Source organism: Oncorhynchus mykiss, chromosome 2, assembly GCF_057628025.1.
Source record: "Oncorhynchus mykiss isolate SJ-2025 chromosome 2, ASM5762802v1, whole genome shotgun sequence".
NCBI lineage: Eukaryota > Metazoa > Chordata > Actinopteri > Salmoniformes > Salmonidae > Oncorhynchus > Oncorhynchus mykiss.
The window spans coordinates 89,309,839-89,411,779 of NC_143023.1; the positions used below are offsets into that span (position 1 = coordinate 89,309,839).

The following is a 101,941-nucleotide window of genomic DNA, read 5'->3' on the forward strand; positions in this document are numbered from 1 at the left end:
GAAGTTAAAAACGTGATTTGCCTATTTTTTTAAATGATATATCCGCACACACACTATGAGGTAGAGCTTGGACGATATCAGTATTGCGTTGTTTTTTTCCATGGCAAGAATTTTAACACGAAGCAGACCAAACTCTTTCATCGTTTAAAAACCTGCTGTATGTAAAATATTGTGTGCTAAAGCTTTGAAAATAAATAAATGTGACTCTGGATGACAACATAATGATGTTTGTTTCTAACATTAGGGCTGTTTTTCTAAAGAAGTTAAATCCACTAAGTGTTTTGTTTCATATGGCCCTGCTATGAGGTCGAAATAACACTCTGAAATTGTGAAAATTATGATAATGCCCTTTCTGTGTAAGAGCAGTTTGAGAAAATTGCCTGAAATTTCCGCCTGTGCAGACGGGATGGAACTTTTGGCACACATCACAATGTCACAGTGTGATCTGATTTTAATAGACCAATGACTGTTCATCTGGGTAAGGGTAGGTGGGCTCTAGACCATCCTACCAGCCAATCAGGGCTGTGAATGTAAAAACGTCACATTTGTTTTCCAATGCCCACAAGATCCGACTGAGTATTTCAAGGGCAAAGGGAGGCTCAGGGAAATAAATGATTAAAAATAGTTATTTTCATTAAATAATCACACACAGTGATTTATTAGACATACAGTGAATATTACAATTTTAAATTACAAAGACTGCATGGAGGCTTTAATAGCTGCCAAATACTTGCTTCCTATGTCCTTGGGAGACTCTCAATTGCATTTCCTTGATTCCTCACATACTCTCACAAAACCCACTGGATGAGAAGGTCAGAGGTCCCCTTCCCCTCACCTTCTTATCCAATGGATTTTGAGAAGGAGACGAGTAGAGATGATGAGGAGAGAGGAATCAAGGAAATGCAATTGAGATCCTCCCCATTCCTCACCTCCATCTCAAAGCACATTGGGGGAGAGGAGTGAAGGTTCCTCCTACAATGCACTATCAAAGAGAGGCAAGGAGTGGAGGAATCAAGGACAGAGGAAGCAAGAATTCTACATCTATTTTTCAGCCACAGACTCACACATAATGCATGAAGATTATTACTGATTATAATGATTTCATTATTGGTTGTTATTATTATTGTCAATGATTTTGTTGACAGAACCCATTGTATTATGTTATCACTATATTATTACATCAACTATTAAATGATGTTGTTTATCTTTTTCATTCTTAAGGAATGTTTAGTATGGCTATAAATAATAGAGAAGTTGACTAAAGAACAAAAAGACCTGGTAACTAGGCACGACAAAGACATTTTTATTTTATTTTATTAACCTTTATTTAACTAGGCAAGTCAGTTTAGAACACATTCTTACTTACAATGACGGCCTACTAAAAGGCAAAAGGCCTCCTGCAGAACAACATGGTAGCAGCACAAATCATGGTACAAACAATATTGGGCACAGACAACCGCACAAAGGGCAAGAAAGTAGAAACAATAATACATCACGCAGAGCAGGCACATAATTGAATAGTTACTGACAACTGTCAGTAAGAATGTCCATGACTCTTGTGACATTTTGACGTTTTGTTGTTGCTAGGGGGAGTTATGGTCTCATTGTGCCTACCTAGACTTTTATTCCTGTAACTACACTTGAGAAGCTGCAAGAAAATTATATTTGAATGTATAATTCATTCAGAAAGTATTCAGACCCCTTTACTTTTTCCACATTTTGTTACATTACACCCTTTTTAAAATGGATTAAATAAAGAAAATCCTCATCAATCTACACACAATAACCCATAATGACAAAGCAAATACAGGTTTTTAGACAGATTTGCAAATGTATTAAAAATAAATAAAAAAATACCTTACTTACATAAGTATTCTCACCCTGTTCTATGAGACTTGAAATTAATCTTAGGTGCATCCTGTTTCCATTGATCATCCTTGAGATGTTTCTACAAATTGATTGGAGTCCACCTGTGGTAAATTCAATTGATTGGACATGATTTGGAAAGCCACACACCTGTCTATAAAAGGCCCCAATAGTTGACAATACGTCAGAGTAAAAACAAAGCCATAAGGTCGAAGGAATTGTGTCGAGGCACAGATCTGGTGAAGGGTACCAAAACATTTCTGCAGCAATGAAGGTCCCCAAGAAGACAGTGGCCTCCATCAATCTTAAATGGAAGAAGTTTGGAACCACCAAGATTCTTCCTAGAGCTTGCCGCACGGCCAAACTGAGCAATCAAGGAGAAGGGCCTTGGTCTGGGAGGTGGCCAAGAACCCGATGGTCACTCTGACAGAGCTCCTGATTTCCACTGTGGAGATGGGAGAACCTTACAGAACCTTCCATCGCTACAGCCCTCCACCAATCCGGCCTTTATGGTAGTATGGCCAGACGTAAGCCACTCCTCAATAAAAGGCACATGACAGCCCGCTGGTAGTTTACCAAAAGGAACCTAAATAACTCTCAGATCATGAGAAACAAGATTCTCTGGTCTGATGAAAGCAAGATTGAACTCTGGCCTGAACGCCAAGCGTCAAGATCTGGAGTGTAGGAAATAGGCACCACTCATCACCTGGCCAATACAATCCCTATGGTGAAGCATTGTGATGGCAGCATCATCTTGTGAGGATGTTTTTCAGCGGCACGGACTGGGAGACTAGTCAGGATCAAGGGAAAGATGAACAGAGCAAAGTACATAGACATCCTTGATGAAAACTTGCTCCACAGCACTCAGGACCTCAGACCCGGGTGGTTGTTCACTTTCCAGTAGGACAACGACCCTAAGCACAGAGCCAAGACAATGCAGGAGTGGCTTTGGGACAAGTCTCTGATGTTCTTGAATGGCCCAGCCAGAGCCCGGACTTGAACCCGATCGAACCTGCATTTGGGAGAAACTCCCCAAATACAGGTGTACCAAGATTGTAGCATCATACCTAAGAAGACTTGAGGCTGGAATCGCTTTACTGAGTAAAGGGTCTGAATACTTATGTCAATGTGATATTTCAGTCTTTTATTTGCAATAAATTTGCAAAAATTTCTAAAAACGCATTTTTGCTTTGTCATTATGGGGTATTGTATGTAGATTGATGAGGTGGGTAAATAATTATAATCCATTTTAGAGTAAAGCTGTAACGTAACAAGAAAAAGTGAAGGGGGCTGAATACTTTCCAAATGTGCTGTATATCAATACATTTTGAAATGTTGACCCTATTTATAGAAATACCCATATACAGTATCCATTGGTTGTCTGAAGTACCCGTGGGTAGTAATCAAACTTGTCATGGAAAACATAAAGGCCCGTTGGCTATGTTGGCTTAGTTATACTGTAGATGCAGTATGGATCTGTGTTGTCTTTCTCAAGCTTTGTTTAAAGCTCTCTTTGTATTGTCATTTTATATATAGCTAAATCTGTCATTTTCCACAGATGTTGTTCTGTAATGAGCAACCTTACCTAAGGCCTGAAGAGTTGTGTTAGCTCCCCAAGATAATACCTAGACTTTAACTCAGTAGGCTAAAACAATCCTGTGGTGTGCAAGAGAACCGGCTTTCTAGGGGTAGCCTGTCATGATGATGATTGTACCATCCCATTACCAAGCAGCACTAACTACATGTATTTGTAGGGAATTTATTAAATGAGCCTATATCCTGTATTATGTCAAACAAATTAAGCCTGACTTTGAGATATCCTGAGCCTTTATGTTCAGAGTGACCTCTGCACCTTGTCATCTTTTCCCTATGTAGAGCACTACACTTGACCAGACTCCTATGGGCCCCGGTCAAAAGTAGTGCACTATAAATGGAATAGGGTCTCATTTGGAACACAGCCAAAAAGACAAACCAATTTCCTAATGATCAATCGCTGCTCTGTTGTCTTCAAATTATGCTGACAGATAAATGTGCTTCTTTCCAAAGGAATCAAAAGCATGACATGTGTTCCTTTCATTTGGATTCCATTTTGAAGAGCCTGGCTAATAAAATTAGCATCTGATGAATAGTTGTTGTTGGAAGAAAACAGATGTTTATCAGAGGAAGACTCTTTAAAAAAAAGATAAAACAAATGAAGCTAACTTTTGGGTGGTTTGGTGGAGCAGATTTGGTCATATTGAGACACTGTAAGGAGTCTGAGAACAGTATAGAAACTACTGTGTTTTGAATGATATTTGTAACTTACCATAATGATCAAGATAAATGAATCTATGTGTCTGTTGTGGTCAAGAAATAAACGTATATTGAAAAGAAATATCAGCCACCATGCTACGAACCTTAAAAACATATTTGACAGTGGAACATTACCGTAGGTCTAAGTCATGTTCTAATAATTGGTGCTACACATGTGTAGAGACACAGTGAAACAATCCTCATTTTTCACCTCATCAGAACCACACTCCATTGTCTCGACCAATTTTCAGTCACAAGCTAATTTTGATAAGTCTCAGATAAGATAACAGAGGGGGAATTTGTTTTTTTAAACCAGCTTCCCTCAAACCAGAAAATCAACACATTCAAAGAGCATATTTTAGTTGTGGAGCCGTATTGTACTGATACTGAATCAGCCAGGCAATTTATTCATTGTTTGACAAAAATGATTCCGAAATTTGCCAGAGGAGAAAGAGTAATATAATAGAGAGAAAAAACTATAGTATGGAAATGAATTGCAATCAGCCTCATTTTCATATCTAAAATCAGAATATTAGCAAGGTATATAGCCTTTAGCATAGCTCCATGACCTTGACCCTATATAACAATACTGTATGTCTCATCAAACCAATACTATACTATGGATCCAATAAAATATATTGTTAAAGCCCACTAGGTGATTTGTACAGCCCTTTTTGGTCATTTAAATTAATTACATACTCATTGATTATCAAATTCAGGAGTGGGGCTTTAAGGGTAAAAAATATTCAGAAACTGGTCTCTAACAGCAGCATGTTCTGATGATAATTAGTAAGGTCTTCATATCGCATTTCCCCACTGCGTCCAGTGAACATAACTAAGATATACAGCTAAACCAGCGCAGTGACTCTGCCTCATTTTACATTGAGCTGCCAGCATGTGCAACATTATCTTCACATAAAGCTGATAAATCATACACAGTCTAATTCATCATGACATGAGAGGGACAGAGAGAGAGGGGGAGAGAGAAGGAGACAGAGACAGAAAGAGAGATAGACAGTGGGGGAGAGAGAGAGGGTTGGAGAGTGAGAGAGAGGACAATGAGAGAAGAACGAGAGAGAAAGAGAGAGAGACAGACAGACAGAGACAGAGATGTTGAGAAAGAGATGAGCGTATTACTCCGGCTCTCTGAAATGATAATGAATGAGAAACAGGAAGGGGTTTGACTCACATCATAACGTAAATGCTGAAATGTAAATAACGCTGTGATGATCTCTGTGGTGCCATAAGGTTCCTTCATGGGACATTAGCCACCGCTCCTCTAACAGGGCCAGTAGGGCTCACAGGAGACTCATTTATATGTCAATAGACATCTGGGTGGAGTGATAACAAATGGCTATTAACACAGCAGGCTTTAAATATGGCTTCTATGAGCTGGGGTTACAGCTCTGATTGATGTACTGGGAAATGTGTGACCGAAACACAAACAGTAGGTGTAACTCAACTGTATGTGACCAAAGCCAACAGTGCTAATGTTATTGTAACTATGGTATTATGTGACCAAAACGAATAGTACCTCTGTGTAATGTACAGCACCCAATGTCACAGGAAGGACAAAAAGATCATCAAGGACAACAACCACCGGAGCCACTGCACGTTCACCCCGCTACCATCCAGAAGGCGAGGTCAGTGCAGGTGCATCAAAGCGGGGACCGAGAAACTGAAAAACAGCTTCTATCTCCAGGCCATCAGACTGTTAAACAGCCATCGCTAACACAGAGAGGCTGCTGCCTACACACAGACTTGAAAGCATTGGCCACATTAATAAATGGATCACTAGTCACTTTAATAATGCCACTTTAATAATGTTTACATATCTTGCATTACTCATCTCATATGTATATAGTCTATTCTATACTATGCCGCTCTATCATATATACTGTATTTTATACCATCTTGCCTGTGTCGCTCTGTCCTTGCTCCACCATATATTTATTTATATGTATATATTCTTAATTCATTCCTTTACCCGATTTGTGTGTATTAGGCAGTTGTTGTGGAATTGTTAGATTACATCATAGATATTGCTGCTCTGTCGGAACTAGAAGCACAAGCATTTCGCTACACTCGCAATAACATTTGCTAACCATGTATATGTGCCCAATAAAATTTGATTCGATTTGATTTGTATGACACGGCCGAAACAGAACAGTGACCACTGTGTGAGCACAGTTAAAATAAGTGCTGTCATTCTCATTGCTATGTGACAATAGAAGGATAATTCAACCATAGGTGACCACAGCTGGGGGAATAACAGCCACTATAGCAGATATGATATAAAAAAAAGTTTTAAATAAATAAAGACAACACCAACAAACAAAACAATGGAAGCTAGCACATATAACAAAGCAACATGGAACAGACTAGCATAGCAGAGTAAACGGTCCTGAAGGAGCTCTCGATGGATAGCCTGTCTTCTCTCTTTCTCATCAACGCAGCACAATCCCTTTGTGGCACATTTATTTCTTTATCTAATAGAAAGTAATGATACAGACTGTGTCTCCGGCCCTCTTTGACAGGACCCCAGGCCTCCAGAGGGGAAACACACAAACACAATAAGCATAAATGCATAAATGTCAGGCAGCGCAGCTCTTTTTGGCTGCTGAGAATGATGGCTAGCTTGTTGCTTATCAGAGCCCTATAAATCTCCATGGCTGGGTGAGAGATGGGAACAGTTATCACCTCATGGCAGAGACGATGTGAATGGTGCCTGACAAAGTAGAGCATCTCCTCCAATGATTTATTGTTGGGGGGGGTATTTAGCAAGACAAGAATTAAGGAAATGGGGAAAAATAAAGAAATGAATGGAATTGTGAAGGAAAGAGATAGGGGTAGAGAGAGGGAAGAGGGGGAATTATTGGTTTGGAAGTAAACAGAGATGCCCAGAAGTATTCAAGAGTGTTGGACTGGGACAACATGATAAAGTGCAAACTCTTCAAAGTTAGAACGGTTTACACTAGTAAATGGCTAATTGTTCAGCTACCTATTGTAATCCAAAGATGGGTCACCAGCAATACGACTTGCTAATATACCAGGAAACAAATCTGACATGAAGATGACCTGAAACTACATATCATGGGATGGCAGGTTTACTACTTTATCATGAAAGTCGTGACTCAATGATTCAAACAAGTATAAAGAAAGTGTTAACTCTTGGAATATCATGGGTAGCTATATCCATTGCCATGATGCAGTTCATAAGCTTGGACTGGCTGGGTCGACCAGAAAATGATTAGGCCAATACGCCTATATGAGAGCATACTGTAGCCTACTGTGGAAGTTAATATTATATGGTGGCAGTGCTCAGCTCCTGTCACAACACTGACTTACTGAAGTAGCCTTTTCTCAGCTGTCTCCTGGCTGGTGAAGTTATATGGAGGCCTGTGCTCCGGCTCCACCACACTCATCATTGCCACTACAGGGACAGGAACTGACTACGTTGGGGAACACAGTGAAATATAATTAGGACTGTCGCACTCACACAGCACAGAGTCTTCACACTCCATTGATCATTATCTGGCTTCAAATCGACTGAAGCATTTTAGTTCTGGCAACAGGAGGAGGGGAGCGCATCACAGACTTATTGCACAGATAAATTATTAATGTGTCGTTATACAGTACATCCAGAGGAAACTTACAGTGATTTCATTTCTATAAATAAGTGGTAGCCAGTAAAGACAGAATACCAAACGGTCTGTTATTCCCTCCAGATAGGGAAGAATTATGCCTGGATGTAAAGGCTACAGTAGCCTAGTTCATTATAGCCTCAAAACAAACACAATGTGTGCTCAGCTCAGTTTGAGAGGGAGAGAGAAGGTAAAAAGGAAGCTGTCACATTCTGCTAATAAAATGGTTGATTTGTTTGTTTTCTCTGCCATCACACCTCAAATGTCACGTCCAGCCAAACACCGGCTTCTCATTAGCTGAGCTAATTAACTTTGCAACTGTCAAACTAACAGACGCTAACGAAACTGACGGCGGGAAAAGAGGCGGTTGAAGGGTGCTTATAACTCAAGAGGCTAACAACAGCTGACACGACGCTCCCTTGGATGCCGGGAAGAAAAAAGGGAAATGTTGACATCAAATCGAGTTATCTCCGAGAGGAAAGGGAGAAAGGTTTGAGGATGGAGAGAGAGGGAGAGATAGACAGAAAGAGAGAAAGAGAGAAAGCAAGCCAAGGCAATCTCATCTTTAATGCTGGGTTATTGGCACCAGGCAGAGTAGGCTTTGTTCCCGCTGTTTGCTCTGGCTTTGAGTCCGTGCCTCTTCACGGTCCCTCTGTCGGAGCCAGTAAAGAGGCTGTGAGTGACTCTCAATCTAATGATGAATAGTGCCCCGGGAAGCAGCGGGAGATTACTCCCCTGAGAACCTGAAAGCCACGGCCGCTGTGATTTATGACATATTTATCTGCCGCTATCTGAGGTGGCTGTCATCGGCCGGGAGAGTGAAGGAGGAGATGAGGGGATGACGGGCCGGGAGAGAATTATGCAGCTATAATTGTCAATCATGGGCAGGATTGAGCGGTGAGCGCTAGCTGTTTTCATAACAGAGGTGCATAAAGCTGTCTCGGAGGGCAGGGGGGACTCTTAAACGAGAATGATTTCCACGTTATATATATTTATATATTTATATATAGCATTACACTTAGATATCTTCTCCTCCTCAAATTATAATTATATCCACATTATTCTTCACCCAGTCACCCACTGAGGTGATCACTTTAGTGTGTAAGGCCTCTGCCCATGGCAATCTACAGCCCCAACATTTACTATGGAACTGAGCAAATATGTGCAGATCTCATCCATCATTCATATGTAGTGAGCTAAGTGTTTGGATTGTTTGCTTTTGTCTGCTTCAAGTGGCGCAAAACTCCCCCAAAGTGTCATTTGTCATTTTCCATGTTTGTAAACAGTTAATAGGCTTATATATCTGTATTTTATTTATAGATGCTTCGTAGATCATTTTTGACATTCACTGTACTTACTCTTTTATTTACTTTATGTATGAAACCATACAATAAAAATGTTTATACGTCCCCTTTAATTGCACCTCTTAACACAGCTGAATTTCTCTGTCTCAGTCTATTCAGGCATAAATACGGGGATCAAATATTTATGGGATGTGGAAATAAAGCTTTTCAACTCTGAGTAAAAAGTAAAAAGCCACATTGATTTGGACAGCCTCCTCCTTGCACCGCTCGGAATGGTTTGGTTGTTCAGTGCGGTAAGCAGCAGCTCAGCTGCCAGAGAGAGTGAGATCCCAGGACTGCCAATGAGCCTGATTACTGTGTGTGCAGTCAAGTAGAAAACTCATTAAACAACGTATAAGCCCCTTAATCAAATCAATAGCCAAAGCAACTCCAAACTGAGTAAAGCCTCAGTCTTTTCTCATTTAATTATGAGTAGAAAGTCAGAGCTGGGATTTGTGTTAGAAAAAAACAAGATGATTTTTGTCTCTTTGGTTTAGCAGTAGGCCTAATGTTCTTGAGCAAAGGTGCATGGTTGTTGAGTATTAAATATACAAAAGTAATGGCATTGTTATGACTGGCAACGCCACTTCTTTTTGATTTTGTTATTCATTTTGTAGAATTTATTTATGTATGATACAAACTCTAATATGTGTGTGTTCGAGAGAACATGCTTGCGAACATGTCTCTGTGTGCCTCTAGGTGTGTGTGTGTGTGTGTGTGTGTGTGTCTAGTGTGTGTCTAGTAAAGTGCTGATGGACTGGGGAACTGGTGCGGGTAATTAACTCACTGAATGTGCAGATGTTTCTGAGGACTCATGGTGTTAGCACGCACGCACGCACGCACGCACGCACGCACGCGCGCGCACACACACACACACACACACACACACACACACACACACACACACACACACACACACACACACACACACACACACACACACACACACACACACACACACACACACACACACACACACACACACACACACACACACACACACACACACACACACACCAGCATCTGCCTAAGCACCTTCCTGAGCATGAGGAGCTCAATCTTTTCCACTTGACAGCAGTGCAAGTGAAGCCATTTAGTGGCAGCTGGTTCGGCATGGCCAGGAGTAGATGGGTTGGAAAACCCTGTGTGCTTTAATTAATTGAGGGGAGATTACATGGTCTTCCAACCATGTAGTTTGTCATCAGAATCCATTACACATTGATATTAGACGTTTCTCCACAGTGTCAACAGCACTTTAGAGGGCAGCTGAAGTTTAAGAAGTGTGAAGGAAGTTTTCTGCTGAGACCTGATTATAGTGGTAAATGACATTATGCAAAAAAGAGATCAGTGACAATCTAAATTGTCTTGTCAATTACAGCCATTGTCACAGAATTTGCTGTAAAATAACATGATGTGTTCAGACATATTCTAGCACTTAAATGGAAACAGATGACTTGAAAAATCCAGATTATCCAAGACCTCTACAAGTATTGTTTAAGTTTGACAAGCATTTCTGAATCTTCACCCTCACCTGAATTGTGGAGAGTTCACTATTCCGCATAGTGATTTAACTTCATAGCTTCCAAAGGTCTCTCCTCATCTCATAGTTAAATCCATAACCACTGTTGTTTACATTGATGACCTGTCAGCTGCAGGCACAATTTAATGACCAGCAAGACTGCACTTATTCTGCACCACTTTACTCAAAGCACTCTTAAAGACCTCTCCTATGGGTTATTATTGTCTCTGTCAATGATAGCATTTTTTACTTGCTACGTTTGTAAATCTCTGACTGCATTGCTGGGGGAGATTGAGTCCGTTTAACACCCACAGTCTGGAGACAGACCTCATAATGGCAGACTGTAAATAAAACATAAAGCTTTCGTTCCAAATGGCTCCCTATTCCCTAAATAGTGCTCTACTTTTGACCTGAGCCCCTTGGGCCCTGGTCAAAGGTAGTGTACAATAAAGGGAATAGGGTGCCATTTGGGATGGAGACCAATTATGAGCTCTCTGAGGTGGAATCTGCCCATTATAATCACATCAAGTGTTTGTTTACTGGAACAATGGGGCAGAATGTTAGAATGTTCCATTACCTTCTGGAACTGAGGAGATAATAATTACAGGTACAGAATCTATCTTCCTCTCTGTTGGTCTTGTTTCTTACACTTGGCACTTCCAAAACGAGGAAGCAAAGATGTCTTTGACTTTATCTCTCTAGAAGCTCCCGACTGTATGGCCTCTTCTAAATCTTCTGAAATACCTCAGTGTCTCTGTGACAGGGAAGAGAGAGAGCTGGGAGAGACAGAAGGGCAAAAGGCGGTTGACAGCAAAAGCATAGTAAATATTTACCATCTGTCTGTTCCTTTTTGAGTATAATTCAAAATAAGCTGTGCTCTTTGACAGTATTTTTCATGGAGGAGCCAATTCAGTAGGGAGCGTTTTAACCATTTCAAAGTTTAAATGTCTACATTTTTTTACATTTTAATTGCTACACTCATCTACTTAAAACAACATTCAATGATCCCCCAGAGACCAGAATAAAAACATTGTTTTAACCGTGACATTTCTTTCAAGAGTTTTTGAGTTTGAGTTCAGACTCAAAAAGGAATAGTTTACAAATGAAAAAGCACAAGTGACACATTGACTTCATTTTTTACGTTAAAAGGGATTTTTTAATTTTTTAAATGACAAACGATCCATCTTTCTTTTAGTGGAAATTAGAATATGTCAGTCTCAGAATGATCTCATCTGATTAATTTACAATTAATGACATTTAGCAAACGCTGTTATCCATAAATGTGATGATTCATGATTTATGAAACACTGTCAGAACCCCCAACAATGATACCTGATTGAATCTGAATATGTGGGAATAATTTAAAATCAATGTCAATTCATGTTGCCTTCCTCGTCTCTGACATTTTTTGTCATAGTGGGATTATTATTGCATATCAACTTTATTGGACATCTATTAAGAGTAACCTCTATTCTTCTAATAATACCAACGGACATTATTGGCCAATAATCCCTTTGACAAATGAAACAGGATTAGTTGAGATTAACACCTTGGCATTTGTTCTATGAACAACAGCTGCAATATGATAGCTGTGACCACAATGACATTGTTTTGGGTAAAATTACATGTGTATCCCAAAATATGCACTACTGTCTAGACAGTCAACATTTAATTGAAAGTCACATGCATGAGATGGACTGATTTTCAGTTTTTCTTTACTGTATAAAGGACTTTGAGCTCAAATAGACAGGGATCCAACGGTGGAGAGGATGGGTGACAAACAATAATAGGACCCGTAAAAACACAGGACCCATAAAAACACAGGAACCATAAAAACACAGGTCTTTGGACCAATATTTAAAGGCCTTGACCATCCTGAGAACCCTGAGTGCCAACAGCATCAAAGATGCTCTCCCGCCAGATCCACCAGTATAGTCCTAATTACCCCTTAGCCTTCTGCCACCATCTTCCCCACCTGCAGGGTCAGACGAACAGACAACAAACAATACCTCCTCATTCCCTGGCCGTCTGCCAGGGGCGGCGTTAAAATGGAGTAGAGACGTACGGCAGCTGATAAAAAGCATAAGCCAGTGTGAGTGGACTGTGATTGGAGATGAAGGGATAAGAGAGCTACAGATGTATGATCTTAATTTGATCACTCTTTTCCTTCACAGCAAGAAATGCAAACTAAATCTATCAACCCCTACCAAAATGTCCATGAATTATAATCCACATAATAATTCACATTTCCTGTTGCTGCAGGATTATTTTCCTGTTGGAGCATACTAGCCCAAATTAAGATCCTACATCTGTATTAATTTGCCCCCTTGAGATATAACTAAGAGGGGAAATGCAGTCCCCCTGTAGTCTAAAATAGAGAGGCGTTGAGTGGTTAAGTGGGTGGTGGTAGTAGGTCTACTGTAGTCTAGGCAGTCACAGCGGTTGAATGTGTGCTAAAGTCAGTGCAAGCCGTTTCATTCTGTCTCTTGCTCTTCAGTAAATCTCAGTTGATTAAACGTTGTTATCGGAGGACAACTGAGTCCCACCGTCATAATTAAAGAATAACAGCGTGCGACATTCTGAGAAGGCAAATGGTGTCATATGCTCTCCAGACCAGCTGCCTGCCAGCGCAAACATCCGACCGACACTTATCTGGTTAGGATTTATTGAGCTAAGGCTGAGCTGAGCTGGGTCCTGGAATCTATGGTTAACTGCCTTATAAAACCAGACAAGCCCCTCTCACATTAAGACTGAGCCCAGGGCTGTTTAAGAACACTACCTCGGTCTGCTGGCGATTAAAGTTCCTCACAGTCATTCATTAATTCACGAGGGATGGGCGGTTATTGTCAGTTCCAGACAATTGGAATTAGGCATGAGATTTAGAATGCATGCAGCAGATTACGTTTAGCTGATCCATCAGTTAAGTGATGGTGTGATGGTGTAATGTGCAAATGGGGATGCAGCTGTTAGTCTGCTATCAATACAGGTCAGGTGTCCTGTACTCTGAAATGGCACACACAGACATCCGCAAACAGCAGAGACAACAACACACAACACAACTACAACTCAGACGTCAACAAGTCAGTTTGTGAAATTGCTGTGTTAGCTCCAGTTCCTGATATGTAGACCTTGTGATTCCTTCTAAAACAGTAGATTTAGCTAGAATGCATGCATTGGAATCTTTGATTTGGCAAGACCTGCACAGGGGTTTCTGGTGGGTTGTTGTCCCCCCGGGTCTCGTCAGAAATGCCACACTCATACTATACTGCTCAGGTAGAAGACAACAATATTGATGTCCCTGAACTCTAATGAATGTCTCTTGTCTTGTCCTGTCCCAGAAAACAAGATTGACATCACAGAACTCTCCACTCTTAGAAGAAAAGCTTCCAAAAGGTTTCTTCAGCTGTCCCCATAGGAGAACCCTTTTTGGTTCTGCATAGAACACTTTTGGGTTCAAATAGAACCCTATCTGGAAAGAGTCCTACATGGAACCAAAAATGGTTCTACCTGGAACCAAAAAGTGTTCTTCAAAGGGTTATCCTATGGGGACAGCCAAATAACCATTTTAGGTTCTAGATAGTAATGAATGTCTCTTGTCTTGTCGTTTTCCCTTGTCAGTAAAGTACGGTGTTTACATTACCATAGGGAATTAGTACCATATCCTAATGGGAATTTGTGTATGCATGTGTTCCTGGCTGTGCAAAGTTGAAAATAAATAAATACATGGAAACCCACCCAGACTGGCCAAGGGTAATTATCAAAGGGAGAATCTCATTCAGTCCGCGACCGACAGATATCTCATCTCATTACATGATCAAACCACATATGGGCCAAAGCCAGCGTTACATAGCCCCACTACGACACTGTAGCCTGAACTTCCAGCCAGCTGGCGTGTTCCTCTGTTCAATTAATGATGTTCAGAGCTGCAGCCTAGCAGGTGAAAATGTGCCGCTACAATTATTCAGACCGACGCTGGAATAACAACCAGGCAGCCCACCAAATGGTGCTGTCAGCCCCCGGGTTTAATTGCCTTGGCACCGGTGCCAGCTATAATCACCTGTCAATGCAAACAACGGCTGCATCTGTTTACACGTCTGTCAGAGGTGCCAGAATGCGCTGGCCTTCGGGACGAGACAGCTTTCACGGAAGATCGCGACCCAGACACAAAAGGTCACGGACCCTCCTGCTTTAGAAGTCATTCACCCAGCAGGAAGAAAGGCACTCAGAAGGAAGAGGACCAGTGGTGGTGGATGAGAAATGACGCCCCCGTAAATGTTACGGTGCTCTTGAATGATGAAGTTTTCTTGGATGGAAACATAGAATTCTTGTGAACTATTACAGATGATGTGCAGTTTCTGCACAAGACGTGCCATTTAATGAATAACTTTCTACCCTGATGTGTGATATGTGTGTGTGTGTGTGTGTGTGTGTGTGTGTGTGTGTGTGTGTGTGTGTGTGTGTATTCTGGTTGCAGAAGAACCAATATACAGTCTTAGAAAAAAAGGTGCTATCTAGAACCTGAAAGGGTTCATCGGCTGTCCCCATAGGAGAACCCTTTGAAGAACCATTTTTGGTTCCAAAAAGAACCCTTTTGGTTTCAGGTAGAACCCTTTTGGGTTCCATATAGAACCCTCCGTGGAAAGGGTTCTACATGGAACCTAAAAGGGTTCTACCTGGAACCAAAAAGGGTCTACCTGGAACAAAAAAGGGTTATTTTTGGAACAAAAAATGGTTCTTCAAAGGGTTCTCCTATGGGGATAGCCGATGAACCCTTTCAGGTTCTAGATAGCACCTTTTTTTCTAAGACTGTATATTGGTTCTGCATATTGAATCATCTGATTCTACCTGGAACAAAAGGGGTTCTCCTATGGGACACCCAAAAAAACCTTTCGGAACCCTTTTTCTGAGAGTGTAGGCCCAGCCATCCCAACTGAGTATTTTGACAGCCAGACCCTATCCCCCCTTCAGCCACCAACCCTTCAGCCACCATAGGTCACCCCATCCCTATTCCCCCCAACCCCCAGGTCTGACCCCCACCACTAGGCCCAGCGCCTCCACAGAAATGGCCACTGACAGGAGCAGCTGGGTCTCCCCTCGCCAGATTGATGAATTTTTCATAACGGCTTTCTTTCCCCAAGTCACCGTTCACCTTCAGCATAATTTATTACCTGCTCAGGAGCCTTGAACAGACAATATGCTTGAAGTGAACTGGAACAGTGTGGTGGATTATAACCAGTCCCTAACAACAGAGGCATGTAAATTCTTTACACTGTCATATCTACTGATACTATATATTCTAGCGCATAAACAAAAACTCATCACAAACATATATTTATCTCAACAAGACTTTACTATCAACCAAAGGCTACAGTATCATACTGTTTGCTTGTATGTTGTATCTGAATAACGGGGGCCCTTGTGGTTGTAAAATATATCATTTCCAAGTAAGGATGCATATGGTGGCAGTCTGACAACTCCACACTGACACTACATATACTTAACCTCTCTGCAGCTTTGAGCATACCGACAAGCACTCAACGCAGTACATTAACATTAGCATTGACATTGACCTTAACCTCCTCTTCCTCACCATTTAAACAGCCTGGTCAATAACCAGCTGTAATTAGTGTTCAGGGCAGACTGGGCTACATCCCAAATGGCACCCTATTACCGATAGTGCACTACTTCTTACCAGAATAGGGAATAGGGTGCAATTTTGGATTCAGGCTGGGTCTGCTGCACTGTGCTCAACTGTCTTGGGAGTGTAGTGTCAGACAATGAAGCTTCTCATTAAAGTCATTGGATATGCACACAACAGTCACTTTTTGACTTGGTTATGCAGGCAAGCCCAAGAACATGTTGTCAGTTGCCACACCATCAGGAGATAATTGTGAAAATAGATGATTAGATCGCTTTATTGTGATATCAAAAATCAACATCTTTAATATCAATATAAAACTGCTGCATTTCTACAACTATGTGACTGTATTGTTTACTGGTTAAGTCTCTTGTGGCAGCAGAGAATACTTTGACGATGTTAAAAATCAACTCTTGAAATTTCCCTGTTCCATAAACAGAACAAAAATATTAGATTAGTGACACTTTAATATATACAAGCTATTCTAAGAAACCTCTGTGGTGTCAAATCAAAGATTAATTCATGTGTGTAAACACCACATCAGACACAGCAACGGACACAGTCTGATCCAGTAATCAGTCATTAACAAGAACAGACAGTGGGTGCGTCCCTATGGGCCCTGGTCAAAAGTAGTGCACTATGTAGGGAATAGGGTGCCATTTGGTATGCACACACTTTGACTCATGGACTACTTAAGCAATAGGGTCCGAGGAGGTGAGGTATATGGCCAATAACCCAGCTAAGGGGCTGATCGTAGGCACCACGCAAAGCCTTATTGGTATTATAAACTGGTTACCAACATAATTAGAACAGTAAACAAGTCATTTTGCGTCATACCTGTGGTATATTGTCTGATCCAGGACCCAGACATCCCGGTTTATAATAAGTGATAATTAACGTATTGCTAACTTAAAGGGGACATTCATCTTAAACCTAGTTGATATTCCTGGATGTCGGGCCGGGCCAATCGGGCCAATCGGGCCGGGCCAATCGGGCCCTGGCTGCAGTTTTGTATTGTATTGTAACAGCTCAGTCAGCCTTGTCTATAAATCACACAAGTCCCTGTGGTGGTCCTCCCACACACACAAGCACAAACGCACACATGCACGCACTCTCACACACACACACACACAAGCCATTGCCAAGCACTCCATCACTATGGCATTTATTCTGTAAAACCACCATGAAAAATGAGTATGCCAACAGACCTCTTCTGCTCTCTCACAGTGATACCCAATAGAAGAGTCCACTAATTGTTCTTTCAGTCCGGGGGGGAAGTGCTATTCATTGGTCTAAACAGCAGGGTTGGCAGAGGTGAAATCACTCCTATGAAGATGGATCTCTCTCTTTCTCTCTGAATGTGTGGCCTAGATTTGATGGAGAGAAGTCCAGTACAGTACAGTGATCTCAAGCTTCTCATGGCCCAAGTGTATTTACTCTTAAAAGAACAATACAACCGAGTTACCATTATGGTACATACATGACCATTTACCATTTTATCATGACAAAGACAAAGAGCTAAGGGACATCATGTAGGATACCAAACTTCCCTTTGTCACACATATACACTCAAAGGATATTTTCATTGCTGAGTCAATCACGTCATATGACAGAACACACAAAATTATACCAGAGTATTGTTTTTCCTTTACTTTCTATGTGAGTTGAGTGAGGCTACGCAATGTCATTAGACAACCTGCAGATGACTGAATTACATTATCTCTAGCCCGAGAATATACTGTCAATATTCTACCCAGACATCAATAAGTTAACCTTCCTTAGTGTACAGAAGCTTCTCCGATACAGTCCACTGAAGCTATCTAAAAATGAATCACTGCAATAACACTAAAGTGCATATGTTTATGTTAATATGAAACCAATTTAAAACTAGACTGCTGTAGAAGCGGTGACCCAAAACGTACCTACAAACGTCACGCTCATAGACACCTTTGAAACATGTGTAGCAGGTGTAGCGTGGCAGAGGTGAATGAATATTCAACATTACGACCTATAATAACATAAGGCTGCCATGGCCCTGCGCTGCGCTGCATGAAAACAAACACAACAGAACAGTAACAGGACAGGACAGAAGGCTAAGCCAGAAAAAGTGTGAGTGAGGGAGTACGGCCTCACAGATAGCGGTAACCAAGTGCCACCTAGTGTCACATGGGATTTCTGTGTCTAGGCCTAGTTCTCTTCCCTGCTGTTACTGTAGCCTATAGTTACTTTTCCAGTTATTTCAAGAGCCATGTTGTTGTATCTAGCTCTGTCTGGTCTGCTTCTCTGACCCTGTTCCTCAAGGATCGAAATACAATAGATAGATAGATAGGGGCGGCAGGTAGCCTTGTGGTTAGAGCGTTGGCCCAGTAACCGAAAGGCTGCTGAATAGAATCCCAGAGCTGACAAGGTAAAAATCGTTCTGCCCCTGAACAAGGCAGTTAACCCACTGTTCCCCGGTAGGACATTGTATATAAGAATTTGATCTTAACTGACTTGCCTAGTTAAATAAAAAACATATAAATAGATAGATATAGATAGATAGATAGATAGATAGATAGATAGATAGATAGATAGATAGATAGATAGATAGATAGATAGATAGATAAAATAATAGATTGATGTGAATGTAGGACTACAGTATGGATGTGGCATGCCTATAGGGATAACATAACAATAAATGAGCTATACCCAGATAAAGTATGTAAAGTATTCACCCTTTCTTCTGACCTTGTTCACTTTTTTATTTTCACTCGTTTCGTTTCACTAACCTCTCTGGTTTCTAACCGACAACAGGATCTGACCCGCTGCCCCTAGTGACACTCATCTGAATAAATTGAATAGAACCAGAGACAGCTAGGACACATTGGGGGGGAAATCTCCCTATATTACAATGGGGGAGGGAGGGGAAAGGAGGTGCGAAAAAAGTGCCCTTTACATGCTCGTCTGATCATGTGCTTGACAGTTCTGTTTTGCAGTGGAGGGGGTACGGCCTGTTGAACAAAAGGCTGAAAAGCATCATGGAACTCAACGACAGGCCAGCTCTGACAGTCAAACTAACACTGACCTGACATACAGACAGATAGGCAAGTCGTGTCTGCCTTCGCTCCACGGCAGACCAACCGCCAAAACGAAAAAGCACCCTGACCCACTCCAACCCTCCAATAAAGGAGAGATGTGGGGGCAGAGTGAGGGGGTCAAAGGTTAGGACTTAAGGAGGCAGCCATGAGAGGAGACTGTCATGCCCCAGTGCTCTCTGCGTGGCAGGCCTCGAGAGGAGCATGCAGAGTGAACTCATTCTGTCCAGTCCGGGTCTCATCTCAGCCTTCTAAATTAGCCCCATTGCCAATTCATGAAAGGCAGAGAGCTGACAGTCTGCCTGTCAAATCCCTGGCTGTAAACCAGGGCTCTTTTTCCATCTCAGATTACAAATAGGCCTACATGCAAAGTTTGGGGATTATGTATAGAACAGGACCTGATTGGTGGCCCTGCTGCTTCCATTCACAGAGGGTGGTCAGAGGGAAAGAAATGGTCCCATTTCAGATGAAAAGAAGAAACATACAAAACATGAAAAGGCATAAAAAGAATAGCATCAAACATAATAACATTCATTAACTTCATTATAAAATTCCCTAAACATTTAGGCTACAGCATTGCTGATCTTGTAGGCCTACGTTAGAGACAGTATAAAAGACAGACACACAATGCATAAGAACATTAACTGAATTAATGTGCAAATAATGCCAATCAGCATTCCAAAGTAGGCTACTGTACCAAATACTTTTAGATACTGACTGCACCAAAGATTTTGGAATATATTAATTTGCCTCTTCCTCTCTGACTGTAGGGTACTCGTCCACGCCTGAAACTACATATCCAATGATTATTTTGAAACGCATGCACACATGGGAACAGGAAGAAGGTTGTTTACTAGCAACTATCGCTGAGTGAAATGTTTAGGGAATTGATAGTTAACTGTCCAAATAATTCATGTATGTTTTACACTTTGGACAGATATTTTTAAACTTAACAATAGCTAGCTTGCTTAGTCAATCTAAAACTAGCTAATTGATACTTAATATCAGATTTGAGCTGCTTGTTTTGCTAGCTAGTAGCCAAACCTAGCTACCTAGACTGTTTATGAGCTCAGTCTTTTGACCTAGAAAGATAGAAACTGATTAAGCTAGTAGGGAAAGAATAAGATGCACACCTATTCCATGACAGTGATCTAGTAGTTGCATGGTTTTCCTCTGTCCTTCCTAGCTACAACAAGTCACATTTAGCTATTAAAGCAACCAAGTATTACAGTGGGGCAGGCTGTGCCCTTTTAGGAGGCTGTGTCTTGTTAGTTGTCTTTCATAGATGGGTTGTAACTATAATGTCTCTCAACCTTTATTTCCAGATTGAACCATGTCTTCATTTGCTGACGAGACGGCGGGCGATGTGCTCGTTAAAGACATCACCCTAAACCTTCCTCAAGTTGGAGTGGGATTACCAGGTTAGTAATGGCTTGAACTTCACCTTACTTTACTTTGCCTTGCCTTATGTTTGTCTCTAAACTGGCAGAGTCACTGATGGCCCAGAATGCCCGTGCACGGCAGGTGATCTCGCGGGTGAGCAGGGAGGAGCTGGAAGACCGGCTCCTACAGCTCCATGAGGAAAACCTGCTCCACAAACAACACACCCAGAAACAGGAAGACAAAATCAAGAGGTGGGAACTGCACCCCTGCATACACACACAAACAAATACACAATAAAGGTTTCAATCCCAATGCATACCCCTACAGTATCAAACCTTAGAGTCTGAGGATTCTTCATATGTGGATTTCTTAAATATATATATTTTTTTCTGGGGGGGGGGGGGGGGGGGGTATTTTTTAACCCCTTTTCTCCCCAATTTCATGAAATACAATTGGTAGTTACAGTCCCATCAGGCCCATCGCTGCAACTCCCCTATGGACTCGGGAGAGGTGAAGGTCAAGAGCCATGCATCCTCCGAAACACAACCCTGCCAAGCCACACTGCTTGTTGACACACTGCTCGCTTAACCCAGAAGCCAGCCACACCAATGTAGCCAGCCACACCAATGTAGCCAGCCACACCAATGTGTTGGAGGAAACACATCCATCTGGCAACCGAAGTCAGCTTGCAGGCGCCCGGCCCGCCACAAGGAGTCGCTGGAGCGTGATGGGACAAGGAAATCCCGGCCGGCCAAACTCTCCCCTTAATCAAGACGACGCTGGGCTAACTATGCACCGCCTCATTGGTCTCCCGGGCACGGCTGTGACACAGCCTGGGATCGAACCCGGGTCTGTAGTGATGCTTGAAGCACCGCAATACAATGCCTTAGACAACTGCACCACTCGGGAGGCCATATGTGGATTTGTAACCCTTTCTCCTATTCCCATTATATGGATGCTCTAACTTCTTTAATTTCACCTTGGCTTTTCACAGGATGGCCACCAAGCTGGTGCACTTAGTGAAGGACTGTTGGCGGGTGGAGCAAGTATTTGCAGGCGTGGTGCATCCAGGGGGCTGGGACGTGGAGCTAGAGGATATGATGGAGGAGCTGCAGGAGAAGGTGGACCACTTCGAAAATAAGTGGATGCGTCCAAAATTGTACCCTTATTATTCCCTGTATAGTGCACTAGTTTTAACTAGACCTCTGGTCAAAAGTAGTGCAGGGAATAGGGTGCCATTTGGGACACAGACAGTGTTTCCATGTGTTATCTTCTGGGATTTTAAATGTGCATCTTATCGATTGTATGTTTTGTTTATTTGCAACCCCAAATAAAATTGAATTCAAGGTCCAGGAGCTGCAGATGCAGAATGAGCCCCTGAAGCAGTGTCTGCAGACGCAGAGCAAACAAACCACCCCCTACTGCTATGTCCAATTACGCGTCAACACGGGCTGCGGAAGCTGAGGGAGGACACGGTCACACCCCTCACTGCTACCAGAGGTGAATAGAAATAGAATAGATACTTTATTTTCCATTTGGTTAGAACGGAAATGTATCTTCTGCCTTTTCCGACACCAGAGCTGAGATCCGTAACCTGTATGTACGGTTCTCATCAGCTACACTGTGAAGGATCCAGTGCCTCTGTAGTGTTTTTGCTCCATGTTAGCAACATTCCATCTGTTATAGTAATGCCTTTCTCTCTCTCTCTCTCTCTCCCTCTTCTCTCTCTCTCTCTCTCTCTCTCTCTCTTTCTTTCTCACTCTCTCTCTCTCCCTCTTCTCTCTCTCTCTCCTCTCTCTCTCTCTTTCTTTCTCTCCTCTTTCTGCCTCGCCCTTTCTCTCTGTGTCTGTTAGTGAGCAGAGCTGCTGAGAGACCAGCTGAGGAGGAAAGAGAGGGGGTTTGAATAATCCCTCCTCCACCTGTGAATCAGTAGACCACTGGACAGAGGTAACATATACTACTGGTAAAAAGTTTTAGTCACCTACTCATTCAAGGGTTTTTCTTTATTTTGACTATTTTCACTGGCCTTTACAATCCCCTGACCTCAACAAAATTGAGATGGTTTGGGATGATTCTGACCACAGAGTGAAGGTAAAGTAGCCAACAAGTGCTCAGCCCATATGGGAACTCCTTCAAGACTGTTGGAAAAGCATTCCAGGTGAAGCTGGTTAAGAGAAGCTGGTTGAGAGAAGAGTGTGCAAAACTGTCATCAAGGCAAAGGGTGGCTATTTGAATAATCTCAAATATAAAATATATTTTTATTAATTTAACACTTTTTTGGTTACTACAAAATTCCATGTGTTATTTCATAGTTTTGATGGCTTCACTATTATTCTACAGTGTAGAAAATAGTGAAAATAGAGAAAAAGCCTTGAATGAGTAGGTGTTCTAAAACTTTTGACAGGTAGTGTAGCTTCTCTGTATCCTAACAATATACTCTATTCCAACAACTCCATTGAGCACGTTATTTCAAACATTTTTAAAAAGTTGTAGCAAAAAAATATAAACTCAGCAAAAAAAGAAACGTCCCTTTTTCAGGACCCTGTCTCGTAAAAATTAAAATAACTTCACAGGTCTTCATTGTAAAGGGTTTAAACACTGTTTCCCATGCTTGTTCAATGAACCATAAACAATTTATGTCCATGCACCTGTGGAACGGTCGTTAAGACACTAACAGCTTACAGACGGTAGGCAATTACGGTCACAGTTATGAAAACATAGGACACTAAAGAGGCCTTTATACTGATTTCTTTTGGTGAAAACACCAAAAGAAAGATGCCCAGAGTCCCTGCTCATCTGCGTGAACGTGCCTTAGGCATGCTGCAAGGAGGCATGGGGACTGCAGATGTGGCCTGGGCAATAAATTGCAATGTCTGTACTGTGAGACGCCTAAGCGCTACAGGGAGACAGGACAGACAGCTGATCGTCCTCGCAGTGGCAGACCACGGGTAACAACACCTGCACAGGATCGGTACATCTGAACACCACAGCTGCGGGACAGGTACAGGATGGCAACAACAACTGCCAGAGTTACACCAGGAACACATCCCCCATCAGTGCTCAGGCTGTACGCAATAGAGAGAGAGGCTGGACTGAGGGCTTGTAGGCCTGTTGTAATGCAGGTCCTCACCAGACATCACCGGAAATAACGTTGCCTATGGGCACAAACCCACCATTGCTGAACCAGAAAGGACTGGCAAAAAGTGCTCTTCACTAACAAGTTGTGGTTTTGTCTCACCAGGTGTGATGGTCGGATTCGCATTTATCGTCTAAGGAATGAGCATTACACCGAGGCCTGTACTCTGGAGTGGGATCGATTTGGAGGTGGAGGGTCCATCATGGTCTGGGCCGGTGTGTTACAGCATCATCGGACTGAGCTTGTTGTCATTGCAGGCAATCTCAACGCTGTGCGTTACAGGGAAGACAACCTCCTCCCTCATGTGGTACCCTTCCTGCAGGCTCATGCTGACATGACCCTCCAGCATGACAATGCTACCAGCCATACTGCTCATTCTGTGCATGATTTCCTGCAAGACAGGAATGTCAGTGTTCTGCCATGGCCAGCAAAGAGCCCGGATCTCAATCCCATTGAGCAGGTCTGGGACCTGTTGGATCGGAGGGTAAGGGCTAGGGCCATTCCCCCCAGAAATGTCCGGGAACTTGCAGGTGCCTTGGTGGAAGAGTGGGGTAACATCTCACAGCAAGAACTGGCAAATCTGGTGCAGTCCATGAGGAGGAGATTCACTGCAGTACATAATGCAGCTGTTGGCCACAGCAGATACTGACTGTTACTTTTGATTTTGACCCCACTTTGTTCAGGGACACATTAATACATCTCTGTTAGTCACATGTCTGTGGAACTTGTTCAGTTTATGTCTCAGTCGTTGAATTTTGTTATGTTCATACAAAATAGTTATACATGTTAAGTTTGCAGAAAATAAACGCAGTTGACAGTGAGAGGACGTTACTTTTTTACTTTTTTTTGAGTTCATATTGTGGATTGGAAATGATGCAGACAATTACATAGATGGAAGCTAAAGTCTATTTGCAATGTTAAAGCTGATCTACCCCCTCTGTAATTACAGTGCCTTGCGAAAGTATTCGGCCCCCTTGAACTTTGCGACCTTTTGCCACATTTCAGGCTTCAAACATAAAGATATAAAACTGTATTTTTTTGTGAAGAATCAACAACATGTGGGACACAATCATGAAGTGGAACGACATTTATTGGATATTTCAAACTTTTTTAACAAATCAAAAACTGAAAAAATGGGCGTGCAAAATTATTCAGCCCCCTTAAGTTAATACTTTGTAGCGCCACCTTTTGCTGCGATTACAGCTGTAAGTCGCTTGGGGTATGTCTCTATCAGTTTTGCACATCGAGAGACTGACATTTTTTCTCATTTTTACTTGCAAAACAGCTCGAGCTCAGTGAGGTTGGATGGAGAGCATTTGTGAACAGCAATTTTCAGTTCTTTCCACAGATTCTCGATTGGATTCAGGTCTGGACTTTGACTTGGCCATTCTAACACCTGGATATGTTTATTTTTGAACCATTCCATTGTAGATTTTGCTTTATGTTTTGGATCATTGTCTTGTTGGAAGACAAATCTCCGTCCCAGTCTCAGGTCTTTTGCAGACTCCATCAGGTTTTCTTCCAGAATGGTCCTGTATTTGGCTCCATCCATCTTCCCATCAATTTTAACCATCTTCCCTGTCCCTGCTGAAGAAAAGCAGGCCCAAACCATGATGCTGCCACCACCATGTTTGACAGTGGGGATGGTGTGTTCAGGGTGATGAGCTGTGTTGCTTTTAAGCCAAACATAACGTTTTGCATTGTTGCCAAAAAGTTCAATTTTGGTTTCATCTGACCAGAGCACCTTCTTCCACATGTTTGGTGTGTCTCCCAGGTGGCTTGTGGCAAACTTTAAACAACACTTTTTATGGATCTCTTTAAGAAATGGCTTTCTTCTTGCCACTCTTCCATAAAGGCCAGATTTGTGCAATATACGACTGATTGTTGTCCTATGGACAGAGTCTCCCACCTCAGCTGTAGATCTCTGCAGTTCATCCAGAGTGATCATGGGCCTCTTGGCTGCATCTCTGATCAGTCTTCTCCTTGTATGAGCTGAAAGTTTAGAGGGACGGCCAGGTATTGGTAGATTTGCAGTGGTCTGATACTCCTTCCATTTCAATATTATTGCTTGCACAGTGCTCCTTGGGATGTTTAAAGCTTGGGAAATCTTTTTGTATCCAAATCCGGCTTTAAACTTCTTCACAACAGTATCTCGGACCTGCCTGGTGTGTTCCTTGTTCTTCATGATGCTCTCTGCGCTTTTAACGGACCTCTGAGACTATCACAGTGCAGGTGCATTTATACAGAGACTTGATTACACACAGGTGGATTGTATTTATCATCATTAGTCATTTAGGTCAACATTGGATCATTCAGAGATCCTCACTAAACTTCTGGAGAGAGTTTGCTGCACTGAAAGTAAAGGGGCTGAATAATTTTGCACGCCCAATTTTTCAGTTTTTGATTTGTTAAAAAAGTTTGAAATATCCAATAAATGTCGTTCCACTTCATGATTGTGTCCCACTTGTTGTTGATTCTTCACAAAAAAATACAGTTTTATATCTTTATGTTTGAAGCCTGAAATGTGGCAAAAGGTCGCAAAGTTCAAGGGGGCCGAATACTTTCGCAAGGCACTGTATTTGAAATAATAAATAACGTACAAAATACACACATACACTATATGGGGAATAGTGAACAAAAGCATACCCCTGTATTGTGTTGTGGTGTCTCCAGGTCTACTATCAAGGACAAGGTGGAGATGATCCGGCTGCAGAAACTGCTAGGTGAGAAGGGCAACGTGTTCACTGTGCTCGAGGGCAGATTCCTTCAACTCCAAGAGGTGAAACACAACAGCACGTTACAGGAGACACTAGTTGATTAGCAAATGTTTTGGTCTCCCCAGCACATTGTAATCAATAGTCGTCATGGAAACTTCAAATAACTTGTTCTTTCGAAAGAACACATACTATTTAAACCCAGTCACCATGGTAATGACCCCTATGTTGTGATTGCAGAGTCAATAGACCCTGAAGGCCAGTCATGAAGCTGTGATGACCAAGATGGACGAGCTCACGGGCCATCTGAAAGATAAGCAACTAAGGAGTCTTGGCCTGGAGAGCCAACTACAGGCCAACTCATTCTCATAGAGGAGGTAACCTTGCAATAAATTTAGGCTGGTTTCCCAGACACCGGTTAAGCCAAGTCCTCGACTAAAAAAGCACTTTCAATGGAGATTTTCCATTGAGCATGCTTTAAAGTCCTGGACTCAGCTTAATCTGTGTCTGGGAAACAGCCCTTTGGTTTAGCCTTTTAGTAGACTCTCTTATCAAGAGCAATTTGATGAGGCTGATACAATCTCAACACGTAGGGAAACTTTTGGCTAACCTCTTGACTAATTAACTATTCTCTTTTTAAATTAAACAGAGTTGCAGGAGCGAATCCATGACCTGGAGAAGGAGAGAGAGCTGCTAAAAGAGAACTGTGATAAACTAATTAACAGGTGAGGGATTTGACTCCACGTTTGTATTTTTCTTTGCATGTTGAAATCCTACATTGAAAACTTTTTTCTGCATGACCATTTTGTGGATTACATTTGGTTTTTGTGTTCCCGGTGCTTTCTATGTAATCCGAGAACAGAAATTTGGGACGTTGCTGAAACTACAGTTAGTCCAGCTAGAGGTGGCACTGAAGTCTGACCTGACAGACCAAAACAAGATTCTGGACAAGATCAAAGTTGAAAGAGGTATCTGTCGACCAGGACCTTTGTGTCTTTAAAATAGTTTTGTGTGAATTCAGATTTACACATTTTTTATTTTCATTTCATGTATTATTTATCTGCCGCCCACTTTAACCAACATGTTTATAAATTGTACCCGCAAAACACCAGTCTTAACGTCAACAGTAAAGAGACGACTCCGGGATGCTGGCCTTCTAGGCAGAGTACCTCTGTCCAGTGTCTGTGTTCTTTTGCCCATCTTAATCTTGTATTTGTATCGGCCGGTCTGAGATATGGCTTTTTCTTTTCAACTCTGCCTAGAAGATTAGCATCCCGGAGTCGCCTCTTCACTGTTGACATTGAGACTGGTGTTTTGCAGGTACTATTTAATGAAGTTGCCAGTTGAGAACTTGTGAGGTGTCTGTTTCTCAAACTAGACACCCTAATGTACTTGTCCTCTTGCTCAGTTGTGCACCGGGGCCTCCCACTCCTCTTTCTATTCTGGTTAGAGCCAGTTTGTGCTGTTCTGTGAAGGGAGTAGTACACAGCATTGTACGAGATCTTCAGTTTCTCTGCAATTTCTCGCATGGAATAGTCTTTATTTCTCAGAACAAAAATAGACTGACGAGTTTCAGAAGAAAGTTTTGTTTCTGGACATTTTGAGCCTGTAATCGAACCCACAAATGCTGATGCTCTAGATACTCGACTAGTCTAAAGAAGGTTTTGTTGCTTCTTTAATCAGAACAACAGTTTTCAGCTGTGCTAGCATAATTGCAAAAGTGTTTTATAATGATCAATTAGCCTTTTAAAATGATAAACTTGGATTAGCTAACACAACGTGCCATTGGAACACAGGAGTGATGGTTGATGATAATGAGCCTCTGTACGCCTATGTAAATATTCCATATTCCAGCTACAATAGTCATTTACAACATTAACTATGTCTACAATTTGATGTCATTTTAAATGACAAATAAAAGCTTTTCTTTAAAAAACAAGGACATTTCTAAGTGACCCCAAACTTTTGAACAGTAGTGTGTGTGTGTGTGTGTGTGTGTGTGTGTGTGTGTGTGTGTGTGTGTGTGTGTGTGTGTGTGTGTGTGTGTGTGTGTGTGTGTGTGTGTGTGTATGAAAAATTTAATCTCTGCCACATGTCAAAATGTGTATAATTGCAGGAAATTAGCTTTAAAATAGCAACATTTTGTCACTGTAGCCAACAGGAGGTTCAATCCGCAAGTGCTTAATTGGCCACGCCCATGGCCAGACCCAACCATTTCATACCACCTGAGCTCCATTTTGATCCAGAAAAAACCCTGTAATCATTACCGATCGGGGGACCCCATTTGATTTGTAAGTCAATCTCACTCAAATATATTAAAAACTGCATACATTTATTGCCAGCCTATGGAAAAATGTGTGGAATTGCAGTAAATTTGCAATTAAGTCTGCTGATTTTCCCTCCACCCATGGCAAAATTAGTAGAATTCCAGCAAATTAGTTATACTACTTTAAAATTGTCTCTCCGCCCCATGGCAAAATGTGTAGAATTATTGGGAATTAACTTAAAAACATATTTTTTTTCTTGTCACTGTCGAGGGGGGTCGCTAAAATGTTTTGTGCTTGAAAATAGAACTTGGTTCTATTTGTGAAGCTTGGCGGTCTGCAAGTACTGCCTCTCCCATCTCATCATTGGTTTTTAGGAGCATATGCCCTTGTGGGTGATTGAAAGATTAACTGCGGTCCACACTCCAGTCCAGTTGGTGGTGGTAATGTACCTTAGAGTTGTTTGTCAACCACCATATAAAGTCCAAAGAAGAAGAAGAACCCTGAAGGAGGAGAGATTACTAGAAAGTAACTTGGTTTACCCTTTTATCTGTGGATTAATTGTCAGAGTAGAGGAGGACCTTGTGCATATCAGGCAAAATAACAACCAAATGTTTATATCCCAGGACAAATTAGCTAGCAACCGCAAGCTAGCTAGGTAAATTGCCATAAGTGTTTGCTTTTAGACCTGTCCCCAAATTAATATAGTTGGTTCAGAGTTAGTTTTGATATTTCAACCTGCATTTCCTGATCGCGTCTGAGGTGGGTGGACAAATTCAAGATGCGTGCAATGCCACACGCTGACGCACGTGTCCGTGAGCGGTCTGGTCAGCATGTTATCCGCCCCCCTCTTTCCATTTCTCCCTCCCCCAAATGCAGAAGAGGCGCCAGCAGCAGAAGATGAGGATCAGACTGAATCGATCCTCTCAGACAGTGATGACTGCATTGTTCCTGGCCAGTCCTCCATGGGACGGAAGGTGGGTAAACCAGGGATACAGGATAGAACCTAGCCTGTTTACCTTGTACACTTCAATGAACCTCAGTCCGTAGAGGATAGGAGTATAGTACCGTTGGATAGGAAGTACTGTATCAAGGTTATTGGGCTTGTTGTGTTTATATCAAGGCCGTTGGATCTTGAGGGTCCAGCATCACAGGCATAAAACAGCAGCATCCAGGTGAAAGCTGTACATCAGCTTTGGAAAGACAAGTTTTTTCTCAACAAGTCTAGTTGCCTTTGTTTGTTTTTATTAGATTTGTATTGTTTATCTTGCCAACGCCATTGTTTGGACGAACCTCAAGTGCTGTAGGTATATCTGCTTCATGCTGAGGTTTGGTACTGATAGCCTTTAACCAGTTTGGCAGATGAGATTTTTTTATTCTTATTGAAAGCACAAAACAAAACACAGGTGTTCATGAATCATTCATGGTGTGGGTTTGCACTGTAGAGATGTGATGTCCTATTTAATATTAGCAGCATTATTGTTGTTGATGAATAGAAAAGCTTAGAAAAATAGCTAGAAAAATATTTCTCACTGATCATCTGGATGGGAGCAATTGTTCTGCAAGTGAGTTGCTTGTATGTAGAAGTTTATATTTCAGTGTTTTAACCTTTATTTAACTAGGCAAGTCAGTTAAAGAACAAATTCTTATTTTCAATTATGGCCTAAGTGGGTCAACTGCCTTGTTCAGGGACAGAACAACAGATTTTTTCCTTGTCAGCTCGGGGATTTGATCTTGCAAGTCCACCACTCTAACCACTAGGCTACCTGCCCCTTCAAACATATTAGGAAGTATAAAAAATATTTATTTCTGTGCACTTCTTGCAACAGATTGGACAGCGAGAATGGCATTAAGCCAATCAGAGCACAGGAGAGCGGAGCCTTCAGGCAAATGCCAGGCTAGTTAGACAGACATGGTTCCAGCCGTCCATCACCTAAACACTATCTGTTTCTATCTGAGGCGAAGCTGTTGTCTGAAGAAATGGATATCAGAGAAGACTTATATTTCTTTAAGCCTTTCAATGTTTTGACTAGAATGTGTTGTTTTCTTTTATGCATTTTATAAAATGTTCAATTACATACTGACATGGGGCCATGACTGTGTGGAATACTTTCGTCATTACTACCCTGGCTGGTAGGTTAAGATTCTATGGTGTGTTCCTATAGACCCATCATCAGCCTATTGAATAGGGATCCACAACAGCAATAATAACCACTAGACTTTCCAAAATCCAATCCAAAATCTGAGCGTGTGCGTGTGGAGATCATGTCTCAGACACTGAGGCCTGAGTCTCGGGCGGCAGCAGACAGCAGCGTGGTCAGGCTGTTTGTAGAGTACTCCCTGTTGGACATTCCCTCTGAGGAGACCCCTCTCTCCCTGCCCAAGCCCCCACCTGGCAAGACCAGCCACTACAACTACAGCAACGGTAAGGAATAATGGAGTGTTCACATACACACAGTCACTCACTCATACACTGACTCACTCACTCATACACTGACTCACTCACTCATACACTGTACAAAACATTAATAACACCTTCCTAATATTGACTTGCACCTCCCTCAGAACAGCCTCAATTCGTCAGGGCATGGACTACAAGGTGACGAAACCATTCCACTGGGATGCTGGCCCAATTTGACACCAATGCTTCCCAGAGTTGTGTCTAGTTGGCTGAATGTCCTTTGGGTGTTGGACATTCTTGATACGCATGGGAACTGTTGAGTGTGAAAAACCCAGCAGCGTTGCAGTTCTTGACTCAAACCGGTGCACCTGTGTAACGGATGTGAAACGGCTAGCTAGTTAGTGGTGGTGCACGCTAAATAGCGTTTCAATCGGTGACGTCACTTGCTCTGAGACCTTGGTTCCCCTTGCTCTGCAAGGGCCGCGGCTTTTGTGGAGCAATGGGTAACGATGCTTCGTGGTTGACTGTTGTTGATGTGTGCAGAGGGTCCCTGGTTCGCGCCCGGGTATGGGCGAGGGGACGGTCTAAAGTTACACCTGGCACCTACTACCATACCCCGTTCAAAGGCACTTATATATCTTGTCTTGCCCATTCACCCTCTGAATGGCACACAATTGTCTCAAGGCTTAAAAATCCTTCTTAACATGTCTCTTCCCCTTCATCTACAGTGATTTGAAGTGGATTTAACAAGTGGCATCAATAAGGAATCATAGCTTTCACCTGAATTCACCTGGTCTGTCAGGTCATTGATAGAGCAGGTGTTCCTAATGTTTTGTCCACCCAGTGTAAATACTCTGTTATTGTCCTTGATGGAACCCATGCCAGTGTAGAATTTTAGCTTCCGATCAGGTATCTAGAGAGAAACTGACAGGCTTGATGGAGCAACTCTGAAATGTTTCCTGGGTCAGGTGTGGAGTGTCAGATGTGATTCAGTAAGCCATGCCTTGTTTCTACTGACAGTGATTCATGTGGACATAAAGAATAACAAGACCAGACGGGTGATTCTGAGGGGGGTACTAGATGGATGCAACCCACAAATGGAAAGGTTAGGAAAAAATAGTGTTTTGTACATTACCTGTGCATGCATATAAAAAAATAGACAAAGCTGAGATTTCCCTGGCAAGACTGAAAGTAACAGACAACATTACTGCCAGGTAGAAAAAAAACGAAATCAATAGACCTGATAGTGATGAGCTATGTGTTTCTCTGTGGCGTCGCTCTTTATGGAAGACTGATGTAGACTGAATTGGTCTAGAGATGACAGACTGTAGATCTGTGAATGTACAGACCGTTGCCTGACAACTGACCTGTTGTGATTGGTCCTGTCTGACTTCTGGTGAGTGGCCTACTTTAGGATCCCTAATATCATGGAGGTGTCCGGGGGTGTCCTCAGATGGGGCCACAGTGTCTCCTGACCCCTCCTGTCTCAGCCTCCAGTATTTATGCTGCAGTAGTTTATGTGTCGGGGGCTAGGGTCAGTTTGTTATATCTGGAGTACTTCTCCTGTCCTATTCGGTGTCCTGTGTGAATTTAAGTGTGCTCTCTCTCTCTCTCTAATTCTCTCTTTCTCTCTTTCTTTCTCTCTCTCGGAGGACCTGAGCCCTTGGACCATGCCTCAGGACTACCTGACATGATGACTCCTTGCTGTCCCCAGTCCACCTGGCCGTGCTGCTGCTCCAGTTTCAACTGTTCTGCCTTATTATTATTGGACCATGCTGGTCATCTATGAACATTTGAACATCTTGGCCATGTTCTGTTATAATCTCCACCACGGCACAGCCAGAAGAGGACTGGCCACCCCACATAGCCTGGTTCCTCTCTAGGTTTCTTCCTAGGTTTTGGCCTTTCTAGGGAGTTTTTCCTAGCCACCGTGCTTCTACACCTGCATTGCTTGCTGTTTGGGGTTTTAGGCTGGGTTTCTGTACAGCACTTTGAGATATCAGCTGATGTACGAAGGGCTATGTAAATAAATTTGATTTGATTTGATTTTGGAGCAACAACAGGACCTGATTGAGACCAGTCTGAACAGTAAGTATTGTGTGTGTGTGTATAGAGTGTCGCAAACTAGGTGTTTATGTCAACTTGTGCAACAGGAAGTAATCTCTCTCTTTTTCTGTGTGCGACTCTCTGTCTTCCCTCCTTTTCTTTTACTTCTTCTCCCTTTCTGCTCCTTCTCCCCCTCTTTGTCTGTCTGTGTGTGTAGTTGTTGATGTGCAGGACAGCAGTGTGGTGATGGGTAGTCTGTGTGTGTCTATAGAGGGACTGTAGTCATCTACTGTCTATCATGGAGGACCCAGACCATAACCACTCCTCTCTTCTCACTGGAATCAGAGGCAGGGGGTTAAATCACACCACACATTTCACTAGTGCGAAAGACTGCACATCACTGTCTCCTGCATGCCACAAGACTGTGTATTAGACTAGGTATTAGCTAGCACAAGTCTTCTGGTCTCAGGCAAGGTTACTTATCTCATAAATGTGGTTCACCAAATCACCACTGTAACACTATAAATACATTTTACTGCTGTTTACACATGCAATCATCAATTTACTTATTTATTCTGGAAGTGACAAGAAGTAAAACTTGAAATGTAATGGCGAATATGGTCTATTAACTTATTTTTCTATGTTATGATACTGTTATATATATATATGTATCAAATCAGTAATTTGCCAGTTATACTGTATTTAGCTACTGCATTGTATTTATATATTTTTTTATAGTTGAAAGGGATTGTTTTATGAGACAACTTGGCACTCAATGTCAATGGCGTAATGTATGAAATTGTGTTTGTTAAACAGTGTGTTTTATAGGGCCCTGTGACATTGGCTTTGATGTTCCCTTATTATAATTTTATAATTAGCACTTTCAAAATCCTTTTTAGGACATTTCAAATCAGGAGTAATGTATGGTTTGTGAAAATGTGTACCTCCAGAACATATTTTAGATGAAGTTTATATCTGAAATTAGGTTGTTTGGTAGAGGTATAGAATGTCCAAAAAAATGTTTTACCTGTGTCTGTATTTTAAGAGTATTAAAGAGTTTAGTTTTAGTTTTTACATGTTCTCCATATTGTATTGGTTTCTATCCATTAGTTTAGTTTTAATGATTGCCAGCACAACCTATATTTGCAAACATTATCCTTTTGGCATATGTCAAGTATTTGGCAGGATTTCATATCGCAAGGTTCACTTGCTCCGATAACATGTGCTCAATGTCCCCTACGACGTTTCCCAGGGCAATTGGGTGCCCACTCATTTGTCTTATAAAGCCCTTCAATATCAGGCTCGTACTCATATTAGAAAATCCTCACATTCTGCTAATGGCCTGTGGTTGAGGGAATTTGGGTGCTTTCATAAATTACCTCAAATTCACTATGATGTGCCAGAGTGCGCTCTGTGCGTCTAAATTCAGAGCATTTTTCTCTCAGAGTGTTCAGAGCGCACACCGGACGCTCTGGCTGAGGAGTATGTTGATCCAAGCATTCTGACCTCACAATGACAGTCAAGCACCCAAGCTAACTGTCAAAAGTTGGCTAACTTGCCAACTACTTCCAGACACTCTGAACATTTTACTCACCCTAGTGTAATATTCATATGTTTAAACAAATGTGGAAAATGGAATCACTTTGCAAAAGTGTGCAGAGCTTACCGTGGAAAAACAGTACACACAGTGAGTGAAGATGAAATGTCAATCAAATAGTCAAACATTGATGAACTGTTTATTGAATCAGTGACACAGAAAAGTCAAATATCAGAGACAGAGCAAGCCTTTGCTGACATTGAGATAGGAACACAAGGCACAGAGCTAAAGTTCAAACTAGACACTGGTGCACAAGTAAACATTATTCCTCTGAATAAGTAAGCAGCTTGACATCTGAGTACGAGCTACAGCCCACCACACGCAGACTGACTGGTTATGGTGGTGAACAGCTCCCAGTAAAAGGCACATGCACTTTCAAATGCAAATACAAGGAAAGTGACATGATGTTGGACTTTTATGTTGTTGACACTAGAGCACCTGCAGTACTAGGTCTTAAAGCATGTTTAGACATGGACCTCATCAAGATAGTTTTTTCAGTGACAGCACCAGATTGCATGGAGCAATCTGACATAGTCACCAAGGTTACAGAACCAACTGACTGGGTAAACACGTTAGTGGTGGTGGAGAAACCACGCACAGGCAAGCTCCGAGTATGTCTCGACCCAAGAGACTTGAACAAGGCTTTCAAACGCCCCCATTATCCTTTACCGACGCTAGATGGCATCACACACAAGTTAGCGGGAGCACACTACTTCAGTGTCATGGACGCTGGATCAGGCTACTGGGCTATCAAGCTCACAGAAGAGTTATCTAAGCTCACAACATTCAACACACCATTTGGACGCTACAGGTTCCGTCGCCTGCCTTTTTGGATTATCTCAGCCCAAGATGAGTTTCAGCGAAAGATCAACAAAGTGTACGAAGGCCTCGACTGAGTTGTGGCAATTGTGGACGACATCCTTGTCTATGGTCGAACCAAAGAGGAGCACAACCAAAACCTAAGCGCGATGCTGAAAAGGTCCCACGAGAGAGGAGTCCGGCTCAACCCCGATAAGAGCACAGTCGGCGCTACAGAGGTCAGCTACTTCGGACATCTTCTCACAGCGACTGGAATCAAGCCAGATCCACAGAAGATCTCACCTATAAATGAAATGGAGCCACCAAAGAACCGTGCAGAGCTGGAAACAGTGCTTGGCATGGTCAACTACTTAGCCAAGTTCGCACCCAGCCTCTCCAATGCTAATGCACCTCTGCGTCAACTGCTAAAGCAGTCCAGTGAGTTTCTCTGGGACAAGCAAGACGACATTGCTTTCCAGAATATGAAAGACTTGATCACGAGAGAACCAGAACCAATTCACACTCTCCAGGAAGTTTCTTACATATAAGGACAGCAGCCTCAGTGAAGACATGGACATGCAAGTGCACACTGTGTACAGCAACTTACCAGTTAGTGACACAAAACTGAAGGAGATCCAAGCAGAAACAGAAAAGGACTCACAACTCGCACAGCTGGGGAAAGTCATACAGGATGGATGGCCTGAGGAGAGGAGAAAATGCCCACAGACCTTCTCAGAATTCTGGAAACATCGTGATGAACTATCACAGATCAACTGAATAATTTTCAAAGGAGAGAAAATCCTCATTCCTACCACTCAGAGAAGAGATTTTGACAAAGATCCATGCTGGACACATGGGCATTGAAAAGTGCAAACAGAGAGCACGGGACATTTTGTTTTGGCCTGGAATGTGCAAACAAATAGAGGACATTGTTGGTAAATGTGCCATATGTCTTGAACGACGCCCCTCAAACACCAAAGAGCCAATGTTACTTCACTGTATCCCAGACGGACCCTGGCAGGTCGTGGCAACCGATCTGTTGACCTGGAACAACGAGGACTACATCGTAACAGTGGACTACTACAGCAGATACTTCAAACTTGACAAGCTTCACAGCACCACATCTGCAGCTGTGATACACAAGCTGAAAGCAGCCTTTGCCAGGCATGGTATTGTAGAGACTTTAATATCTGACAATGGGCCCTGTTACAGATCAAATGAGTTTGAATTCTTCACAAAAGCATGGGAGTTCACAAATGTCACCACAAGCCCACATTCCCTCAAAGTAATGGCCTTGCTGAAAAATCTGTGCAGATTGCTAAATCACTCATGGACAAAGCAAAGGCAGACAAGAGAGACCCCTACCTCAGTCTCCTTGAATACCGCAACACTCCAGTTGACAACTTCAAATCACCAGCCCAGCTGTTGATGAGCCGCAGGCTTCGCGCAATCCTTCCCAGCACCAACCAGCAGCTGCAACCTGAGGTCAGCTACAAGGAAATGCATGAAAAACGTGACAACAACAACAAAAGCGATACTACGACAGGTCAGCTAGACCACTGCCACCACTGATCGACGGAGAGTCAGTTAGAATCCAGGAGCATAGCCTCTGGAAGCCAGCAGTCGTCATCCAGCCAGCTGACACTGAACGTTCATATCACTTCCGCACTGCAGAAGGAGCAGTGTACCGCCGCAATCGTCGTCACCTACTGAACACAAAAGAACAACACACTGATGAGATGAACTGTTCCCCTGAAAGAGAACGTGATGGACTACACACACACACACAGCACAACATACAACATACTTACCTGCAACACCACAAGAGCTGTTGACTGACACAGAAGCATGCTCAGCATCATATCGCACAAGGTCAGGAAGAGAGGTCAAGTCCAAAGCTGTCCTAGACCTGTGAAATGTCAAAGGGTGTAGGCGGATCGCTGCCCTAAAAGAGTTCCAGACTGTAAACTTATTATAGAAAGTTCACTTGAAATGCTTTGGTATTGTATTTGTTTGAAATACTGTGAAAGCGTAGTTGCTGAGAATCCCTTGTTCGAAAAGTAACAGTATGTTGGATTATTGTTTCAGAGTCTATGTTGATTCAGTTGGTGTAGTATGCAATATAAATGGTTACTCACCTTGAGTTCAAACTACAGAGCATGTATTCAAAAGAAACCCTTAGAATATGGAAACATTTTTCTTTTGTTTTAAAAGAAGGGGTTGTAATATTCATATGTGTAAACATACGTATCATACTGTGCTATGATTGGTTAAGACCACCCAGATGGTTAGGTCATGGCCAGTTGATCATGGTTGGAGATACATGAACATGCAAGTTGTAGCTAGCTAATGAAGAGCTACGTTAAGAAATATCCTGTAGTACTGCATTTTATTATTTTGTACAAAGCGTGCAAAACAAGACGCCTAGCAGAGCTGGTTAGGCTGTTTTCATGTTATCCAGAGTTTTGGTGACTGTAACTGTGCTACTGGCAACACATGTGCCTCTAGAAATGTCCTCATTAGCTGGTAGAAATGTGTTCAACATACACAGACGTAGCTAGCAGGTTTACTAGATAGCTACAGTCAGTAGTTGCCTTAGTAAACAAACATACTTGCTAGTTTAGCTAACCAAACCATCAGTCCTAGCTTGCCATTATGAAAATCAACTTCAATAATGTTTTCAACAACGTTTGCTTTCAAAAGCAGCTCAAACAAAGAACATGTAAAAATTAACTATAGCCATTGAATTCTACCGTGCAAATATTCACAGGTTGCCATTGTTATGAACGTTCTCAAGCCGCCCTCTATCGGAGGCACCATAGTGGAGCCCTAAAGTCGTGATTAACACAGTAATTCTGGACAAAGGCTAACAAATTTAGTTTAAATTACACTATAGTGCCTGGAAATACGATGACATTGCTAAAGTAGTCTAGTAGTAGTCTAGTTTTTAGTAGGAAACAATTTTGCCAGCATTATTGTGACGTCAAATTTTACTTAAGACATGGCAATGTTGTCATTAGCTAGCAAAGTTTGTGAAAAATAGCTAGCAATGCTAACGGTAGCTATCTAAAATTCAGTGTCCTCTTAATCTTATTTAACCTTTGTTTAACTAGGCAAGTCAGTTAAGAACAAATTCTTGTTTACAATGAGGTCCTGCCAAAAGGCAAAGGGCCTCGTGCGAGGACGAGGGCTGGGAGTTCAAAAACTACTAATAATATAGGACAAAACACACATTACGATTTTTTAAATGTTTTATTTCACCTTTATTTAATCAAGTAGGCTAGTTGAGAACAAGTTCTCATTTGCAACTGCAACCTGGCCAAGATAAAGCATAGCAATTCGACACATACAACAACACAGAGTTACACATGGAATAAACAAAACATAGTCAACAATACGGTAGAACAAAAGAAAACAAAAAGTCTATATACAGTGAGTGCAAAGGAGGTAAGATAAGGGAGGTAAGGCAATAAATAGGCCATGGTGGCAAAGTAATTACAATATAGCAATTAAACACTGGAATGGTAGATGTGCAGAATATGAATGTCCAAGTAGATACTGGGGTGCAAAGGAGCAAGATAAATAAATAAATGCAGTATGGGGATTAGGTAGATACGTAGATGGGCTCATTACAGATGGGCTATGTACAGGTGCAGTGATCTGTGAGCTTCTCTGACAGCTGGTGATTAAAGCTAGTGAGGGAGATATGAGTCTCCAGCTTCAGAGATTTTTGCAGTTCGTTCCAGTCATTGGCAGCAGAGAACTGGAAGGAAAGATGACCAAAGGAGGAATTGGCTATGGGGGTGACCAGTGAGATATCTGCTGGAGCGCGTGCTACGAGTGGGTGCTGCTATGGTGACCAGTGAGCTGTGATAAGGCGGGGCTTTACCTAGCAGAGACTGTCGTGGAAATTTTCTCTATTTACCAAATCATGAGAGAAAACCACACACAAGTCAGTTAGTTATCACAAGGTCCATCTTTAATTATATGAGCTCTATCACAACCCTGTGACTCTCAGATCAATTCAGAGTCTATCAATGAATTCTCTGAGAGTCCCTTACACATTGCAACTGAGATCCTTTATAGCAGAGACACACATAGCCAGACATCACCGAAGTCGAGGATCAGTAGGATGGTCAGTTTTACGAGGCCATGTTTGGCAGCATGAGTGAAGGATGCTTTGTTGCGATATAGGAAGCCAATTCTAGATTTAATTTTGGATTGGAAAAGCTTAATGTGATTCTGGAAGGAGAGTTCACAGTCTAACCAGACACCTAGGTATTTGTAGTTGTCCACGTATTCTAAGTCAGAGCCGTCCAGAGTAGTGATGCTGGACGGGCGAGCAGGTGCGGGCAGTGATCGGTTGAATAGCATGCATTTAGTTTTACTTAAGTTTAAGAGCAGTTGGAGGCCACAGAAGGAGAGTTGTATGGCATTGAAGCTCGTCTGGAGGTTAGTTAATAACACAATGTCCCAAGAAGGGCCAGAAGTATACAGAATGGTGTCGTCTGTGTAGAGGTGGATAAGAGAATCACCAGCAGCAAGAGCAACATCATTGATGTATACAGAGAAGAGAGTCGGCCCCAGGATTGAAACCTGTGGCACTCCCATGGGGACTGCCGGAGGTCTGGAAAACAGGCCCTCCGATTTGACACACTGAACTCTATCAGAGAAGTAGTTGGTGAACCAGGCGAGGCAATCATTTGAGAAACCAAGGCTGTTGAGTGTGCCAATAAGAATGTGGTGATTGACAGAGTCGAAAGCCTTGGCTAGGTTGATGAATACGGCTGCACAGTAATGTCTCTTATCGATGGCGGTTATGATGTCATTTAGGACCTTGAGCGTGGCTGAGGTGCACCCATGACCAGCCCTGAAACCAGATAGCATAGCGGAGAAGGTACGGTGGGATTCGAAATGGTCGGTAATCTGTTTGTTAACTTGGCTTTCGAAGATCTTAGAAAGACAGGGTAGGATAGATAGATAGTCTGTAGCAGTTTGGGTCTAGAGTGTCACCCCCTTTGAAGAGGGGGATGACCGCGGCAGCTTTCCAATCTTTGGGAATCTCAGACGATACGAAAGAGAGGTTGAACAGGCTAGAAATAGGGGTTGCAACAATTCCGGCAGATAATTTTAGAAAGAGAGGGTCCAGATTGTCTAGCCCGGCTGATTTGTAGGGGTCCAGATTTTGCAGCTCTTTCAGAACATCAGCTATCTGGATTTGGGTAAAGGAGAAATGGTGGGGGCTTTGGCGGGTTGCTGTGGAGGGTGCCGGGCAGTTGACCGGGGTAGGGGTAGACAGGTGGAAAGCATGGCCAGCCGTAGAGAAATACTTATTGAAATTCTCAATATAGTGGATTTATCGGTGGTGACAGTGTTTCCTATCCTCAGAGCAGTGGGCAGCTGAGAGGAGGAGCTCTTGTTCTCCATGGACTTTACAGTGTCCCAGAACTTTTTTGAGTTAGTACCACAGGATGCAAATTTCTGTTTGGAAAAGCTAGCCTTAGCTTTCCTAACTGCCTGTGTATATTTGTTCTTAACTTCCCTGAAAAGTTGCATATCACGGGGGCTATTCGATGCTAATGCAGAACGCCACAGGATGTTTTTGTGCTGGTCAAGGGCAGACAGGTCTGGAGTGAACCAAGACTATATCTATTCCTAGTTCTAAAATGTTTGAATGGAGCATGCTTATTTAAGATGGTAAGGAAGGCACTTTTAAAGAATAGCCAGGCATCATCTACTGACGTGATGAGGTCAATGTCATTCCAAGATACCCCGGCCAGGTCGATTAGAAAGGCCTGCTCGCAGAAGTGTTTTAAGGAGTGTTTGACAGTGATGAGGGGTGGTCGTTTGGTCGCAGACCCATTACTGATGCAGGCAATGAGGCAGTGATCGCTGAGATCTTGATTGAAAACAGCAGAGGTGTATTTGGAGGGCGAGTTAGTTAGGATGACATCTATGAGGGTGCCCGTGTTTACGGATTTGGAGTTGTATCTGGTAGGTTCATTGATAATTGGTGTGAGATTGAGGGCATCAAGCTTGGATTGTAGGATGGCCGGGGTGTTAAGCATGTCCCAGTTTAGGTCACCTAGTAGCATGAGCTCAGAAGATAGATGGGGGGCAATCAATTCACAAATGGTATCAAGGGCACAGCTGGGGCAGAGGGAGGTCTATCGCAAGGTCTATAGCAACAGTGAGAGACTTGTTTCTGGAAAGGTGAATTTTTAGAAGTAAAAGCTCAAATTGTTTGGGTACAGACTTGGATAGTAATACAGAACTCTGCAGGCTATCTCTGCAGTAGATGCAACACTGCCCCCTTTGGCAGTTCTAACTTGGCGGAAAATGTTATAGTTAGCGATGGAGATTTCAGGGGTTTTGGTGGTTTTCCAGAGCCAGGATTCAGACATGGCTAAGACATCTGGGTTTGCAGAGTGTGCTAAAGCAGTGAGTAAAACAAACTTAGGGAGTAAGCTTCTAATGTTAACATGCATGAAACCAAGGCTTTTACGGTTACAGAAGTCAACAAATGAGAGCACCTGGGGAGTGGGAGTGGAGCTAGGCACTGCAGGACCTGGATTAACCTCTACATCACCAGAGGAGAAGTAGGATAAGGGCATGGCTAAATGCTATACGACCTGGTTGTCTAGCACCTTCGGAACAGAGAGTAAAAGGAGCAGGTTTCTGGGCACGATAGCATAGATTCAAGGCATAGTGTACAGACAAAGGTAAGGTAGGATGTGAGTACATTGGAGGTAAACCTAGGCATTTAGTAATGATGAGAGAGATATAGTCTCTAGAGACGTTTAAACCAGGTGATGTCATCGCATATGTAGGAGGTGGGACAACATGGTTGGTTAAGGCATATTGAGCAGGGCTAGAGGCTCTACAGTGAAATAAGACAGTGATCACTAACCAGGACAGTAATGGACAAGGCATAATGATATTAGAGAGAGGCATGCATAGCCAAGTGAACATATGGTTCCAGTGAGTGGTTGGCTGACTGGGGACACAGCAATTCAGACAGTTAGCAGGCCAATGCTAACACGCTAACAGTTAGTAGGCCGGGGCTATACAAGCTAGCAGTTAGCAGACCGGGGCTGGCAAGCTAGCAGTTAGCAGACCGGGGCAGGCAAGCTAGCAGTTAGCAGACTGGGGCAGGCGTGCTAGCAGTTAGCAGACCGGGGCAGGCAAGCTAGCAGTTAGCAGACCGGGGCTAGCAAGTTAGCCTTTGGGGGGCGTTGCGATGGGGGTGAGTCTGTTTGTGCCTCTTCGTGCGGTGACATCGATAGACCAGTCGTGGAATTAGTAGGTTTCCAAGTAGCTCTAGATAGCTAGCAGGCTTAGCAGGTTAGCAGAATGGGCCTACAGCGGGCGTCGCACCTGAGGGGCCTGTTGGAATCCTCGGAAAGATTATGTTGGTATTCCAGTCGTAGAGGATCGGCGGGGTTCCGTGCCCCGTACCGGCAGTAGAAGGGGTCCGGATATTGTAGCCCAGGAGTGGGCTTCGGTGGTAGCATAGGAGCCCTGGCCGGGCTAGCTTCAGGCTTTTTCCGGGATGGAAACGCTAGCCAGGAGTGTCACCCGGGATTGCGGTTAGCTAGTTGCGAAGATCCAGATGAAAATGTTCAGAGTTTGCGGTAGGAATCCGAGGATATGGAGAGAAATAGAACCGTTATGCTCTGGTTTGAGTCACGTTGATCGAACTGGCGAGAGCTTTCCGATCTAAAGGTTAGCTGATGACTGCTAGCAATGGTTTGCTAACTGATAGCTGGTAGGTAGTTAGCTGGCTAGCTTCAGTTGAGAGACTCCAGATCCGAAGTAAATAGAAATACTTTAGAAAAAAGCAGATCCACGCCACATTGTGTGAGGCAGGTTGCAAGAGAGTATTTAGAAGTTGATTTTTAGGAAAATATTTTTAAAAGATATGCGAAGAAAAAGATGTTAAAAGATATATACATACACGTCTGACTGCTACGCCATCTTGGAAGAAAAAAGTAAAATGATGAGAGAGACACCACAAAACTATATAAAGAGAGGCCTAAGACAACAACATGTCATGTCTTGCAGCCATGCTAACAAAGCATGGTAGCAACTCAACATGACAACAACATGGCAGCAGCACAAAACATGGTACAAAAAGTATTGGGCACAGACAACAGCACAAAGGGCAAGAAGGTAGAGACAACAATACATCATGTGAAGCAGCCACAACTGTCAGTAAGTGTCCGTGATTGAGTCTTTGAATGAAGAGATTGAGCTATAACTGTCCAGTTTGAGTGTTTTTTTGCAGCTAGTTCCAGTCGCTAGATGCAGCGAACTGAAAAGAGAAGTGACCCAGGGATGTGTGTGCTTTGGGGACCTTTAACAGAATGTGACTGGCAAATCGGGTGTTGTATGTGGAGGATGAGGGCTGCAGTAGATGTCTCAGATAGGGGGGAGTGAGGCCTAAGAGGGTTTTAGAAATAAGCAACAACCAGTGGGTCTTGCGACAGTATACAGAGATGACCAGTTAACAGAGGAGTATAGAGTGCAGTGATGTGTTGTTGTATAATGAGCATTGGTGGCAAAACTGACGGACGAATGGTAAAGAACATCTAGCCTCTCGAGAGCACCCTTATCCAACGATCTATAAATTACGTCTCGTAATCTATCATGGGTAGGATGGTCATCTGAATCAGGGTTAGTTTGGCAGCTGGGGTGAAAGAGGAACAATTACGATAGAGGAAACCAAGTCTAGATGTAACCATAGCCTGCAGCTTTGATATGTGCTGAGAAGCCCAGTATAACGTCTAGCCATACTCCCAAGTACTTGTATGAGGTGACTACCTCAAGCTCTAAACCCTCAGAGGTAGTATTCACACCAGTGGGGAGAGGGGCATTCTTCTTACCAAATCACATGACCTTTGTTTTGGCGGTGTTCAGAACAAGGTTAAGGGCAGAGAAAGCATGTTGGACACTAAGAAAGCTTTGTTGCAGAGCGTTTAACACAAAATCCAGGGAGGGGACTGCTGAGTATAAGACTGTATCATCTGCATATAAATGGATGAGATAGCTTCCTACTGCCTGAGCTATGTTGTTGTTGAGAAGAGCGTAGGGCCTAGGATCGAGCCTTGGGGTACACCCTTGGTGACAGGCAGTGGCTGAGACAGCAGATGTTCTGACTTTATACACTGCATTCTTTGAGAGAGGTAGTTAGCAAACCAGGCTAAAGACCCCTCAGAGACACCAATACTCCTTTGCCGGCCCACAAGAATTGAATGGTCTACCGTATCAAAAGCTTTGGCCAAGTCAATAGCAGCACAACATTGCTTAGAATCAAGGGCAATGGTGACCTCATTGAAGATCTTTAAGGTTGCAGTGACACATCCATAACCTGAGCGGAAACCAGATTGCATACCAGAGAGAATACATCAGAAATCAGTCAGTTGATTAGTGCCAAGTTTTTCCAACACTTTTGATAAACAGGTCAAAATAGAAATAGGCCTATAACAGTTGGGATCAGCTTGATCTCCCCCTCTAAATAAAGGACTGTGGCTGCCTTCCAAGCAATGGGAACCTCCCTAGAGAGGAGAGACGGGCTTGGCGATGATAGGGGCAGCAACCTTTAAGAAGAAAGGGTCTAAATCATCTGACACAGATGTTTTTGGGGGGTCAAGTTTAAGGAGCTCCTTTAGCACCTCGGACTCAGTGACCACCTGCAGGGAGAAGCTTTGTAACGGGGCAGGAGAAAAAGCGGGAGGAGCTTTGGGGCTAGTCGCATTAGAAGGGGTGGGAGATGAGGAAATGTTTGACGGGCAAGGAGGCCTGGCTGAGTCAAATAGGAATCCTGACTTAAGGAAGTGGTGATTAACAAGCTCAGCCATGTGCTCCTTGTCAGTAACAACCACATCATCAACATTAAAGGACATGGGCAGCTGTGAGGAGGAGGGTTTATTCTCCAGGTCTTTAACCATTTTCCAGAACTTCTTGGGGTTAGACCCACAGAGAGAGAACTGCTCCTTAAAGTAACTAACTTTGGCCTTCCGGATAGCCTGAGTGCACTTATTTTTCATTTGCCATTCTGAGTATGCGTGTGCTGAGCCCTTCGCCAAATGGAATTCTTGAGGTGGAGTAACTTTATACTGCATCTAAAGTCAATCTGCCTGTATCAAAATGATAGCAAAAAGTAAATGTAAATAATAAAATATACTTAAGTATCAAAAGTAAAAGTATAAATCATTTCAAATTCCTTAAATTTAGCAAACCGGACAGCGCCATGTTCTTGTTTTTTTATTTACAGATAGCCAGGGGAACACTCCAACACTCAGACATAATTTACAAATGAAGCATGTGCGTTTAGTGAGTATGCTAGATCAGAGACAGTAGGGATGACCAGGGATGTTATCTTGATACGCGTGTGAATTGGATAATTTTTCTGTCCTGCTAATTAAAATTTAACTTTTGGGTGTCAGGGAATATGTATGGAGAAAATATTATATTATTTTCTTTAGGGATGTAGTAAAGTAAAAGTTGTGAAATATATAGATAGTAAAATACAGATACAGTGGCTTGTGAAAGTACTCACCCCCTTGGCATTTTTGCTATTTTGTTGCCTTACAACCTGGAATTAAAAGGGGGTTTGTATCATTCGATTTACACAACATGCCTACCACTTTGAAGATGCAAAATATTTTTTTATTGTGAAACAAACAAGAAATGAGACAAAAAAATAATAACTTGAGCGTGCATAACTATTCACCCCCCAAAGTCAATACTTTGTAGAGCCACCTTTTGCAGCAATTACAGCTGCAAGTCTCTTGGGGTATGTCTCTATAAGCTTGGCACATCTAGCCACTGGGATTTTTGCCCACTCTTCAAGGCAAAACTACTCCAGCTTCTTCAAGTTGGATGGGTTCCACTGGTGTACAGAAATCATACCACAGATTCTTAATTGGATTGAGGTCTGGGCTTTGACTAGGCATTCCAAGACATTTAAATGTTTCCCCTTAAACCACTTTTTGCTTCTTGTTGCACTTGTTGCTTTAGCAGTATGCTTAGGGTCATTGTCCTACTGGAAGGTGAACCCCCGTCCCAGTCTCAAATCTCTGGAAGACCGAAACAGGTTTCCCTCAAGAATTTCCTTGTATTTAGCACCATCCATCATTCCTTCAATTCTGACCATTTACCCAGTCCCTGCCGATGAAAAACATTCCCACAGAATGATGCTGCCACCACCATGCTTCACTGTGAGGATTGTGTTCTCGGGGTGATGAGAGGTGTTGGGTTTGTGCCAGACATAGCGTTTTCCTTGATGGCCAAAAAGCTCAATTTTAGTCTCATCTGACCAGAGTACTTTCTTCCATATGTTTGGGGAGTCTCCCACATGCCTTTTGGCAAACACCAAACATGTTTGCTTCTTGTTTTCTTTAAGCAATGGCTTTTTTTCTGGTCACTCCTCCGTAAAGCACAGCTCTGTGGAGTGTACAGCTAAAAGTGGTCCTATGGACAGATATTCCAATCTCCACTGTGTAACTTTGTAGCTCCTTCAGGGTTATCTTTGGTCTCCTTGTTGCCTCTGATTAATGCCCTCCTTGCCTGGTCCATTAGTTTTTGTGGGCGGCCTTCTCTTGGCAGGTTTGTTGTGGTGCCATATTCTTTCCATTTTGTAATAATGGATTTAATGGTGCTCCGTGAGATGTTCAAAATTTCGGATATTTTTTTATAACCCAACCCTGATCTTTACTTCTCCACAACTTTGTCCCTGACCTGTTTGGAGAGCTCCTTGGTCTTCATGGTGCCACTTGCTTGGTGGTTCCCCTTGCTTAGTGGTGTTGCAGACTCTGGGGCCTTTCAGAACAGGTGTGTATATATATATATATACTGAGATCATGTGACAGATCATGTGACACTTAGATTGCACACAGGTGGACTTTATTAATCTAATTATGTGACTTCTGAAGGTAATTGGTTGCCCCAGATCTTATTTAGGGGGTGAAGGGGGTGAAGACATATGCACACACCATTTTCCGTTATTTTTGTATTATTTTTGTATTTTTTTCACTTCTCCAAATAAAATCCATTTAAATTACAGGTTGTAATGGAACAAAATAGGAAAAAACGCCAAGGGGGATGACTACTTTTGCAAGGCACTGTACCCCAAAAAACAACTTAAGTAATACATATTTTTACTTAAGTACTTTTTTATTTGCCTCCTTTTGAATGATATTGTATTTCCAAGCCACTGTAATGCACTTTTGATTAAATCTTCATCAGCGCTCATTGACGGTACATTGAGTAGAATGCTCAGTTGGTCATCTGTCCAAAACGAATGTTCAAAAAACCATTGTGACGATACACGTAACCCATGAATTCTGTGCGTTACATGAAAATAATGTAAGCTCTAGAATGCCCTTCAAGCAAATCAGAAACAAGTATTCAACGATGCCATGGTATAAGCTTTTTTACACCATTTGAGAACTTTATCAAAACTCAGGGGCTCCCGAGTGGCGCAGCGGTCTAAGGCACTGCATCTCAGTGCTAGAGGCATCACTACAGACCCTGGTTTGATTCCAGGCTGTATCACAACCGGCTGTGATTGGGAGTCCCATAGAGGTGGTGCACAATTTGCCCAGTGTCATCCGGGTTAGAGTTTGGCCAGGTAGGCCATCATTGTAAATAAGAATTTGTTCTTAATTGACTTGCCCAGTTAAATACCTTTATTTAAATACAATACAAATTAAAAATGCTTGTCCCTTCCCATGCCACTCATTGCATAGCAATCTAATCTAGTGGGACATTCCTTTGTGCTGATAAATATTGTTGTGTTTTTCAACAATGAGTTACCTGACAAAATAAGATGCCATTTAATAAATATTGGATGCGGTGTTGATGGAACAAAAGAACCACAAAGGATTTTCACGTTACATTGTATAATTTAAATCTGCATATAGCCGCAAGTAGCCCATCCGTCCGCCTGATGGCACTATTACTGCAGATGACAAGCGCTGTAAAACGAATAATAGCGACATCTGGCGGCCTATTGGGCTAAAATGCAAGTTGTTGTTACATAGTTGCTACCAAGTTTCCTGCACAGCATTTGAACGTTGACTGGCAGGCACGTGGGTGGTGGTTGCTACAAAGTTACACCCTATAGTGTCCAGAATGGGAAATTTGTCAAAACATCAATCTAAAAAGGAAAGTATCAAAGTTATCAGATGTATTTTAGTATGTAGTGGCTGGCATACGTTGTTGATCGTCGAATGTTGAGTATAAACACCCGAACGCATTTTTTGTGGGAGGAAACCTCCTGTACGCATGATGTTGCATTCACCAAACAACATACCATCCAAAATGTGACGTTGTACTTACTGTACGCTAGCATTTGGCGTAGTCTTCTACGCACGATAGTAGCTTTCACTCAAATGACATTTAAATGGCTACACTGTACAGCACTGTATATCGGTGCTCAAAATGTACGAATAGTAACATTGTTTCCATGTACTTTGTAACAAACCGCGCTTGAGTCGACTCTGCTTTGCAACCTCATTGTTATTTGTACAAGAATCTATTTGCGTTTCTACGTTTTTGACACACATTTGAAATGAACGAGGAGGAAGACTTTTTGCAGAAAATAAGGCTGGGGTTTGAAGAACTCTGTCGAGCTTTGAATATGGACGTGGAGGCGAGCAACGAAGCATGGAGGAGTTACGAAAGCATAAGAAAAAAATACACATTAGAGGTATGCCTAATTATGTCTGTTGTATTGTATATTGTACAGTATATTATAATTGTTCCTATTTTGGCAACCGGTTTAGCAGTAGTTCACGTGTAGTCTGCCTCGCCTCTACCTTATATGACACATATGTTAAGTCGTGACATTTTCTATTTAAAAACGCAGCTTCTAATATTTTTTGTACATTTGCACAAATATATCATAAAACGGCATTATTGCTAATATTTGTCTATGGAAAGGGGAGGAGTTTTCCGGTGTTGGTCAGGTTTGGAGGCGGACCAATCTCGGGGTCTAGAATAGGACTGGGTTAGGACTAACACTGAGTATGATCAAACGTTTAACATAATTCAGTTTTTAGCCTATTATGTTGTTGAAATGTTCTATAATATATTGTTATAATATAGTCCGCAACCTTTAAATTCAAATGACAGTGTGCATTTTACATTGGCCTAATTAAAAAATGTCCGTAGGGATATGCAGTGGTGTGCCTATTTCAAGTTTCAACGTTTTATTGCCACATGCACAGGATACAGCAGGTGTACAGTACAGTGAAATGCTTAACTTGCGAGCTCATTCTCTGCAATGCAGAATAAAGGTAATAATATAGCTCAGAAGAAAAAAACACATGAAATACGAGATAAGAAATACATGAGGATGCAGTTATATAAAGGTCAGTGCCAGTACCATTAATATAATCTGCAAGGGTACTGGAGTGATTGAGGTAGGTATGAACATGTGAAGTGTGATAAAAGTGACTAGTAGTAGCAGTATAAATACCAATGGCAATAATGATAATCATAATAATTGAACAGGGGTAGAAAGTGGCTGGTAGCAGGATAATTACTAATGGTAATAATCACCACAGCAGCGAATGGTAATAGTAGTCATTATAATCACTATGTGTATATATATTTGGGTACATCTTAATGGTTTATTTTGGTTGCATAAGGTAATATGAAGAAAATAAGAAATCCCTTGAGGGGAGAATTTCCAACATGACAACTCTAGTCCCTGGCCCCATCAGCTTTGACTTACTATTGAGAGAGAACCCTGTGACAGAACAATCATTGAACCTCTCTCACACTCTCGTTCACGCATACACACACACAGGGCAGTGACCTACACTGGCTGGCCTGTGCCATCTATGTGGCCTGTAGAACACCAGTACCAACAGTGGATAAGGGTACTGCAGAGGGAAACTACGTCTCCCTGACCCGAATACTCCACTGTTCAGAACAAAGGTACGTACGCCCATGCACTTATCTAAATGGTCTGGTTTGCCAAATTCAGATTAAGCGAAATCCTCAACAAAACAGTGTGTTTAATCGAGATTACACACTGAACGTGCCTCTTAATCCAGGACTAAGCTTATTCTGTGTCCAGGAAACTGGCCCTAAAGGTATCCCACATCATACAGTACACAATTTACTGTAGGACCCAAATCCTCATCCAAATTCATCATCGACTTTCATACATGTCTATATGGTATCTTGGCCAGATCTTAGATTCTTGTTCCAGCTTGGTTCTTTGTGCAATAAATGATGTATTAATGTTTAAAAATGCTGAACAAATGACCACACATCAACTAATCATATCTATTTGTTGTAATATATAATTTAAAGAACAGTAAAATACAGTACTAATGGAATTACTCAAACAGTTGCCCTGTTCTCTGATTCCAGCCTCATTGAGTTCTTCAACAAGATAAAGAAATGGCAGGATATGGCCAGTCTTCCTCAGGACTTCCGCCAGAGCACGGAGAAGCTGGAGAGAAATTTCACAGTTTCCGCCGTCATCTTCAAGAAATACGTCCCCATCTTCAAAGCCATCTTTAAGGCGCCCTCGGATGAACCACCCAGAGTCCACAGGAGCCGCAAACAGAGGTGAGTCAGTTGTTGATACTGTAGATGGATATGAACTTCTGATGCTTTACTATTTTATACTGTAGTTTGGCTACTCTTGAAAAAGCCAAGGGGTTTCTTTCCTGGTGCCAGCCTGATCGCGCAATATCTCTGATCAATGCGGTCAGTCTGCTTGACCAGGCTTAAGCATTCTGATTAAACTTATGTATGGATTTATTCTGATTTAATTTATGAATGGGCTTATTCAGATTAAATTTATGTGTGGACTTATTCTGATTAAACTTATGTATGGACTTATTCTGATTAAATTTATGTATGGATTTATTCTGATTTAATTTATGAATGGGCTTATTCTGATTAAACTTATGTATGGACTTATTCTGATTAAACTTATGAATGGACTTATTCTGATTTAGACGCCATCCCTGCACCGTTGCTGAAGTCTTCAACTTCTGCTGGATTCTGTTTGTCCACGCTAAAGGTGAGTACGTCTGTTTTGTTCATTGTAAAATACAGGAAAAGAGGGGAGGACAGAGGGAAAGGGCTAGGGCTCAGTGGGGTACTTTGAAGGAGAAAAGTCTGGTTTGATTGTATTTGAAGTGTTCGCTGCTTGGTTACAGTCAAAGTATAAGTCAGTGACAAGGGCTAGGTACTCTACACTGGGCATGCCAAGGCCTGCACTGATGTCTTGACATCAGCAGGAGACCAGGTGCAAAGGCAAATACTGTAGATGTGTCCTTTTTATATCTCTTTAATCATTAATAATAACACACAAACACACGCAGTCAGATCCTTCAGGGTGTATCAATTATCTTGGCAACATATTGCATAGGGGCAGGTCAGGACTTGCCTGTGTCACAGCCTGGATTTAGCACTGCCAGCAGGCACATGTGTTTATAATAGTTGGCAATACGACAGAGCAGCCTATTTAGCTTGGAAGCCAGTGATTGCTACATTCAGATAGATACATTTGCGGTGACATTTTGGTACGCTAATTGCAGTGAGCAAAATCAATGTTTGAGGCAACCAGCACTACTCTGCAGTCAATACAAGACCTCAATCCTTCAGATTAATTCTATTCAACAAGCTTTATTGGAATGACCAGATCATTGAGGGGGATTCCATTGTCCGTTGTGTCAGTGTATTTTGGTCTTTAGAAAAGCACAATAAAATCCTATGTATGATTATGTCTCCTACATTTCTCTGACTTGTCGCTTCTCTCTCTCTCTCCCTCTGCCAGGAAACTTCCCTATGATCAGTGATGACCTAGTGAATTCGTACCATCTCCTTCTGTGTGCTCTGGACCTGGTCTTCTCCAACGCTCTGCTCTGTAATACCAGGAAGGAGCTGCTCAACCCCAACTTCAAAGGTGCACTCCCAGCCCACGCCTATATCCCCTCCGTCGGCCTGTATCCCCTCCGTAGGCCTACATCCCCTTCATAGGTCCGCATCCCCCTCATAGGCCTGCATCCCATCCGTAGGCCTGCATCCCCTCCGTAGGTCTATATCCCCTCCATAGGCTTATATCCCCTTTGAGGACCTATATCCCTTCGTAGGCCTATATCCCCTCCCTAGGCCTATATCCCCTTTGTAGGCCTAAATCCCCTTCGTAGGCCTATAGCCCCTTCGTTATTATTGTAACATTTTATGAAATTGTTCCCCCCATAATGACAAAGTAAAAACAGGTTTTTGGAAATGTTGTAAAATGTATGGAAAATTAAAACGGAAATATGACATTTACATAAGTATTTGGGGAGTTTATCCCATTCTTTGGAGATTCTTTCAAGCTCTGTCAGGTTGGATGGGGAGCGTCGCTGCACAGCTATTTTCAGGTCTCTCCAAAGATGTTTGATCGGGTTCAAGTCCGGGCTCTGGCCGCGCCACTCAAGGACATTCAGAGACTTGTCCCGAAGCCACTCCTGCGTTGTCTTGGCTGTGTGCTTAGGGTCGTTGTCCTGTTGGAAGGTGAACCTTTGCCATAGTCTGAGGTACTGAGCGCTCTGGAGCAGGTTTTAATCAAGGATCTCTCTTTACTTTGCTTCATTTATCTTTCCCTTGATCCTGACTAGTCTCCCAGTTCCTGCCACGGAAAAACATTCCCACAGCATGATGCTGCCACCACCATGCTTCACCATAGGGTTGGTGCCAGGTTTCCTCCAGACGTGACACTTGGCATTCAGGCCAAAGAGTTCAATCTTGGTTTCATCAGACCAGGGAATATTGTTTCTCATGGCCTGATAGTCTTTAGGTGCCTTTAGGCTAACTCCAAGTGGACTGTCCTGTGTCTTTTACTGAGGAGTGGCTTCCATCTGGCTACTCTACCATAAAGGCCTGATTGGAGGAGTGCTGCAGAGATGGTTGTCATTTTGGAATGTTCTCCCATCTCCACAGAGGAACTCAGGAGCTCTGTCAGATTAACCGTCGGGTTCTTGGTCACCTCCCTGACCAAGGCCCATCTCCCCCGATTGCTCAGTTTGGCCGGGCGCCTTGGTGGTTCCAAACTTCTTCCATCTAAGAATGATGGAAGCCACTGTGTTCTTGGGGACATTCAATGCTGCAGACATTTTTTGGTGGACTTCCCCAGATCTGTGCCTCGACACAATCCTGTTACGGAGCTCTACAGACAATTCCTTCGACCTTATGGCTTGGTTTTTGCTCTGACATGCACTGTCAACTGTGGGACAAGTGTGTGCCTTTGCAAATCATGCCCAATCAATTGAATTTACCACAGGTGGACTTCAATCAAGTTGTAGAAACATCTCAAGGATGAGCAATGGAAACAGGATGCACCTGAGCTCAATTTCGAGTCTCATAGCAAAGGGTCTGAATACTTATGTAAATAAGTTATTTCAGTTTTTATTTTTAATGCATTTGCTAAAATTTCAAAAAACCTGTTTCCACTTTGTCATTATGGGTTATTGTGTGTAGGTTGATGAGGATTTATTTGTATTATTTTTCATTTTTTGAATAAGGCTGTTACAAAATGTGGAAAAGGGGAAGGGGTCTGAATACTTTCCAAATGCACTGAAGGTAGGGATAAAGTGACTAGGCAACAGGATAGATAATAAACAGGAAATGCAGCATATGTGATGAGTCAAATTTTTGTGAAAAACAGGATCAATGCAGATACTCCATGTAGCTATTGGTTAACTATTTAACTAACTATTTAGCAGTCTTATAGCTGTTCAGGGTCCTATTGGTGTTTAGACTTGGTGCATCCGTACTGCTTGCCATGCAGTAGCAGAGAGAACAGTCTAATCAAATCAAATTTTATTTGTCACATACACATGGTTAGCAGATGTTAATGCGAGTGTAGCATTAAGTCTATGACTTGGGTGGCTGGAGTCTTTGACAATTTTTAGGGCCTTCCTCTGACACGCCTGGTGTAGAGGTCCTGGGTGGCAGGGATCTTGGCCCCAGTGATGTACTGGGCCTTACACACTAGAGGTCGACCGATTATGATTTTTCAACGCCGATACCGATTATTGGAGGACCAAAAAAGTCAATACTGATTAATTGGATGATTTTTATATATATATTTGTAATAATGACAATTACAACAATACTGAATGAACACTTTTATTTCTCTCTAAACCATTTGTATTTCATATACCTTTGACTATTGGATGTTCTTATAGGCACTATACTATTGCCGGCCTAATCTCGGGAGTTGATAGGCTTGAAGTCATAAACAGCGCTATGCTTCAAGCATTGCCAAGAGCTGTTGGCAAACACAGGAAAGTGCTATTTGAATGAATGCTTACTAGCCTGCTGCTGCCTTCCATCGCTCAGTCAGACTGCTCTATCAAATTATAGACTTAATTATATAATTATAATTATTATAATATAATAACACACAGAAATACGAGCCTTAGGTCATTAAATGGTCAAATCCAGAAGCTATAATTTAGAAACCAAAAAGTTTATTCTTTCAGTGAAATACTGAACCGTTACGTATTTTATCTAACGGGTGGCATCCCTAAGACTAAATATTGCTGTTACATTGCACAACCTTCAATGTTATGTCATAATTATGTACAATTCTGGCAAATTAATTACGGTCTTTGTTAGTAAGAAATGGTCTTCACACAGTTTGCAATGAGCCAGGAAGCCCAAACTGCTGCATAAACCCTGACGCGAATGCGCTTTTGTTAAATCATCAACCGTTTGGCGAAGTAGGTTGTGATTCTATGATAAATTAACAGGCACCGCATTGATTATATGCAATGCAGGACAAGCTAGTTAAACTAGTAATATCATCAACCATGTGTAGTTAACTAGTGATTATGTTAAGATTGATTGTTTTTTATAAGATAAGTTTAATTCTAGCCAGCAACTTACCTTGGCTCCTTGCTGCACTCGTGTAACAGGTGGTCAGCCTGCCACGCAGTCTCCTCATGGATTGCAATGTAATCGGCGTCCAAAAATGCAGATTACCGATTGTTATAAAAACTTGAAATCAGCCCTAATTAATCGGCCATGCCGACCTCTAGTATACACTACCCTGCGTACGTAGAGTATGTTAAATCTATGGTACGTTTGTATATACAAATATGCATAGTTACTGAAATACCTTATCACGCATCTAATGCAGGAAGCTATTATGTCTCCTCTGATCCACAGGCCTTCCTGAGGACTTCAGCAGTAAGGACTACAAGCCCACTGCAGGGCCTTACTGCTTCATAGAGCAGCTGTGTGAACTGCATGATGGCCTGGTGCTGGAGGCCAAAGGGGTGAAGGAACACTTCTGGAAACCCTTCATCAGTAGGCTCTTCCATAAGAAGGTTAGGCAAACACACACACACACACACACACACACATGGGCCACACAGACACACATACAGATGCACTCAAACACACGCACAGGCACGTACACACACACACATACACACACACACGCCTCAGTCCTACTTGTATGCTCTGCCTCATCTTGGATATTCTGTGTCCTCAACAGATTCTCAAAGGGAAAGAAGAGAGCTTGACTGGCTTCTTAGATCCAGTGAATTTTGGAGACAGTTCGTATGTGTCAATCCTGTAAGACTATATTGATAGTCTTTTGAGTGACATTACTCATATATTTGTGTATACATTTGTTTGTGTAGTGTGTCCATAGGCCGTGTGTATGAGGAGCATGTTCTGGCCACTGGAGGTCTGGATGATAGGATATTTTTGGGAGAGGGCACCCCAGGCCCCTCTCTCTGTGAGGGAGCGGAGAACCAGGACGCCTCAGCATACAGACTCTACAACAGTCAGACTGTAAGACACACACACACACACATCCGTTACTTGTGTCTTTGAGTCTGAATTCAATCATATGTACAGTAATCCCTGTGTTATGTCTCCTGTGTGTGCACTGTAGGCCTCAGTCCTGAAGCGTATGTGTATGCCGGTCTCTACTGCCATGCAGAGTGTTGGTCGACTACACAGCCTGCTCACTGGACTGAAGCGCGGCCCCAGCCGGAGACTCACAGACTTACTAAGGTATTGCACACCATACAAATAATACATTTACAGAGTGGCTACGGATACGGAGTTTCTCTATCACAATTTGCCCAGGCAAAAATGACTGATATTTCTGCGCATGAGCAGGATTGTTTTTTATTTAGCTGAGTGCCCACTCCGCTGCCAGTGTAGCTGCTGTGCTGAGTGCTGCGCTGCCTCTCCCCCTTCCTTCATCGCCTTTGTCTGGTCGCTGGTGTAGCCTACAAACGTCATGTTGTACCCAAAACTGTTCTCACTATTGCGTTCCCTGTCTCAGTAAGCAAAAGCGCCATTTCATGTTCCTTTTTCAGGATGGGGTAGGCAACATGCAGCTATTTACATGTTTTACACAAAATACATTATCGACATGTTCGTATAAACTTTGTTGTCAGTATTGCAAACATAAGCACGACACAAACAGGCAGTCTGGCGATTTCATGATCTTCTTAGCTGCTGAGTTACATGCAGCCACAGTTGAAGTCAGAAGTTTAGATACACTTAGGTTGGAGTCATTAAAACTTGTTTTTCAACCACTCCACAAATTTCTTGTTAACAAACTATAGTTTTGGCAAGTAGGTTAGGACATCTACTTTGTGCATGACACAAGTCATTTTTCCAACAATTGTTTACAGACAGATTATTTCACTTGTAATTCACTGTATCACAATTCCAGTGGGTCAGAAGTCTACATACACTATGTTGACTGTGCCTTTAAACAGCTTGGAAAATTCCCGAAAATGATGTCATGGCTTTAGAAGCTTCTGATAGGCTAATTGACATAATTTGAGTCAATTGGAGGTGTACCTGTGCATGTATTTCAAGGCCTACCTTCAAACTCAGTGTCTCTTTGCTTGACATCATGGAGAAATCAAAATAAATCAGCAATGGTCTCAGAAAAAAAATTGTAGACCTCCACAAGTCTGGTTCAGCCTTGGGAGCAATTTTCAAACACCTGAAGGTACCACGTTCATCTGTACAAACAATAGTACGCAAGCATAAACACCATGGGACCACGCAGCCGTCATACCGCTCAGGAAGGAGACGCGTTCTGTCTCCTAGAGATGAACGTACTTTGGTGCGAAAAGTGCAAATCAATCCCAGACAACAGCAAAGGAACTTGTGAAGATACTAGAGGAAACGGGTACAAAATTATCTATATCCACAGTAAAACAAGTCCTATATCGACATAACCTGAAAGGCTGCTCCGCAAGGAAGAAGCCACTGCTTCAAAACCGCCATAAAAAAGCCAGACTACGGATTGCAGCTGCACATGGGGACAAAGATCGTACTTTTTGAAGAAATGTCCTCTGGTCTGATGAAACAAAAATAGAACTGTTTGGCGATATTGACCATCATTGTGTTTGGAGGAAAAAGGGGGAGGTTTGCAAGCTGAAGATCACCATCCCAAACGTGAAGCACGGGGGTGGCAGCATAATATTGTGGGGGTGCTTTGCTGCAGGAGGGATTGGTGCACTTCACAAAATAGATGACATCATGAAGATGGAAAATGATGTGGATATATTGAAGCAATATCTCAGTCAGGAAGCTAATGCTTGGTCGCAAATGGGTCTTCCAAATGGACAATGACCCCAAGCATACTTCCAAAGTTGTGGCAAAATGGCTTAAGGACAACAAAGTCAAGGTATTAGAGTGGCCATCACAAAGCCCTGACCTCAATCCCATAGAAAATTTGTGGGCAGAACTGAAAAAGTGTGTGGGAGCAAGGAGGCTTACAAACCTGACTCAGTTACACAAGCTCTGTCAGGAGGAATAGGCCAAAATTTACCCAACTTATTGTGGGAAGCTTGTGGAAGGCTACCCAAAACGTTTGACCCAAATTAAACAATTTAAAGGCAATGCTACCAAATACTAATTGAGTGTATGTAAACTTCTGACCCACTGGGAATGTGATGAAAGAAATAAAAGCTGAAATAAATAATTCTCTCTATTATTATTCTGACATTTCACATTCTTAAAATAAAGTGGTGATCCTAACTGACCTAAGACAGGGAATTTTTACTAGGATTAAATGTCAGGAATTGTGAATAACTGAGTTTAAATGTATTTGGCAAAGGTGTATGTAAACTTCCGACTTCAACTGTATATCTGCATATATGGCCTGTGGCATAGCTATGGCACAGGGCGATACAAAACGAACTCGCCCATGTTAACCAGTCTGGATACATGCTCGGCTGCTTAGAATGTTCGGCTGCCCAGAGGTGGAACGCAGCAAGACACAGACATGCAGTCTAAACAGCGATTGAATGTTCTCTTTTCATCATCATTGCAAACACTGGTTTAGCTGTGCAGGAGGCAGACAGGCAGTCAAGTAGTGTTGTTTTTTCAGGAACTACGATATAACAGCAGGGGTGTTGTAACAGCTTGGGTGTTGTAAAAGCACTGGTGTAATAACAGCACAGGTGTTGTAACAGCACTGGTGTTGTAACAGCACTGGTGTTGTAACAGCAGTGGTGTAGTAACAGCACTGGTGTTGTAACAGCAGTGGTGTTGTAACAGCAGTGGTGTAGTAACAGCACTGGTGTTGTAACAGCATTGGTGTAGTAACAGCAGTGGTGTTGTAACAGCAGTGGTGTAGTAACAGCACTGGTGTTGTAACAGCATTGGTGTAGTAACAGCAGTGGTGTTGTAACAGCAGTGGTGTAGTAACAGCAGTGGTGTAGTAACAGCATTGGTTTAGTAACAGCAGTGGTGTAGTAACACCACTGGTGTTGTAACAGCATTGGTGTAGTAACAGCAGTGGTGTTGTAACAGCAGCGGTGTAGTAACAGCAGTGGTGTAGTAACAGCAGTGGTGTTGTAACAGCATTGGTGTTGTAACAGCACTGGTGTTGTAACAGCATTGGTGTAGTAACAGCAGTGGTGTAGTAACAGCACTGGTGTTGTAACAGCACTGGTGTTGTAACAGCACTGGTGTTGTAACAGCAGTGGTGTTGTAACAGCACTGGTGTAGTAACAGCACTGGTGTTGTAACAGCAGTGGTGTTGTAACAGCACTGGTGTTGTAACAGCAGTGGTGTAGTAAGAGTACATTAATCTGTGTTGTCTTGTGTCAGGTCGTGTGCCAGAGACCCCAGTGAGGTCATCTCCACTAGGCTGAAGGACATGTGTCAGCTCTTCTGCCAGCACTATGAGGGCAACTGGGAAGAGAACGCAGGACTGGGGAAAGACATCGCAGTGTACTTCTGCCTGGCAGAGGCGCTCTACTATAAAACCCTGGAGGCCGTCATTGACCAGGAGAAGAAGAGACTGGGCAACTTGGATCTCTCTGTGAGTCTCACCTGCCCCGCTAGCTTAGCTCAGTTTGCTGTAACTAACTAGAAATTTCACAGAGGTTTCCCATTGACGTCAAAGCATGATTTATGGAAAGGTCCAAGTTACGCTCTTGTGTTTTTGGTTCATAGATGTGTTTAAATTGATCCATATGTTGAGATATTGCATGTTATGACACCTTTGACACCGTTGTCCCTGACAGTCTTACTTGTAAAATATGAACAATCAACCCTGTGTTCTGGTGTCTGTCCTTAGGGTATTCTGGAACAGGATGTGTTCCAGCGCTCTCTGATGGCCTGCTGTCTAGAGATTGTCATCTTCTCCTACCGACCCCCAGGGGACTTCCCACGAATCATACACATTTTCCAGCTCCCTGCATACCACTTTTATAAGGTACATACTTGTATCTGTATTTGTACTTTATATTTTTATTTTATTTCACCATTATTTAACCAGGTAGGCTAGTTGAGAACAAGTTCTCATTTGCAACTGTGACCTGGCCAAGATAAAGCATAGCAATTCGACACATACAACAACACAGAGTTACACATGGAATAAACAAAGCATACAGTCAATAATAATAATAATAATAATAATACAGTCAGAAAAAATAAAACAAAAAGTCTATATACAGTGAGTGCAAATGAGGTAAGATAAGGGAGTTAAGGCAATAAATAGGCCATGGTGGTGATGTAATTACAATATAGCAACTAAACACTGGAATGGTAGATATGCAAAAGATGAATGCAAGTAGAGATACTGGGGTGTGAAGGAGCAAGATAAATAAATAAATACAGTATGGGGATGAGGTAGATAGATGGGCTGTTTACAGGTGGGCTATGTAAAGGTGCAGTGATCTGCGAGCTGCTCTGGCAGCTTGTGCTTAAAGCTAGTGAGGGAGATATGAGTCTCCAGCTTCAGTGATTTTTGCAGTTCGTTCCAGTCATTGGCAAGAGAACTGGAAGGAAAGGCGAACAAGGAGGAATTGGCTTTGGGGGTGACCAGTGAGATATACCTGCTGGAGCTCGTGATACGAGCGGGTGCTGCTATGGTGCCCAGTGAGCTGAGATAAGGCGGGGCTTTACCTAGCAGAGATTTGTAGATAACCTGTAGCCAGTGGGTTTGGCGATGAGTATGAAAGCCAAACAACGAGAGCGTACAGGTCGCAGTGGTGGGTAGTGTATGGGGCTTTGGTGACAAAACGGATCGCACTGTGATAGACTGCATCCAATTTGTTGAGTAGAGTGTTGGAGGCTATTTTATAGATGACATCGCCGAAGTCGAGGATCGGTAGGATGGTCAGTTTTACGAGGGTATGTTTGGCAGCATGTGTGAAGGATGCTTTGTTGTGATATAGGAAGCCGATTCTAGATTTACTTTTGGATTGGAGATGCTTAATGTGAGTCTGGAAGGAGAGTTTACAGTCTAACCAGACACCTAGGTATTTGTAGTTGTCCACGTATTCTAAGTCAGAGCCGTCCAGTGTAGAGGTTGACCGATTAATCGGAATGGCCGATTAATTAGGGCCGATTTCAAGTTTTCATAACAATCGGAAATCGTTTTTTTGGCCGATTTGCTGATTTTTTTTATTACATTTTTTATACCTTTATTTAACTAGGCAAGTCAGTTTAAGAACATATTCTTATTTTCAATGACGGCCTAGGAACGGTGGGTTAACTGCCTCGTTCAGGGGCAGAACGACAGATTTCCACCATGTCAGCTCGGAGGATCCACTCTTGCAACCTTACAGTTAACTAGTCCAACGCAATAACGACCTGCCTCTCTCTCGTTGCACTCCACAAGGAGACTGACTGCCTGTTACGCGAATGCAGTAAGCCAAGGTAAGTTGCTAGCTAGCATTAAACTTATCTTATAAAAAACAATCAATCATAATCACTAGTTAACTACACATGGTTGATGATATTACTAGATATTATCTAGCGTGTCCTGCGTTGCATATAATCTGACTGAGCATACAAGCATACAAGTATCTAAGTATCTGACTGAGCGGTGGTAGGCAGAAGCAGGTGCGTAAACATTCATTCAAACAGCACTTTCATGCTTTTTGCCAGCAGCTCTTCGTTGTGCATCAAGCATTGCGCTGTTTATGACTTCAAGCCTATCAACTCCCGAAATGAGGCTGCTGTAACCGAAGTGAAATGGCTAGCTAGTTAGCGCGCGCTAATAGCGTTTCAAACTTCACTCGCTCTGAGCCTTGGGGTGGTTGGTTCCCTTGCTCTGCATGGGTAACGTTGCTTCGATGGTGGCTGTTGTCATTGTGTTGCTGGTTCGAGCCCAGGGAGTAGCGATCAGAGGGACGGAAGCTATACTGTTACACTGGCAATACTAAAGTGCCTATAAGAACATCCAATAGTCAAAGGTTAATGAAATACAAATGGTATAGAGGGAAATAGTCCTATAATTCCTATAATAACTACAACCTAAAACGTCTTACCTGGGAATATTGAAGACTCGTGTTAAAAGGAACCACCAGCTTTCATATGTTCTCATGTTCTGAGCAAGGAACTTAAACGTTAGCTTTTTACATGGCACATATTGCACTTTTACTTTCTTCTCCAACACTTTGTTTTTGCATTATTTAAACCAAATTGAACATGTTTCATTATTTACTTGAGGCTACATTGATTTTATTGATGTATTATATTAAGTTAAAATAAGTGTTCATTCAGTATTGTTGTAATTGTCATTATTACAAATACAAATGTTTTTAAAAATCGGCTGATTAATCGGTATCGGCTTTAATTGGCCCTCCAATAATCGGTATAGGTATCGGCGTTGAAAAATCATAATCGGTCGACCTCTAGTCCAGTGTAGTGATGCTGGACGGGCGGGCAGGTTTGGCCAGTGATCGATTGAACAGTATGCATTTAGTTTTACTTGCATTTAAGAGCAGTTGGGATCACAGAAGGAGAATTGTATGGCATTGAAGCTCGTCTGGAGGTTAGTTAACACAGTGTCCAAAGAGGGGCCAGAAGTATACAGAATGGTGTCGTCTGCGTAGAGGTGGATCAGAGAATCACCAGCAGGAAGAGCAACATCATTGATGTATACAGAAAAGAGAGTCGGCCTGAGAATTTAATCCTGTGGCACACCCATAGAGACTGCCAGAGGTCCGGACAACAGGCCCTCTATCAGAGAAGTAGTTGGTAAACCAGGCGAGGCAAACGTTTGAGAAACCAAGGCTGTCGAGTCTGCCAATAAGAATGTGGTGATTGACAGATTCGAAAGCCTTGGCCATGTTGATGAATATGGCTGCACAGTAATGTCTCTTATCGATGGCGGTTATGATATTGTTTAGGACCTTGAGCATTGCTGAGGTGCACCCATGACCAGCCCTGAAACCAGATAGCATAGCGGAGAAGGTATGGTGGGATTCAAAATGGTAGGTAATCTGTTAGTTAACTTGGTTTCGAATACCTTAGAAAGACAGGGTAGGATAGATATAGGTCTGTAGCAGTTTGGGTCTAGAGTGTCACCCCCTTTGAAGAGAGGGATGAATGCAGCAGCTTTCCAATCTTTGGGAATCTCAGACGATACAAAAGAGAGGTTGAACAGACTAGTAATAGGGGTTGCAACAATTCCGGCAGATCATTTTAGAAAGAGAGGGTCCAGATTGTCTAGCCCGGCTGATTTGTAGGGGTCCAGATTTTGCAGCTCTTTCAGAACATCAGCTATCTGGATTTGGGTAAAGGAGAAATGTTGGGGGCTTGGGCGGGTTGCTATGGAGGGTGCCGGGCAGTTGACCGGGGTAGGGGTAGCCAGGTGGAAAGCATGGCCAGCCGTGGAGAAATGCTTATTGAAATTCTCAATTATAGTGGATTTATCGGTGGTAACAGTGTTTCCTAGCCTCAGAGGAGTGGGCACCTGGAAGGAGGTGCTCTTATTCTCCATTGACTTTACAGTGTCCCAGAACTTTTTTGAGTTAGTACAACAGGATGCAAATTTATGTTTGAAAAAGCTATCCTTAGCTTTCCTAACTGCCTGTGTATATTTGTTCCTAACTTCCCTGAAAAGTTGCAAAGTTGCATAGGATGTTTTTGTGCTGGTCAAGGGCAGACAGGTCTGGAGTGAACCAAGGACTATCTATTTCTAGTTCTATATTTTTTGAATGGATCATGCTTATTGGGGCGGCAGGGTAGCCTAGTGGTTAGAGTGTTGGGCTAGTAACCGGAAGGTTGCAAGTTCAAACCCCGAGCTGACAAGGTACAGCTCGTTCTGCCCCTGAACAGGCAGTTAACCCACTGTTCCTAGGCCGTCATTGAAAATAAGAATTTGTTTTTAACTGACTTTCCTGGTTAAATAAAGGTAAAGAAATAAAAAAAATTAACTAGTGAGGAAGGCACTTTAAAAGAATAACCAGGCATCCTCTACTGACGGGATGAGGTCAATGTTATTCCAGGATACCCCGGCCAGGTCGATTAGAAAGGCTTGCTCGCAGAAGTGTTTTAGGGAGCGTTTGACAGTTACAGATGCAGGCAATGAGGCAGTGATCGCTGAGATCTTGATTGAAAACAGCAGAGGTGTATTAGGAGGGCGAGTTAGTTAGGATGATATCTATGAGGCTGCCCGTGTTTATGGATTTGGGGTTGTACCTGGTAGGTTCATTGATAATTGGTGTGAGATTGAGGGCATCAAGCTTAGATTGTAGGATGGCCGGGGTGGTCTATAGCAAGCAGCAACGGTGAGAGACTTGTATCTGGAAAGGTGAATTTTTAGAAGTAGAAGCTCAAATTGTTTGGGTACAGACCTGGATAGTAAGACCAAACTCTGCAGGCTATCTTTGCAGTAGATTGCCACACCGCCCTCTTTGGCAGTTCTAACTTGGCGGAAAATATTATAGTTAGGGATGGCGATTTCAGGGTTTTTGGTGGTTTTCCAGAGTCAGGATTCAGACACGGCTAAGACATCCGGGTTGGCAGAGTGTGCTAAAGCAGTGAGTAAAACAAACTTAGGGAGTAGGCTTCTAATATTAACATGCATGAAACCAAGGCTTTTACGGTTATAGAAGTCAACAAATGAGAGCACCTGAGGAGTGGGAGTGGAGCTAGGCACTGCATGACCTGGATTAACCTCTACATCACCAGAGGAACAGAGGAGAAGTAGGATAAGGGTACGGCTAAAGACTATACGAACTGTCCGTCTAGCACGTTCAGAACAGAGAGTAAAAGGAGCAGGTTTCTGGGCACGAAAGCATAGATTCAAGGCATAGTGTACAGACAAAGGTAAGGTAGGATGTGAGTACATTGGAGGTTAACTTAGGCATTGAGTAATGATGAGAGAGATATAGTCTCTAGAGACGTTTAAACCAGGTGATGTCATCGCATATATAGGAGGTGGAACAACATGGTTGGTTAAGGCATATTGAGCAGGGCTAGAGGCTCTACAGTGAAATAAGACAGTAATCACTAACCAGGACAGTAATGGACAAGGCATATTGATATTATAGAGAGGCATGCATAGCCAAGTGATCATATGGGTCCAGTGAGTGGTTGGGCTGGCTGGGGACACGACGATTCAGACAGTTAGCAGGCCGGGGCTAACAAGCTAGCATTTAGTAGGTCGGGGCTAACAAGCTAGCAGTTAGCAGACCGGGGCTAGCAAGCTAGCAGTTAGTAGACAATGGCTAGTAAGTTAGCAGAAGGTCCTTTGGGGGACGGAGGTAAGTCTATTTTTGCCTCCTTGTGCGGTGACGTCGATAGACCAGTCGTAGATTAGTAGGGTTCCAAGTAGCTCTAGATAGCTAGCAGGCCACGGTTAGCAGAATGGGCCTTCAGCTGACGTCGCTTAAGAGGCCTGTTGGAATCCTCGGGCAGATTATGTCGGTATTCCAGTCGTAGAGGATCGGCGGGGTTCCGTGCCCCGTACCGGCAGTATAAGGGGTCTGGATACTGTAGCCCAGGAGTGGGCTTTGGTGGTAGCCCAGGAGCCCTAGCCGGGCTAGCTTCAGGCTAATTGGTGCTTGCTCCGGGATGGAAACGCTAGCCAGGAGTAGTCACCCGGGATTGAGGTTAGCTAGTTGCAAAGATCCAGGTGAAATGGTTCAGAGTTTGCGGTAGGAATCCGGGGATATGGAGAGAAAAATAGATCCGTTATGCTGTTTTTTGAGTCACGTTGTACGAACTGGCTAGAGCTTTCCGAGCTAAAGGTTAGCTGATGACCGCTAGCAGTGGTTTGCTGACTGATAGCTGGTAGCTAGTTAGCTGGCTAGCTTCAGTTGAGGGATTCCAGATCCAAAGTAAATAGAAATACTTTAGAAAAAAACAGATCCACGCCGCATTGGGTAAGACGGGTTGCAGGAGAGTATTTAGAAGTTGAGGTTTAGGAAAATATTTTTAAAAGATATGCAAAGAAAATATGTAAAAAGATATATACAAGGGACACGACAGGACAAAGACGTCTGCTACGCCATCTTGGAATCATCACACATACTGTATGTGTTGACTGTTCTAGTCACGAGTAATTGATTAGACTGTATGTAACCCCTGTCTGAGTGCTTCCATGTGTTTATGGATATATGTGTGCATGCATATCATATCTGTGTAATGTATCTCAGGTGATCGAGGTGCTGGTGCGGGTGGAGCAGGGTCTGTTCAGGAAGGTGGTGAAGCATCTGAACCAGGTGGAGGAGCAGGTTCTGGAGAGCCTGGCCTGGAGGGGGGGATCCCCGCTGTGGGACAGCGTCAGGGGGGCCAAGAACCAACCACCCTCCTGCCAGGAGGTAAGACATCCACAGTATCCCTCCCAATCCCTCATCACTTTAACAGACAGGAAAATGATGCCAAGGCTCACTTCTCACCAACATGCTGAATCATTTGAACCCAAAATGAATACTGAATTCAATGTCTTGAAAAAGATGGACTGGACTGAAATTAGTACTTAATAATAATTGTTCTCATTGATGTTCAGGTGATGCCACCACAGCATCTGGAGGATGGGGACGGAGCCGCCCCTCTCACCCCCAGCAACCATGGCACTGACCTGGGCGCCAACCGTGGTGGGAAAGGTTAGTCAGTTAGCTTTCTATTCAGAAAGTCAGTTTGTCATTTAGCTCAAAATCAAATCAAATGTTATTGGTCACATACACATGGTTAGCAAATGTTAATGCGAGTGCAGCAAAATGCTTGTGCTTCTAGTTCCGACAATGCAGTAATAAAAAGTAATCAAACAATTTCCCAACAACTACCTAATACACACAAATCTAGAGGGGTGAATGAGAATATGTACATAAACTCTGCAAAAAAAGTAACGTCCTCTCACTGTCAACTGCGTTTATTTTCATCAAATTTAACATGTGTAAATATTTGTATGAACATAACAAGATTCAACAACTGAGACGTAAATTGAACAAGTTCCACAGACATGTGACTAACAGAAATTGAATGATGTGTCCATGAACAAAGAGGGGTCAAAATCAAAAGTAACAGTCAGTATCTGGTGTGGCCACCAGCTGCATTAAATACTGCAGTGCATCTTCTACTCATGGACTGCACCAGATTTGCCAGTTCTTTCTGTGAGATGTTACATCATTCTTCCACCAAGGAACCTGCAAGTTCCCGGACATTTCTGGGGGGAAATGCCCTAGCTCTCACCCTCCGATCCGTGCTCAATGGGATTGAGATCCGGGCTCTTCGCTGGCCATGGCAGAACACTGACATTCCTGTCTTGCAGGAAATCACGCACAGAACGAGCAGTATGGCTGGTGGTATTGTCATGCTGGAGGGTCATGTCAGGATGAGCCTGCAGGAAGGGTACCACATGAGGGAGGGGGATGTCTCCCCTGTAACGCACAGCGTTGAGATTGCCTGCAATGACAACAAGCTCAGTCCAATGATGCTGTGACACACCACCCCAGACCATGACGGACCCTCCAGCTCCAAATCGATCCCACTCCAGAGTACAGGCCTCGGTGTACTGCTCATTCCTTTGACGATAAAAGCGAATCCGACCATCATCCCTGGTGAGACAAAATCACAACTTGTTAGTGAGGAGTACTTTTTGCCAGTCCTTTCTGGTCCAGCGACGGTGGGTTTGTGCCCATAGCCGACGTTGTTTCCGCTGATGTCTGGTGAGGACCTGCCTTACAACAGGCCTACAAGCCCTCAGTCCAGCCTCTCTCAGCCTATTGCGGACAGTCTGAGCACTGATGGAGGGATTGTGCGTTCCTGGTGTAACTCTGGCAGTTGTTGTTGCCATCCTATACCTGTCCTGCAGGTGTGATGTTCAGATGTACCGATCCTGTGCAGGTGTTGTTACCCGTTGTCTGCCACTGCGAGGACGATCAGCTGTCCGTCCTGTCTCCCTATAGCGCTGTTTTTGGCGTGTCACAGTACAGACATTGCAATTTATTGCCCAGGCCACATCTGCAGTCCTCTTGCCTCCTTGCAGCATGCCTAAGGCACGTTCATGCAGATGAGCAGGGACCATGGGCATCTTTCTTTTGGTGTTTTTCAGAGTCAGTAGAAAGGCCTCTTTAGTGTCCTATGTTCTCATAACTGTGACCGTAATTTCCTAGCTTCTGTAAGATGTTAGTGTCTTAACAACCGTTCCACAGGTGCATGTTCATTAATTGTTTATGGTTCATTGAACAAGCATGGGAAACAGTGTTTAACCTCGCCAACAGCCAGTGAAAGTGCAGGGCGCCAAATTCAAAAAGGCTTTTCGGCGAAAGCAGAACATATCATTATGTTAGGTCAGCAACTAGTCACAGAAAGCCTTCAGCCATTTTCCAACCAAAGAGAGGTGTCACAAAAAGCAGAAATATAGATAGAACAACTGTTTGGCCTCAGCCTAGTCCACTTGTTGAAACAGCTCTTATTCGACACCCTTCCACAATAGAAGCCTCAAACAATGGCCAGTGATTGGGTCTCAATGTAGGCAGCAGCCTCTCTGAGTTAGTGATTGCTGTTTAGCAGTCTGATGGCCTTGAATTTTTCAGTCTCTCGGTCCCAGCTTTGACGCACCTATACTGACATTGCCTTCTGGATGGAAGCTGGGTGAACAGGCAGTGGCTCGGGTGGTTGATGTCCTTGATCATCTTTTTTGGCCTTCCTGTGACATCGGGTGCTGTAGGTGTCATGGAGGGCAGGTAGTTTGCCTCCGGTGATGTGTTGTGCAGACCTAATGGAGGGCAGGTAGTTTGCCTCCGGTGATGTGTTGTGCAGACCGCACCACCCTCTGGAGAGCCTTGCGGTTGAAGGCAGTGCGGTTGCCGTACCAGGCTGTGATACAGCCCGACAGGATGCTCTCAATTGGGTGACAAGCCAAATTTCTTCAGCCTCCTGAGGTTGAAGAGGCGCTGTTGCACACTCTTCATCATGCTGTCTGTATGGGTGGACCATTTCAGTTTGTTCGTGATGTGTACGCCGAGGAACTTAAAACTTTACACCTTCTCCTGCTGTCCCTTCGATATGAGTAGGGGGTGCTCCCTCTGCTGTATCCTGAAGTCCACGTTCATCTTCTTTGTTTTGTTGACGTTGAGTGAGAGGTTGTTTTCCTGACACCACACTCTGGGGGCCCTCACCTCCTTCCTGTAGGCTGTCTCATCGTTGTTGGTAATCAAGCCCACTACTGTTGTGTCGTCTGCAAACATGATGATTGAGTTGGAGGCGTGTATGGCCACGCAGTCATGGGTGAACAGGGAGTACAGGAGGGGGCTGAGAACGCACCCTTGTGGGGCCCCAGTGTTGATGGTCAGCAAAGTGGATATGTTGTTCCCTACCTTCACCACCTGGGGCGGCCCGTCAGAAAGTCCAGGACCCAATTGCATAGGGTAGGGTTGAGTCCCGGGGCCACCAGCTTGATGATGAGCTTGGAGGGTACTGAGCTCTAGTCAATGAACATCATTCTTACAAAGGTATTCCTCTTGTCTTGTCCAGATGGGATAGGGCAGTGTGCATTGTAATGGCGATTGCTTTGTCTCTGGACCTGTTGGGGAGTAATGCAAACTGAAGTGGGTTTAGGGTGGCCGGTAAGGTGGAGGTGAGATGATCCTTGACTAGTCTCTCAAAGCACTTCATGATGACAGAAGTGAGTGCTAGTCATTTAGTACAGTTATCGTGGCCTTCTTGGGTACAGGAACAATGGTGGCCATCTTGAAGCATGTGGGGACAGCAGCCTGGGATAGGGAGCTTTTGAATATGTCTGTAAACACACTAGCCAGCTGGTCTGCATGTGCTCTGAGGACGCGGCTAGGGATGCCGTTTGGGCCGGCAGCCTTGCGAGGGTTAACACATTTAAATATTTTACTCACGTCGGCCACAGAGAAAGAGAGGGGGGGGCGCAGTCCTTGTTAGTGGGCCGCGACGATATTATCCTCAAAGCGGGCAAAGAAAGTGTTTAGTTTGTCTGGAAGCGTGACTGGTTTTCTTTTTGTAGGCCGTGATTTCCAGTAGACCCTGCCACATATGTCTCGTGTCTGAGCCGTTGAATTGCGACTTCACTTTGTCTCTATACCGACATTTTGCCTGTTTGTATGCATGATCGAAGCCCGGTGGCTGAACCGATTCCGGCAACATATGCAGAGAGAGCCATGTTTCCGTGAAACAGAGAATGTTACAATCTCTGATGTCTCTCTGGAAGGTAACCTTTGCTCGAATTTCATCTACCTTGTTGTCAAGAGACTGGACATTAGCGAGTAGTATACTCGGGAGCGGTGGGCGATGTGCCAGACCAGGAGGCCACTCCGTCTGCCACTTCTGCAATGCCTTTGTTTTGGGTCGGCTTCTGGGATTAGGTCCTTTGTCCTGGGTGGTGGTCCAATCAGAGGATCCGCTTTGGGAAAGTCGTATTCCTGGTCATAATGTTGGTCAGTTGATGTCGCTCTTATATCGAATAGTTCTTCCCGGCTGTATGTAATTACACTTCCTGAGATAACAATGTAAGAAGTAATACATAAAAAAATGAAATACTGCATAGTTTCCTAAGGACTCGAAGCGAGGCAACCATCTCTGTTGGCGCCATCTTGCTGCTATTCCCAGCCATCAGTCAGGCAGTCAATTTATCAGTCTGTTGTGTAATAAATTAAAATAGTCAGTCAGTCAATGGGTTACAGTCAGTTGGTTACTCAGTCAAGTTAACCATGTCACTCCTCCCTTTCCTCTCCCCCCCAGGTGTGTCCACCTCCACCACCACCATGTTGGACCGCTACAGCTGCCCCGCCACGGGCTCGGCTAGGAGACGGCTGTTTGTGGATGTGTCCTGTGACGCCCCCTCGGACCCCTCCACCACCAACCTCACTACCAACCTCAGGACCTCCCAGGCCATCCCTGCTGGACAGACTGTGGTCACCATGGCAACGGCCACAGTTACCACTAACAACGGACAGACGGTCACCATACCTGTGCAAGGTGACATTTGCAGATGAATTACTGTACAGTATGTCATTATGTTTTCTTGTACACCTTATGCCCCTTCAGCCAAATTACTGTGTGACTCCTATATGCATTATATAGGGAGATTTCTGACTCCAATGCAGCGTGCAGGTTGCTACACTATGATGAATCCTATACAATTATTACATAATATAAATGAGCAATATCATGCCCTCTGACCTTTTTAGGAATAGCCAATGAGAACGGAGGCATCACCTTCATCCCTGTCAAGGTAAGTGTGACAGGACAAGGTACGCTCCAGCCCCTGTCTGCCCAGTCCCTGACTGGCACTTTGACCAGCCAACCACAGACCACCACCACCCTGAAAAGTCCCACTCTCCAGGGCAGCCACGCCGCCGGCAAGCCAATCGAGAAGCCGGCAGCCCAGGGCCCGTCCAATAACGGGCCTCAGAAAAAGAGTTCCCTCTCGCTGTTCTTCCGCAAGGTAAGGGAACACAAACACCATCTTCATCTGGCACGGAATTTAAAGGGATACTTCAGGCATGTTACAAATCTAACTCATGTTTTGGATATGGAGAAAGTCGTTTGGATCTGTCCTAGTAGTCTGTTTCTGCCCTAGCTTTAAGAACCATACAACTATAGCGCTTCATACCATAAATTATAGATTTTTGCTGGAGTTTAAAGCCACTGTGCTGTGCCAACAGGTGTACCACCTGGCCAGTGTGCGTCTCAGAGACATGTGTGCCAAGCTGGACATCTCTAGTGAGCTGCGGAGGAAGATCTGGACGTGTTTCGAGTACTCTCTGGTGCACTACACAGAGCTCATGATGGACCGACACCTAGACCAGCTCCTCATGTGTGCTGTGTACGTCATGACCAAGGTAGGTTAGAGTGTGTGTGTTGGATGTTTGTATGGGGTGGGGGTGTGCGTGTGCATAACGTACTGTACCATGCAGTTTATGTGTAGCATGCAGATTGTTTGTGTGTCCTCTTCCTAAAGACTTGTATTTGTGTTTCCTTCCGTTGTTAAGGTGACCAAAGAGGACAAGTCCTTCCAGAACATCATGAAGTGTTACCGCTCTCAGCCCCAGGCTAGCAGCAGCGTGAGTAATGTAGTAGGGCCTTATGGCTAGGGTCAGGAGATTTTCCTGACCTGACCAGTAATAACTCCAGGCCCTAGTTTGAGCCTATTGTACTGTGGCAGCGTCATTGTTTTTCCCTTATAGACACTGAAGTATTGTCAGTTGGAAGGAATAGTGGCAAAGCTATCATTGGACCACCAGCTGTCTGATTTTGTTTACCAGGTCTACAGGAGTGTGTTGATCTCTGGGAGGAAGAGACGTCACTCAGGAAGCAGTGAGAGAAATGGACAGAGCTCTCCTACAGAGACCAGCCATGAGGGTAGGAACACAAACACACCCACACACACACACACACTCACACACACACACACACACACACACAAATGCTATTTTCCATCTCCCTTTCTCTCTACGCCCCTTAGGAAGTGGAGACAGCAGCCCCGTACCCATGCGTTCCACCAGCACCCTACCCACCCCTCAGCCTGGCAGCACCCCATCCACCCCCACCCTGGCCCCCTCCACCTTCCTCTCTACGTCCTCATCCCTCCCTCCCTCCCAGCAGCAGGATGATGAAGGGGGAGTGGTGGTGGGGGAGGAGGAGCGAGGAGACCTCATCCACTTCTACAACCGGGTCTACATCAAACAGATGCTCCACTTTGCCCTGCGCTACTCGCCCAGCTCATCCTCTGCAGGGGTGAGCGAGAGAGAGAAAAGAAGGAAGTTATGTCTACAAACTAGCCTCTATTCTGCAAACCTTTCACTTTTTGCATTGTCTTTTGTTTTGAAAACTAACTCTGCTGCCTGTATTTATCCTTGACAGCTAGAGTCTCCTCCCCTGTGCCTGTACCCCTCCCTGAGGACCAGCTCCCCTCGCAGGGTCCTCCTGTCCCACAACCACTCCATCTATATCTCCCCCCATAAGGCTAGTGACAGCCCCCCCACCGCTACCGCACAGGACAAGATAGACTACTACATATGCAGTGGCCCAGCCAACGTGAGTCACAAGTACACACACACATACATTACTCATGCACACAATGTACACTGGTTCAGCACAGTATTTTTCAAAGTCTTACAGTGGCTAATTGATTAGTTGAATCAGGTGTGTTAATGCTGGGGTAGAACAAAAGCCTACACACCCTATAGTGGAGCTTCAGGACCAGGTTTTGATGGCGTCTCGTTCTAGTGTCTAAAAACCCTAACTGTTTCTGGAACCTTACCTGACCTATGATGATGATGATGATGATGATGAACCTCCCTAACCTGTGTTTCTGACCTCTATCTCTTAATGTGCAGCGCCTGGCGGAGATCAACAGTATGATCCGCACCGGGGAGACGCCCACCAAGAAGCACAGTATGCAGCTGGAGGAGGAGCCATCTCCCAAGAGGTTGTGTCCGGACAACCAGACAGCCCTCTTCCGCAGGCTACAAGACGTGGCCAACGATCGTAGCTCCTCCCACTAAGGTTGAACACACCCCCTTCAGAACACACCACTGGCTGAAGTCGGTAGTCACCATACTAGACTGCCATGTTAAAAACAAATAAACTGGCAACATCATCAATATCAAAATTGATGAGGATACATTTGTTTTTCATAAAGGATAAGATCTTCTAGTCTAAGGTTAGTATGATGGTTTAATTTCAGAGTTAGCCTAGTGGTTGGTAGTTAAACATCAGATTTTAGGTTACTTACGTCTATTCTAGCATGGCCAGATTGTGTCCCTTAACACCATATTTTTCTATATACACCGAGTGCACAAAATATTAGGAACACCTCCTAATGTTGAGTTGCACCCCCCCATTTTGCCATCAAAACAGTCTCAATTCATTGGGGCATGGACTACAAGGTGTTGAAAGGGATGCTGGCTGATGTTGCCTCCAATGCTCCCCACAGTTGTATCAAGTTGGCTGGATGTCCTTTGGATGGTGGACCATTCTTGATACACACAGGAAACTTGAGAGTGAAAATCCCGGCGGCGTTGCAGTTCTTGACACACTCAAAGTGGTGCGCCTGGCATCTACTACCATAACCCGCTCAAAGGCACTTAAATCCACAATCCACGTCTCAATTGTCTCAATGCTTAAAAATCCTTCTTTAACCTGTCTCCTCCTCTTCATCAACATTGATTGAAGTGGATTTAACATCAATAAGGGATCATCGCTTTCACCTGGATTCACCTGGTCAGTCTATGTCATGGAAAGAGCAGGTGTTCTTAATGTTTTGTACACTGTGTATGTCCAGAGTCAAATGAATGTATTTTGTCTAGAATACACAGTAATTACAGAATGGACTGCCATTGGTGTGGAGCTTTGCTAGTTTGTGTATATGGTGGAGAATAATTCAAAATCACATGCATTTTGAGGTGTATTCTATCAGTGTTACTAACTTGCTCATGCCCACAATTTAGCTGTTCAATATACTATGAATGAATTCCTTTCAGTGTATTGATATTCTTCTTCAGACAAAATCCATCATTACACTCATATTCAGTATGTATTTAGGATTTCATATCTCAGAAGTTTATAAGATTAGTTTTTTTATTGAGTTGCGTCAGAATAGAAGAAAGCACTTAACAATGACCATGTTCTTAAAATATTTGATACATTGTTTGGCCTTGAGTACATGCAAGCATTTCAAATACGTATTTTTAAAGCTTTTGTAACACCAGAGAAGATGACATGGTGTTGTTAACTCTGCCGGGTTTCTTTTCCAAAGTCTTTTGAGCTTAGTTTTATTTTGTTATTTTGTATATAATTGTTTAACTAGGCAGATCAGTTAAGGACAAATTCTTATTTTCAATGACAGCCTAGGAACAGTGGGTTAACTGCCTTGTTCTGGGGCAAAATGACAAATCTTGACTTTGTCAGCTCGGGGATTCAATCTTGCAACCTTTTGGTTACTAGTCCAACACTCTAACCACTAGGCTACCTGCTGCCGTAACATATTTATGCTATTTTTCTAACTTTAGATATGTAACTTTCCATTTTACCAATGACAATACTTAGTAGTAGAATCACTGACAACAATATTTGTTTTCTGTCTCATGTAGCTTCCATTAATTATAAGGTAATACTTTTAGTATCCAATACATTTTATAATTGTGTTGTCAGTCACAATGGCATGTTATCGTTTTGTTGATCAGCAACTTAAAAGTCATGGCAAATGTCTTTGTCTGAACATTGTTGTAAAATAAATAAAAAATAAAGCATATTATTTTATCGTAGGCAGTGTGATTAGTGCCTTTATCCGTTTCTGAAGCAATTCATTTAAGCGATGTAGTACTTGTACATGTCTTTGTTTAAATTGTCTTTCCTTTAAAAATAATCATCCTTTGGAAATAAAAAGATCTACTTAGGAACCATACTTAAGTGCCCTTAATTCATCACAAGATGTCATGTTTGTGATTGTCAGTAAACTCACCACTAGATGGTGCTGTATGTATATCCAGTAGTAAAATACTACGGTGAGAAGACCTGAGGTCTTTATAAAGTACAGAATCACTATGTCAACACCATAGTTCAGTGGCTCGTGCCAAATGGGCCATTCAAGTAATCTGTATTGTCTGTAATCGTAGGCTTCTATAATGTGTGAGGAGTATACAGGAGGACAGGGATCGTGCTTTATGTGAAAGTATTTGTGTTACTTTTTCAATTAGGCATTCAACCGTCTCCACATGTACATATGTCAATGTTGTTCCTTCTCTTGTATTGCTAGTGCTTTTGTCTGGGAATACCATGAGCCAATAGTTTATCAGATCATAATAATAAGCATTTTCTCTACATAACATCTGATTTGTAAGGGGGACAGTCCGACCGCAGCTGTTGAAGATAGCCAGGGCTGAAACCTGACTAGGTCATAAGCAGCAGGGAGCATAGCGATTAAGAGCGTTGGGTCAGTAACCAAAAGGTTGCTGTTTTGAATCCACGAGCTGACTAGGTGAAAATTTGGTCGATGTGCCCTTGAGCAAGGTCAATTAACCCTAATTGCTCCTGTAAGTCGCTCTGGATAAGAATGTCTGCTAAATTACTCAAATGTAAATAAGCAATGTGCCATGATCCCATCTCTTAACTTCAATGGTACAGAATACAAAGCAACCTGTTCCTGCTCTTCAACTGAAATATGTCACGGTTACGATAATCACAACAGGGACAGTGGTGTGTTATATTGTGACTTTGACAAAGCTCTGTCCACAGCAAAGATACCTGGGTAAAAGATACATTCAATAAACCCAACTCAAAGGCATTCACACAACAAAATGGGACTATGGCTATGTCACAGATGTAACTAAGTTCCCATAATTTAAATGAATTAATTGACTATTTAAGTGGTCATCTGTACTATATTTAACCCTTTGTTCTGTCTTGTTGAGAAAGTGGTGAATGTATTTGACAGACAAAAAAACTACAAGGAAAGCAGACGGCTGCTTCCTGGGCTGCACCACTTCCTGTGCTTTTCACTTATTTTCTTTTGAACCGTTTTATTTGCATGGTTTATTGAATGCTTGTTTCTGAGAATGTGTGAATGTGTTCAGATAATTTCCCCGGGCTGAGAGGTGAACAACTGTATAAACCATTCTATTATTTATTAAATGCTCTTTTGTGTTAGCTTCTACTTCATGCTGCTGCTTCAATTTTCCACCTTTTTACATTTGGCAGGATCTGGGCCACTAATGCTGTGTTTACACAGGCAGCCCATTTCTGATATTTTTCCACTAATTAGTCTTTTGACCAATCAGATCAGCTCTTTTGCCAATAAGATCCGAATGGGCTGCCTGTGTAAACATAGCTTTAGTGGGCAGATGTGGAGTAGATCCAGTTTTCTCTCAATTGGTGGTTCTGGGGGTGGCTGGAGCAGAAGATGTAACTATCCCCCTGTTGGTCTTGTCGGAGACAAAGTGTTGGCTCTTATATAAAGTTGTGATTGGAAAAGAAGCTCATTCATTTCATGGTTTATTGGTCAATTGAGGAGAAATTAGCAACAACAACAACAACAACAAAAAGACTCCTGGGCTGTGCTTCTCCACCACTGAAGCTGGGTGCTTCCTGAAAGAACACGAAAGCTCTACCTCCCGTGCCTTTGGCTTCTTTTCTAAGATGTGTTTTAAGGTTTTTTTCTGGGGTCAGGTAATGAATTGCTCCTACTCAAAAGGTGAACTGTCTAAATGACGCCCAATCATTTATTAAATTAGTACACTTTTTGTTTGCCTTTACTCCATGCTGTCAAGCCTTAACCTGAAACCCACAAGGGAATAGGCCAAGAAACACATGGAGGCGTCAGCTTGAGGCAGATACTAAGAAAACCGGCATAGGGTGGAGCGAGCTGGAGAAGACTGCCCAGAACAGAATGTGATGGAGATTTGTCAATGGCCCTATGTGCTTCCTGAAGAGTGATAGTAAGACATGGTAAAAAAGGCTCATGGTAAAAAAAGCATCATGCTGTTTTTGCTCCCACTGTACTACTGTGACCTAAACTCAGGCAAGATGTCTCTCTTAATTCTCCATGTCCTTCCAGACCCTTTGGTGTCTTCAAATCAAGTCAGATACCTTTTGGCACTCAAAATGCACCTGCCACTGCTACAAAATGTTATTTGCATGAGGTTGTGAGTGTCACAGAGCCACAGCACTCTCATCCTTATATTTTAATGTTGATATTAACCTTTTAAATACATTTGTACATAGCATCGCTCCCTCTATGGATTTGATGTGTCTGTTATACAGATGTAGGATCTTAATTTGACCTATATTGTCACAGGAAAATAATCCTGCAGCAACTGGATTTTTATGTTTAGTCCATAATGTTGCTTGATCAGTGGTTAGGCTATTACCTACAAACTCAACTCTGGACCTTGAACCCAGTTCCACTGCAGTTTTACCTGAGACTCCAGGTGTGTGCCATTACTTATCAGGTAGAACAGAAAACCAGCAGGCTCCAGACCTCGTAGGGCAGGTCTGGGCATCTCCAGTTCTCGGGGGCCTGATTGGTGTCACACTTTTGCCCCAGCCCCAGCTAACACACCTGACTCCATCAACTAATCATGATCTTCAGTTAAAAATGCAATTTGTTTAAATCAGGTGTGTATGCTAGGTTGGGGGAGAAGTGTGACACCAATCAGGCCCCCGAGGACTGGAATTGTCCAGGCCTGTCGTAGGGTAGGAGTTTAATACCCCTGAGCTACTATCTGGCCAAAAGTAGCCTACATGAAACGTGCAATACTATTAATATACACTGCTCAAAAAAAAAAAAATAACACATCCTAGATCTGAATGAATTAAATATTCTTATTAAATACTTTTTTCTTTACATAGTTGAATGTGCTGACAATAAAATCACACAAAAATGATCAATGGAAATCAAATTTAGCAACCCATGGAGGTCTGGATTTGGAGTCACACTCAAAATTAAAGTGGAAAACCACTCTACAGGCTGATCCAACTTTGATGTAATGTCCTTAAAACAAGTCAAAATGAGGCTCAGTAGTGTGTGTGGCCTCCACGTGCCTGTATGACCTCCCTACAACGCCTGGGCATGCTCCTGATGAGGTGGCGGATGGTCTCCTGAGGGATCTACTCCCAGACCTGGACTAAAGCATCCGCCAACTCCTGGACAGTCTGTGGTCCAACGTGGCGTTGGTGGATGGAGCGAGACATGATGTCCCAGATGTGCTCAATTGGATTCAGGTCTGGGGAACGGGCGGGCCAGTCCATAGCATCAATGCCTTCCTCTTGCAGGAACTGTTGACACACTCCAGCCACATGAGGTCTAGCATTGTCTTGCATTAGGAGGATCCCAGGGCCAACCGCACCAGAATATGGTCTCACAAGGGGTCTGAGGATCTCATCTCGGTACCTAATGGCAGTCAGGCTACCTCTGGCGAGCACATGGAAATGCCACCCCACAAAGAAATGCCACCCCACACTATGACTGACCCACCGCCAAACCGGTCATGCTGGAGGATGTTGCAGGCAGCAGAACGTTCTCCACGGCGTCTCCAGATTCTGTCACGTCTGTCACATGTGCTCAGTGTGAACCTGCTTTCATCTGTGAAGAGCACAGGGCGCCAGTGGCGAATTTGCCAATCTTGGTGTTCTCTGGCAAATGCCAAACGTCCTGCACAGTGTTGGGCTGTAAGCACAACCCCCACCTGTGGACGTCGGGCCCTCATACCACCCTCATGGAGTCTGTTTCTGACCGTTTGAACAGACACATGCACATTTGTGGCCTGCTGGAGGTCATTTTGCAGGGCTCTGGCAGTGCTCCTCCTGCTCCTCCTTGCACAAAGGCGGAGGTAGCGGTCCTGCTGCTGGGTTGTAGCCCTCCTATGGCTTCCTCCACATCTCCTGATGTACTGGCCTGTCTCCTGTAAGCGCCTCCATGCTCTGGACACTACGCTGACAGACACAGCAAACCTTCTTGCCACAGCTCGCATTGATGTGCCATCCTAGATGAGCTGTACTACCTGAGCTAATTGTGTGGGTTGTAGACTCCGTCTCATGCTACCACTAGAGTGAAAGCACCGCCAGCATTCAAAAGTGACCAAAACATCAGCCAGGAAGCATAGGAACTGAGAAGTGGTCTGTGGTCACCACGTGCAGAACCACTCCTTTATTGGGGGTGTCTTGCTAATTGTCAATCAATGTTGCTTCCTAAGTGGACAGTTTGATTTCACAGAAGAGTAATTGACTTGGATGTTACATTGTGTTGTTTAAGTGTTCCCTTTATTTTTTGGAGCTTAGTCTGGGTTTTCAGTGAATTTATGTAAATCAAGAAGCTCATCTGAATTCCCTGAGGGGCAGTAAAATTCTCAACAACAAAAGAGTGATCGAATTAAGATCCTACATCATTAGGAATGGCAGCTTAAATAGAAACCCAGCATAGAAAAGAAATCAACATAAAAGACCCATTGCTTGTTGAAATTGTTACTAATGCAGACCATTGTAAAGAACAGTATTACACATTTCAATAACCCTTGGAGAAATTGAAGGGGGAAATGCTAATTGTGTTTAGTGGTAGGATACAGTGCATTTGGAAAGTATTCAGACCCCTTCCCTTTTTTTCACATTTTGTTAAGTTACTTGTTCTAAAATGTATTAAATTGTAGTATTCCCCCCTCATCAATCTACACACAATACCCCACAATGAAAACGCGAAAAAAGGTTTAGATTGAAGATGAAATATCATATTTACATAAGTATTCAGACCCTTTACTCAGTACTTTGTTGAAGCACCTTTGGCAGCGATTACAGCCTTGAGTCTTCTTGGGTATGACGCTACAAGCTTGGAACACCTGTATTTTGGGAGTTTCTACAATTCTTCTCTGCAGATCCTCTCAAGCTCTGTCAGGTTGGAGGGTTAAGGGTTACACTTCGGGTAAGATTTTGGGCTTACAGTTAGGATTTTTTTTTTTTTTTTTACCCCCTTTTCTCCCCAATTTTGTGGTATCCAATTGTTAGTAGTTACTATCTTGTCTCATCGCCACAACTCCCATACGGGCTCGGGAGAGACGAAGGTCGAAAGCCAAGCATCCTCCAAAACACAACCCAACCAAGCCGCACTGCTTCTTAACACAGCGCGTATCCAACCCGTAAGCCAGCCGCACCAATGTGTCGGAGGAAACACCGTGCACCTGGCGACCTGGTTATCATGCACTGCGCCCAGCCCGCCACAGGAGTCGCTAGTGCGCGGTGAGACAAGACAAGGATATCCCTACCGGCCAAACCCGGACGACGCTAGACCAATTGTGCATCGCCCCACAGACCTCCCATTCGCGGCCGGCTAAGACAGAGCCTGGGCGCAAACCCAGAGTCTCTGGTGGCACAGCTAGCACTGCGATGCAGTGCCCTAGACCACTGCGCCATCCGGGAGGCTTTTGAATGGGTATCAATTGGATAGGATTTTTAATGGGTATCAATTGTTTGGTCCCCACAAGGACAGTAAAACAATGTGTGTGACTCAGCACTACAAGAACAGATACGATGTACAGTGCATTCGGAAAGCATTCAGACCCCTTCCCTTTTTCCACATTTTGTAATGTTACAGCCTTATTCTAAAATTGATGAATACATTTTTTTCCCTCAAAATGACAAAGCGAAAACCGTTTTATAGAAATGTTTGCAAATTTGTGAATAAAAACAAACAAAAAAATACCCTATTTACATAAGTATTCAGACCCTTTGTTATGAGACTCAAAATTGAACTTGGGTGCATCCTGTTTCCATTGATCATCCTTGAGATGTTTCTATAACTTGATTGGAGTAAATTATTTGGAAAGGCACACCTGTCTATATAAGTAAAATGGCGCCGGAGAGAAAGGCAGACATTTTACGTGTCCCCAACCTATTGTGTTTTTTTTGTTTGTTTATTTGCGTTGTTTGTAACTTATCGTTTTACTTTTTTTGTACATAATGTTGCCTCTACCTTCTTTTATGAGCATAAATAACTTCTAGACATCCTGACAGGCCGCCCCCAGGTGTTGAAGGTAGGAAACAACATCTCTACTTCACTGATCCTCAACACTGGGGCTCCACAAGAGGGCGTGCTCAGCCCCCTCCTGTACTCCCTGTTCACCCATGACTGCGTGGCAATGCATGCCTCTAACTCAATCATCATGTTTGCAGATGACACAACAGTAGTAGGCTTGATTACCAACAATGACGAGACAGCCTACAGGGAGGAGGTGAGGGCACTCGGAGTGTGGTGTCAGGAAAACAACCTCTCACTCAATTTCAACAAAACAAAGGAGATGATCGTGGACTTCAGGAAACAGCAGAGGGAGCACCCCCTATCCACATTGACGGGACAGCAGTTCCTCGGCGCACACATCACGTACAAACTGAAATGGTCCACCCACACAGACAGTGTGCTGAAGAAGGCACAACAGCGCCTCTTCAACCTCAGAGGGCTGAAGAAATTTGGCTTGTCACCTAAAACCCTCACACTCTTTTACAGATGCACAACTGAGAGCATCCTGTCGGGCTGTATCACCGACTGGTATGGCAACTGCACCGCCCACAACCGCAGGGCTCTCCAGAGGGTGGTGTGGTCTGCACAACGCATTACCGGGGGCAAACTACCTGCCCTCCAGGACACCTACAGCACCCGATGTCACAGGAAGGCCAAAAAGATTATCAAGGACAACAGCCACCCGAGCCACTGCCTGTTCACCTCTCTACCATCCAGAAGGCGAGGTCAGTACAGGTGTATCAAAGCTGGGACCGAGAGACTGAAAAACAGCTTTTATCTCAAGGCCATCATACTGTTAAACAGCCATTGCTGCTAACATACAGACTTGAAATCATTGGCCACTTTAACAAATGGATCACTCGTCATGTTTACATATCTTGCATTACTCATCTCATATGTATATACTGTGTTTTATACCATCTATTGCATCTTGCCCATGCTGCTCTGTCATTGCTCATGCATATATTTATATTTATATATTCTTATTCCATTCCTTCACTAGATTTGGGTGTACTAGGTAGATGTTGTGGAATTGTTAGATTACGTCTTAGATATTGCTGCACTGTCAGAACTAGAAGCACAATAATTTGGCTACACTCGCAATAACATCTGCTAACCATGTGCATGTGACCAATAAGATTTGATTTGATAATGGCAGTTCTTGCTCCTTAATAATGAATTTTGATGCCAAAGCGGATTTATCATCTGACGTTCGTCCCCACTATAGGGGTGAATATGTACATCAGAGTTTTAAGTCCATAGCCTTGCTGTGTGTACATCAGCCTGCCAGCTTTGGGCCAATTAAGGCCTCAGTCTCACAGTCGATTAATATACCTCTACCAATGCAAATTAAATCTATTAGGAGGTGAATAGCCTCTAATGAAGATTGTAATGACTGAGCAGTAGATTTGCATATTTATATTATAGGTTATTGATAAAAGGTATAGCTGCAGATAGTAGGAGATGCATGTGTTTGTCATTCACCTTAACTGAACTGGTATTAACCACTTCCTTGGACAACACAGGATTCTTACTAAGATTTTCATATGGATCCAGTAGGCTATACCCTATCAGGTTTTAATTATTATTATACAGGCATTATTCACAATGCATGGGTAATGCTGTTATTTACAATGACAGTTTCCTCTACTATGTGTCAAGTTAAAGAGCAGAATAGGGAGTGAATGGGGGGACATATGCTGTATCTCTCTCTCTCTCTCTCTCTCTCTCTCTCTCTCTCTCCTTCTCTATCCTCTCCTTCCCCGTTCTCCCCCTACTAATCTCAGTGAAGCTCAGGTGATCTCTCTCTTGCTCCTCTTGGGTGGATCAAAACCTTGTGAACGGCAATGTTTCACCTCTCTCACTATCTTCTTCCATGTCCACCCTCATGTCCACCACCCTGCTCAAATCCTTCGTCTCTCCTCTGTGACACAGACACCACAGCAGCACCCAGCTATTACTATTCAGAAAGCACACAGCTCTCTCACTGAATGAAACACCACACTAGGTCTGTGTCCCAAATGGTACTTGATTCCCTGTGTAGCGTACTTCATGGGGGCTCTGGTCAAATGTGGTGCACTATACAGGGACTAGGGTGCCATTTGGGCGCATCCAACGGTTGTTTTTAGGGTTACCCATCTCTCTCAGCAGGATTTTTAAAGGGCTATCTGTCCCTGTCAATCATCAACTTGAAACATTTTTCTAAAACTCCAAGTAATGCACTATATAGGGAATAGAGTGCAATTTGGGACACATCCCATGTATTGGAGGTCAGAGGCCTGCTGGTCAGAATGAAATACTGTCATGTCTTTTGTACATCAACTGGGTCGAAAAGATACAAGATTACTAGAAAACAAACGCAGTCCAGTAGCCCTAGAGGAATGCAGCCCAGGTGCAGACTCTCCTAGCCACAGGCTACCATAATAATGTATTAAAACATATAAGCAGGGGGCTGCTGTGTGTGACAAAGTGGAGATCAGGTGTTTAGTGAGGATATGAGGTTAAGATGACAGGTGCTGAGTGATATTAGGATAGACAGAGAACTAGCCAACCCTGAGGGAAGGATAACTTATACACCGCTACACCTGATACAATGTCACTCAAAGTAGAGCTTACCCCACTGTATAGGACATACTGAATAAGAAAGGTATTTTGGATGTTGGCTCTCTGTTTTTGGCATATGCCTCAATGCAACATTGAGAGATGAGATATATTGATTTATTTAATACAGGTATGATAAATAGTGAGCTTGTAAAAGGAGAGGGCAGCTTACAGCAGTGAGAGGAGTGAGGACACAAACAATAGTATTACTGACACACCACTAAATCCATATCTACGAATATCACAGACATGGGCTGTTATCCTATGATGAGGGCAATGGTGTGATTCGTCATACAGTATGACTGATGACAGATGCATCAACACAATGCTATTTGTCACTGTTAACTAACTAAATCCACACAATGCTATTTGTCACTGTTAACTAACTAAATCCACACAATGCTATTTGTCACTGTTAACTAACTAAATCCACACAATGCTATTTGTCACTGTTAACTAACTAAATCCACACAATGCTATTTGTCACTGTTAACTAACTAAATCCACACAATGCTATTTGTCACTGTTAACTAACTAAATCCACACAATGCTATTTGTCACTGTTAACTAACTAAATCCACACAATGCTATTTGTCACTGTTAACTAACTAAATCCACACAATGCGGTTTTATGGATTCAGGCAGTGACTGATAAATACATACCTGTATAAAATCAAGCAGACTTGAAAGATGATGTTAACGTTAAGTGTCAGTTATGAGGCCCCAGCCCTTACTAATGGACGAGAAGAGAAATGTCTGGATGGAAGAACAGCTTCATTTATTAAAGATTTCATACATGAGGTTATTTGTAGAAAAATGCAAAGTGCAGCTAACAGAAAACATTTACAAAAAAGTAGCCCACCAAGTCATTTTAAATAACTGATTATTATTAGTATGGAATCACTCTTCTAGTCATACTTTCAACAAAGTAATACTGTTAAGGCTTAATGAAGCCACAATAAACCTTCATAGACCCTTAATGCCTGTAAAGATGACATTCACGAGTTGCAGTTCATTTATAGCAACTCTATTCAGATAATAACACAATTCTTGTCATGTTCAAATTGAGAGGCTATACAGTACTAGGTGACAGAACTAAGCCAGCTATGAGCATTGAGCTTTCAGAAGGTTGACAAATATGTACCAGGCCTAAGCTGCCTGCTGCCAACCTCGCTCTAGAAACACAGGCATAAACAGTGCCGGCCCGGCCGGGTCACCATGAAACAGTTGACCCATGCAAGTTTATGATCAGAAATGATCTGTGCAATAGGCACGTCAGATAGACACAAAAGCATAAGAACAATGTTGACAACGCTCTGGTTCGGGGAAGGGGGGGTTAGATTTTCACCCTGCCGGAGATTTGGCAGGTCTTCTGTTATTGAATATTTCCATTGTCAATGCAACAAAAGTGTGATGATCACTGTTCAAATGCTTACAAAGGAAATGCCATCTTGCAAACAGCATGCTGACCTCTGCAGTTTTGAAGTGAAATATGCAATGATTAGAAAGGCACGTTTGTTTTCCTGCGATGAGTTTAAAAAGTTCACTGTTGGGTTCATTGTGTGCCGCTTCTGAAACCCCAACCTGCCTTACTCCTCTGTCTGTTCCACTTCAATGTATTCTGAAAAACACTGAAAATATTTTAAAAATACACTGGAAACCTGGACAGAGATATAATTATTTTGGAATGTATTCTGACACTCCAGTCCAGAGTATTCTATGGTTCTATTGTGGAACGAGTCAACACCAAGGACATTATTCCACTGTGAAGCACATACACTCACTCACTCACACCCACACAAACCATTCATTTGTAAGATTTATATCACCAGAGATATTTTCTGCGGTGTCAGACTCACATTCAGAAGATTATAAAATGTGAACTAGTTAACCAACTGTTTCGACTTTATCTGTTATTTATTGGCGAGTCAAGGGCAAACTCAGTCTGACAATCAATACATATTGTTGAAAACCTTTCAGCTTGCCAGTATCTGATTTCTCAGAAAGAGAACATCAAAATTGTCCAAATTTTAACATGGCTTATGACTTAAGTTATATCTCAAGTGATAACACACTTGAACAAATTGTATTGTGTGTGTGTGCGTGTGTGTGTGTTTGCATGCGTGTGACTGATTCATCTCTGTCTCTATCAGATATATATCTTTGAAAAGCTTCAGACCAACTGGCCTTTGTTTAGGGCTCTGCGATGGTTCATTCCAGTTGATTACTCATGTTCTAATGCTAATGACAGAGGGCTGGTTTAAGGTTTCAGCCCTGTCAGCTGGTCAGTGGGACTGTGACATATGTGCAATAGGTTGTGACAGTGGCACAGGGACCACGTCTTTTTCACAGGAGATTTGATATGTGGGATGAATGTGGTTACTGTCAATGGACATATTAGTGGCCATTATTAGTCAGAGGAGTTGTGCATTTCGTTCAGCTTTTCACTGGGCTCCTGCTACAGCCATACAGGCTGCATAGATGACTCAATTGGGTAGTGTTTCACAACCAGCGGGAAGTCAGACTGGTGGTGCATTTTATATCAGGTTTACTCCCTAGTGTAGAACAGGAGACAACAGTCCTGGCTCAAATCTACATTTGGTGAGTTATTGTATCAACATGAAAATATTCAAACAGAAAACATTTCAGAATTTATTGAAAATGTGAAATTAAACTTGCAGCAGTGTTTGAAAAACCAAAGCCATAATACGGTCATTGGTCTTCGTTTAAACACTGACAAATTGACAATATGATAGAAAGACAATGTTGAGTCCAGGTGTCAAGATAACCACACATAATATCCTGAGGTGATCCCGAGTGACTGACATCGCATTGTCTCTAATTTAGTGACACGGTGTAGCACACAACAGGAAAGACAACAAGTCACTTTGAAAATTCATCTGCTTTAGGGCAGCATGTCTGCATTAGCTGTTACCTGGAAAGTGATATGTCATATCAAATGAACACAGAGTATCTTCAGCAGAGGGCATCAGATGCGGGTGTGCAAGCACACACACACACACACACCTGAATTCTGAATGTGGTGACCATACACCTCAGGACAGAAACAGGGGCATCTAGAAGGAGCATCTAGAAGGACAATAATTCAAAGCTATATCCCATCTCAATCTCAACATTTTTAATTTGAGGTGCAGCTTTACCGTTAACCTGTATATCAATTGTTACTGAACAGGGGAAATGCGGTAAGTGTCCACAGCATATCATAGAATAGGATTCTACAACCAGTGAGTTGTAGTACAGAAGTTGTGAAATAATATTGTTCTATAACGACCACTCATTTTCTGAAAACCAATGGCAAAGTGATTTACAATATATTACAGCACCTTAAGTAACAGTTTACAGTTCATCTACATGTACAATATATGTTGCCTCCTTATTTTATGTTGAACATCATTATTACATACTATTCATATGTTGTTGTTTTGAGAAATATCAAACTAACATGAATTGCAATAGAACATTGATATTGACACACATAAATGATCTATCCATGTATTTTACATAGATATGACAAGATACTATATGTTACAAGTTGAATTCCTCTTCAATAACATCAATACCTCAACGATAAAAAAAAACATAATTACAGATTATAGGATTTTAATTTGATCACCCTGTTGTTGCTGAGAATTCTCCTGCTCAGCAGGAAACGCAAACTTGTAGTGTATTCAAGGTTTTATAAAGCGCTTCTAAAGTTTGTAATTTCCACTTTAAAATGTCAGACTTTTAAAAAATGTTTTATTTAATTTATTTAACATTTATTTAACTAGGCAAGTCAGTTAAAAATCTAAATCTAAATCACTACATAAAGAGAGACCTAAGACAACAACATAGCATGGCAGCAACACATGACAACACAGCATGGTAGCAACACAACATGACAACAACATGGTAGCAGCACAATATGGCAGCAGCACAGTTTACAAACATAGAGACAACAATACATCACGTAAAGCAGCCACAACTGTTAGTAGGAGTGTCCATGATTGAGTCTGAATGAAAAGATTGAGATAAAACTGTCCAGTTTGAGTGTTTGTTGCAGCTTGTTCCAGTCGCTAGCTGCAGTGAACTGAAAAGACGAGCAACCCAGGGATGTGTGTGCTTTGGGGACCTTTTAACAGTATGTGACTGGCAGAACGGATGTTGTATATTGAGGATGAGGGCTGCAGGAGATGTCTGAGATAGGGGGGAGTGAGGCCTAAGAGGGTTTTATAAATAAACATGCGAAGGGTATACAGAGATGACCAGTTTACAAAAGAGTAAAGAGTGCAGTGGTGTGTCCCATAAGGAGCATTGGTGGCAAATCTGATGGCCAAATGGTAAAGAACATCTAGCCGCTCGAGAGCACCCTTACCTGCCGATCTATAAATTATGTCTCTGTAATCTAGCATGGGAGGACGGTCATCTGAATCAGGGTTAGTTTGACAGCTTGGGTGAAAGAGGAGAGATTACGATAGAGGAAACCAAGTCTAGATTTAACTTTAGCCTGCAGCTTTGATATGTGCTGAGAGAAGGACATTGTACCATCTAGCCATACTCCCAAGTACTTGTATGGGGTGACTACCTCAAGCTCTAAACCCTTAGCAGTAGTAATCACACCTTTGGGGAGAGGGGCATTCTTCTTACCAAACCACAAAACCTTGGTTTTGGCGGTGTTCAGAACAACGTTAAAGGCAGAGAAAGCTTGTTCGACACTAAGAAAGCTTTGTTGTGGAGCGCTTAACACAAAATACGGGGAGGAGCCAGCTGAGTATAATACTCTATCATCTGCATATAAATGGATGAGAGAGCTTCTTACTGCCTGAGCTATGTTGTTGATGTAAATTGAGAAGAGCATGGGGCCTAGGATCGAGCCTTGGGGTACACCCTTGGTGACAGGCAGTGGCTGAGACAGCAGATGTTCTGACTTTATACACTGCATTCTTTGAGAGAGGTAGTTAGCAAACCAGGCTAAAGACCCCTCAGAGACACCAATACTCCTTAGCCGGCCCACAAGAATTTAATGGTCTACCGTATCAAAAGCTTTGGCCAAGTCAATAGCAGCACAACATTGCTTAGAATCAAGGGCAATGGTGACATCATTGAAGATCTTTAAGGTTGCAGTGACACATCCATAACCTGAGCGGAAACCAGATTGTATACCAGAGAAAAGACTATAGACATCAAGAAAGCCAGTCAGTTGATTATTGCCAAGTTTTTCCAACACTTTTGATAAACAGGGCAAAATAGAAATAGGCTTATAACAGTTAGGATTAGCTTGATCTCCCCTCTAAATAAAAGACGAACCATGGCTGCCTTCCAAGCAATGGGAACCTCCACAGAGAAGAGAGGCAGGTTAAAAAGGTCAGAGATAGGCTTGGCGATTATAGGTGCAGCAACCTTAAAGAAGAAAGTGTCTAAACCATCTACACCCAGGTGTTTTTGGGGGGGTCAAGTTTAAGGAGCTCCTTTAGCACCTTGGACTCAGTGACCGACCGCCTGCAGGCAGAAGCTTTGTAGCGGGGCGGGGGGAAAAAGAGGGAGGAGCATCGGGGCTAGTCACATTAGAAGGGGTGGGAGATGAGGAAATGTTGAAAGGGGAAGGAGGCATGGCTGAGTCAAATATGAATCCTGACTTAATGAAGTGGTAATTAAAAACCTCAGCCATGTGCTTCTTGTCAGTAACAACCACATCATCAACTTTAAGGGACATGGGAAGCTGTAAGGAGGAGGGTTTATTCTTCTGGTCTCCAGGTTTTCCAGAACTTATTGAGGTTAGATCCACAGAGAGAGAACTGCTTCTTAAAGTAACTAACTTTGTCCTTCCAGAAGGCCTGAGTGCACTTATTTCACATTTGAAGTAACTCTGCAAGATCAAGGTCGAACCAGGGGCTGAACCTGTTTTTAATTCTCATTTTCTGTATAGTGGCGTGTTTGTTAACAATATCACTGAAAATATCAAAAAAGAAGGTCCAATTGTCTTCGATAGAGGGGATCAAGCTGATTCTGTACCAGGACAGGTCATGACGGAAGTTTTTTAGCAAGCGTCTATGACAAATTAGGACAGGTCGTTTCACTGAGCAGCCATTACGAACACAGGCTGTAAAACAGTGACCCCTAAGGTCATTACAGAAAACACCAAACTGATACCTATCAGGATTATTTGTCAGGATAACATCAAGGAGAGTAGCCTTTTCTGGGTGTTTGGAGTCATACCTTATGGGATTGGTAATAAACTGAGAAAGCTGTAGGGAGTCCTATTGCTTGAGGATTTGGTCAGGTTGTTTAAGCATGTCCCAGTTTAGGTCACCTAGCAGGACAAATTCAGACTTAGTGTAAGGGGCCAGGAGAGAGCTTAGGCCAGGTAGGGTACAGGCCGGTGCTGATGAAGGTTGATAACACCAAGCAACAGTTCACGAAGAGAAATTTGAACGTTTTTGCCCCATCAACCCCTACAAAAATGTCCATGAATTATAATCCACATTTCTTGTTGCTGCAGGAAGCAAACTGGCTCAAATTAAGACCCTACATCTGTACACAACCAGTAGGCTACTCTACCCATGTGAATAGGTAGTAAAAATTTAGTCCAACTCTAATAAGCACACTGAAAATCTGAGACTTTCCTAGCCACTTGACTCCAAATAAGGTTATTATCATTTATATACAAACTCCAAAGAACATCGCAGTTAATTTCCTCCTAAGATAATATTCAGACTCTTTAATTTGTAATCATTTCCTTCCTCTCTTCTATCAAACGAGTGAAACAGAAGTGAGTCGCTCTTTTGGTATCATCTTTACCAGGCAGCGCAAGAGCAGTATTGTGTTCTGTATGGTGAAATTTGTCCCGACCAACATTTACGCCCCCTATGGGTGAGCTGGCCCCATGCCCCATTGGTCCAGAGAGGTGAGGCCCACCTCCGACTGAGATATCATTGGTCCTCATGGCCAAGTTCTTAGAGAAGGAGTCTGTACAGTGGTTCCAGATAAAAAAGGAGTCTCCATTACTGGACCTAATGTCTGGCCTCTGGGGAGGCTCTGGTAGCTTCACAGGATGAGTTCCCATAAACATCAATGGTCCGTCCACAGACAGTCTGCGTCCTCGCCTGGTGGGGGTGCTACACCACATGTGAGTTCCCATATGGACCTACATGAGGAAGAGAGCAATGGTGAGTCACACTCCTTTTATGAAGACAAATGGTTCGATATACTACATTTCTCGTGGACAGAGTACGTAACATAAATGGTATCGTAACATCTGTCAGAAGACTAACAAGCAACAGTTGTTCCGGTGAACTGTTTTTTTGCCACTGATTAGTTGGAAAAATCTAGATTTTGCAGGTGTGAGCATCTTTTGAAATTCAGAACGGGAGGGGACATTTGGCCCATAGACTTTAATCGAGTAACTGGCGCAAGATTTCTGTTCTGGGTTTTCGAAATTATATATACTGAATTAATGAAGAAGAAAAAAAACTGAACTTGGCATGATTTTATATCAAGTGTCCATCTCTTTCACAGTTTTCACATTTTGTTTCTTGACAATCTCTCTAAACCCCATCTCATAAGTGTAAAAGTGGAATGTACCTTCAGATTTCCTTTGGTGGTGAATGCCCGACCACAGACAGTGCAGGCAAACGGCTTCTCCCCAGTGTGAGTCCTCTCGTGGATTTGCAGGGCACTAGAAGAAGAGAAGGTTTTCCCACAAGTGTGGCAGTAATGCTGCTTGGGAGTCCGTCGAGGTGGCTGGGTGGCAAGCGCTGGGGAGGAAGAGGCAGAGGACGTCCTCAAACGCAAACTGCCTAGAAGATCCCTTGGTACCCCATAGCGGGCACTACCCAGGAATCTGTTCACTTCTGTCTTGATCATTTGGGTGCTCAGAGGATGTACAGAGTTGTTGGGGCATGAGGCAATGTTGGGAGTGGTGGGCTCAAACAACTTGGATGGCAGGTCCCTCATCTGATGTGTTAGCATGTGCTGCTTGAGGTTCCCCTTGGTGGAAAACCCTCTGTTGCAAGCTGTACAAATAAATGGTCTCTCCCTGGTATGGCTTCGATAATGGATGTCCAAGGCACTTTGGCAGGCAAAGGTCTTACCACAAATGTCACATTCAGTGTTCTTGAATATGCCTAGTTGTTCACGGAAAGTGTAGACCATGTTAGTGGGATCCTTCAGTGGGTTTAAAGATTTTAGATGGTCAAGGGACACCAGTGGACCAGTGCCAGTGAACTGCAAAAGGTTTGGATTGATATGTGCCTGGGATAAAGCTTTCTGGTACATTTCCTCAAAGCTTGTGGGGCTAGAACATACTGGAACACTCTTGCTTTGGGAAAGAGACTGCTTGTCAACGGTATTCTCAGAAACAGCAAGGCTCCCACCACTTCGGTCACCTCCAAGAGATGACGAGGCATAGACCTTCGTCTTAAACCAGTTGACCTGCTTCTCCTCCACTGGCCTATGATAGTTAGTTGTCCTTTCGGGATCAGAGGAGCCTGCTCCTGTACTATCAGATGGAGAGGAAGACATGCTGCCGGACGAGGAGTTATTAAACCTAGACATGCCTGCTGTCATGCCCACATGCCCACTGTCATTGAAGTCTAAATCATCAGAAGGGTTCTCCAACTTTTCTAATTTCGTCTCATCTATTGAACCTCCATCAGACTCCATTGACATTGGGTAGTTCTGTTCAGAGAGAGGGGTGTTGGGAATCTGGCAACCCATATGCATACGGATGTGCTGCTGAAGGACAACAGCGTTAGTGAACTTCCTCTGGCAGATAGGGCAGGAGTGGTGGACCCTCAGTGGCGGTGTGGTGCGATGAACCGCATGGTGCGTCTTCAGGTTCCCTTTGGTGGAGAACGCCCGTCGGCACACTTTACATCTGAAGGGCCGCTCTCCTGTGTGGGTGCGGTAGTGCATCTTGAGGGCGCTCTGACAACTGAGTATGCGGTTGCAAATGACACACTCATTGGGGTCTGTCACCTTCTTGTCAATGTTCTCAACCAGCTGCTGGAGTTTCAAGGTCTCTGATGTCTGCATGGGATCAAGGACTCCTCCTCTGAAGGGATGTTTGGTCTTGAACTGCTCCAACTTGATGGGATTTGTGCTGATGGAAGTGACATTGACGGATACATAGTCAGCTGATCTTTCTGTTGTGGAGCTCATCTTCGAGCTAAAGGTCAAGGGAGGTATAACGTTGTCTGTTTTCAGATTCATGGTGTGGAACTTTGGGACTTTTCCAGCCTCTATCAAGTCTACGCTCTTTACTGCACTAGATGAATCACGTACAACTGGACTGGAATATGCAGTTAATGAAACAGGCTGCTCCTCTTTCTTGATGAGAAAGGGTAAGTTGGGTGATCCAGTTTGGAGCAACAGGCCTACAGAAGTAGTCAAGGTGGCTAGGGATGGTTTACTATCCTGCCAGCATGTAACTGTTTTTTCTGGTGGTATAGACATGCCATACGGGATTCCTGTGCTGGTTGGGATGTTGTCCAGGTGTTCTGGAACAGGGTAAGGGTTCATTTGGATATGGGGGAACCTCTCTTTGTGCCGCTGGAAGTGTACCTTCAAGTTCCCACGGGTGGAGAAACGATTCCCGCAGATGTTGCACTTGAATGGCCTCTCCCCAGTGTGGGATCGCAAATGGATCTGTAAGGCACTGTCACTCCCAAAAACCTTAGCGCAAAACCTGCATTTATGTTTAAAGAAGGCCTCTTTGGAAGAGCTTTTGGGTTCGAAAGAAGTCACATTGGATGGTTTTCCTTTCCTTTGTCCGGCTAGCGCCTTTAAGGCATTCAGGTCCTGCACAATTGTGCCAATGCTTGGTCCAGCGCTAGAGAGTGTTTGATTGCTGAGTGGTGGCTGAGGTAGACGTGGTGTATTTGATCGGTTTAGCAAGCTACCTGTGCCAAGTGCCGGTGAGTTCCTTATGGTTTGGGCTGAAAAATTTAGTTGAGGGTACAGACCGCTAGCATGAGTGTACTTCTTTCTAGAGTGGGGCTTGCTAACTGCTGAAGCTATGTGTTTACGTATACTTTGCAAGGGTTCAGTGCTAGAGTGTACAATACTCCTTCCAAAGGGGCTCTGTGGTAATTGCACTTTTGCTGTTAATCGTTTAAAGTGTCCGATGCTGGCAGACTGGCTGGCGAGACCCTGGGCTAATCCAGCAGCTGCAGCTAGCTGCTGGGAGAGATGGGAACTGAGGGTTGTCAACTGGCTGGCCTGCGTTGATGCTAGACTAACCTGAGGGCAGCTGATGGGTGTTTGTGTCAGTGTCTCTGATACCTCAGACCTCTGGGAAGCAAATAGTAAGACCTGGTGACGAATCTGGTCAATCAGCTGCAGCTGGTGAATCTGATTCAGCTGCAAGGCCAGGAGTTGTTCCATCAGAGAAGAGACAGCCATCTTACCGCTGCCACTGCTGCCGGTGTCCGATCGGCTCTGCTGGGGAAACTGGGCCACTGCCACTTTAGTGCTTTCTAGGTTTTCAATGATGACATTGCTGTTGAACCATGAGAATGTCCCCTGATGTTCCAACATATTGCTGCCAGGTTGAGGTAGTGAAATTGGGAGAACTGAGGTACATGAAACAATGTCAGTCTTGCTGTCAGTACTGCTTTTCCGGCTGCTACTGATGCTACTGGGGCTATCTAGCCGGCAATGGCTATTCTTAGTTCTTGAAACATTAATGGATTCTTCCTTCACTTCTGACTTCTCCTCCGACAGATCACAGCACTCTTCCATTTCAGAGTTGTTGACTGTTTCGCCTGGTTCCACTGCTTTACGAGGCGACAAGGCTAGATGGAATATTTCAGCAGACGACACTAGATCTTCATTATCATTGACGATCAGGACTAAATGATTGGGAGAGCAATCCCTGACATGTAGTTCCAGATCTGATAGTTCAACAAACGCAGCACAGCATCTGCTGCAGACATGAGAACAAGAGACCAAAATGGGGGGAGTCGCTAAACTGTCATGGGTGCCCCCTGAAACAGACAAGAAGGAGGTAAAGGTTATTTATATATATACAGTACCAGGAAAACATTTGGACACACCTACTCATTCAAGGGATTTTCTTTATTTGTACTATTTTCTACATTGTAGAATAATAATGAAGACTTCAAAACTATGAAATAACACATATGGAATCATGTAGTAACCTAAAAGTGTTAAACACATTTTTTTTTTAAGTTGCCACCCTTTGCCTTGATGACAGCTTCACACAATTTTGGCATTCTTCATGAGGAATGCTTTGCCAACAGTCTTGAAGGAGTTCCCACATATGCTGAGCACTTGTTGGCTGCTTTTCTTTCACTCTGCGGTCCAACTCATCCAGAATGCTGGATGCTGTGGTAGCCATGCTGGTTAGGTGTGCCTTGAATTCTAAATAAATCCCAGACAGTGTCACCAATAAAGCACCCCCACACCATCAAACCTCCTCCTCCATGCTTCACGGTGGGAGCCACCCATGCGGAGATCATCCGTTCACTTACTCTGCGTCTTACAAAGACTCGGCCGCTGGACTCATCAGACCAAAGGACAGATTTCCACCGGTCTAATGTCCATTGCTCGTGTTTCTTGGCCCAAGGAAGTCTCTTCTTCTTATTGGTGTCCTTTTAGTGGTGGTTTCTTTGCAGCAATTTGACCATGAAGGCCTGATTCACGCAGTCTCCTTTGAACAGTTGATGTTGAGATGTGTCTGTTACTTGAACTCTGTGAAGCATTTATTTGGGCTGCAATTTCTGAGGCTCGTAACTCGAATTCACTTATCCTCTGCAGCAGAGGTGACTCTGGGTTTTCCTTTCCTGTGGCGGTCCTCATGAGAGCCAGTGTCATCATAGACCTTGACGGTTTTGCGACTGCACTTGAAGAAGCGTTCAAAGTTCTTGAAATGTTTCACATTGACTGACCTTCATGTCTTAAAGTAATGATGGACTGTCGTTTCTCTTCAATTATTTGAGCTGTTCTTGCCAGAATATGGACTTGGTCTTTTACCAAATAGGACTATCTTCTGTATACCACCCCTACCTTGTCACAACACAACTGACTGTCTCAAACGCATTAAGAAGGAAGGAAATTCCAAATTCCATAAATTTACTTTTAACAAGACACACCTGTTAATTGAAATGCATTCCAGGTGACTACCTCATGAAGCTGGTTGAGAGAATGCCAAGAAGTGTGTAAAGCTGTCATCAAGACAAAGGGTGGCTACTTTGAAGAATCTCAAATATAAAAAATATTTTGATTAGTTTAACACTTTTTTGCTTACTACGTGATTCCATATGTGTTATTTCATAGTTTTGATATCTTCACTATTATTCTACATTGTAGAAAATAGCAAAAATAAAGAAAAACCCTGGAATAAGTAGGTGTGTCCAAACTTTTCACTAATACTGTATATTTGAGAAATTACATTTACTTTTGATACTTCTGTATATTTAAACCAAATACTTTTAGAGTCAAGTAGGATTTTACTGGGTGACTTTTACTTTTACTTGAGTCATTTTCTATTAAGGTATCTTTACTTTTACTCAAGTATGACAATTGGGTACTTTTTCCACCAATAAATAGTACTGCAATTTCTAAATAAACTAATACATTAAATGCAATGAATTATTGACTATAAAAAAAATATGTATTACCTATTTAGCCAGGAATAGTAGAAAGTGTCGTAAATTCGTAAACTCGTAAATTATGACTACATCATTTCTGTTCAATTGAAAGGGGCAGACACACAGATTTCATGTCTGACATGAAAATTGAATTGTGATGACTGTTTTTGAGACATTATTAGTAATAAAATGAAGGCTATGGACAATTAGACTAACAATAACATTTGACATTCAAAAAAAATGAAGCCTCCATTGTCAATCATCACACAATGAAAAAAGTAATAATTTGCAACTTCTGTAAGCCTAAAATTGCCCTAAATCTAGAACAGAATTGCACACAACTATTAAATTATCTTCGCATCATTTTCAATTGCATCATATGTTCCCTTATAACCATTTAGCCTACAGTTTCGTCCCAAACTTACCAATGCGTTCCGATAAAGCCAAATTATGATCCGATTGTACATGTTGAGGCTTTGCTTGTTTCCTGCGCGACATGATGATGTCCCAGTTCCACACATCAATTCAGACAGAAGAGAAAATGTCAAAAGAAATATGCTTCGGAAGTTCGGAGTTATGGAAGCTGAATCCATTCATACAGTTTGTTGTGTTCGATGAACTCTGTAGTAGTTATTGCCAGCTGACAGAGCGCGCACCACCGTTTTCTCTTTCGTGGAGGAGACGACACTTGACAGCGCGCGCAGAGTTGACGACGCGCGCACATTTACAGTTTATGTCAAGGCAATCCGCTGTGGGTAGTGTCCATATTCCAACTGTCCAATCCTTGGAAAAAGTTAATGAACATATTTTGAAATGTAACAAACGTCACCGTTTTATTGAAATGATGTTGATAATACTGAAATGTATATCTTACATTCAATTAAATCACTTGAAACTCGAAAAGCTCATAAGAAGTACTTAAAAATAAGTTATTGTGTTCAAATCAAATTTATTTATATAGCCCTTCGTACATCAGCTGATATCTCAAAGTGCTGTACAGAAACCCAGCCTAAAAACACAAACAGCAAGCAATACAGGTGTAGAAGCACGGTGGCTAGGGAAAAGTCCCTGGAAAGGCCAAAACCTAGGAAGAAACCTAGAGAGGAACCAGGCCATGAGGGGTGGCCAGTCCTCTTCTGGCTGTGCCAGGTGGAGAGTATAACAGAACATGGCCAAGATGTTCAAATGTTCATAAATGACCAGCATAGTCAAATAATAATAATCACAGTAGTTGTCAAGGGTGCAGCAAGTCAGCACCTCAGGAGTATATGTCATTTGGCTTTTCATAGCCGATCATTAAGAGTATCTCTACCACTCCTGCTGTCTCTAGAGAGTTGAAAACAGCAGGTCTGGGACAGGTAGCACGTCCGGTGAACAGGGCAGGATTCCACAGCCACAGGCAGAACAGTTGAAACTGGAGCAGCAGCACGGCCAGGTGGACTGGGGACAGCAAGGAGTCCTCATGCCAGGCAGTCCTGAGGCATGGTCATAGGGCTCAGGTCCTCCGGGAGAGAGAAAGAAAGAGAAAGAAAGAATTAGAGAGAGCATACTTAAATTCACACAGGACCCCCGGATAAGACAGGAGAAGTACTCCAGATATAACAAACTGACCCTAGCCCCCCAACACAAACTACTACAGCATAAATACTGGAGGCTGAGACAGGAGGGGTCAGGAGACACTGTGGCCCCATCCGATGATACCCCCAGACAGGGCCAAACAGGAAGGATATAACCCCACCCACTTTGCCAAAGCACAGCCCCCACACCACTAGAGGGTTCAACCACCAACTTACCATCCTGAGACAAGGCCGAGTATAACCCACAAAGATCTCCGCCACGGCACAACCCAAGGTGGGACGCCAACTCAGACAGGAAAATTACATCAGTGACTCAACCCACTCAAGTGACGCACCCCTCCTAGGGACGGCATGAAAGAGCACCAGTAAGCCAGTGACTCAGCCCCTGTAATAGTGTTAGAGGCAGAGAATCCCAGTGGAAAGAGGGGAACCGGCCAGGCAGAGACAGCAAGGGCGGTTCGTTGCTCCAGAGCCTTTCAGTTCACCTTCACACTCCTGGGCCAGACTACACTCAATCATATGACCCACTGAAGAGATGAGTCTTCAGTAAAGACTTAAAGGTTGAGACCGAGTCTGCGTTTCTCACATGGGTAGACAGACCATTCCATAAAAATGGAGCTCTATAGGAGAAAGCCCTGCCTCCAGCTGTTTGCTTAGAAATTCTAGGGACAATTAGGAGGCCTGCATCTTGTGACCGTAGCGTACGTGTAGGTATGTACGACAGGACCAAATCATGGAGATAGGTAGGAGCAAGCCCATGTAATGCTTTGTAGGTTAGCAGTAAAACCTTGAAATCAGCCCTTGCCTTAACAGGAAGCCAGTATAGGGAGGCTAGCACTGGAGTAATATGATCCATTTTGTGGGTTCTAGTCAGGATTCTAGCAGCCGTATTTAGCACTAACTGAAGTTTATTTAGTTTTTTATCCAGGTAGCCGGAAAGTAGAGCATTGCAGTAGTCTAACCTAGAAGTAACAAAAGCATGGACTCATTTTTCTGCATCATCATTTTTGGACAGAAAGTTTCTGATTTTTGCAATGTTACGTAGATGGAAAAAAACTGTCCTTGAAACAGTCTTGATATGTTCGTCAAAAGAGAGATCAGGGTCTAGAGTAACGCCAAGGTCCTTCACAGTTTTATTTGAGACGACTGTACAACCATTAAGATTAATTGTCAGATTCAACAGAAGATCTCTTTGTTTCTTGGGACCTAGACTAAGCATCTCTGTTTTGTCCGAGTTTAAAAGTAGAAAGTTTGCAGCCATCCACTTCCTTATGTCTGAAACACAGACTTCTAGCGTGGGCAATTTTGGAGCTTCACCGTGTTTCATTGAAGTGCACAGCTGTGTGTCATCCACATAGCAGTGAAAGTTAACATTATGTTTTCGAATGACATCCCCAAGAGGTAAAATATATAGGGAAAACAATAGTGGTCCTAAAACGGAACCTTGAGGAACACCGGAATGTACAGTTGATTTGTCAGAGGACAAACCATTCACAGAGACAAACTGATATCTTTCCGACAGATAAGCTCTAAACCAGGCCAGAACTTGTCCGTGTAGACCAATTTGGGTTTCCAATCTCTCCAAAAGAATGTGGTGAACTATCAATGGTATCAAAAGCAGCACTAAGGTCTAGGAGCACGAGGACAGATGCAGAGCCTCGGTCTGATGCCATTAAAAGGACATTTACCACCTTCACAAGAGCAGTCTCAGTGCTCAGTGCCCATTTATTATGTTCAACATAGGAGGGCTAAGCACAGGAAGCAGCTCTTTCAGTAGTTTAGTTGGAATAGGGTCCAGTATGCAGCTTGACGGTTTAGAGGCCATGATTATTTTCATCATTGTGTCAAGAGATATAGTACTAAAACACTTGAGTGTCTCTCTTGATCCTAGGTACTGGCAGAGTTGTGCAGACTCAGGACAACTGAGCTTTGAAGGAATATGCAGATTTAAAGAGGAGTCCGTAATTTGCTTTCTAATAATCATGATCTTTTCCTCAAAAAGTTTATGAATTTATTACTGCTAAAGTGAAAGCCATCCTCACTTGGCAAACACCAGTTTGGTGTGGCGCCATTTCCGTTCCAATTTTCTGGAAGCTTGCTTCAGAGCTCGGATATTTTCTGTATACCAGGGAGCTAGTTTCTTATGAGAAATATTTTTAGTTTTTAGGGGTGCAACTGCATCTAGGGTATTGCGCAAGGTTAAATTGAGTTCCTCAGTTAGGTGGTTAACTGATTTTTGTCCTCTGACGTCCTTGGGTAGGCAGAGGGAGTCTGGAAGGGCATCAAGGAATCTTTGTGTTGTGAATTTATAACAAAACTTTTGATGCTCCTTGGTTGGGGTCTGAGCAAATTATTTCAAACGTAATAAAATGGTGGTCCGATAGTCCAGGATTATGAGGAAAAACATTAAGATCCACAACAGTTCACTGTTAAGTGTTTGATAGTCTGTTTCTAGTATCCAGCATGACTTGAAGACTTGAAGTCATCAATGCTGGCCAGCAATGCTATTGGTTACCAAGCTATTGTATCAAAACTGAAAGGGTGGCGGAAGAGAGTGAATATGAGTGTTTGTACCGATCAGTGTGGGATTGTGTGTAGGCTGTCTGCTGGTGCAATGTCACACATCAAAGTCTGTGAGTGTGTGCAATCAATTGGCTGAAACAGTTTCAATGATTATCACACTCATTGGTAACTCATTCGTGTTAAAATTATAAGTCTGTTTCCATTTTTTTTGTGTAGCCTACTATTCCCATACATTATCATTAACTGGCACCTTTTTTCAGTGTTCTCATGAACAAAAACATGGATGACCTGAGTCAGTCAACCAACTACCCTAGAGGTTTGGAATTCACCTCCCCCTTTGAAGCTCTATGAACATGACAATTACTGTCCACTGGATCCTTTGAGTCATGTCTGATTCATTTCACAGCTCAAATACACAAATACATATCTGTCTGGTCTGCCTTTTTCACAGGTAGGGGCTGACAGGGAGCGTGCCAGGTGCTCCTTGCCTCATCCTATGACTCACCCACCTGCCGTCATTAGGTATGAAGGGGCCTGATAGCACACAAACATCCCAGGCCCCAGGGCCTTAGCAACAGACTCAGGGGCCAAACGGTTACAGCACAGTGAGTCGTGTAAACAACAAAAAAACAGATTCTTGCCCACCTTAGCTACCTTCCTGTGACCAACGCTGTGCAGGC

At 43.1% G+C, this 101,941-nt stretch overlaps 2 protein-coding genes across 2 annotated transcripts; one reads left to right on the forward strand and one right to left on the reverse strand.

The window, feature by feature from the left end:
• Positions 1 to 48,729: 48,729 nt before the first annotated feature.
• Positions 48,730 to 75,713, forward strand: rbl2 (retinoblastoma-like 2 (p130)). Its single transcript, XM_021576243.3, has 21 exons — positions 48,730 to 49,429; positions 50,534 to 50,664; positions 51,106 to 51,306; positions 51,702 to 51,766; positions 52,526 to 52,654; positions 55,909 to 56,069; positions 56,240 to 56,304; positions 56,388 to 56,541; positions 56,645 to 56,766; positions 59,839 to 60,052; positions 60,311 to 60,448; positions 66,630 to 66,794; positions 66,983 to 67,079; positions 71,185 to 71,421; positions 71,634 to 71,890; positions 72,111 to 72,287; positions 72,438 to 72,509; positions 72,711 to 72,807; positions 72,911 to 73,182; positions 73,309 to 73,482; positions 73,785 to 75,713. The coding sequence occupies exons 1-21, from the start codon at positions 49,292 to 49,294 to the stop codon at positions 73,950 to 73,952; spliced, it is 3,234 nt and encodes a 1,077-aa protein (XP_021431918.3). The 5' UTR covers positions 48,730 to 49,291; the 3' UTR covers positions 73,953 to 75,713.
• A 15,528-nt stretch (positions 75,714 to 91,241) lies between these two features.
• Positions 91,242 to 97,659, reverse strand: LOC110502285 (sal-like protein 1). The gene is made up of 3 exons (XM_036934393.2): positions 97,587 to 97,659; positions 92,132 to 95,535; positions 91,242 to 91,694 (listed from the first exon to the last, which is right to left on the reverse strand). Exons 1-3 carry the CDS (start codon positions 97,657 to 97,659, stop codon positions 91,269 to 91,271), a joined length of 3,903 nt encoding a protein of 1,300 aa, XP_036790288.2. The 3' UTR covers positions 91,242 to 91,268.
• Positions 97,660 to 101,941: the final 4,282 nt, after the last annotated feature.

Coding starts and splice junctions, on each gene's coding strand:
- rbl2 (XM_021576243.3), top strand. CDS start 49,292: ATGAACGAGGAGGAAGACTTTTTGCAGAAAATAAGGCTGGGGTTTGAA. Junction 60,053..60,310: donor TGGGCAACTTGGATCTCTCT/GTGAGTCTCACC, acceptor GTCTGTCCTTAG/GGTATTCTGGAACAGGATGT. Junction 72,288..72,437: donor CTGTGTACGTCATGACCAAG/GTAGGTTAGAGT, acceptor TCCGTTGTTAAG/GTGACCAAAGAGGACAAGTC.
- LOC110502285 (XM_036934393.2), bottom strand. CDS start 97,659: ATGTCGCGCAGGAAACAAGCAAAGCCTCAACATGTACAATCGGATCAT. Junction 95,536..97,586: donor GGCTTTATCGGAACGCATTG/GTAAGTTTGGGA, acceptor TGTCTGTTTCAG/GGGGCACCCATGACAGTTTA. Junction 91,695..92,131: donor CCACCAAAGGAAATCTGAAG/GTACATTCCACT, acceptor TTCCTCATGTAG/GTCCATATGGGAACTCACAT.